Genomic DNA, 144,179 nt, shown 5'->3' with positions numbered 1-144,179 from the left:
TGTGCATTATTTTTGTAAACTTAGTGAGAATCAGACACAGAATTCTATATGTTCACTACAAGGAAAATTGGGCCCCATAAAATATTGTAATTAAAACTGTATTTTCTGTGGTTTTATTCACATGTTTTCTTTGTATTATAACCTAATACACTCTCTTAGAAAAACAAATTTCATTGTTTTTGAGTCATTTCCCCATCTTGAGTTTATTAAACTTGAATTAAAAGAAATTATTCTAAAAACAAAGCTGGGTTTTTTTTTTACATTGGAACTTGAAAAACGTTTGAAACTAAATAAAGTTAAAATTTAAAACATTAAGCAAATTTAAGTCTTAATATGGTAAGGATTTTTTTTTATGTCAACATGGGAGTCACTTTGGTCCTTGGGTCATTCTTAGTAGAGGCTGCTTGCTTAGTGTCACATTAAATGCTTAATATTTGGGAGTAATTAATTAAGTTGTTCATCCTTTGCTTAGTTTCTTTCATCCACTTCTAGTGGGAAAGGATGGCTGAGGATTACACAAGAAGAAACAAATATATTATTGATGCATGCTGACAAATATATCCATGAAGAGAGAAAGAGAGAGATAGAGAAAAAGAGAGGGGGGAGAAAAATAACCTTAGAGGATAATGTCTCCAATATTTGCTTCTATCTTCTCATCATGTTTTATAAATATGTATCACAGCAGGAAAAAATCTCAAGAAAGCCCACCAGAAATCCCTGAAGACTACTGTCACTACTAGATCTTGATGACAGCCAGCATTCTGAAGAATTATATCTAAATCACAAGCTTAAAAAAAGTTGAGAAATCCAGAAAAGTCATAGGTCCTGATTAGCGATGTTGGCATGATCTCAGTAACAGTTCTTAGACACAATGTCCTTTCAGTTGTAAACCCACATATGGGTCTTTTACTAGCCAAGTTCAGAGCCAAGTTTTTCAAACAAGCCTGGAATCCTATCTAGTCCTTTCTGATCTTTCAACAGTTTCAAGGAGTCGGCCTTCCTTCTTTCCAGAAAGCAACCACCCATCCTTTTCACTTCGTGTCACCATCATTACTCACCAGAGCAGAAGAATAGTCAAGGATAATCACATGTTCTTAAATTTTGGAAATGGCCCATGGTCCCAAATCCCTTTTCAAATTGTCTTTGTAGTTCTCTAGTTTTGTGGCTGTTAATTTTCTCGGATTTTATTAAAAGTTTCCTTTGATTGGTCATTGTTGTCTCTTCTCTTTTTTTCTTTTTTTTTCCTTTTCTTTTCTTTTCTCCTCCTGCTCCTCTTTCTTCTTCCTCCTCCTCCTGTTCCTATTCCTCCACCACCTTCCTCTTTCTTCCTTCTTTCTTCCTCCTCCTTCCTTCTTCCTTCTTCTTTAATTCTTCTCTTTCTTCTTTTCCTTCTCCTTTTCTATTTTCTTTAGTGCCAGTACTAGGGCTTGAACTCAGAGCCTTGTGCTCTCACTTGGCTTTTTTGCTCAAGGCCAGAACTTTACCACCTTTGAGATAAAAGTCTGATGGACTTTTCTGCCTGGGCTGGCTTTGAACTAGGATCCTTACATCTCAGTCCCTTTCGTAGCTAGGATTACAAGCACAAGCCACCCATGGCTCATTCATTCATTCATTCATTCAACAAATACTAATCGACTACCTATTTTGTGCCAGTCACTCTTTGGGACTCCAGAGATGGATCTATGGACAAAATCCTAACAGAGTTTGCATTCTAGTAAAGAGGAAGGGTTAAAAATAAACAAAAAAAGAATGCATCAAGTAGTGATACAAGATACAAGAAAAGTAAGCACAGTTACATCACTGGTACACTGAATTGTCAATGGAAGCTTTTCTGATAGTATACATTGAGAAAGACTGAAAGTAAGTGTGGAATGTGGTCCACAGAGGTCCACATAAAGAGCTGATCAGGAAGAGCAACAGTCTTGTGTATGTTTGATATATTTAGGAAATTGTGACTGTTTCAGTAGTTGGCTAAGCAGAAAGAGCAACTTGTTCAGGTTTGGAACAAATGACACTAGGTATAACAGAGCTGGACTGGATCAGGGACCTTGTCATCCATTTTAATGGCTTTGGCATTTTCTTCAAGTGAGATGGAAAGCCCTGGAATTTTTTTTTTAATCAGAGAAGCGATAGGATCAGATGTAAGTTTTAAGAGGATCATTTTGGTTCTGTGTTGAGAACAAACTGTCGAGGTCAAGTTCATAAACAAGGAGAAGAGTTAGCAGGCAATTGAGTAATCCAGGCCTGAGTGCTCGTCCCAGAATGTATATGCCCAGCCTCGTCTGCATCACATGGTCATTGTGAGGCTCATCTCATGGCCAGCTTTGGGGTGCAGCATTTTATCAGAATTATACAACATGTGTTGAACTCACGTCTGTGCATAAATCTGCATTCCCCTGCCCCCTCCAAGCCACTCTCTAAGAAAAGGAAGAAGTATGGCCTTTAGTCTCTAAACTATTTCTCTATGGACTTTCCTTATCTGAGGTACTTCTGATACTTCTAAAGTGGAAAAATTCTCTTCCAACCCTTGATCAATTTTCTCAACCTTTAACCTTTTGGTTATAGCTGCAGCATGTTGGATCTTCTATTACAAAAGCAGTTTACGACGTGGCTGGGACAGAATTCCTTTGCCTAGTTATTTAGTGGTATCAGGAACAAGCCTTCTTGTGACATCTATGCTGTCTGTGGTGGGTGGTGATGATACCCTAAAGCCTCCATTCTTTATTTCATCTTGTCCACCTTCTCCCATTACCTATGCCAGAGGTTGCTGGCAATGCACCAGCGATATCGGTTCACAGCTGTGTTTAGTTTGGCCCCTACAGTGCTTAAAAAATTGTTTTTGAGTAGTTGCCAGCGGTTAAAAATGATATTTATACAAAACATGGAATTTTTCATTGTTCTTGAAACTATGGATAATGTGGTCAAACCAGGTACGAAGGGTCCCTTGGCAAAGAGCTGGGGTAGAGGAGCTAGCAGCTGTATCTGTGGACCTCACTCTTCCCAATCCAGCCCTTCCACCTCCACCAATTCCCAGTGTACTTGGTCCTTCTAGGTATTTCGTTGAAATACCTATGGTTCTGATTCTTTTTTTTTTTTTTTTTTGTCGGTCGTGGGGCTTGAACTCTGGGCCTGGGCACTGTCCCTCAGCTCTTCAGCTCAAGGCGAGCACTCTACCACTTGAGCTACAGCGCCACTTCCGGTTTTCTGGTGGTTTATTGGAGATAGGAGTCTCGCCGTCTCTCCTGCCCGGGCTGGCTTTGAACCACGATCCTCAGATCTCAGCCTCCTGAGTAGCTAGGATTACAGGCGTGAGCCACCAGCGCCCGGCCTGGTTCTGATTCTTATTGGCTCCTGGGTCACAATCTTTTCTAGAATGATTCCGGGACTATTCAATGCCCCCAAAGAATTAGCCTAATAAGAGCGTGTTTAGAATCAGACCTTGAAATAAAAATAATGTGTAGATAAGAAACATACATTTCACATGAGAGGGATCAATTTCTCCTATCTTCTAAAAATAAGGATCTAAATTAATTTTGGAGAGGTATCTAGTTCAAGACAATCTCCCCCTCTCAGCCAAGCTTTTCCCCAACCTTACTCTTGAATCAAAAGTGGGATTTTATGGGGAAGATGGACAGCACAGCAAGCAGCTATGGATTGAGGTGCTGGTGCTGTAGTTGCCATGACCACTTCTGACCAAAGGTTACAGGGTTTATTTCCTGTTGGGCTATGTTCAGATGTTTGTACAAAGAGGGGAGAGTTCTCCAATGTCCCATTAGAGTTAGTGAGCAGGTTCAGCTCAATTCGGTATAAATGGAGAAGGTTTTTATTTCATCTAGTCACTGCCTTCAACCACCTGGGGTGGAGCTCGTAAATTCCCAGTCACCTAGCCACTAACACTCATTATGCTTAAAGCATCAATCTAATTAGATTCAAATCTATTTCCTCCTTTGTGATCTTCCTCATGGGTCTCTGTGTGGCTCTCAGGGCCCTAGAGGATCCTTCCCCTGCATGGCCAGAAGATCTAGCTCTCATTCAACCTCTTCTACCATCCCATAGCTCTCTATGGTGGGATCCCCGGGACAGATCCTCTGAGGTCCCCAGAGGTTCAGGCAGTCCCCAGTGTTTGCAAGGAAGAACCATAACAACCTGGTTAATTTCCAAATACACACTTGGTCTACAGACAACTTTTTTTTTTTTTGTCCGTCGTGGGGCTTGAACTCAGGGCCTGGGCACTGTCCCTCAGCTCTTCAGCTCAGGAGGAGCGCTCTACCATTTGAGCCACAGCACCACTTCCAGTTTCCTGCTGGTTAATTGGAGATAAAGAGTCTTCCGGACTTTCCTGCCCAGGCTGGCTTTGAACTGCAATCCTCAGATCTCAGCCTCCTGAGTAGCTAGGATTACAGGCATGAGCCATGGGCACCTGGCTCCAAACAACTTTCTTCTCTTTGCCACATATGCTGATTGGCTGAGCATGGCTGGATTCCTTTCTGCTGTCAGAGTTGAGGTCCTCTCTTCTGGCTCAGACAGGACCAAGAACAATGCAGTTTGTATGGATGGCCTGAGAGACATCCAACCAGGGCAGCCACCTTCCAGTGTGAGTTCGAATCTGCAGCATTCCAGCCTCAGAGCTCTTCTCCTGAGACAGTCCTGTCACTTGCTTTGCTGATGGGGGTAGGACTGGAGGAGTGGCGGGAATCATCTTTTACCCCGAAACCCCTAGCGTTTCCTCAAGGACAAGAAATCCACTAGGTCTTGCCCTTTCCTCTTTTCCAGTACTTTGTTCATTAAGACTGGAACTGGCTGGGGGGAAAGGGAGGGGGGGAGCGGAGGAAGCACGGGGGGGGGGGGGGGGGGGGCGGGGGATTCGCAAGTATAGCTTCGGTTCTGCTGACTCTGTAAGCCACAAGGGAGGTGTCTGCTGGTTTGTTGGCTGCTGTCTCCAGAATTCAGGGACTTCACGATTGCACAAGTGTTGTTCTCTGTTCTGAGCCTTAGTGTGCCAAGTCTGACAAAGCCTTGCTCTGTTTGAGCTGGATGAATTAGCTGGAGTACCTCTAGTTTTGAGTGACAGGGAGTGGTAGCCAAAAATTGGCTCTGCCAGAGAGAAAGTGGACCGTGTCCCTTCCCTTCAAAGTTTCAGTGAGGAGATCTGGCTCCACGCCATATTGATTCCTGTCTCTCCAGCCCCTCAACTTCACCCTGTTTTCTCTGGAGAAGAAAAAAAAAAATGGTAGGAGAGCCACAGCATTTTTGTGGAGGCGCTCAAGTTTCACATCATGACAACCAGGCTTTCACAATTGAGCTAATTAAGTACCCTGGAATGTTACTTGGGTTGTGTGTCTGTGTCTGAGCATATCACAGTGCTCAGGGAGATAGCTGATGCCACTCCATGGCCAGCTGAAATTTGGAAATTGCTTTTCACCATTGCTTCTGCTTCATATGATACCCATCAAAGATGACCAGGGATTTCTCCAGATCCAACTACATCATAACCTAACCTCAGTCTAGGTGGACTAGGCAATATAATTGAGGCAATATAGCATAGTTGGATGGGTGGTGTTGGGGTATGAAGAATGGATGTTAAATATTTAGGGACTGGGAGTAAGACTGGCCTGCCTGGATTCAAATCTTTTCTCTGTTAAAGGAAGAAAGCTATAAAATAAAATAAAATTTTAAAAAAAAAATAAAGGAAGAAAGCTAATGTAAGTACTTAACTAAATTCATGAATTGGCATAGTCCTTGGTGAGGATATATGTGTGCATATATGCCCATGCGCGCGCGCTCACACACACACACACACACACACACACACACACACACACATAAGTGTTTGTACATATGTGTTATAGATGAGTGACTAGGATGTTCAGGTGGATTGATGTCATAGATAATTTCCACTGAGCAACACAGGACACCTGCCAAATTGAAGACATCTATGAATTTAGTGACACTTGAAGGCAGTGGCGAGGCTTTCTAACCCTTAGGTTCATTTGCACAAGAGGAAGAAAGCATATTTTTGTTAATGTTGTGTAAACAACACAACACTTGCCCACATTTCACATTTTAGTATATTATAAATATATTAATGGCACCAGTTGCTATATATTTTAAATGCCCTCTTAACGTTTATAAAGGAAAGAATACCAAAGTTAAGGTTGAAAAAAGTGTTTTGATGGTACTGAGGTTTGAACTTCTGATTCCTTGAGTATTAGGCTAACAGTCTACCTGTTGAGTTCTGTTTCTAGTGGTTCTGGAGATGAAATCTGTCACACTTTTCTTCCCAGGCTAGCCTTGAACCTAGATCCTCTATGTCTCAGACTTGTGCCTGCGTAGCTAGGATTAAAATCACAAGCTACTAGTAGCCAGCTGCACGTATTTTTATATTAACTAGAAAATACACCTCTACAATGTAAAATATTATTCTTGGAGGAGACAATAAAATGAAAGTAATATTCTTAAGAATACTGTGTAAGGGATGTGGACATATTTGTGTAACTACATAAATTAAATATGTAATAATTCATTATTTCAAAATGAGTGTTTTGAGAATAAGATATGAACTGGTGCCCTCTAGTGAGTGATTATTTTATATATCATGAAAGAAATTCTTACACAACCACACTGTGGCCTACTTATCATAGATACCTTTTCTCAGACACTGTCAATGGCTTCATAGTAATTATATAGTGTTTTTATATACAAAATCCGGCAAAATATCCTAGAAAGCTGAAGAGTGATGATCTGCACCTGTTTACACTATAAGTCTTCTTAAATGTTCTTAGCATCTGATTCATTGGCTTTAAGAATTTTGATCAGAGCTTATTTAGGTATATTTAAATATTCCATCTCAAAAAGCTGAATCAAGTAAGTGTAGTAAAATGCAAATAAAAGACTTTCTACCAACTTAAAACTTTGTTGATCTTTATTTTCTCTCCTCTACCATCTGGTCTGCTGAAAGTCCTCTTCCCTAGAAATAGGTTTCAACCCAAATCTGAAGCTGGCTGATCAAGTGGGAACTTTCCAGGAATGTCAGCCTTTGTGAGCACTCTTCCTTCCTTAGTGTATGAAGAACAGCCAGGCTTGCTGAAAACTGAAAGCTGGAATTGAAGGCATGGCTCAAGTGGCAGAGAGCTGGCCATAAATAAAAAAGCCACGGGAGAGCACAAAACCCTGAGTTCAAGCCTAAGTACTGGTGTGTGGGCATACACACACACACACACACACACACACACACACCTGATAGTAATCCTTTGAATACAGAGTTCTTCAGCATTTAAGGTCTAATCAGAAGAATCAGGCACATGACAAAATGCATTTAAGTTCTTTCCTTTATAAAGATTCTAAAGTTCCTCAGTTTGTTCTGACCACACATTAGCTACTTGCTTCAGCTGCTCCTCTTTAGTCCCAAAATGACTGAGAAGGTTTGCATCTAGTCTTCATGGCATTGACCTATACCTTCTGGAATTATTCTTTCAAGCAAATCCTTGGAGTCTTGAGTGTGACATTTGAAGGGCAATGGATCACAATAGAGATGCGAAATCCTTTCATCATTGTGTTTAAACCATTGTAAACAGTCAAGGAATAAATATAGATTATTCCTAGCAGGAAGTTGTCAGGTATATGTAAGGGATGGGGTTTTGACTCAGACAGTGAAATAGACATGGTATGTGGTAGAGGTATACATGTTCGATGGAAGCATAAAAGTGTCTTGGAATGAGTGACAATGTGTGGTGGGCTGTAGGGCACAGAGGCTTCTGATTTGAACCTTTGCTTGGCTTCTAGATGAATAATCCCAGAAGTGCCTAGATCCAGTTTTCTACAACATATTAGAAAGTTGGGTATGGGGTTAGTCAGGTTTATAGATAGGATGATCACAATTCATATTAGAGTTTCAGTTCTGAAGACCAAGTTAGTATTGAAAGGACACACAATTTAAATCAAATATTTGTGATTATTAATGAAACTGGTGCCACCTTGTGGCAAGTGAAAAAATAACATGCACTCAGATCATTCTACAATAGCAATTTATTTTAATTAATTGATTTTTGATAATTTGGTGAAATGAGTTAAATGAATTTAATTGCATTTTTCATATTTCACAGAATAAAATTTAATTCTCTTTATAGTGGGATGACGTCAAATGCATTCTAATGGTCATAGGAGCAATATCTATAATAATAAATTTCTAATAAAAAATTTATGGGGACAAAAGCTTATAAAATAAACTTCTAAAACTAAGTGAATTGTGAAGAAGTTTGGGTTTGGGCTATTTTTAGTAAGCATTAGATGAATTTTCTTGGTATAAATTCTTTAGCTTCTTGGGTAAAAATAAATATATAAAGTGCTAAGAGAATTGACTAGCCTTAAACACATAAAGTGTTGTTAAACACACACAAACACACATATACACACACACACGGTCTGTATACAGATTGATTACATGCTAATTTGAATAAAAGGGAATGAATTTAAAAGGATACATCCACAATAAGCATGTGTATCGGGATGGGGGGAGCAGTAGACAAGACTGATGTACATCCAGAAATGAGAAGTAGTACATGATGGCAGTCTCCAGCCTTTCAGGAGGAGAATTGCACTACAGAGGTTTTAGTTAGGCTTCAGAAATCTGGTATGTGGGAATGAGAATGTAGAGCTAAAAACAAGAGGTGTGTGTGTGTGTGTGTGTGTGTGTGTGTGTGTGTGTGTGTGTGTGTGTGTGTGCTTGAATTCAGGGTGTTGCCTTGAGTTGTTGTTGTTGTTTTCCTTCCTCAAGGACATCTACACTTCCATTTGTAGATTTTTGGTAGCTAAATAGTGACAAAAATTCCCTGGACTTCCCTGCCCTGGCTGGCTTTAAACCAGGATCCTCAGATCTCAGCCTCCTGAGCAACTAGGATTACAGACATGAGCCATTGGCACTTGACTGAGCAGAAGTTAAATTCTATATCTAGAAAACTTCTAAATTCAAAGCCATCAACCACTGTGTATGCACACTGCACTATGCCCTAAGAAACAAGCAGAAATGTGTATCTTTGGCTTTCGATCCAAAATGCTGTGGGAAAGCTTTTCCTTCTGGCTAAGAGTCACATGGACCAGATTAACCTTCCCAGTATAAAAAGCTAACATGAGGCATAGTTCTCAGGACACTGGACATTAGACAGTGAAGAAGACTAAATCCCAATAGGCAGGAAGCAATAGACAGCTCACCTTCCAAAGAGAATTTGCAGAGTGCCACTCAGGAGGGAAAGCCGGTGGTCCTCTTGAGCTGAGAGATGAAAGTCTAGAGAAGCTATGTATAATGGATTATAGTACCTAGAAAGAGCAAGAGCTCTTAAAACCTGCTGAGAGGGAATGTTATACATACAGTTAAGGACTGATCAGCACGTGTGCCGGAGGAAGTTGTTCAAGGTCACAGAGAGACACACTGCAGGGAATGGAGGAAAGAAACCATGGAGCTCATGGGCTCAAGATCATGATTCTCCCAGAGAAGTGGGAATCTTTACAGCTAATAGCACAGTATGCAGCATATTCAGAAGAATTCAGCATTCATAGTAGAGAAAAATCAACCTTAAGCTAAACACTGGGATGGTTTTACTTAACACTACTCAAACAAACAAAAAAATCCCAAATTGTTAGTACATTTTCAGGTAATTTACCCTGCTCCAGAACAATACTGCATAATGTTTATAGAAATAAAAAGGATGCCTCTCATCCAGTTAAGTGAAATTTACAGTATCTGGGATCTAGTCAATTCATGGATGAATCAAGCTTACAAATAAAAAGAAAAATACAGGAAAAGTATTTTCCATAATAAAGAGAAATTAGCCCATTCACCTGATTTGAAAATGACTCAGTTGAAAAAACCAAAAACCAAAAACTTGCTGGGAGTGGCTCACACCTGTCATCCTAGCTACTCAAGAGGCTGAGATCTGAGGACCACGGTTCAAAGCCAGCCCGGGCAGGAAAGTCTATGCATCTCTTATCTCCAATAAACCACTAGAAAACTGGAAGTGGTACTGTAGCTCAAGCGATAGAATGCTTGCCTTGAGCTGAATTGCACAGGGACAGCGCCCAAGCCCAGAGTTCAAGCCCCATGACTGACAAAGACAAAACAAAACTAAAATTTTAGGAATGAAAACTGAAATGTTTGAAATAATACAAGGATACTATTGACCACAAACTAGATATCACAGAAGAAAAGATGAAGAACTTGAAAAGTTAGAAATAGAAACTATCCAAAAATTTAAAGAAAATACTTAAAAAAATGCTGAACATCACACCAGTAAGCAAAGGGACAATTTAAAGTGGCCTGATACAGTAATAATTACCTTTTCCCGGATTCCCAGATAGATTTTTATCTTCAAGATATCCTTAAAACTATTAAATGTATTCCCTATGATAATTCCAGATTTTATTAGAATACACTGTCCTTAGAACCTGTAGTATAAATTCTTGCATTTTAAAACCCATGTAGTATCCCATTTGTCTTAATTTTTCTTTTTGTTGCTCCACTACCCTTTCTTACCTTCTTATCTTCCTTCCTTCCTTCCTTCTTTCCTTCCTTCCTTTCCCTTCCTTTCCCTTCTTCCTTTCTTTCCTTCCTTTCCTTTCTTTTCTCCTTCCTTCCATCTTCACTTCCCTCTTTCCTTCCTTTCACTTCCCTTCCTTTCTCATTTTTTCCTTTCTTCTCTCTTTCTTTTCCTTCCTTCCTTCCTTCCTTCCTTCCTTTTTTTCTCTTCCTTTCCTTGGTGTTACTGGGACTTGAACTTAGCAAAATAGACACTCTATTGTGGAACCATACCTCCTGTTCCGTTTGGCATTTATAATTTTTGGAAAAGGGTTTTATTTCTTTCACCAGCTGTCAATCATCTAGATATTAACCTATTTTAGGCTTTGTGCTATAGCTATGATGACAGCTATATGTGTGTCATCTTCTTCCACTGAGGTCTGGTCTCATGGAAGTTTTTGTCTGAGGTGGTCTGATACCGTGATCTACCCAAACTCATTCTCTTATAATACTGAAATGACAGGCGTACGGTCCTGCACCCAACTATTGGTTGAGAGGGAGGGCTTGTGAACTGTGATTTTATTTGGTTTTGTTTGTCTAGGCTGCCTTTGAAATATGATCTTCTTCTTCCCAACCTCCCAAGTCTCTAGGATTACAATCAAGGACAACTTGGTCATATGATAATTTGAATAAATAGACATGGGCAAATCTTTCCATTTTAGTTTCAGAAAAATGAGAAAGATTGGAGAAAACCAAAATAGCAATATTTGTGTGTCTGCTGCTTATGTTTGGCACACTATTTATTGCTTGCTTCTGTAATGACTTCATGTTAGTTCTCCACAATTCCTTAAAAATCTTTCATTTCTGTTTTGTAACTTGATTTTATACTTGACGTCTTCTTATACAAATCGGTTTCCTTATCCAATAGCCTCCTTTTATTCATAGGGGATACATTCCAAGACCACCAGTGGATGCCCAGAACTGCAGCTAGCACCAAATCATACATATGCTAGATTGTTTTCCTATAGCTACATACAGACCTATGATAAAATGTATTAATTAGGTACAATATAAAGATCACAACAGTAGCAACAATATACTGTAAGGAAACTTGAATGCTCAGGCTTACCACTAGGAAGGCTACTAAGAGACAAATGGGTAAGTGGTATTCATAGGGTGGGTATATGGTTGCAGGGATAATTGACATCCTTGGTAAGATGAAAGAGGCTACACAGGAGTTCATCAAAAGTGAGAATATTGCAAATTTTATAAATTATGAAGGTTTTTTTTTTCTGGAAGTTTCCATTTGATATTTTTGAACTGCCCTTGAGCACAGGTAACTGAAACTTTGGACACAGATTATGAATAAAGAGGAACTATGGTAAACTCAGTGCACAGCGCATGCGAGGATTTTTCTTTGGGGAGAGAGTTTGCTTTCTCCTGCAGCATATTTTTTCCATTGATCATTTACATCTACTTATTTTTCATATTTTTTTCATTTATTTTGGGCTGAAATATTTTTTTCTGTCTTATGCTAGTCTATATTTTATTTTCTGTTAATGTTTTCCTTTCTGTTTCTCATTTTACTTAAATGGAAAAATTTGTCCAAGATAGTTCAATGTGAACTGTAAAGTGACCAACTTCTCACTATTTTCTTGCCTTCTTCTCTTACTTTATAATTTAAGGATTAGCAAAGATGGCCTGTGGACAAATAGCTTGCTGAGTATTTTGTAGCTATATCAAACCACAGCCAGGCTCATTCCTTTACTCCTTGTCACTGGCTGCCTTATGTGCAGTTGCAGAACTGGGCAGCTAAGATAAATCATAACAACTTGGCAAGTTTAAATTGCTATAGAAAAGTTTTCTGACCATTGAAGTATGATAAAGAAAATATTTTGTAGCTGGAGATTCTTTAGACTGGCTTGTTTTTCTTGTTGCATTTTATTAAAGGTATTTGTCTGGGTTTATTTCAGCTTGGGCTGCTCTACCAGGGTAGCATCATCCCTTGGTATCCATGGAAGATTGGTTTTGAAATTCACATGGATACCCAAATCTGCAGAGGCCCAGGTCTCCTATATTAAATGACAGTATTTCCCTATAGCTTACATTCTCCTACATACTGTAAATCATGACTAGATTTCGTATAAAACCTAATACAGTATAAACCTTATGTAAAGAGTTGTTATACTGTATTGCTTAGGCAACAATATTGTTACACTATATTGTTAAGGACAATCTTTGCCCATTTACAGATGCAAATTTTAAAATCAATCAGTTGAGTCCACACATATGAAACTCAATGTATTATAAAGTGGTTGACTGTATTATAAAGTGGTTGGCTTATAAACAACAAAAAATTATTTCTCATAGTTCTGGAGGCTGGAAGTCTAAGATGAGGTCTCATTATTTTTGAATTCTGTTAAGGGACCTTTTGATCTATCTATCTATCTATCTATCTATCTATCTGTCTGTCTGTCTGTCTATCTAGCAGAGACAGTGTGCTGGCTCTTTGGATTCCAGTTTGTAAAGTCACTAATCCTTTGCATGAGGCCTCTACCCTCATGACCGAATTTCTTCTCATATGCCTACCTTGAGAGGCCATCAGCTTGTGGGGCAGGCTGTGAACCTATGAATTTTAAGGGGGCACACACAACACCTCATAATGTTAAGCATGTACTCTTCCAGTCCTAGGATTCGATTGATCATGTCCACTTCTTCCTCTACTCTGCTCTGCCTCTGGAGCTTTTGCTACTCCTGAGGAGAGGCATGCGTTCTCATTTCTTATTCAGGCATTAGTTATGTTTACTCCCTAAGGGCTGACAGGTGTACCAGATGTGGATTCGGCTTTGGCTCTCTTATTGAGAACCTTGGCGTTCACCTGTGCTGTCCATCCGGGACTCTGGGCCTAGCCCCTTCCTTCACCTGAAAGTGCCTCGGATTTTACTGCGTTATTTCCTAAGGAGGATGGGTCTTCTCTTTCGCTGAAGATTTCTGCTTCACCAGTTCCCCTTCACCAAATCGCCTTAATACTGCTAAAAAGTCAGCATTATCAGCTTCCTAGGACCTCAGATTCTGCTCCTTACACGAGATTTAGGCTTTGGCGTTCACTGCGAAATTCGGTCTCTTCTTTCTCTCCCTGCATTTCTCCAGGTGCACAGATTAGATTCCTAAGAAATGAGAATTTGAGACCAGCCTTTCCTCTTCCGACTACATAACGATTGCATAATGGTTCTTTAGAAAATGACAAGATGCACATCCAGCTCTCTGTTTCCTACTTTCGCAACTACTGCCGCTCGTTTCACTCGGCTACCTAGCCGGAAAGCACAACAAGCTTTCCCAGGCGCAGGCACAGCGGGCACATGAAGGGCGGGGCACCTATCGGGGAAGGGAGGGGGCGGAGCTAGCACTGCGCATGCGCCCCGTGGGCGCACTCGACAGGGTGGGAGGGGCGTCATCCAGCTGCGCCTGCGCCCTGGGGCCTCGGGCTCGGGGGCAGTTGGAATTCCTGCCTGCTGCGCTCGGCGGGATGGTGCCGCGGTGCCAGGTAAGGGTCTCGGGGGCGGCGAGCCGGCCCGGGCGCCCCTCTCTCTGCAGATCCCGCCCAGCTCCGCAGATCCCGCCCAGCTCCGCAGATCTCCCGACCCTCCGCCCGCCCTCCCAGCCTGGCCGGGCCGGGCCGTGCGGCTGTGCCCCAGCGGGGACTCTGCCGGTGATCTACTGCGTCCTCCTGTGACGCGGAGCCAACCTGCCCGGTGCTACACTTGGGGTCCGGGGCGGGGGCAACTCCGGGGGTCCCGGCCCCCGCGTCCCGCGGAAGGACTCTCAGTTTATTCGCTGTAATGAAAGATGTTATTAAGCGTTCCTGCGAAGAAATATCCGCCACCTCTGAGCCGCCGCCGCCTGGGTTGGGCGCGGGCCTGTGCTTATTCCGAGGGGTCCATCGTACGTGGTGGCCGCGGACCCGTGCACCTGCTGGGTGCAGTTCGCAGGCCGACTGCCCGGGTTTACCTTGGATGTACCGGTCTACCCTGTATTTCCAAGCCGGTGCTGTTGCCCACGTCAGCAACAGTATGTTGCCTCACTTCACCCCAGGCAAAGGCCATCCGGCAACTCTGAAAACAAGCCACTGGCTACTGTGGCCATTTATCTGTGCAATTCATTCAGACCCCGACAGTTGCCCACTGCGTGCAGATGTGCACAAGACGTAATGATAGTGTATCAATGCAAGACAGATTGACCATGTTTTCTACGGAGACAGACGAGATTTTAATCTTGACACCTAAATTTGTAAAACGAAAAAACCAAAAACCAAAACCCCCAAACACATGCGGAATGAATCTGGCGTGTGTGTTCAACTGGAATATAGATTGGAGTTTCTTTTGTAAGCAACTTAATTTTTTTCTGTCACCAACTTTGTCTTTAATTAAAATATTGGAAAATGAGAAAACTTGGTGTGGGCAGTCAGAAAAGAACTATGCATTATTATTATTATTACTATTATAAAAGGCATTTTCCTCTTTTCAGGTGGAAGTATTATATTTTGCAAAAAGTGCTGAAATAACTGGCATTCGTTCAGAGACTCTTTCTGTGCCTCAAGAAATCAAAGCATCTCAGCTGTGGAAAGAGATAGAAGCTCATCATCCTGGGTAAGTGAGGATTGGTACTTTACATATGATGAACACTTTGAACACTTTTTAATATTAAAAAATGTGTAAATGATCAAAGTAAAGCTGAGGTTAACTTTAGCATCTTTAACTCTCATTTTCTGCATGAGAAGAAAGCCATGTTTGCTCTATTTCTTCCTAATTTAACTGAAATCCTTGCTAAAACTTTTAAAAAGATTAATTTTGATTTCCATGCTTAATGTTAAAAAGGGTTGTTAGCTATAATTTTCTGGTACCACTCCTCAAATCATAAACTCTAGTTTTTATGTGCCAAATTCATAGAGAACATTACAAATCACTTACTAAAAAGACTGTCAACTGAGATGACACCCAGATAAACATGGTTATGTCACTACAATGACTTTCATAGTTTGTAAGATATTGAAAATATAGGTTGCATTTCCTTCTCTTTTTAGAACCCTAAGGATAGAAGTCTTTAGGATTAAAACAAAAATGAGCTACAAAACCCTGAACTTGAGTACGATTTTAATTTTTTTCTCTCTGGTTCTTGAAAATCTATTATTTTACTGCAGTCATTCTTGTCCCCAACTCTGTTTACAACAAAATGTAAGAGAGTTTTCCAGAAATATTGTCAGTTAAGTTTGTAGTTGTTTAATCTGGAATTTTAGTGTTGTCCAGAAAGACTCCACAAAATGTGCTCCAAAGGAAACTCCTATTCTTGACAAATTGTTTTTGAAGTGTCCTGCCAGGCAGTGAAAACTTGGGAGTGTGGGGAGAACATGTCTATTTGTTACTTTTAATCTACTTATTGTACTTAGAAGACCCATGAAAATGCCATGTACTGGTTAGAAAATAATTATTTTCTTTTGGCCTAATTTGAATGTTGCCTTTAGTCTAATTTTCATGTCTGTTTTCTAAAATATACAACACTTAGTACAGTAAAGAGTAATGAGCAGTTAATATATTCTTTGCAATGCGTACTTGTGACCTTTGCCCACACAGAGTGTTGACGGGTGATACTTCATAACATCTTTTATTAATACTAAACATTTTTAGATATCTGTTACACACTGAAACTGCTAATCAAACCTTTTACTCTTCAGATTGGCTGATGTTAGAAATCAGGTGATATTTGCTGTTCGTCAAGAATATGTCGAGCTCGGAGATCAGCTCCTCCTGCTTCAACCAGGAGATGAGATCGCCATCATCCCCCCCATTAGTGGAGGGTAGCACTGTTGAACAATCTAGGTATTGAGATTGGTTTTTCTTCTTAACCAGACTGAAGGAAGAGGAGCATGCAGATGATAACTTGTATGTAGTTTGCCTTCCTGTAAATTCTCCGTAAGTCTGTCTGTACTGTTTCTCTCCTTCTGACGTAGTAGCTCTTGCTTGATGTAGAGACAGTGATAGACACCAACCTCTTACCTCTGCTTCAACTCTACTGTAAGCAGTTTAATATCACCTTGATATCTTTATTATACTCCAACATGGCTTATTATACAGAACTGGACTTTGGAGTGTTAATATCCACATTTTCCTGTTAGGAAAACTAAAGCTGCATGAAGTAATAAATCAAGCCCAAAACTTGCTTTTGTGGAGGTTTATAATGTAATTCCAGCTACTTTTAAGGTAGAGGTAGAAGGATCAAATATTCAGGTTCAGCCTGTGCAAAGTTAGGGAGACTGTACCTCACATACAAAAACACAAACAGAAGGACTGTGACATAGCTTACATAGTAAAGCACTAGCTTAGCATGTGGTAAGCCCTCAGTTCAGTCTTAACATCTCAAGAAAACAAACAACAACAACCAAACAAAAGTAAATAAACAAGAAAAGGGAGTGGTAGAGCTGACATTTAAATAGATATTATTGGATTTTGCCTCCTTTTTTTTTTTTTTTGGTCGGTCATGGGGCTTGAACTCTGGGTCTGGGTGCTGTCCTTCAGCTCTTCAGCTCAAGGCTAGCGCTCTACCACTTGAGCCACAGTATCACTTCTGGTTTTCTGAGTGGTTTATTGGAGATAAGAGTCTCATGGCCTTTTCTACCTGGGCTGGCTTTGAACTGCAATCCTCAGATCTCAGTTCCTGAGTAGCTAGGATTACAGGCATGAACTACTGGTGCCGGTGCTTTTTTTTTATTACTACTACTAAATATTAGCTTTTTTTGACAATGTAGAGAATTACACAACTAGAAAGCCAGATCTGAAAATAAAACTGAGTTGTAAAGGAATGACTGTTACTGTGGCTTTGTGAGTCATTCCATTTTTCTTCTTTTTCTAAGCAGCCCAGACCATATTGGATAGAGTTGGATCATGCTTAAGAATATTGTTCAGTACGGTTTGGAGAGAGCATATTTCTCTTAACTTTAGTGCCATCTAAACAAAAAGTCTTATGTAGGTAATGAAATGTCTGGTAGGATTTTTTTTCCTAAAACCGATAACACATATCATACTCAGTGGCAAAACTGTGGCTCTATTAAAGACAGGAATGAGCCAAGGATTCTGTTCATTTTTCTCACCCCACTTACTCGCAGAGCAGTGCCCCTTCAAATGAAGAACAGACCCGTTCAGCAGGATTGCTGGGACTCCACATTTAGAGGGCCTTGCTCAGGGCTACCACCTGGAGGCAGGAGAATTCTTTAATACAACAATTCTTTGGAAAGGTTAGAAAGATTACCCAGTAGCATTATTTAAGTGTGTTTGTGAGGTTTGTGTTAAGTCATTTTAGAAGCTGCCAGCTAGGTTTAGTAGTCTTGTACAGTCAGAAATAATGGAACTCTGTGGTTTGAAGCACCGAGAGTCCATTTGGGTTATCTGTGTCTCAGTGCAATAAAATGTCATAGAAGAATTACAGATGGCATGAAGGAGGTCAAAAATCCTGGAATAATAAATAAATAATAAATAATAAATGAATAATTGTGCTTGTCTTTCCAGTAGACGGAAGGATATAGGGGAACAAACATTTGAGTTTATTAAGAATTCTTTTTGTAATTTCAGCACATTGAATGAATCCTTAACAGTTTCTCTGAGCTTATATCATTCATTTTTCAATTCAGATGAAACCTCCCAGGATTTATGATAATAAAACTTCTGGCCTGCAAAGGCCTCCCTCCCTGCTGCATCTCTGCTTGACTGGGCTGCATCTCTTGCTAGGTTCTGAACACATCACACTCTTTCTTTCCCTGGAGTCTTCACATTTGCCACTCCCCTTTGTCTACTTGTGACTCTATTCCCATTTCTCCATGTTACTTTGTCTTTCAAGTCTCAGCTTTAAATACTATCTCTGGAGAGAGACCTTTGGTCTCCCCTCATGCATCATGTCCTGTTACAGACTCTTGCTGATTGACATCAGCTACCCCTGCTTGTGATTCTTTGTTACTGGTCTGTTTCTTCCATTCAAATTCAATCAGTACTTTGAAAAACAGGAGTCAAAGCAAAGGAGGAAGTAACAATGCTTGATAGGAAATGTACTCATTACCTTACTCATGTAACTATAATCCTTCTGTACAGTATTTCTACAATTAAAAAAATATATATATAAAAGAAAAACAGGAGCCTCTGCTCTTGTTCCCGTTTGATGAATTGGATGAGAAATGCAAAGTAAAAGATGACACAATGCCTGGGGAATAGATGCGCAGATCCCTTATTGCGTCTGTAACTTAACTAGCTTGTGGCAGGTTGTGAAGGGATATTGGTTCCTGTGGACTCTCCATCACTTCTGCTCTCCCTCTCTTATTTTTTGGATAAAGGAAAAGGTGTTCTAGGAATGGAGCATGGTTACATGGTGGTGAGAGGTGAAGTATACATGTAGATGAAAGTGATGATACCTGCTACACTGTGCTAAGAGATAGGAATGGCAGTGCTAGAATCGACACAGGAGATAGATTACAGTTTGGTAACTGACTTTGATCATGTTGCCTTCATATATATCTATAATGCCTGATTCATCAGAGATATTTATGGCTATACCAGTTTGCTAAAACTGTACACTTGCTTATTTTATCCTTCAGATCAAATCCTCCCTCCTAACACGTTTAGCATAGAATAATGTAAATGGAAACAGCTTCTATATTGAACATTTGCCTGTAGAATTTCTCTTAAGGTTTATTAATACCCTATTTCTAGGAAAGAAGTGGATGAAGTTGAAGAGAAACCTAAAGATATAATAAAGTTCACTGCTGAGAAACTTGCAGTAGAAGAAGTCTCACGCCTTGTGATCTCTCCCCTTTGTGGTGCGATATCTCTTTTTGTAGGTGAGTTCTAAATTCCTCGCAGTTACTGGCTGTACAAGAGTAGCAATTACTGCAGGGCACTGGTGATTCTCACTTGCAATCCTAGCTACTCAGGAAGCTGAGATCTTCCACCCTGGGTAAATAAATCCATACTACTCTTACTCCAATTAAGCAGTAAAAAGCCCAAAGTGGAAGCATTGCTCAAGTGACAGCAGTTTAGCCCTGAGTGAAAAAGCCAAGTGAAAGCATGCTCCAGTACTGGCACACCTGGGCATAGTCCCTGAGCTTCTTTTGCTCAAGGCTAACACTCGACCACTTGAACCACTTCTGGCTTTTTCTGTTTATGTGATACTGAGGAATGGAACCCAGGGCTTCATGCATGCTAGGTAAGCAATCTATCAGTAAGTTACATTCCCAGCCCATATTATTCCTTCTGATAGGTTAATGAAATTCTATTGTGGTCTCTGTGTGTATGCATAATATATAATATGTATATTTATAAATTTATAAATTTACATATAGATATAGATAGATGTGATCTCTCTATATTATATATACATATATGTATATATATATATATATATATATATATATATTCTTAATCCATTTGCCTATTGTAGGACATCTATTTCCATAATTTGGGTATGGTGACTAGTGCAGCAATGAACAGGTACCTTTACTGTAGTTTGACTTATGAATATTGAGGGAAAATATTCTTGATGATAATGCCAAGAACGTGAACATTTTTATTATTATTTTTATTTATTTGTTGTTAATGTGATATAAAGAGAGATTTCAGTTTTATACGTAAGGTAATGAGTACATTTCTTGTTAAAGTTGTTACCCCTTCCCTCAATTTTCTCTTACTTTCCCTCCCCCCGATCTCCCCCAAGGTTTACACAGTATTTCTAACATATTGTCTTGTGTATATCGCTGTTGTATTGGTTTCCCCTTTGTCCTTTGTCTCATCATTTTGTTGTTTCCCTTCCCTAGTTCAGATAAACGTATATACAATACCAGGGTACCAAAATCAAACACAGTAACAACAGAGGATATACTATAGGGGGAAAAACATACAAAAGAAAGAAAATTACATTAAAAACAACATCAACAAAGATAAGCTTTTTGTGTCCATGTTTTAGAGTTCATTTCCCTTAGCATCATCTTACATGGTCATATGTTCATAGCTATCGTGCTATTCTGCTCATCTGCTAAGATTATCCTAGAAGTAAACTAATTATTTCAAATAAACCATAAGACCTCAGTTTCTTTGGTTCTGCTTACTTCACTTAATATGATTTTTTTCCCCAGTCTTTCCATTTCCTTACAAATGGGGCAGTGCCATTCTTTCTGATGGGAGCATAGAATTCCATTGTATATATAACCCACATTTTCTTGATCCCTTCATCTATTGAGGGACATCTGGGTTAGTACCATGTCTTGTCTATGGAGAATAATGCTGTGATAAACATAGTTGTGCTGGTAGCTTTAATAAAAATTTGTGATCGTTTGGATAAATGCCCAGAAGTGGGATTACTGGGTCATAGGGGAGCTCGATGTGGAGTCTTTTGAGGAACCTCCATACTCCTTTCCAGAGTGGTTGAACAAGTTTACCTCCCACCAACAATGCAGTAGGGTTCTCTTTTGACCACATCCCCTCCAGCATCTGTTGTTATTAAATCTCTTGATTATAGCCATTCTAACTGGGAGGAGGTGGAATCTCAATGTTGTTTTGATTTGTATTTCTTTTATGGCTAGAGAGGTTGAACATTTCTTCATGTGTCAATTGGCCATTCTTATTTCCTCTTCAGAGAAGTCTCTCTTTAAGCCTTTAGTCCACTTATTAATTGGGCTGTTGTTTCCTTGAGGATTTGTTGTTGGGGGATTTAATTTTTTATTTATTTATTTATTTTTGGGTCCGGTCATGGGGCCTGAACTCTGGGCCTGGGCGCTGTCCCTCAGCTCTTCAGCTCAAGGCTAGCGCTCTACCACTTGAGCCATAGCGCCACTTCCGGCTTTTTTCTTTTTGCTATGTGGTACTGAGAATTGAACCCAGGGCCTCATGCATGCAAGGCAAGTGCTCTACCACTGAGCCACCTTCCCAGCCATGGGATTTAATTTTTTGAGTTCCACGTATATTTTAGATATAAGACCCTTGTCTGTTGTATGGCTAGTGAAGATCTTCTCCCAATCTATGGGCTTTTTATTGATCTTGCTAGCTATGTCCTTTGCCATGCAGAAGCTCTGCAATTTCATGCAATTCCATTTGTCTAACCTTTCTTTGATTTGTTGTGTTTCTGGGTCTCTGTAAAGAAAATTTCAGCCTGTGCCAAGGGTTTCTCCTATTCTTTCTTATAATGTTTTCAGGGTGTCTGCTTTGACTCTGAGGTCTTTGATCCATTTGGAGTTGATTCTGGTGCAGGATGATATATAAGGATCTAATTTTAGTTTTTTTTACAGGTGTTTAACCATTTGTGCCAGCACCAATTACTGAAGAGGCTGTCTTTCTTCTATCCTATTCTTTTTGGCTCCCTTATCAAAGATTAGGTGGGTATAGATCTGTGGGTTCATTTCTGGGTCTTCAGTTCTATTCCATTGGTATTTAGGTCTGTTCTTGTGCTAGTACCAAGCTGTTTTGATTACTATGGCTTTGTAGTAGAGTTTGAAGTTTGGTGTTGGTATTCCTCTAGGACTGTTCTTTCTGCTAAGGATTGTTTTTGCTATTCTGGGTCTTTTATTGTTTCATATACATTTTTTGCATTGCTTCTTCTATTTTATTGAAGAATGAGCTTGAGATATTGATGGGTATTGCATTGAATTTGTAGATAGCCTTTGGCAGTATTGCCATTTTCATGAGGTTAAGCCTACCAATCCAGGAGCCTGGGAGATTTTTTCCACTTCCTTAGTTCTGCTTTAATTTCCTTTTTCAGGTTTTTTAAAGTTTTCATCATAGTCATTCTTCACTTCTTTGGTTAAGGTAATTCCTAGGTATTTTCTTTTTACAAAGGTAGTTGCTTTCCTGCTTTTAGCCATGCTCTTCTTCTTATTGGCATACAGAAAAGCATTTGATTTTTTTTTTATTGTGAAAATACTGTACAGAGGGGTTATAATTACGGGCAAGATAATGAGTACATTTCTTATCAAGCATTTTAGCCTCCTCTTTTGTTTCCCCTTCTCATTCCTTCCTATCCTCCTTGCATTCCCCCACCCAATCCTCCTCCCATCCTGCCCCCCACCAAAGTTGTAAAGTTTGTTTTCAACATAACGACTTGTACATCTCATTGTTGCAATGGGTCCACCTGTATCCCTATTTAAACAAGTTGTTTTTTCCCTTCCCCTCCACAAATTATACCATCATCAAATACAGTGAAAGCAGAGGTTATACCGTGGGGGAGGGACATACAAAGCAACGAAGAAATCATCTTATAAATGTGTTAAAAACAATCCCATGAAAGAAAAAAACATTTGAATACATATCTTAGGGTTCATTTCCCTAACATCAACTTATCTGATTAACTTTGCTGCTTGAGGGGCTGGGAAGGTGGCTCAGTGGTAGAGCGCTTGCCTTGCATGCATGAGGCCCTGGGTTCGATTCCTCAGCACCACATAAGCAAAAAGAAAAAGCTGGAAGTGGCGCTGTGGCTCAAGTGGTAGAGGGCTAGCCTTGAGCTGAAGAGCTGAGGGACAGCGCCAAGGCCCAGAGTTCAGGCCCCACGACCGGACCCAAAAAAAAAAAAACAACAAAACTTTGCTGCTTGACTCAGACATATACTAGTTATTGCAAATAAGGGCAACCATGGAACCTATGTTGGGCCTGGCTTATTTCACTTAATACAATTTTTTCCAAGTCTTTCCATTTCCTAACAAATGGGCAATGTCATTCTTTCTGATGGAGGCATAGAATTCCATTGTGTATACATACCACATTTTCTCAATCCATTCATCTACTCAGGGGCATCTGGGTTGGTTCCATATCTTAGCTATGGTAAATAATGCTGCAATAAACATAGTTGTGATGGTAGCTTTAGTGTGGTCTTGTTTGTGAACATTTGGGTAAATGCCCAAAAGTGGGATTGCTGCGTCATAGGGGAGCTCTATGTGGAATCTTTTGAGGAAACTCCATACTACTTTCCAAAGTGGTTGAACAAGTTTACACTCCCGCCAACAATGCAGTAAGGTTCCCTTCTGTCCACATCCCCTCCAGCATCTGTTGTTATTAGAGTTCTTGATTATAGCCATTCTAACTGGGTTGAGGTGGTATCTCAATGTTGTTTTGCATTTCTTTTATGGTTGAGCATTTCTTCATGTGTCTATTGGCCATCCTTCTTTCCCCTTCAGAGAAGTTGCTCTTTAAGTCTTTAGCCCACTTATTTATTGGGCAATTGTTTTTTTGAAGATTTGTTGTTGAGGGATTTAATTTTTTTGAGTTCCAGGTATATTTTAGATATGAGACCCTTGTCTGTTGTATAGCTAGTGAAGATCTTCTCCCAATTCGTGGGCTTTCTATTGATCTTGCTAGCTATGTCCTTTGCCATGCAGAAGCTCTGCAATTTCATGCAATTCCATTTGTCCGACCTTTCTTTGATTTGTTGTGTTTCTGGGTCTCTTTTAAGAGAATTTCGGCCTGTGCCAAGGAGACCTAGGGTTTCTCCTATTCCGTCCTGTAATAATTGCAGTGTCTGCTTTGACTCTGAGGTCTTTGATCCATTTGGAGTTGATTCTGGTGCAGGGTGATATATAAGGATCTAGCTTTAGTTTTCTACAAGTAGTTAACCAATTTTGCCAGCACCATCTACTGAAGAGGCTGTCTTTCTTCCATTCTATTTTTTTTGCTCCCTTATTGAAGATTATATGGCTATAAGTCTGTAGGTTCATTCCTGAGGTCTGTTCTTGTGCTAGTACCAAGCTGTTTTGATTACTATGGAGAAAAGCCATCGATTTTTGAGGGTTAATTTTATACCCTGTTCCTTTGCTAAAGTTTCAGATCAGCTTGAGTAACTTAGGAGTGGAGTCTATGGGGTTCTTTAAATACAAAATCATGTCATCTGCAAAGAGGGAGAGTTTTACTTCTTTCCTATTTGGATCCCCTTTATGTTTGTATCTTGCCTTATTTCTCTAGTGAGGCATTCTAATACTAAATTGAAGAGGAGTAGAGAGAGCGAACATCCTTGTCTCATTCCTGAATTTAGAGAAAATGGCTTTAGCTTTTCCTCAGTAAGTATAATGCTGGCTGTAGGTTTGCCATACACAGCCTTGATTATATTGAGGAATGCTCCATGGATTTCTAGTTTCTCCAGAGCTTTCATCATAAAGGAGTGTTGAATCTTGTCAATTGCTTTTTCTGCATTTATTGGGATAATCATGTGGTTCTTATCCTTGCGCTTGATGTGATGAATTACATTAATGGACTCTTGTATATTGAACCAGCTTTGCATTCCTGAGATGAATACTGTTCGATTGTAGTTTATGATTTTTTGTAAATTGTTGGATTGGCCAGAATTTTGTTGAGGTTTGCATCGATGTTCATATATCTTTGAGGAGTCCCTGTCTAGTTTTGGGATGAGGATTAAGCTGGCTTCATAGAAAGAGTTCGGTAGTGAACTTTCACTTTAAATTTCATTGAAGAGTTGGAGGAGTATTGGTGTGAGTTCTGCTTTGAAGGCCTTGTAGAATTCAGCTGTAACTCCATCTGGTCCTGGGCTTTTCTTGGATAGGAGGTCTCTTATTGCTGTTTCTGTTTGGATGCTTGATATGAGTCTGTTTAGTTGGTTTATATCATCTTGATTTAGTTTGGGCATATCAACACTTGCTAGAAATTCTTCCATTTCTTAATTTCTTACAGATTCTCAAATTTGTTAGCATAAAAGTTTGAGAAGTATGCCCTCATAATGTTCTGAATTTTGGTTGTTTCTGTGGTGATGTTTTTACTCTCATCTCTGATTTTGTTTACTTGGGTGTATTCTTTTCTTTTCTTTTTTTAAATCAATTATGGGGCCTGAACTCTGGGCCTGAGTGCTGTCCCTCAGCTCTTCAGCTCAAGGTTAGCACTCTACCACTTGAGCCACAGCGCTACTTCCGGATTTTTTCTTTTTGCTTATGTTGTGCTGAGGAATCAAACCCAGAGACTCATGCATGCAAGGCAAGCACTCTACCATTGAGCCACCTTCCCAGCCCTTTTCTTTTTTTATAACATGTTCTAAGGGTCTGTCAATTTTGTTAATTTTTTTTGAAGAACCAACTCATTGTTTTGTTGATTATTTCTATGTATTTTTCGATTTGAATTCATTTAAGTCTGATTTAGTTTTAATTATTTGTTTCCATCTACTAGATTGGGGTTTGGCTTGTTGTTCTTTTTGAAACAGCCTCAGGTACATCATTAAATTGTTGGTTTTAGATCGCTCCAATTTGTTGATGTAGGAACTCAGAGCTTTAAATTTTCCTGAGGACTGCCTTTGCTTTTTCCCAGAGGAGTTGGTAATTTGTTTGTTCACTTTTTCTAAATATCATGAACATTTGAATTTCCTTTCTAATCTTTCCTATGACCCACTGTTGGTTCAACAGTGCGTTGTTCATTCTCCATGTGTTACAGGATTTTCTTTGGTGGCTTTTGGTGTTGAGTTCTAATTTTATTCCCTTGTGGTCTGAGGGAATGCAGGGAATAATTTTAATGTTTTTGAATTTGGACAGATTTGCTTTGTGACCTAAAATTTGGATTATTTTGGGGTATGTTCCATGTGTTGCTAAGAATAATGTATATTCTGATGCTGCTGGGTGGAATATTATGTAAATATTTCTTAAGTCTAGTTGGTGTAAGCAGTTGTTTAGATCTGAGATTTTTTTTCTGTTGAGTTTTTTATGGGTTGATCTATCCAGTGGGGAGAGTGGTGTGTTAAAGTCCCCAACAATCAATGTCTTTGGATCTCTGTGTAATTTTAGGGAAAGTAGTGTTTCTTGGGTCAATTTGGGTGCCCTAGTATTTGATGAATAGATATTTAGAATTGTTATAACCTCCTGTAGGAGAGATCCCTTTATTAGTATGTAATGTCCTTCTTTATTTCTTCTTCCTAATTTTAATTCGATGTCTGTTTTATCTGATATTAGAATTACAACTCCTGCCTGATATGGGGGTCGTTTGCTTAGTACATTTTGTTCTAGCCTTTCACTTTTCAGAAAATGTTTGTTTTGCGAGGCAAGATGTGTGTCTTGAAGGCAGAAGATAGAAGGATCTTGCTTTTTGATCCAACTAATTTTACTGATATTGAGAGTTAGGATTGAGAGGTGTTTGGTAGTTCCTGCCATGTTATCCACCTTCTTTGGGGCTACTGGAGTCTTACTATAATTATCTGATTCTCTGTTTCTCTGGCTTTATTGTGCTCTTGTTTGTTTTTTATATGTAGGAAACCTTTTTTTTTTTTTGCAAATTTTTTATTGTGATTAAGTGATTACATAATGTATGTGTAGGAAATCTTTAAGTATCTTTTGGAATGCTGTTTTGGTGGAGATATATTGTTTCAATTTTTCTTTGCTGTGGGAGGTTTTTATTTGTCTCTCTGTTATGAAGGAAAGTTTAGCTGGGTATGATATTCTTTGTTAATTGTTGGTTTGTCTTTAGGGTGTGGCATACATCATTCCAGTCTCTTCTTGCTTTCATGGTCTCTGTTGAGAAATCTTTAGTTATTCTGATTGGTTTTCTTTTATAGGTGAGTGATCTTTTCTCCCTGTCAGCTTTAAGGATTCTTTTCTTGTCTCTATTGATCCTGTGTGGATTACAATGTGATGGTAGGAAGTCCTGTTCTGGTCTGCTCTATTTGGGATTCTAAACTCTTCTTGTATCTGAATGGGACTATCTTTTTGTATGTTTGGGAACTTCTCTGCTAGAGTTCTGTTAAATAAATTTCCTAGACCTTTAGCTTCTATCTCTAGGCCCTCCTCTACACCCATTAGCCTTAAAGTAAACCTTCTGACAGTGTCTTCTATCTGTTGAATGGATCTATTATATTTCTTGGATTTGTTTTGAATACTGTCAGCTCTAGGCTATCTTCAATCCTAGAGATTCAGTCTTCTGCACAATCTAACCTACTGTCAAAACTTTCAACTTTATTTAATTTCCTTTCCTTCAAATTGGTCATATTTGATGGCTTCAATTTATTTGTTGAAGCTTTGTTTTAGATCTTGTTTGGACTTCATTACCTCCTTGATTTGCTTTTCACTGTTCACTCTCTAATTCCTTAGTTGAGTGGTTATAGTTTCACTGGTCTCCCTTTCTTTCTGTTGTAATTCATTCAGCTTTCCATTTGTGGATTCCCTGAATTCGTCCATCTTTCTGTTTGTGGATTCCATGAATTCCTTTGTTAATCTTTGGTTAGCCTCATCAGGCTCACACATTGCCCTATCACACTCTCACACAAAGCCCTTTGCATTCAGCATGTTTACCAGTAGTGTTTGTAGAGCATTTTGAGAACTCCCTCTCCTCTGGATTATCCATTAACTCATCTGCTGCCTTTTTATCATGAGTGGGAGTTAAGATTCCTTGACTTGCCATTTTTCTTGTGTTTCTAAGGCATGTTCTGCCCATTTGGGTATGAAAGCAAAACCAGTTCCACACTAGAACACTATTTTATGGCAAGCATCAACCCAGAGCCTTGTAGTTGCACAGATTTATTTATTTTTTTTACACTGTCAAAATGAGTACAGATACAATGTAGCTCAACAACAAACATCTAGGAACCAATGGACTAAGAAAATCAGAAGTAGCAGGGGACCAGAAATTAAGAGGTATAGGGAGAATTGTGAAGAGAAAATAAGATTAGAGGAATGTAGGGAGGGAAAGGAAGAGAGGAAAGACCTAAGACCTAAATTCAGACAGTGGAAAAAGAGAGAAAAAAGGGGAAGAAATAAAAATAAAAAGTGAAAAACATAAAAATTATATAAGTATGAAGAAAAAATACTACGAATAAAAGAACTAAGGTTGAAAAGTTGTGAATTAAGCAATCAATGTCTGAATTAAGTATGTGCACAATTAAGAATAAGGCCTACTAATCTAAGATGGCTACGTATCTGGGGATGAACAGACTAGCAGTTAAGTAGAGTGAAATAAGAAAAAAATACCAAAAGGGAAATGGGAAAAAAGAATAGAAAACATAAAAATAATAAAGTAGAAAAATGTGTTTTAAAAATTAAATAGAAAAAAGAATTATTTGATTTATTTGGAGGATCTTGTGTCTCCCCTGTGTCCATATCCAATATCTTGATAGAGCCTCTGATTTGCTTGTGGTGTTTGGTTTTCCTGTGGCTTAGTTGGTTTCTCAAATCAGTTTGAGCAGGCAGAAAGAAGCTGTGCCTTACTGGTGTAGGGTCTTTGTGACCCTCCTCCCAGGCTAGTTCAGTGGAAGGGCAGTCTGCTTTGTGGGTCACACAGGAGGTGGCTGTTTCCTCTCAGTTGGAGTTGCTTTGAGGGAGCTTGAATGTGGATGGGGTCATGGCCTGTGTGCAATCAGTAGCTTTTCCCTGAGGGGTTAGATCCTGAGATACTCTTTCTGCCTAGCCTGGGGCACAGCCTGGAGCCACTCTCAGGATTTATGCAAATCCAGTTTTGAGTATTTTTTTAACTTCCTGAAGCCAGGAGAGCTGCCAGTGCTGCAGAGGGGCAGGTCTGCCTCTGGCTCTGTTTTCCTGAAGAAAATCACCCCGGCCCTGGGCAGGACTTCCTCCATCTTGGAAGAACAATTTTCCTCTGGGTGGAGCTGAGACACACTGGTCAGGTTCCTTTGCCCTGTTGAAAATGGCTCACCAGTATCTGCTTTTAAGGCGTGAGTTATCTGCGAGTTGTTCTGGCCAGTCTTTGCCAATATCAAAGATGGTGTTCTTCTTGGGTGGTGGGGGAGGGGCTACTCTCCAAATGCTGTTCTGTGAGAAGGAATGGGAATGTCTTGTAGGACACTCATGCCTTTCTCTTCATTTTTGGGCCGTTGGCCATCTGTATCATCTGTAGTCAGTAGGATGAAGATTTCTGCTTTTTATCAGTTCATGCTGGCCATGAGTAGAAGCCACTCTCACTCTGTCTCTGGCCCCTTGGTTCAGACTCTGTCTGTTGATATGGCGTCAGAGGCAGCCAACAGCCACTGCCACCATGGTCACCAGCGAGTGCTCCAATCTGACTCCTTAAATAGGCTGCCTGAATTTTTCCTCTCTGGCCAAACTCTCTGTACTATGATGACTCACTTGGTGTGACTCTCTATTATTTATTGATTTACCATCTTTAAGTAGTTGTGCAAAGGAGTTTCAATTCAACATGTCAGTTATGAGTATAATTCATCTAGGTCAATGTCATTCTTCCATCATTCTCCCCCATTGATCCTGACCCCATTCATTCCTTCAAGTTATCTGGGTCCATTTTCACATCTGCACATTGAATATTATGACTATTTTCCTTCTAAGTATTAAATGTTAACTATTAGCAAGAAAAGTACTCCTTTCTTCATAGGATTGTTCTCAGTGGCCTTGATTAGCCTTTTTTTTTTTTTTTTTTTTGTCAGTCATGGTGCCTGAACTCTGGGTCTGGGCACTGTCCCTGAACTCTGGGTCTGGGCACTGTCCCTGAGCTCTTCAGCTCAAGGCTAGCATTCTACCACTTGAGCCACTTCTAGTTTTCTGAGTGGTTTATTGCGATAAGAGTCTCAAGGGTTGGCTTTGAACTGTGATCTTCAGATCTCTGCCTCCTGAGTAGCTAGTACTACAGGTATGAACCACCAGCACCTGGCTTGCTTAACCAGTTTTTTTAAAAAAAATTCATCATCATTATGATTTTTGTTGTTGTTGTTGTTCAAGTACTGACACTTGAACTCAGAGCCAGGGCATTGTTGTTTGGCTTTTTTGCTTATGACTGATGCTCTACCACTTGAGCATTTTTGCCTTTTTACTGGTTAACTGGAGACAGGATCTCATGGATTTATCTGCCTAGACTTGCTTTGAACTGTGATTCTTCGATGCCAGCCTTCTGAGTACCTAAGATTATAGGCACAGGCACAAGTAGTATCTGCCTTCTAAGATAATTGCCTTTTGTTTTCCTAATCAAGTTTTTGTTTGGAGAAAAGTTCAAAACAAATGATAATATGTTGTTGTATACAATTCAGAAATAGTCCATTTACATTTGTTAATGTGCTATTTCTATTGTAAGGGAAAATTTTAATTTTCTCTTTTTTTTCTTGTTTTAGGAACGACAAGAAATAACTTTGAGGGAAAAAAAGTCATTAGCTTGGAATATGAAGCTTATTTACCAATGGCAGAGAATGAAATCAGAAAAATATGTAGTGATATTAGGCAGAAGTGGCCAGTTAAACACATAGCAGTGTTCCATAGACTTGGGTAAGATTGCTTTATGAATCCGGAAGTTCAGTGTAGTTGTCTTCCTCTAAGTGCTAATGCTGCTTCAGGGTACTTTCTCAGGCATTTACATTAGTTACTGTAAAACGAAGGCTTCCTTCTCCATGGAGAAGAGTACCTATGTCTTAAAGACCTCTTGTTGGGTTATAACTTTGGAGCATCCTTACTGCCTCCTTTAGTGTATTGAAGTGAAAATGTGTTGAGATTTCCATATCCTGGGTGCACATACCTGGATAAATATGTGCTAAAGTTCTTGAGGACTTTTAGGAAGTTCTTTTGTTCTCTAAACTGTTTATTTCAGAATCTGTTGCAAACCTGGCATCATTTAAGTTATTTGACTTTTTCTACCACTAACAGCCTAGGCTTGAAATGAAGCTAGCCATTAAGACTACCTCTGTCACATTTGCTTATTCTTTTATCATTAACAATGATTTTATTAATAACCAATAATTTTGTTAATAATTTTCTTAATCATGTTGCTTAGTATTTATTGCTCTTGCTTTAAACTCTGTGGTGTATTTATGTGGTCACATTGCATCTCTGGGACCTGCTTGGTCTTGAGCCTTATTTGTTGGAATCAGCTGTTTGCTGAGTCAGCAGATTCAGTAGGTCTCCATTAATACCCGTAGGCAGGTATTAACAGATTGACCACAACATCAGCTCAGTCTTACCTTAGTTGAATGTAACTGAGATATCTTACTGTTTTCTAACTATACTAGGTAATGAAATAAAGGAGAATGACCATGTAGTTCTACTGTATAACTAGAATTTGGTTTTTAATTTTATAGCGGATTATTTCACATGTAGCTCAGGTAATTTTTTTCTCCCTCATCTTGTTAAAGCTTGGTTCCAGTGTCAGAAGCAAGTGTGATTATTGCTGCATCCTCAGCCCACAGGGCTGCGGCTCTTGAAGCTGTGAGCTATGCCATCGATACTTTAAAAGCCAAGGTGCCTATATGGAAAAAGGTAAGTTAAGAAGATCCATCATTTTGCCATGTGGACAAGCTGTTTCTCAGAATTGTTAGCAAAAGCCCAAGGACTCAGAGTACATACACAATCTGTATTCATATGCCTTCTTTGACTATATAGTTTTGTTTTCTTTATGTGCAACAGTACATTTATAATAGTATCTCCTTCCAGGTTTGTTAAGCATGAGAAATATATCCCACAGATATAATGGGCCTTGACAAGCGCTAGCAGTTGGAATTCCTACTGTTCTCTTAGGAGTTCAAGGATGACATCTTAATTAGAATTCCATTCAAGTGGAAGATCTTCGTTTAGGAGAGCAAGAATAAATGTCTGGCTACTTAGACTGGCTAAAATAGAAATTCCTCAAGGCAGAGAGCCTTTTCCTTGTGTTCCTTTTGTTTAAGAAAGTGAGAGAGGGGAGAAAATTGCTATGTCTAAGAAATGCATAGCGAGTGGATTTAGAAGGATACATAAAGCTGGGTGCCAGTGGCTCATGCCTGTAATCCTAGCTACTGAAAGGCTTAGGATCATGGTCCAAAGTCAGCCTGGGCAGAAAAGACCCCATGAGACTCTTATCCCCAATTAGCTGCTCAAAAACTAGAAGTGGAGCTGTGGCTCAAAATGGTAGATGAAGAATCCCAAATCTGAAAATAAGGCCACCGACTCAGTTAAACAGTGCAATGAGTCTTTTCATTAGCTGTGCAGTGACTATACCCCACTCTCTCTCTCTCTCTCTCTCTCTCTCTTTCTTCCTTCCTTCCTTCCTTCCTTCCCTCCCTCCCTCCCTCCCTCCCTCTCTCTCTTTCTCTCTTTCTTTCTCTCTCTTTCTCTCTCTCTTTCTCTCTCTCTTTCTTTCTTTCTTTCTTTCTTGCTTCCTTGCTTCCTCGCTTTCTTGCTTCCTTGCTTCCTTGCTTCCTTGCTTTCTTTCTTGTGGGGTCTGAACTCTGGGCCTGGGCGCTGTCCCTCAGCTCTTTAGCTCAAGGCAAGCACTCTACCACTTGAGCCACAGTCCACTTCCCAGCTTTTTCTGCTTATGTGGTGCCCTAAAATCGAACCCAGGGCCTCATGCATGCCAGGCAAGCACTCTACCACTGAGTCACCTTCCCAGCCCTTCGCCACTATTTGAGTAGTGGGATGCAGTGAGAGCTGCATGGGAGGGGGTGTCGAGGCAAGCAAGCAGATTTACAGAAGCCAAACATAGCTTTGATTTGCAGAAGCAGAAGCAAAACACAGTTTTGAGCTGGTCAGCATGGCTAATGTTATTAATACTATAGATACTTGATTTAAAAAGTCAAAAAATATCCTTGGATTACAAAAGTCAAAACATATCCTTGGGTAGGGGTAGTCTATTTTACAGAAATGGTTTTTAGTATAAGTTCCTAATACAGCAACAGTACAGCTGGTGTTAAGCCTCAAGATTGTCAGTCGCCTTCAGCAAAGTTTATGGTAAACTGCAAAGCTGCCAGCTTGGTAAACTTGAGTGAGGGAGAGATGTTCTTTGGCTTTTTAGCAAGGATGGAAAAGGCTGAGGCTGACTACTGGCCATTTGACCCGGAGTTTCTCTCTACAGAGGGGGGTCTGTCTTTAATATTTGGCCCCATTTTTAATAATCAATAATTTTGTCCTGTTTCTGATTTCACATGTTACATTCCTCCCTCCTTTTCTGTACACTTCAGATCTTTGATATGTGTCATCTTCCTTTCTAGCCAGGGGTTATAACAAACCTGCATATGTAGCACCATGAATATAGAAACTTTAGGCAAAAGACTGACCGAGTTAGGTGGGGTAGATGAGCAATGTTCAAGGTCTCAACTGCTTCTGGGCTAGAGGCATCGCATCAGACGTGGCTTTGGTGTCAGGCTCTCTGCAGTATTATAGATGCCACCAGGTCTTTTACAAAGATAAGCTCTATCTTAAAACTCAACACATACCCACACCATCTTCTGCTACTCACACTGCTGCAACTTACTTCTGTGGTTTGTCTTAATTTCCTTCTTTGAGCAAACATTTAAGACAATTCTTCCTTTTTAAGTCCTTTATAATCTAACAGAAACCATTTTTTCTGTGTCCTCAATTCTCTTTCCAAAGTCTTTCTTTATACTGTGTTATAAGCTCTGTCTTATAAAACTTTACACATTCTTTTTTCTTCCTGCTTCCTTATCTCATTAACAACTTTGTTATTACCCCCTCCCCCGCCCCCCACACACCTTTTACATTTCTTAGAGCTTCTTTGCGGCTTGAGTTTAAAACTGTCCACTTTTTTTTTTCCTTTGGCTTGTGGAACCAGGTTATCTTAGAATTGCTTCAAGGCAGTTTACTGTGGGTCCACCCACAGGCTAAAGAAGAGACAGGGGCCAGCCTGGTGGGACTGCTGCTCCTAAGCTCACACACAGAAAGAAACAGGTTATTGCCAGAGCCAGCCATAACCATGACTATCATGAAGACATAGAGTGGATTTCTCCAGTTCCTGGTGCCTTGAAGTGTCTAAGGCTGGCCAGTGATGTTATTCTGGCCCTCAATATCTACTGTGGGAGTAGAGAGGGTTACTGGATATCACAGAAGGAATGTCCCACAAAAATCTTAGTTTCAGCAGGTCTGAAGCGGTCTTCCAGTGGGAACCCGTCACAGGTGATGGCATCAGGCAGAAGTCCAGTCCACTTTCACAACAGCGGAGGTGGCCAGGGTGATGGTGTGGATTTCCCTCCGGATGACTGTCAGGCTGTCTTTGAACTTTACCCAAAAGTGTGGGCAGTAGCAGCAGCAGCAGGGTCTCTTAGTGGCTCCAATGGATGGTCACACCTCCTGCTGGGCTGCAAATTTCTACACAGACTGGTTAAGGATACTTTATATAGGCTTGGCAGGCTGAGGCCCCACTGGTTTTTAAGACAGTTCAGACAGTGGCCCAGGACAATTTACCAGGGTGACAACTTTTTACTAACCAGATATTTTCTTTTCTTTTTTTTTTTCCGGTCGTGGGGCCTGAACTCTGGGCCTGGGCGCTGTCCCTCAGCTCTTCAGCTGTCGACTAGCGCTCTACCACTTGAGCCTCAGTCCCACTTCTGGCTTTTTCTGCTTATGTGGTGCTGAAGAATTGAACCCAGGGCCTCATGAGCCACCTTCTCAGCCCCGAACCAGATATTTTCCTAAGCATACATAGAAGGCTTGGACTTGTAACCATCTCCAACAAGTGCAATCTCCACATTTGCACACTTGTTACCACTATTTCTCATGCCTCTTCTTTTTATCTATTTTGCCTCACTTTTCCAAAACTGACTCTGGACCCTTGATCTTAAGTGGAGGTTGATGGGTGAAGATCCTCTTCTCTAACTTTTTCAAGCTGACTCAGGGTCTTTGACCCCACCTTGCCAGAAACCTAGAATCTTAGCCTATTTTACAAAGAGGTTACCAGGATTAGATGTTTAAGAACAATATTTTACTCCAAACTGGAAATTATATACGATTTTAATTTTTAACAACTGCACAGACCTTCTCTTGGGCTACAGCAGCAGCATAGCCTGTTTTAGCACTTTGGTTTGCAAAAACATTTTTCTGGCTGGCTGAGGAATCTGATCTCTGTGACCCTAAAACCCAAGTTACCTGTGCAGGCCTTTAGACAGGTATCAATAGGGACACACTCTCAGGCTCACAAACTTCCCTTCCTGAACAGATGAATTTATGTGGCTGGTGCCAGTAGAGTGCTAATCTTGAGAAAAAATGATTGGGGACAGAGCCTAGGCCCTGAGTTCAAGCTCCACAATCAACAAACAAACAAAAAAAAACCAAGCATAAATAGATCCTGAGTACAGTAGTGCCCACCTGTAATTACAGAATTTGGTTAGCTGGGGAGGAGGATCACATATTTACATTCAATTTGGACTATACTGCAAGACCCTGTCAAAAAACAAAACAAAAAGGAGATTCTGGCTTGTTTCTGTGAGTAAAGAGACCGTAAAAGAAGTCAAGCCATGGTACCAAGAGGAGGGAATTCTCGGTGCAATAGACCATTCTTAGGTGATAGACCCCTACCTTGCCCCCGGTAGAGTACATTAGCTGCTGTACTTGCCCCCTGGTAGAGTAACATTAGCTGCTGTACTTGGACAACTGTATTTTCACATCTAAGTCAGAATTATCCCAACAATGGACTTTTGAGAAGGCTGAGGGATTCCCTGAACAGCTTAGTGGATCAGAGAAGCAGAGCAGAAGACCGGGCATCCAATGGTTAAGCCTTGTCACTTTCCAGGGGACTCCGGCATCAGTCATTGGGAAAAAGGAGCAAGTAGGACTTTAAAACCAAGTCCTGGAAAATTTAGGAGTCATAAAATCACAAACTCAATTTTTATTTCAGTAAAGCCCAAATATGACTGTCTTGCTATGACCCGAACAGCCACAATCTCATTAGAACATGAGAAAGGCTCAGAAGAGGGAGGGGCAGGAAGAGAATTGCACACGAGCTACAGGCCTAGATGGCAAGGCGAGCTTTCTTTACCAGGACGAAGAGGATGCAGAGTCAGGTGGCAGAAAGCAGTGGCCCTTGACAATGAAGGACAAGGGCGGGAGTGGGGTACAGTCTCATTTTTATGCTTGGCAGGTAAGCGAGGCTTTCTGTTTATGTCTGTCTGTAGAGGCTTGGGGGAATTGCAGGTTTTAGAAATGTATATCCATAAGCAGTCAGAGCAAACAAGAAACCATGACATCACCAAATGAAACGACACTTTAGTGTCCTTTAGGACTGCAACTTCTACAGATGGTTGTTTTGAGGAAATGAAATGAAGTAAATTTTAAGAGAACTTAGAAAAGCAACTCTGATATATGGAGATTGACAGCATTACCAAAAAATAAAAAAAAGAAAGAAATCTTCAATTTGAAAACTAGAGTGAATAAACTCCAACCGTTGGATTTAGATTCCTCTTCCTGCAGACATGGCACCCAATGAACGTGGGGGGATAGTTCTATAGACTCTAGTCTCATTCTGCCTCGCCTGTGCAGATCACATGATACAGGGAAGGGCACAGGTCAAGGAACACTGAACACTAGAGTGCAGCTGAGCAGGAACTCAGTGGTGGAGAGCTCACCTGCCACACCCCTCACAAAAGAAATTATTTTCACAGGTAATGGACATGTCTTATCTTAGAAAGGCATATTTAGCATGTCAAAGTAGTAGGCATGTTTGGAAGAAAATGTGTTTAAAACTGAAGATTCTATCTTCTTCTGTCTTCTTCTACATAACCTAAACATAAAGTCTCACATTTGAGTGGATGACCCAAATGGAATTAGTTGTTTATCCTCCGTGTCATGCAATGTGTAAGACCTCCTGGGCTGACATGTTCATCATTGAAATTGGAGTCCTTAAGTGGAGGAAACATGAATGTTTACTTTTTTGCTCTTGATGTCTTACATAAACATTGGTTGGTTTGTTAAACAGGAATGATGGGACTAGAGTCATTTGTCAGATTTGTTCAGATGTATTTTATTTGGGCATATTACAGTAATCTACTTTGATATGTTATGGTTCTGTCTTTCAGGAAATGTATGAAGAATCATCATCATCTTGGAAAACAAACAAAGAATGTTTTTGGGCCAACAATAAGTAGTCACATTTGTAGAACACTCAATATTAAATTTGGCAAACTTATTGCTGCTCACATTTTGATTTTTCTTTTCTACAAATGAAGATGATTCATTGATGCATCATCACTGAGGTGATGTCAGCTCACTGACATCAAATTGGAGAAAAAGGAAGCAAATGGATTGATGTGGGTGATGAGGGGGACAGGATATTGAAGTGTATTTGAGTATATTTACATATATTGAAATCAATAGGATTGATGTCTATAGGTGTGTCTTTCCATGACTGACTTCTGATTGTCTCAGCTCAGGCTGAGGTGTGGTCTCTCCCATTCTTATGTCTCAGAGAGTATGTCCCCCACCCCAGATCAACTTTGTTATCAGACTTGATATTGTATATTAAATATTTTTCAGAACTTATATAGTTTAGAAAATAAACCCTTGAATTCAGGAAGCTTAAAAATAAGCCATGCACCAGTATCTCACACCTGTAATCCTAGCTACTCGGGATACTGAGATCTGAGGATCCTCTGGCAGAGAAATCCATTAGACTTGTATCTCCGATTAACTAGCAGAAAGCCAGAAGTGGAGGTGTGGTGCCACTTGACGCCTTGAGTTCAAATCCTACTCTACTGACACCAAAAAAACTTTAAAAATAGTATTTTTTTGCTCCTTAAAATTTGGTTATAATTGATAAAATATTTTATTTATAAAGTCTTCTAGTATTTTAGACCCATAATTGTACCATAATAGTTTTCATATTTTTATTAGGTATTAATATGGTATCAATATACAAATTAGCATACAGGTATGAAACTAGTAATATATGGTTTTTGTGTAAAAATATTAGTTGATGTTTAAAATTTGACCCACACCTGTTTAAAGAAATTATGTTAAGGAAATGAATATAAAATTATATTATTTATTAAAGCATTTTCAGAAAATTTTCCTTTGGATATTTATGCAACATTATCATTATTGAAGCCACAAATAGTTAATTTTCCAAGGCTTTCCATTTCCTTACAAATGGGGCGGTGTCATTCTTTCTGATGGAAGCATAGAATTCCATTATATACATGTACTACATTTTCTTGACCTATTCATCTAACTGAGGGACATCTGGGTTGGTTCCATATCTTAGCTGCTATGGTGAATAATGCGATAAACATAGTTGTGCTGGTAGCTTTACTATGGCCTTGTTTGTGGTCATTTTGGTAAATACCCAGAAGTGGGATTGCTGGGTCATAGGGGAGCTCTATTTTGTGGAGCCTCCATACTGCTTTCCAAAGTGGTTGAACAAGTTTATACTCCCATCAACAGTGCAGTAGGAGTCCCTTTTGGCCACATCCCCTCCAGCATCTGTTGTTAGATTTCTTGATTATAGCCATTCTAACTGGGATGAGGTGGAATCTCAATGTGTTTTGAGTTATATTTCCTTAATGGCTAGAGAAGTTGAGCATTTCTTCATGTGTCTATTGGCCATTCTTACTTGTTATTCAGAGAAGTCTCTAAGTCTTTAGCCCACTTATTAATGGGACAGTTGTTTCTTTGAGGATTTGTTTTTGGGGGATTTAATTTTTTGAGTTCTAAATATATTTTAGATATGAGACCTTTGTCCTTTGTATGGCTAGTGAAGATCTCCCACACCATGGGCTTTTTATTGATTTTGCTAGCTATGTCCTTTGCCATGCAGAAGCTCTGCAGTTTCATTCAATCCCATTTGTTCAACTTCTTTTGATTTGTTGTGTTTCTGGGTCTTATTAGGAAAATTTTGGCCTGGGCCAAGGAGCCCGAGAGTTTCTTCTATTCTTTCCTGTAAGTGAAATAAGCCAGACCCAAAGAAACATAGGTCCCATGGTTTCCTTCATTTGCAATAATTAGTATACATTTAGGATAATCTTTGCAGATGAGCTAATAGCTCAATAGCCATGTACATATGACATATAAGATGATACTAAGTGAAATGAATTACAAGACATGGACACAAGAGGCCTTTCTTTGTTGTTGTTTTTAATGTACAATATGATTTTTTGTTTCTTTTGTATGTTCTTTCTCCTGTGGTATATCCTCGTATATGATTTTGGTTCCCTGGTATTGTATATATGTGTATTTGATTTAGGGGAGGGAAGGGGAACAACAGAATGGTGAGACAACGGACAAGGCGGGAACCAATGCAACAGCGACAGTCACAAGACAACATGTTGGAAATGATCTGCACAGCGTGGGGGTTAGGGTTGGGAGGGGAGGGAAAGTAGGAGAAAATTGAGAGAAGGGATAACAAGATTGACAAGAAATGTACTCATTACCTTACTGAAACCCCTCTGTACATCACCTTGACAATAAAAAAATAATAAAAATACAAAAAATAGTTAAATTTTATAAAATATTTTTATATTAAACAATTCCTATACTAACCAATTTTTGGCTGGTCAACCCCTTCTGTCTTCATAGATATGAGTACGTAAGTCTCAGACAAAATATTTTGAAATAACTTCAGCTTTATTAAAGTACGTTTAACAAATAATAATTGTCAAGTGTATTTATCATCTACAGTGTAATGTTTTGATAGATGTTTATGTTGTGAAGTGATTAGTACAGTGATTAGAGGATCATGCTTGTAGAACAGCCCAGCAGAAATGTCCACAAGACTGCGTTTTAGTGCACCATGAGGTGTCCCTGGCAGTGAACAGTGGCTACCTGTTGGGGAAGGGAGCTTCAGAATAAGTGAGGCGTTAGTAATGGAAGTCCCTTAAGTGGACAGGAAGCCGTGCCCCTTCCAGATGGCTGCTTGTGAATGGAGAATAGGATAGGCATATTTTGATATGTATAAATCTTAATCCTTTGACCCTTGGCTAGCGTTAAGGCCCTAGTGAAAGCTGTAAGTTCTGCCTTTTGTGAGGTAGTGCCAGGGGGCAGAGGGCTGCTTTCAATGGCATAACCCACAATTCGGCTGCTGAGGGGGTAGGTGTGGAACTGCCATCGATGTATCAGGTATCTTCTGGGTCAGGAAGAGGGGCTTCGGAGATAGCTGTAAAATGGGTTGTGAATCCCTCCAAGGTCTCTGTATAGGAGTGGGAAAGAGTTAGAATTGGATGGAATCAAGGTGGCTGGATTGAGAGGGGAGCAGCTTTCCAGGGAGAAGTCAGGGTTTTCAATGAAAGTAACATGAAGCAGCTGTAGGCAGGAAGGGGAAAGGGAAGACAGGGCTTCATGAATAAAAGGTCTGTGGGGGGAGCAAATGGTAGTGGGTTGGCCAAAAGTGAATTTTGTGCTCTCTTGTGCTAAGATGGCGGCTGCTGTCAAAGCTCAAAAGCAGGCTGGCCAGCCTTTTACCATTAGGTGTAGTTGTTTTGAGAGGTAGGCCACAGGTCTAAAAGAGGGGCCTGACATTTGTCCAAGAACCCCAAGGCCAATTCCCCACTTCTCAGTGACATAGAGTATAAAGGGTTTCTTAAGGTTGGGTAGAGCTAGAGGTGGAGCCTGAACAAGTGCTTGCTTCAGTACCTTAAATGGGGTGTCAGTGGGCTTTGTGGGGTCCGGGGCTCTAGTAGGGAGCCCTTGGTTGCCTGATAAAGGGGTTTAGCAAGTTAGCAAAACCAGGTATCCAAATACAAAGAAAGCTTGCAAGTTCCAGGAAAGACAGAATGTCCTCCTTGGTTTGTGGGACAGAGAGAGACTCGACTTGACTTTTCTATCAGGAGTAATGCTTCTCTTTGTAGGAGTTTTGGACAGATCTCTGGCTTTGTTATCTGGGCCTTGGAAGGGGAGACTCTATATCCTTTGGCCAATAGGAAGTTGAAGTCAGTTGTATATTGGCAACTCAAAGGGTTGCAAAGCAAGAGATTACCAACATACTGAAGAATGACACTAGCAGATACCTCAAGAGAGAGGAGGTCCTTTGCTAAAGCCTGTCCAAAAAATAGGGACTGTCTCAAAACCCTTGAGGAGGACAGTACAGGTCAGCTGCTGTGCCCTGTAAGTATCTGGGTCCACCCAGGTAAAAGCAAAGAGGTTCTGACAGTCAGGATGCAAGGGGAGTGTAAAAAAACACATCCTTAAGGTCCAGCAGGTGGTCTGTGAGAGTATATGAGTTAGGCACAACCAGACGAATGGGAAGGATGCAGTGTTAATAACACGCAGGTCCTGGACTAGTTGATGGCTTCCATCAGGTTTAACTATTGGCAGAGGGGTGTGAAAGTGGGAGTTAGTAGGTTTGAGAAGTCCTTGTTTAAGAATGGGAAGGTTTTAAACTGTGCCTATGTTGAAGGGAAATGGGGTATTGGTATGTAATGGCTAAGGTCTTTAAGTTTAATGAGGACAGGAGTATGGTGTCTAGCCATAGTGGGTGTGGAAATATCCCAGAGAAGGGGGTGGACAAGATCTGGAGGGAGGGGGAAAGGATCTAGTTGGGAGGTCACAGGTGGGGTGCATCTAAAGATAAAAGTAGAATAGGTGTTGGCTGTTTGGGGACATATGCCTGTCATTCTAAGCCACATAGCAACTGAGATCAGGATGATTAGGGTTATAGGCCAGCCTCAAGGCTCCGTCAACATGGAGGGAAGTTGGATATGGTATCAAGAGACCTTGTAATCCTGTTATGTCTACTGAAATGATTTTTATGTAAGGACATTGGTTCAACAAATATTTGAGAATGCCCTCACTTCTATCTTGCAGTAGGTCTGCTGGGCTGTGGCTGGTGTAGACTGGCTGTTACTGCCCTTGACACCCTTTCCTGCACGTCCCCATCTTGCTCTTCCTTTACAGATTCCTATGGTCTGCTTCCTGTCACTGTTTCAGTCTCTGATTAAATGCTATTGCCACAGAGCCTTCAGGGAGTACTCTAAGGAATCAAACCCAGAACCTCATGCATGGTAGTCAAGCATTCTACCACTAAACCACACTCTTAGCCCTGAGTATTCTATTTAAAACTGGAATACTGTCCCTTTACTCTGCCTCATGTTTATATTTTTATTATCTTTAAGTAGTTGTACAAAGGAATAGCCATTTCACAAAGCAGTTTATGAATATCATGTGTCTTGATCAATATCAGCCTTTCCAATATTCTTAACCATTCCTCCCAAACCACCCTTCCCCCACTTAATTTTGTAAGGTATGTATGTATGTATGTATGTATGTATGTATGTATGTATGGATGGATGGATGGATTGTGTGTGTGTGTGTGTGTGTGTGTGTGTGTGTGTATGCCAGTCTTGGGGTTTGTACTTGGCCTGGGTGCTGTCCCTGAGCTTTTCTTTTTGCTCAAAGCTAGAACTCTACCACTTGAGCCACAGCTCCACTTCTGGCTTCTTGGTACTTTATTGGGGATAAAAGTCTCACAGATATTCCTGCTGTGCTGGCTTTGAACTACTTATCTTCATATCTCAGTCTCCTGAGTAGCTAGGATTCCAGGCCTGAGAGAGAATGCATTGAATTTTTGACTGCATTCTTCTCCTATGTCCCCCCTCCCCCTTTATCCACTGTCAACTTAATGTTACTTGCGGTACATCTACTAGTTTGTCATACTCATTAGTGTATAAGCTTTATGAGATCAAGCTCATGTATATTTGTTGTAGGAATGAATACTAGTGCTGTTGATATATTATGACATATTAAATACACATGACACTTACTGTAGCACTTTACCAATGTGAAGAGATATCTGGTTAAAATAATGAGAAGAGGGGCACAATTTGTCTCTACCACTCCCTTTCTTCTATCCTCTGTCTTAAATACTGAGGAACTAATTAATTAGTATGTTAAATATCTCCGTCATGATTTGGGTGCTATAATCGTCTTATCCAGTAGAGGGCAGTATAGCAAGGGCTATAGTGATAACAGCTTGAGTAGGTCCCGTTTTTGTTTTGCATGGAATCAAAAAAATGCACAACTGAACACATACATATACACAAACATATTATTGTGGGGGGGCAAGAAGGTTGTGGCAAGAGCGCCAAGAGGGGCGTGGGAGATGTGGACCCCTAATGCAGCATCCCTCATTCCATCATCTGTACAATGTTGGTGATAGATGTACAGTGATGGCATATTGTTTTAATAACGTATTCACTTCAGCATGCTTAATTTTATGACAAAATATGTAACACCCCCCTCCCTGCTTACTCTTCAAGTTTCTGTAACTGCTTATAACTATACTTTTGTAGGTTGCAGCAGTGTGGTGGATTTGTTTTCATAAGGATACCAGATACCTACGGCTAGTTACGTTGTTAGTCTTCTTAAATCTTGAGTGTGTTCTGAAGCAAAGCAAATCTGTAATGAAATTTATAACTTGTAAAAAATAAAAAGCCAAGGAAACTATATTTTCAAAACCATTTTAATATTCCTAATGTGGGAAGAAGAGCAATTTACAATGCAACTTTCAGGTTTCCTTCTCATACTATAATACAAGTAAAGCTCCTGGTTTATATTGATTACAAGTCCAGTTGGATTTTTGTTTCGCCAATGAAGTGTGCAACTTGATATACAAATGGATACATTCTTTTTTTTTTATTTTTGTGGAAGAGAAAAAAGACAAAACACATTTAACATCAAAGCCCTAATGCATCTTGTGTGAAGGAAATAGATAATTTCTTCTTTAAAAATATACACTTCAAACATAGTTGTGTGATATATACATTTACATTTTGACTTCATCTGCACAAACACATCAAGTACATTATAGGACTTTTTATATGTACATAATAGATAGAGTTCTTTAGATTCAAAGAAGTAGCTATGATTTTTAATTGCTTCAAATTTTATCCCTATGTTTACCTTTTATTTCTATGCATAATCTTTCAAATGAAAATGGATATGCCTGAATGTATGTGGAAGGAATACAAACTTATATGCACAATTTTTTTTTTTGGGTCCAGTTGTGGGGCCTGAACTCTAGGCCTGGGCGCTGTCCCTCAGCTCTTCAGCTCAAGGCCAGCACTCTACCACTTGAGCCACAGTGCCACTTCTGGCTTTTTTCTTTTTGCTTATGTGGTGCTGAGGAATGGAACCCAGGGCCTCAGGCATGCAAGGCAAGCACTCTACCACTGAGCCACCTTCCCAGCCCCACAATTTTTATGTGTAAAAGTTGAAAATATTAAATATGAACCAGGAAGCTCCACTAAATGTTTCCTCCTACCTTTTATTAATGATGTCTTAAAGAATGAGAATTTCATAGATTGAGTTATATCTGTATATCGGGATAAATATACTATAAAACTAAACCTTTTATAATAATTTTAGGATAGTCACTTTGGTGACTAATAGGCTTTTGTTTTCACAGTTGATATGCAACTTTCACTATTTCATAAAATAACATTGCTAGCTAGAAAAATTTCTGTCTAGTTCAGACTTCTCAGTTTTCTGTTGGCATAAGCAATGTACAATTTTAAATTAATACAGTGTTTTCATCAAGCTACTTTGCTATTATTTTATAAGGCTATGTGACAGTCATGCATAAAGCAACACGAAATTTTTACCATGTTCTATACATGTTGGTTATAGGCCATTTATGAAATGGAGACGTTAACATGACATCTTTTAAGGCCTTCCCTGACTTGCTTTTACAGGAAAAGTGTGATGGAATGGGAGCTGGGACTTCCTTTTAAAGGCTGTTTCCCCCACTCTTTGCATCAGTTCTTGCATGAAAAATAGGCACCTTTGCTTCAAAGCTCTAGAGAAACACTTGCAGGCAAGGTCTGCAGCCATGGCTGGCCTGAGCTGAGAGCAGGGGAAGCATGCTACCTGCTATCTGGTAGCAAGGATGCTTCTTATAGACATCCCTCCAGGCATGGGTCATATCCTCCTCCACCCAAAAGGAAACCACCAGACCCCAAATGACAGCAATGTCAAGACGGAAATGCCCTGAGCTCATGTTATTCCTAGACAAGTGGCTAAGCTTTCGAAACAGTGTCTTCCAGGCCATCTTCAGCCAAAGCTAGCCAGAATGCTCCTCAATATACGTAGGAGATGGCTTTCGTTTATTTATTTGCTATCAAAGGAAGAGGAGGCAAATAAAATCAAAGCAATGGTGTGCTTTAGTCATTTGTATGTACATTGCAAAACTATATGTGCAATAGATACATAGTTTATTAATTTTTTTTGTCTACCTAATGACCAATGTCTCCATATTTCTTTAAATGAAAATTTTGGTTGGAATAACCCAGTGAATCCACACAGCTGTTAAAAGAATCAGGCTCTGGCATGGACAACTAAAGAATACCATGCTGTTTTTGCTATAAATCCCTGATGGCTTCCCTCCCCCCACCTCCCGCCCCCATTCATTGTGCTTTGTAATACTAGGTAAGTCATTAATAGATCCAGATAGCCATCCTCCAGGGCTCAGGTCAGCAGAGCAGTCCGGGCTATCTGTAGGCACATTTGCAAATTCCCATTTTCCTTGGAAACTTCTGAGACATACATTCTCAGAGGACAGTCTGTTTACATTATATGAAATCCAGACCATAGAATTCTAAAACTAAACAATCTTCACTGCTGAACACAAGTCCTCCCATTCTATACTGAGAACACTTATGTTCACAGGGGCCCAGGACTTGTCCAAAGCTTTAGGCGTGCGGTGTCTGACATAAAGTCATCCTGGCTACCTTTGCTTGATTCTTTCTCCTCCAGGTCCCTTAGAGAGGGTGTGGGTTCAGAGACAGACAGAAGAATGTGTAAGAAGTAGAAAAAAAAAAGGTATCCCTCCAATAAGGGGCCATGTATGTCATAATGACTGGATGCTGGTCCAGATGCAAATGTCTGGCCTTCATCCCACTGTGGCCTCGGGCTGTGGTCCAAGCTTTGACTACGTTTGCCTCAGTCTTCTAGAAAGAACCACAGAGGATGCACCTGCTAATTCAGTGGTTTCCACCTTCCTCCTCCATAATTTTTTTTTTACAGATTCCTGAGACACTTGGCCTTGTTTATCACTGCATAAGCTCCCAACACTTAGAAATGTAATCAACAAATACATTTAGCAACAAAGGAAACTAGTGTCCCAAAGATAGGGAGTTTGTACAGTAATTTACACAGTTGTGTGAATTAAATCAGATGACTTCTGTCCTCCCACCTGGCAAAGTAGTGGTTGGGGTATGGGAGATTTATATGAGGGGTGACTGGACTCTTGGAGATGAAGCAGGTCCAGGGGGCTTCTGATATGGGGGTTATGGGGTACCAAGGAAGGTGCCAGGAAGCAGGAGAGGGCTTCTGCAAGAGAGCTGGAAGTCTGCCTAAGAAATTGCTTGTTTCAAAAGTTCACTGAGTCTACATGGCTGGTGTCTCATGCCTGTAATCCTAGCTACTCAAGAGGCTGAGATCTGAGGATCATGGGCAGAAAAGTCCATGAGACATTTAACCCTAATTAAGTAGCAAAAAAAAACCCTGGAAGTGAGGTGTGGCTCAAGTGATAGAGCACCAGTCTTGAATGAAAAAGCTAAGGGACAGCATGGCCCCTGAGTTCAATCCTTAGTACCGGCATTTTTAAAAAAATAAAAAAAAAAACCCACTATATTCCTGCCAGCCAGCTAATCAAATCCTAAACAAAAGGACTGTTCTATATCCTAAAAGAAAGCAAATGTCCTCCTATTTCCTCTGACACAGGTTAGGCCTTCAGCAGGCAGCACTTGACCATAAATTGGTTATCTCATAGGTGATCAACAAAATCCTTTCTTGTGCTTTGGTTTTTAAAGGACTCCCCAACTCCCAACTGAAATGGGAGTTGCCTTTGTAGAAGGTGACCTCTAAACACTCCTCTGTAATTCAAGCATGATTTAACAATTAGAGCAAGATAGGACTCTTGAAGAGGTATTCAGAGACTGGAGAAATGAACAGAAAGTTTAACCTAGTTTATAAATAAAATTGTCACTTAAAATATCCTCTGGCAACTTTAGGTGAGCAGCATAAATTGAAAAACAACCTGTGTTTTTGTTCCCTCCACTGGTGAACATGAATATTCATGACAGTTTTAAACACTGGAAGTACTCAGTATGGGATGCCATATTACGCCCTCCTCCACAGTACGATGTGTTCGTATATGCTCAGTGATCAAATACGTTGGTAGGAAATAACATATATAATAGACTTACACCCTAGGTACTTCCACTTCTGTTGTTACTAATTTAAAAATCATCTTGAAGGGAATATTCCTTATCTCTTTAAACTTGGCAAAGTATAATTTTCTTCGTTTTGTTGGGCCTGGAAGCATTTCATGTTCTGACACAATACAGACTATCAAGTAAACTCTGGCTCAGCCAGTTTAAAGATTCCTTTTTCATCCCTGTATAAAATAATTTTTTTAACCCTTTATACCCGTAATGCCCACCCACCATTTCTTCAAACTGACCGGCAGTCTCTTTTATAATGCCAGGCTAATTTACCTGGACTGTTATTATAAAAAAAAGTGGGACTTAAAAAAATAAACCCAATTGTGGCTGGGCTGTGGCCGGCCGTGGTCTCTGCGGTGGCGTCCACGGCGCTGTTCAGCTGTTGAGTTCCCTGGTCTCATTAACATCATCTGGGTTTTTCATCATTTTCTCATATTTTCTCTTGAAGAATCCAAGCTGTAAGGGGGTATGACATGAAACTATTAATGTCTACCAGAATGACAATTACCCTGACTTGATCATTACTCAGGGAGTATACACGCCAGATATAGGAACATGAAATTGTACCCACGAAGGATGCCCAACTCAAGCAATGCTCCTCCATGGCTTACATATGGCTTTGATCCACTGCTATCATGGTCACTGAGATCCTTCCAGAAACTTGAGGTGAGCGGGCTGCGCTACCTATCATCCATTTACTGGGGAAATTTATATCCAGAGAGTTTAATTGACCTGTACAAAATTAAATTTCTCAGGATCTATGTATTTGAAGGTGAACAAAATGTTCAGGGTCCAGGATATAAGAACTTTCCTTTTAAAGGACAACATTTTCACTGGTCTTCAAAGCCAAGAATAAACAAATTTCCATTTCTTTTCTCTGTGGTAGAGGAGGTACTAAACGATACTTAAGGATGTTTTTATTTTATTTTACTTTTTTTTTTTGTAAGATAGTCCAAGGCAGAAGTCTTCAGGAGCCTTGTATTTTAAAATAGGAAACTTTTCTTACCTTCCACAAAACTGCCACCAGGGCTGCCAGTAGAAGGATTCCAGCAATTATGCTCCCTACTATGACCCCCGTTGGTATTTCAGCTTTCTCACCAGGTTTCATGATCATAAGGGCAATCTGCAAACAGATATTCACAATTCATTTTATCTCATTTGAACACAGAAAGAGGTGTAATGGAACAGTACGCGTCTGTAAGCCTATAAATGCATGTCCAAAACCGGAAAGGACACAGGTCTTACTCAAGAGCAAGTTTTCTCTGGGTTTCTAAAATACTGATTTGTCTTAAATTTGATTCCAACTTGGTATCAATTGTTGGAAAAGTTGTGACAATTATCTCAGGGTTCAGTTTGACCTTGACAGTGGTGAAATTGTCCTTGTAGATAAACATGACTCTGAGTTTACTTCTGGCCAGTCTTTGTAGCACTGTAATGGAATGACAGCCCTAAGAGTTTTAACAGGAAAATTTCTCTGCCACAGTCTCTCATTTCTTCTTCTTTTTTCTCCTCCTCCTCCTCCTCCTTCTTCTTCTTCCTCCTTTTTTCTCCTTTCTTCCCTTCCTGTTCTTTATCCTCTGCTCTTCCTTTTCCTCTTCCTCCCTCTTTCCTTCCTTCAACCCCTTCTTCTTCTTTCTCTCTTCTCTTTTTGCCCTCTCTTCTCCTTTTTAATTGGGAAGATATTCTCAACTATTTATTTTACAAAAAATTCCCAAAGACTATGTTTTAGCACAAAAGAAGGGAATGATACCTAGTTCATTTACTTGAGTTAATGTTAAATTGCAGTGGCAAAGGCTTTGCTTTTGGTCAGACATTTTGAGTTGGGAAAAACAGGAAGCTGAAGTTCATGGCTATTTCTCCTCATTTGAATCATCAAAGGCTAAAATAAAGTTTTTCATATGTCTATGAATAAAGTTACTATAAATTTCTGTGGCTCACTGTTTACTGGCACTCATATACCTTCTTCTCTGTATTCAAGAGCTTCCTAATCTGGAATCTATGAATCTCTCTGGACCCATAGGTACAAAATTTTGTGCAATAGATATATAAATGGGCCAGGAGCCAATGAATCCCTGAAAAGAAATGATCATTTTTTTTCTATAGGCATGTTTCAATCTGTTGTTTGGATTCAACACATTATTTGATAAATTCAAAAACTATTGTTTGGATTCAAAACATATTTTCAGATACACAGTAAAAGTTGATGTCTTATTTATGAACACTATTTAGAGGAAACCAGGAAAAGAAAAATCTAATAGGTTCATGAAAATTATTACTTTGACCTTTCAATTAATATGTTTTAAGATTGCTTTTTGAAAAAAAAATGACTTCAGGAGTTTTCCATGTTGTTTGAGCACTGCATTTTTCTAAAGTAAGCTTAAAAAAAAATTTATAGTACTTTCTCCCTAGCCTAAGTTTACAGCTGTCTGAATCTGAAGTCTTCCATTTCCTCTGGCTCTGCTTCTGGTTTTCCATGCCCTGCTCCTGAAGGCAGGGTGTGGACTTTCACTGAGCTTCCTAAACTGGAGACAGAAAAGGGTCCTCTATTGTTTGGGATTATTTTCCCTGGGATAAAATGGGAAGGCAGTTCTGTGAGCTGTACTTTCAGGCATTGAGAGAGGCCCAAAGTTCATTGAGCAATTGGCTTTTCAACCTAGTCTGTAAGTTAGAGCAGTGGCTGGCGGCCAATTGCCCAGCTGGCCTCTGGGGCAGAGTCATGAACTTGCTTCCAGCTCTTAACAAAAGCACTGAGAGGAAAATGCTAGAGGCTCTGCCAGCAGATTAGCTGGGCATGGAAATCCTGCTCTATCTAAAAATGGCATGTGCTAACCAGAGTTTCAGTGCAAAGCAAAGTTGTCTATGCCAGCCCTAAGAACAGGGAGTTTTTGTTTTCTGTAAAAGTACAGTTCTCTGAAGAACCATTTATTATCAAGGGAGACATTTATAGTTCTTTATAATGTACGACCATGAATGGACATGTCACACATTGTTAGTGTCTGGTTCTAAGAAGTACTATTTGGGGGAAAAAAAGCTGGGGGGGGGGGAGGGAGGGAAACTTTTATGCCTTTTTTTTTTTTAGGAATGCTTCTGCACTTCTTTCTAAAAAAGACTCCAATATGAATAAGCATGACTTATTTTGCAACCTGTGGTGCAGATAGATTTTGGCAGGCAGAGAGAAAGAGAGCTGATGGTGGTAGCTCAGGCACGGAGAAGAGTCACTATGGCATCTCAAATGAGACAGAGCTGGTTTTGTTATGCCTTTCTTTGGATCTCCCCACTTCTAGGAAAGCCAACTTTGCCAGCCTGGGAGGATGGGGATGGGGGAGGGGTGGTAGCTGGAGGAGGGAGAGTGTATCACTGAACTTTCTGAGAAGCCAACACCCTGGCCCATGCTCAACAGAATCAACATTCACTGCTCAGAGGTTTGGAAGGACACTTCCACATGTAGGTAGGTTAAGAGAATAACTATTCTATGATTTGGGAAACAGAACACCCATCCTAGGGAGGGAGGGGATGCACTCACTTTGACAATGTTATCTTCAATCACATAGAGCTGGGGATTATTTGTGTCGATTTCTGCAGCTGCAGTCAGCTGTACTGCCTGGAAAGTTGACTGGATCATAGGGAGAAAAAAGAGTACAATTTATCTTAACAGCAGACATTCATTGCAGAAAATGTGGCATGCTTGTAATTTACTTATTTCCTGGTGGAATGTGACAAGAGCAAATGCCAATCCTGAAGACTACAGAATCTTCAAGTGCTTGACATGGAGGTACGTGAGGGTTGTTCATCAGATGCTGATGGACAAGGTTTAAAACATGCAGAGGGAAGCTTATCATAGCCAATTAACCCAGTCCCTGGACATGACATCCAGATCTGGCCAGGGAAAACATCTCTTCGGGTGATCCAAACTTGAAAATGGTTGAAAAATAAGGGCTTAACAAAAATGAAGGTTTTTCGTTGGAAAGATTTCAAAAAGCTTAATGAAGCCAGAGACCCGAGAGAAAATTGCATATTTATATGCTTACCTAACTGAGTCATATAATGAAATGGAATGCCAACAACATGTAAAAGAAAATTTCTGTCTGGGCACATGAGTTATGAAAAGCACATTACATACATGTATGAATATGTCAGTGAAAGCCATTCATGTTTTTTTTTTTTTACCATCAATATAGACTCATTAAAAAAAAGAGGGAATAAAAGTACACTTGAGTTGGGCACCGGTGGTTCACACCCATAATCCTAGCTACTCAGGAGGCTGAGATTTGAGGATCACAGTTCAAAGCCAGCCCAGGCAGAAAAGTCCCTGTGAGACTTTTTTCTCCAGTTAACCACTCAAAAACTGGAGGTGACACTGTTACTCAAGTGGTAGAGTGTTAGCTTCTAGCACAAAGAGCATCAGGGACAGCACCCAGGCCATAGTTCAAGCCCCCCCATCTCCCCCAACAACAACAAAGTGCACTTGAACTTGACTGTGCATGTCAGCAACAAATACCTTGGCCTTTGGGCATGTTATATCACATCAAGAATATTTTCATATTTCCTCATCTGCTTGCTTCTTTCACATAATCCTAGATGTGGCATAGGCACGTAGGAAGGACAATTTGCTTTACGCTGATGTCAATAGCAAGTCTCCTAGTATGAAATAAGTTTACGTGCATTCTTCAATGTAATTTTAGAAGAAACACCTATTTTTCAATGGAAATATTATTGATGTGTGTATTTCATTGTTGTCAGTGTTGGATCATTGTAAAATACAGCACTCAGATTTTAGAACTGTTTTCACAAGCACTGGCTACTAAGGCTCAGTTTTTCTGGTTTCTAGGGTATAAGATCCAATAGAATCTGTGAAGTAATTTGCTAAAGTCTATGTAAGAGCCAGGAAGAGAGAATATATTTCCAAAAAGTGAGCAATTTATTTCTTTTCCACTGGCTCAGGCTCTGGTAATTCTTAATTTTCTCAAGATGAAAACTTGCATCATAACTTAACCCTGACCACTGGCCTCTGAATTGTGTGGGGGTGAGGGAGGATGGGACACTGAGTGTATTGATAATGATTTAATTTTTTTTAATTAGCAAAGTGAATGCAAGCTTTATAATCTCTGTAGGCCATGGATGGGATGAAAGGATTTGAGATAGCTACACTTCTAAAGCAGGCCTTTCAGGCATATGATGTATCCTACAAGGTTAGCTAGGAGAGGAAGATGTACTACACACACCTAGAAGAGCTAGCATCTGGCAAGGTTCTCCTTTATAAATGGTGTCTAAGGCTGCTCTCTGTTTGGAAACGTGAGCAATCACTTTGTAATGAAATTACTTGAAGTGTGAGGTTGACAGAGGGGCAGCACCAGAAAGCATCACATCAGTGGCCCATACAGGAAACAAGATCCTTATTCAAGACTGTGTCTCCCAGGTGGTCTAAGGAACATTCACTTAGCTGTTAAACCACTGTGAGGACCAGGTGATTTTCATGAAGGAGGAAGATGTGTAGGATGCGATAACAACGCTCAGGGTGGCTTCTCGGTTTAGCTCTCACAACCATGTTGAAAAAAATATATAAACAAGACACCTCAGTAGTTTGCTCTGAGGAATAAAACTGCTGCTGCTGAATATTATTGACAAGATACGTTCAAAAGTTTTCTGGTTAAATGACGTACCTTTAAGCAAACTCTGGGAAACCCAAATGTTTTTTATAGAGCTGGTACGATTCTATTTGATGTGCAAAAGTCAGTGTTCCTTCCCAGTTGGCAAAGTTTGCTATGAAAACATTGCTCCTCAAATCCAAAGAGCCAATTGGTAAAACTTACACACCAAACTACCTACAGTAACCAGGAAGGTGGTGTAGCTAAGAACACATATTACATCTTACAGGACACTGAATGATCTTGGATGCTTTGAAGTAAATCCAACTAACAAGAAATCAACTATAAATAAGTGAAAAAGCAACTGAATGCTTCATTTCTCCACTCCTCTGATGCTGTATTTTCCTGTCATCTTTTACTACTCCCTTTTGATATTATGTCTTCATTTAAGAATATTGTTTGTATTTTGACTCCAGAAAGAGTCTAAGATGGAAGCTCTCTAATCCTACACAAAAGTACCTAATAAAGAATGATGGTTACTTCATGAGACAATGAAAAAATTAGGGGGCAGACTGGTTATAAGCATCTTTAGAATGGATTCATTTGTTAGGAAAATAAATCCATGGAAAACCATATATTTCCAAGAGGTTTCAGACTAATTCATACTTTGTCACCTCAGTCTGAGGGTTGGCAAAAAGGATGAGTAAGCAGCCACTCAAGCAGCCAGTTTGGAGAAGGTCAGTCTATGTTTACATTTTTTTCATGCCAGATGGAGATTCTAGCTACCCAAACTATCATAAAGAAGAAAACATTGACATTGTTTTTGGTACTTTCACTTCAATGGGAAGTGAAATGACCTTATAGTGGTGTTCTTCCTGAGCTCTCTTATTAGAGGAAGGGTAAAGAGGAGAGCCCAGTGGTTACCTGCTGTAATAGAGGAAGAGTGTCTCTCTGCTGGGTTCCCTGAATGAGAGACACAGACCTGTGCTTGTTGATCTGGATGTGGGGTTTAGGGAAGGAAACCAAGCAGGTGCTCTCTGTAGCCAAGGTCAACAGAGGCAATCTTGACACTTTTCCTGTAGATCTTTCAGCTTGCTCTGTGTCTGTGTGGAGTCTGCAAAGCAGACCAGAAACTACTTCTATGATGCAGAGGCAAAGCCAGGGAAAGTGAGCATTGATGAGCACTATTTTCCAGAGTAAAATTGCTCTGGCATGGGTACTAGAATGTGTGTGTGTGTGTGTGTGTGTGTGTGTGTGTGTGTGTGTGTACTGGATCTTGAACTCAGGTCTTGTGTACTGTCCCTTAGGTTTTTCTGCTCAAGGCTGGTACTCTACCATTTGAGCCACCAGCTCTACTTCTGGCTTTCATTTTTGCTGGTTAATTGAAGGTAAGAATCTCTTAGACTTTCCCATCTGGACTGGCTTCCAACCTCAGTCCTCAGATCTTAGGCTTCTGAGTACCTAGGATTACAGGTGTGAACGCTGGCTCCTAGCTAGGTACTAGATTCTATTTCATTAAAGGGTAAGAACTTGACAATGAAGCCACACATTCCCTTGTGGTTGAAAAACCCAATAGATACAGTGAATACTCACAGCAGCAAAAGTCCTATTCCAAATTCTGGTAGTCACATTGATGAAGTACTCTCCTTTCGTGTGAAGATCTTTCAGCCAGCAGGTGACATTACTACAGGCAACAGCTGGACAGCTCTTTCAGGTTGGAATAAATAGTAAAAGAAGACAGCGGGTTAGGATAGGTGTAAATGCATAAATGCTAGAATTTTACAAAGACAGATCAGACCCAACACTCAGAAGGCTCTAAGGAAAAAGGCAAAACCATAAGCTATTCATCCTTTTAGCTCTTCTTCAAGGATTTAGATACTATATTTCAAAATGTAAAATTATACCCTTTTCCCCAGGCATTTCTGTCTGTATAGCTTGCTTTAGGAGATAATCAGAAGAGTCTGGAACATAGGACAGCAACCTGGCTATTGTACTCCTGAAGGTAAAATAAAATAACACTGTATAGAATAAGTAGTCAGACACGATGGTGCACAGCTTTGATCCCAGATGCAGGATGGTATTTAGATGACTACATGAGGGTTTGAGGCCATCTGTGGCAAAAAGTTAAGGAGACCCTTGATCTTGGTAGTGGGGGGGGGGCACATGCCTGTAATCCCTAGTTACTCAGTGGGCTGAAATCTAAAGATTGGTTCAAAGGCTGCCTGGCTAGGAAAGTCTGTGAGTTTTATTTCCAATTAACCAGCGAAAATCCAGATGTGAAGATGTGGTTCAAGTAGTAGAGTACCAGTTTGAAAAAGCTGAGGGACAGTAACTAGTTCCTGAGTTCCAGTCACAGTACCCGCCCCCGCCCCCGCCACACACACTAGGAAGACCCTATCTCAAAGAGCAAAAATTTCAAACAATAACAAAAACAAGATGCAAGCTAGGTGTGGTTTTGTAAGCTTGTGGTCAAGCTACTGGGCAGTAGGATTGAGATAAAAGAATTAAATCCTATCTGAAACAAAACTAAAACCAAAAAGGCTGGAGATGGCTTAAGTGGTAGAGCACCCAACTAACAAATATCAGGTCTTGAGTTCAAATCCCAGTAGTAACCAAACCAACTAAACACAAAAATGATGTATTAGGTAAGTAATCACTGAATTATTACAATGCAGTAGTTGAATTGAACCTAATGATAAGATCATCTGTTTTTTTGGGAGGGGATGTGTGTGTGTGTGTGTGTGTGTGTGTGTGTGTGTGTGTGTGTGTGTGTGTTGGTCATGGGGCTTGGGCGCTGTGCCTGAGCTTTTATGCTCAAGACTAACACTCTAACCCTTTGAGCCACAGCTCCACTTCTAGTGTTTGAATGATTAATTGGAGATAAGAATCTCACAGGAACTTTTCTGCCTGGGCTAGCTTCAAACTACAATCCTCAGATCTCAGCCTCCTAAGTAGCTAGGATCACAGATGTGAGCCACCAGTGCTCAGCTTAAAGATAACATTTTTAGGTCAACAAAAATTGACAGAATCATGCTTGTTAAGAGACAGGGAGAAGCACTGATCAACTTCAAGGCCGTGAAACTATTCCACATGAAGCTAAAATTATGGATACTGGTTATTAAACATTGTCAAAAATCACAGGTGTGGATTTTTACAATGCCAACAGTGAACCTTAATGTTAACTACAGAGTTTTGGTGTGATGATAATGATGATGATGAGATATCACTGTAGGTTCATCAGTTGTAGCAAATGTATCACACAGTTCCAGGATTTGGATAGTACAGGCCATAGGCCTGATGGAATAGGAAATACTTGGTAAATTCCTATAAATTCCACACAATTTTGCTCTGAACTGCTTACAATTTATGATACATTGTCTAAAAGTCAACATGGCCCATTTATGTAGCAGCCTATACACACACACACACACACACACACACACACACACACACATGCATACACACACATACACAAACATTGATGCACATAGGAAAAAACACAATTTTGTTCTCCTGTTTTTCCATTCCCCCTATCCTTACAAAACAAAATAACTGCAGAAAAAGAAAACAAAGATATTTTAATATAGGGGAGATCTGTGGTTTGTTTGGGATGTGTATTAATTAATTAATGCCTAATTAATATGGGCCAAACACCACACTTTACCAAAGAAGAAGGCATAGCTCAGCAGCAGGAGATAATGATACTAAGACCCAGAATTGGATAACATATTTAGCAGCTAAGTGAAAGACATCAGTAGTTATAAGTTAGGGAACTTAAGGGGTTTCATCTCTAAAGCATACTCCCAGATTCCTCACGACCCTAAGCAAATGTTTCTAAAGAACACATTGTCCAAACACAATAGTGTCATGTGTTTTTCTGACACCATGAATGGTGGACATGTATTCTGTTAGTCATAGAATAAGTAATCATTCCAAAAACATAAATTTGAGAATGTATTTTCTAAATCCTAACTGCTAGAGTTCATCTTAAATAGGAGAATGTTGTGTGACAGGAGAATGCTGGTTGGAAGAAACAAGTTCTGAATTTCAGGTGAAACACAGGGATTGCCCAAAGGGAGTATCACTTGTTAACCTGTTCTCACCAATTCTTTCATGCGCCAGAAGTTTTCACTCTTGAAAGACACAGAAGAGGAGGTCTGTCCTATTTTCAGTGGGTTTATTTCTGCTTTACAAGTGATATCACCAGTCTACAACAGAGAAGAGCAATGTCAGATTTGGGAAGCAAAATGGTTTAACCAGATCTTCTTGGCATGTCTGGACATCTTACTGTTGACCCAGGAAGTTAGTCTTTTGACTGTGCTTACTGGCCCAGACTTGTGCTTTGCCTAAACTGCTGTGATGAGTTGATGAACTTCACCTGCTTTTGCCTGGTGAGGATTAGCCATAGTTTGTCCCTATAGGTTCATGTATTAGTATTGGAGGACTGGTCTGCAGGGTGGCAGTGTTGAGCAGGGATGGGGCCTGTAAGGGTTAGGACCTAGTGGAAAATCTAAAGGTTAATTACTTAAGAAGGGGTTGTGGCATTTCAGTTCCTCTCTCTACTTTGCAGTTTGAAAATGTGCCCTCCCCCACTTACTTAGTCTCCTACCATCACCACGATGCCCGTCTGAGCTGAAATCCTGATGATGCTGGCATCATGCTCTTGAATCTCCAAAACATTATGTAAACCTCATGGTTTTTTCTTTTCTTTTCTTTTTGTAACTCTACCCAGTTTAGGTGTTTTGTTATAGTAATGCAGAATGGACTGTGACACATCCCATCGGTGATGAAACAAAAACAAATTTATAACAAAAACACCCTGGGAGTGATTTAGTTCAGGTTATTGGCTGTAGAACATTTTAGGAATTTGATTTCCTGTAGTTATTTGCACAATACAGGAATCGCTTGGATCAGCTAAGTGCTGCATTAAAAGTGAGCCAATGTCAACCTGCTTTACTAGAGAGGAACCTCTTGGTCCAGACTGCATGGCAAAATCGTCTGGTGTGCATTCAGGATAAACACCAGTGACTTCATTGCCTGAACATAACAATTGTTTCAAAAGCTCCTGGGGTGATTAAAATGAATAACCAGAGTTGAGTTTAAGCTGGTGGAAGTCTAGGCTGATAGCCTGAAGACCAGCTATTAACTGAAGCTGTGTAGGCCTACTGTGTGCCCAGAGTATATTCAGCCTCTCACAGCTTGGACTTTTTCTCCAACAGGGCCTTGACAACGTCAGATCCTCACCTAATGAGACAGGGATGTTGAAATTATTTCTGCCAAATATAAATATCTAGAATCAGATATTTGTTTCCTTATAAGGGTATTCTACCTCTCATGTGAAATTAGATACTAGTTAATTGGGACCTGTAACACACTGGTGTTACATTCTCCTCCTCAACTACATTAACTATCAAATGTCAGACACAATTGTTCCGAACTCCTCGGTTATTTCCATCCTGAAAGTCTGCACACTGATGGGCAATTGTGTGATCCTTACTTTGTCTGTGTCCACCCCAGTCAGGTACATGAGTGGGTTCTTTTCTTTGGTGTACTGAGGGAGATGGATGACTACAGACGCCATGCTCACCGGAACAGTTCCTGTTGTGACCTACATGGGGAAGAAAGCATCCTACCATCACACCTGCTCATACAGCACAAGGAAACCAGCAATTACCCTGGTGCTGATGAGGGGCCAGTATAAAGTGGTTACAATAGCAATTGACTAGCATTGGCTGGATGACCTTGACCTTGACCTTGCTTCAATGCTCATCTTGTTAAATAAAGGTAATCAGAAATCTGGTAGATATGTGCTGGTAGACCATGTGCTATCACTGGTGAGTTTGGGTTCTAATTGGCCAATATTGATGGAATATGGGTTGTTAAAAGTCTTTAACATTCCTAGAAATAATATGAGTACTAACTTGTCTGGGAATTAAATGGAATTATCCATATATGTATACCATCTGATACAATGGCTAGTTTTATTACCCTCTGCAGATGTTAGGATGTTATTTATTTTACTACAAATTGTCCTAGTAAAGAAATATGGCTATCATATTTTATAAATTAAAGTTTTGTGGATAATAAATCAAGATTATTTTATAATTTTTTAAACAATAAAAGTAAGGGGTAGAATCTATGTAATGTACAAAAATTGAATGTATTGAATTACCCAGGCTGGTGCGTAAATTAATTTATTAATTTTTGACTTTTCCAAGTTCCTTCATATTATTATATTTTAAAACATTTGCTTCTTTCCAACAAAATTTCTCTCTATACAACTGCTTATCATGTTTAGACTAATAATTGCTTACTTACAATTATCCAGTCATATTCTAATTAATTTGACTCAAAATATTTTCTGATGCTCTTTTTATAATGAATGTTCAAACTGTATTGGTCTCCAAGAACCAATTTGTATTATGATTTTACTCCAATAAAAATTTTTCACAGAGGGTTGGGAAGGTGGCTCAGTAGTAGAGCGCTTGCCTTGCATGCATGAGTCCCTTGCATGCATGATTCCTCAGCACCACATAAGCAAAAAGAAAAAAGCTAGAAGTGGTGCTGTGGCTCAAGTGGTAGAGCGCTAGCCTTAAGCTGAAGAGCTGAGGGACAGCGCCCAGGCCCAGAGTTCAGGCCCCACTACTGGACCCCCCCCCCAAAAAAAAATTATCCACAGAATTATCAGTGCTGTAATTCCTTGTTGGTTAATATTGATGCCTTGAAATGTTTCATTGGTAACTTCCCCAGGGCACATCACTAAGCATAAATTCCTGTTGTTTACTTATCTACTGTCTATCCCAGGGCTTCTCAGAGTATGGTACCTGGTCCCAGGTATCAGCATCAATATCCTTACCCAAGAATCTGATAGAAATGCACATGTTTAGGCTGACCCCAGACCCACTGAATCAGGAACTCAGGATGGAGCCCAGCCCTCTGTGTGATAGCAAGCCTGCCAGATGCTAATTAATGCATGCTTAAATGTACAAACATTGGTGTATTCAACATCATCTTATTTCTGTTGTCTCTTCCCAGGGTAATTTTTTTTTCATTCCCTTTCCTCTTGACTTGCCCTGATCACAAGCTCACCAACCTTAAGGGAAAAGACAAATTTTGGACCAATATCTTCAAAATTGTTCACGACTAAAGGAACATTCTCCTCTGAAGAGACTTCGTGAAAATTGATGTTGGTGGATCTGTTGAATGACACACGGAAAACCAAAGATTTTAGTTTAGATGATATTCTATTTTTTAAGTATCTTCTACCTTAGATTATAAGTAAAGCATTTTAGCTTTAGTTACAAAAGCATCAAATAACTATTCTGCATTCACATCAAACTTTTAGATTTCACAGAAGAGAAAGAACATGTAGTATTTGTCCTTTTGTGTTTGACTATGCCCAGGAAGGTGAAGATAGAAACATCGACTACCATTGATTCCACCATTGTATTGTCTTGATGCATTGAATGATCACCTTGTACCCCATAAATCTATCAGTGTGTGAGTTTTTATTATAATAAGAATCTTAAAGTATTCAATTAAGATGATTTCTTGTTATGGCCCTATGCCGCTAAGACTAAAATATCATTTTAAAATATATCCTTTCATGGGCTTTCTGTCGAAAGTCAATGTGTTATGTGTTTATCAGTCGGCAAGTTCTAAAATAAGCATAAAAGTGCTACTTTAAAAATGATGATTGGGGCTGGGAAGGCAGCTCAGTGGTAGAGTGCTTGCCTTGCCTGCATGAGGTCCTGGGTTCGATTCCTCAGCACCACATAAGCAGAAAATGCCAGAAGTGGCTCTGTGGCTCTAGTGGTAGAGCACTAGCCTTGAGCTGCAGAGCTGAGGGACAGCGCCCAGACCCAGAGTTCAGGCATCTCGACCGACAAAAACAAAACAAAACAAAAACTGATGGTTGAACTTGTTTTAAAATTAATACTAACTGATAGGTTAGTATTATAGACACTTATTTTATGTTGATTATATGAACAGAGTTGAAGGTAAGGGCTTCTTACTCAGTAGGCTAGACTACAATGACAGGACACTGGTGAACTGCTCTTGCATTATGCTCTACTCAATGCCAATGAAACAAGATATACATTTCTCACCTTTGTTCTTCTCCCACATCCTCCTCCCCTTCCCTTTTTTGTTCCCTTCCCTTCTCTTCCTTCATCTTTCTTTCTTTGATTCTATATTCCCTCCCTCCCTCCCTCCCTCCCTCCCTCCTTCCTTCCTTCCTTCCTCCCTCCCTCCCTCCCTCCCTCCCTCCTTCCCTCCCTCCCTCCCTTCTTCCTTCCTTCCTTCTTTCCTCCCTCCCTCCCTCCCTCCCTCCCTCCTTCCTTCCTTCCTTCCTTCCTTCCTTCCTTGCTTCCTTCCTTCTTTTCCCAGTGCTATCTCTTTCTCCTTCCCTCCTCTCCCCGCTTTCTGTTTCAGTACTGGAGTTTAAACTGCCTGTGCTTTCTAGGAAGGCTTTCAGCTTTCTGTCACTTGAGCCACATACCCAGCCTGCTTTTGCTTTAGCCATTTTATCAGGTAAAGTCTTATGTTTTTGCCTGGTGTCAGCCTCAGACCCAAATCCTCTAATCTATGATTTTCCAAGTAGCTCAGATCACAGGCATATTCTACTATGCCCTGGTTAAGTGACAATGAGTCTTCTTAATTTTTTGCCCTTGGGTTGGCCTTGAACTGTGATTCTCTCCATCTTTGCCTCCTAGGATTACAGGTGTGTGCTGTCATACCTAGAACATTTTTTTTTCTTTTGTACCAGTCCTGGACTTGAACTCAGGGTTTGGGCACAGTCTTTGAGGTTTTTCTTTTATTTCTTAAGGCTGGTGTTCTACCAGTTGAGCTACAGTTCCACTTCTGGCCTTTCAGTGATTAATTGGCGATAAGAGTCTCATGGACTTCCATCAGAAAGAATGACACTGCCCCATTTGTTAGGAAATGGAAAGACTTGGAAAAAATTATATTAAGTGAAATAAGCCAGACCTAAAGAAACATAAGTCCTATGGTTTCCCTTATCGGAAATAACTAGTATATGTCTAGGACAAGAAGAAGAGATCAAAAGCTATGTACATATGACCATATAAGATGATGCTAAGCGAAATGAACTCCAAGATAGGGACACAAGAGATTTTATCTTTCTTGTTGTTTTAATGTATTTATAATGTACTATGTGATTTATTTTGTTTCTTTGTATGTTTTTCCCCCATGGTATAATGCCTGTTGTCACTGTATTTGATTTCAGTGTCTTGCATCTTGTATATATACATTTCTAATTTGGGGCGGGGAAGGGAAATAACAAAATGCTGAAATAAGGATACAGGATGGCCCATTGTAATAATGAGATGTACAAACCACTATGTTGAAAATAAAGTTTACAACTTTGTGGCGGGATGGTAGGGGAAAAACAAAGGAGAGGGTAACAATGCTTGATAGGAAATGGACTCGTTACCTTGCTCATGTAATTGTAATCCCTCTGTACAGTATCTTTACAATAAAAAATATTTATTAAAAAAAGGAGTTTCATGGACTTTCCTGCCCAGGCTGGCTTCAAACTTCAAAACTCAAATCTCAGCCTTCAGAGTAGCTGGGATTATGGTCATGAGCCACTGACACCCAGGTGTATGTGTGTGTGTGTGTGTGTGTGTGTATGTGTGAGTATGTGTGTGTGTGTATGTATTCCTTCATCCTACCAAGCTCTAATTTCAAACCAACTTCAGTGGTTTCAGGATGGATTGAGAATTGATCAAATCTGCTTCCACCATTAGTGGGACACTAATAGAAAGGTGAGCCAGAGTTTTGATTGGATAAGATCTGCTTCCACCATTAGTGGGACACTAATAGAAAAGTGGGCCAGAGTTTTGATTGGGTAAGATCTCAAGGCATTGATCTTCACCTGCTTTGCTTGGAATGCCAATAAATGTCTACAAGTAATGTAAGGCCAATGCTGGAGGGTCCTGCAGGCACCTCTCAGGTTGAGGGTGCATCTGCCACATTCTCACTTATTCCTGTGGCGTTGAGGCCAGACTAACTCAGCAGCTTATTTGGGTTGAGAGATGTGGGGGAACAGGTGGCAAGAAATGTGCACTTCACACTATCTCTATACATTCCCAATGACAATTTATCTTATTTATAGGCAGTTGATTCTATTTCCTAATATAATTGCACTGGACACTTTCTGCTGTAGAATATGTTTGTTTCTACAAGGAACCTTCCTTTCCCTTGCTCTGAGTTGTTCCAAAGCTGAAAAGGAAACTATGTTATAGAGCTATTTAAACACACATGGAGTGTGTCAAGCTTATATGTGTGGAAGGAAATAATGATTCGTCAGCCTTTCATGGAAAATGGGAAGCCTGACTAGGACTTGAAACAGAAAGCCTGGCTATGTACGCATGAATTCATCTCTTTGCTTTCCAGACATGTCCGTGCGAGTCCCTATCAGGGCCAATTTCTAAACTGATTAATGTGCTCTGACTTTTTGCATTTTAAAAGGATCTGACACTTTTCAATTTGCTATTTAAATTTTCTCTAGATTACTTGTGTTTTAAACAATATGGTTATAGTAGCAGTAAGCTATCCTCAAGGAATTTAGTTACCAAAAAGAAAAAAGAAAAAAAAGAATTTTACCAATTTTTCCATTTTACTCATAGTATTTGTACAATGTAACTTCAAATGTATATAGTAGCAAATTGGTTGCTGAATGAGATATTCAATAATTGGTTGCTAGGGAACATACAAATTTTTTTCTCAAAGTTTGCCATGATAGTTACTAAGAGGTATTTTTTTTGCAGTATTGCTTGTGATGGCTTAACAAACAAAATAAAAATGCAAAGCAACCTAATATTTCATTAATATAGGAGTAGTTATATAAATTATGAACCATCCAGAAATAGAATAAATTAGATAATGTGTGCCCTGATACAAAAACTTATGTTTGTACACATCTGTATATGTCTATGTATGTTACATGCATATATCCTGAATAAAAATTTCTCAGTAAATTGTTAACATCTCAAAATAATTCATGTGTGGGGCTTATCACCAGAGAAGTGCCATGGCTGACCTCCCTTCTCATTGTATTTCTGTAATGTTTGGATATTCTATCGATGAACATCTGATGCTTTTCTTTTAGAATTTCTGGAGAATTGCCTGGTATAAGCTTAGGATTCATTTTAGCTTTTATTTTCAATAATATAACTACACTTTTAATTATATATTTTAAAGAACATTGGAATGTATTAGAATCCAAATTATCATCCCCATAATGAAAAGCTAAGATGTCCTTTAGTAAAAGTGAAGGCCTATTTTCTCTTATCCTTCTTTCATGCTAAAATATGCAAGAAAACATTTGGCCATGGTAGGAGTGCGGAAAGATGAAAGGCTGTATTAACTAGAAGTGTTTAGGAAAAGAGAGAATCACAGTAAGAAGGGAAAAGTTCAGATAATGTGGCAATACCCATCCCTGTGGTTGCCTTTGTTTTCAATGACTTATTTTAGCAACCAGAAATTCTTTGAAATGTGTAGTTACTGATTAATTTTTCAGGGATGGATGACTGGAGCTGCATTTTGCTTCTACTTGTGCCTTTGTAACTCACTTGATACAAAAACATTCCTTTCATCTTTGCTCATCTGTCTCAGCTCCAGACAGGGTGATATATTTTCCATTTTGTTTTTGCTTAGTGAGTTATTGGGTGATCTGCATTTTCCATGCTTTTAGTCGTTAAGACAGTAAGGAAAGAATCAGAGCAGCCCGTCTCATTGGATTTCTTGGGAAAACACTGATGTGTGATTTTTGTTGTTTTGTTTTGTTTTTTAGAACATTGGTCTGTATAGAGAAGCTGCTTTGATGCTTCACCAGGAAGAAAGAGAATTCCGTTGTCAAGTATGGGAGTTGGCAGTCCCCATGGGCTGTCCACTTGCACCGCTGTGTCTTTGCCATGAATCAACCTTGCTTCTGACTATGACTTACGGTGATATCAATCTCTTACCACCTGTTTCTCGGAACAATTTAAGAGAGATGGTATTTGCCAGTAACATTTCAACCACTCCTCTTGGGTTCCCTTGCTTTGGGGAGGAAAGAATAGGAACAAAGTATTACTTCATGGATGGGTTCTTTTGGAAAATCCCTCATTTCCTCCTGCTTGGAAGAAAACTCTAATCAGGTCTGTTGAGAATTTTCCATTCAGAAGCTAGACTTTCCCAGCATGATAGTTCATGCTTATAATCCCATCTGGGGGGCTGGAGTTAAGAGAAGTTCAAGAATAGTCTAGGCAAAAAGAAGTTCACAAGACTTCTTCTTTACCCCTAGGTGGGTACAGTGGTATGACTTTGTCATCCAGATGTGCAACAGGCTCACATCAGGAGGACTGTAGTTCCAAGCCAGCCCAGGAAAAACATTCATGAGATTCCATCTCAGTGGAAGAGGTTGGGCATGGTAGAACATGTCCGTCTATGCAACTACCATGAAAAACATAAAATAGAGGATCAGAGTCCAGGCATAGGCTCAAGAAAATCAAAAGAACTTCTGTGAAAAAGGACAGGAAAGTATGACTCAGGTAGAAAATATGCCCCAAACAGGCATGAGGCTTTAAGTTCAAATCTCAGTATGACCAAACAAAGACAAGAACAAAATCAAAGAGACTAGTTTTCCAATCTGATTCTTCAACCTGTGACTCCTGTCAATGTATGTGGTGGATCTACTATGTAGAAGCTTGGTGCTGGGGTTCCCATGTCTAGGAAGGGGGACACTGCTTGACATCTCCTGTGCATAGTAGATAGTAGGATGTGAGAAGGAAATTCTGGTTAACTCTCAGGGCCCTAAGCATCTGCTTCAACATCCCAGGAAGGTCTGCACCTCCTCTGAGAGTCTGAATGGGGCCTTCACCAAGGCAGAATACTAAAGTACTTCTCCCTGACTTTCTAATGATGCTTTAAGTCGTAAAACCTGGACAGCCATTTAGACACCAATTTGTGTGTGGACTCCTCTTTCAGCTGCCAAGAGGAAGATAAATTATTCAGTGAGGACTAAGCATACAGAGAACTTAACCATGAGAAAACTGTGTTGTAAATCAGAGTGTTATCAACGGCCGTAGGCTACCCATGTGTAAGAGGTTTTACCTACCTGGTTAAGTGAATTTCTGCATCGTACAGGAGAGGAATTTTAAGGTCGACTGAATTATCTGCTGGATTAGATTCCTTACTCTCACTACGGAAACACATATTAAGAAATTACTTAAAGGGAAGCATTGTGAAAGAATGTCATCATCAATTCATGGCATGATTATGTTTTACCTGAAGGCTTGGAAAGAGATGGATGACTGATTCTGGACATTTTGAAGATCAAAATCAAAGTTGAAATTAAAAGTCACCTATACATGAAAGTAAATTCATTAGTTTGTGATGCCTTATAGCCAGTAAAGAAAGTTTGCTATATAAACTCACTCCAGTTTGATCCTCCATTTTCTCTTTTTTACTCTATTGTTTAAAGCATTTACAAAGGATTTGAATCGAAAATATGTTTATAAGTACAATGCATCTTGATCAATGTTACCCTTTCTGCATTTTCTGTATCTAACGGGTGTGTGTGTGTGTATGTGTGTGAATGTGAGTGTGTGTATGTGAATGTGTGTGTGAATGTGCGTATGTGTGTGAATGTGAATGTGTGTGTGAATGTGTGTATTATGTGAATGTGTGTGTGAACGTGAGTGTGTGTATGTGTGAATGTGAGTGTGTGAATGTGAGTGTGTGAATGTGAGTGTGTGTGAATGTGAATGTGTATGTGAGTGTGAATGTATGTATGTGTGTGAATGTGAGTGTGAATGTGAGTGTGTATGTGTGTGAATGTGTGAGTGTGGATGTGTGTGAGTGTGAATGTGTGTGAATGTGAGTGTGAATGTGAGTGTGTGTATGTGTGTGAATGTGTGTGAGTGTGAATGTGTGTATGTGTGTGAATGTGAGTGTGAATGTGAGTGTGTGTGTGAATGTGCATATGTGTGTGAATGTGAGTGTGTGTGTGAATGTGAGTGAGTGTGTATTGTGTGAATGTGTGTGTGAATGTGAGTGAGTGTGTGTATGTGTGTGAATGTGAGTGTGTGTGAATGTGAGTGTGTGAATGTGAGTGTGTGTGAGTGTGAATGTGTGAGTGTGAATGTGTGTATGTGTGTGAATGTGAGTGTGTGTATGTGTGTGAATGTGAGTGTGAATGTGTGTATATGTGTGAATGTGAGTGTGTGTATGTGTGTGAATGTGTGAGTGTGAATGTGTGTGAATGTGAGTGTGTATGTGTGTGAATGTGAGTGTGTGTGTATGTGTGAATATTAGCATTTGTCTCAGGGCCTAATAACTGTTCCTTGGCTTTTCCACTCAAGGCTGGGCTCTATCATTTGAGTCACACCTCCACTTCTGGCCTTTTGCTGGCTAGTTGGAGGTTAATGTCTTACAAACTCCTTCCCTGGCTGGTTTTGAGCCATGATCCTCAAATCTCAGACTACTGTGTAGCTGGGATTACAGGCATGAGCCACTAGCACATGGTTTACATGTTGTATTTTTTTAATTTGTAGACTGTCTTTTTTGTCTGCTTTGCTGTGGTGTGCTCCTTTGAGGACTAGGAGAGCTTGAATTTCAATGACACTAGAAGTGATTGTATGACACACCCTTGTCAGAATTGCTAAGCCTCCTGCTGATCTGAAACTCCCTCACAAGGTTCACCGGAGCTCTTGATTCTGAAGGCTGCACTTTGTCTAATGTTGGTCAACATACTCAAACAAAAAGAATTTTCCATATTGTATCTGCTTTGGGGGGAAAGTGCATAGAAGAAACTCTACTTTGATTCATTATTTCAAGGAAACAATTCAGTTAAAAACTTCTAAGTATGCTGCTGGTTGTTTTGTGATATCTATTACATGATACTGCCTTAAGACTACTTGTATTGGTAAATTAAAGAGTGCTAGCCAATATGGTTTTGGGAACTGAATAAATATATAAGCTGTACCTGTTGTTTGTTCTTTAAAGCCGGGTACCCCACATCACAGGTCACAGATTTTGGACGGGAATCAACCTCACAGGTAACTTCTGTTCCATCAACCTGAACCAGACCAAAGAAATAACAATGATTAATTGTGTGTGTGTGTGCAGGTTCGCAGTTGGTTCACATCAAAGTGGTTTATTGTCCACAGACTTGAAAATCTTAAGCTAAGTGAATTATTATTTTATTTTGTGTTGGTCCTGGGGCTTGAATTCAGGGCGTGCTATCCGTGAGCTTTTGTGCTCTAGGATAATGTTCTACCACTTGAAGCACAGCTCCACTTCTGGCTTCTTTTTTGGTAGTTAATTGGAGATAATAGTCTCACAGTCTTTCCTATCTGGGCTGGCTTCAAACCACAATCCTCAGATCACAGACTCCTGAATAGCTATATTACAGGCATGGACCACTGGCACTTGGCTAAGTGCATTATTTTTTAATACTATTTTTATTATTAACTCTAAAGACTGTCCACAGTAAACCAAGGAATAGATTGAAAAATTGTCCTCCCCCTAGGAAAATAATGAATAGTTTTATTGTCTGAAACCACCAACAGATTGATACGCTATTTGGTATTCTTTAGCACACACCTTTTTCTTAATATTTTTGCAATGTAAAATTTCAGAGAAGAACAAAATGTATGGCAACATTCACATTTTAAATACCTTAACATGATCTTAAAAAAAGTTCGCCATAGGTGTTTCATTCTTAAAAGTAAGAAGTTACTCTTTGAGAAATTACCTTTAAACACTGAGGACAGGATAGTTTGAGATCTCTGAATCTATCAAATTTACATTAATTTTAAATGGGATAAAACCATCTTTTAATGTTTTCATCAAGTAGCTCACTTAAGAAATAGATTTTCCTTTGGTCTTTTTTTAAATGTCTGCAAGGCTTGTGGGTACAGAGGAAGGAGCAGGAGGAGAGCCCAGTGTGTTTCTGGTTTAGTGATCAGGTCAGCTTTGCTGGAATGTTGCATCTGGACAGCAACCACAACATCTGTGAACAAGTGTAGCACATCTGTGCGATACATCTGTGTGGCACCACGGAAGCCTCAGCTCTCAGAGAATGTGACTGTGTGGCTGCCAAGTTAGGGGCAAAGGAAAGAGTGAGCTGAGCTGTCGAGCAGAATGGTCACCATATGGAACTGGGCCATGTTTTCAGGAGGTTTCACTAGCAGGAAGCCCAGGGTGGGATTGATTGATTTGGCCTCAGATGTTTCTGCAGACCAAGTGGAAGCTAGGAAGGTTCCAGGAGAAAGCAGATAGTAGTGGAGAACAAGCAGGAAAGCCATCCTCACATACCGGCATGGAGAATGAAGCGAAAAATAGGTTTTCTGAAAATTCAGCAACAATTTTAGTGTTGTAAGCATTTTCTTTTTTGTTTTTCAGTTGTACTGAAAATGTTAATCTTTTGTTTTGATTGCTGACGATAAAGGGTTGGTTTCTGTTGAAGCAAAGAAAAAGAAAAACATCATTCAAGTAAAGCAGCAACAACAAAAACCAGAATTCAAAAACTTCATTTATTTAAGAAATAAGCTCTAGTTGAAACACTAAGACCATAGCTTAATAATGGAAAACTTACTTTGCATTCAGCTGACACTGATAAGTAAGAAGATGCTCTTGGATGTTATCCAAATAACATTTTTATATTCTTTATTGCTTTGCTCTTTTGTGAATTATAGAAACTGAAATTTAGTTTTTAAAGGTCTTTATTATTATGACTCTTTCCTTTTCTTTGCTCTGTCTCTTTTTTGTTTCTATATGTGGTACTAGAGTTTGTACTCAGTACTTCAGACTTGGTAGGCAGGTACTCTACCACTTGAGCTATGTCCCTCTCCTTTTTTGCTTTAGTTATTTGGAGATAGTGTCATGTTTATACATGGGCTAGCTTAGACTATAATCATCCTATTAATACTTTCCGTGTAGCTGGGATGGCAGACATATACAACTATATTCAGCTATTATTTGAGATAGGTCTTGAGATTGTTTTGCCTAGGTGGGCCTTGAATTGTGACGGGGCCTTGAATTGTGACCCTCTCAATCTCTGCCTCCTGAGCCAGGATTACAGGCTGGGGCCAGTGTGCTCAACTGAGTATTGCTTTTATAGAGAAAAAAAAATCTCCAAAAATTGAATGAAGACACCTAGTGTGTCCTTTATTTCTACACTTTATACCGAGTTTCTAAATAGAACATACTGAGCATCTGGTAGCTGTTGGACATCCAGGACCAGATCAGAGATGCAAACTTTGTCACCAGCACAGTCCTTGTGAAAAGGGATCTATGAAAAGGCAGGAGAGATTAAAGAGTTAAGAAATACAAAGTGCAAAGAAATACACACAGTATTATTCCAGTTCCATAATGTTCAAAGCCATTAAAAACCAAGCCATGTTTAACAAATACACTCGTGTTCAGCAAAGTCAAAGAGAAAGATGTTAGTAAATATAAAATTCAAGATAATGGTCTTTTAGGGGGAATCTAGATTAAAGTAGCTATAAGTGGGGGTGATTCATGGAACTTCAGATGCATTGGTCATAGCTTTTAAATCATGTTTTAATGGTCAATGCAAATTGCCTAAGTTTTCAAAAATTTCTTTAGTAAAAATATTTACTGATCATTTATGGTGTACTAGCCTCTTCTTTGGAGACCAGAAATAGCAGGGAAAAAGAAAAACAAAAACCATTATTTGTTTTTTTCATGGAACTTACATTCTAGTGAGCTTTATACATAGCATCACTTAGTTCTGTGTGTGTGTGTGTGTGTGTGTGTGTGTGTGTGTATACATATATTTATTACCAACACTGAGGCTTGAACTCAGAGCTCTGAGATCTCATTTGGCTTTTTCACTTAACTTTGGTGCTCTCCTGCTTGAGTCACACCTTGGCCTGCAGCTTTTTGCTGCAGTCTTTTCTGCCCCAGATGGCTTTAAACTACAATCCTCAGATCTCATCCTCCTGAGTAACCAACAGCACTGTACTATCCTAAATTCTTTTTTTTTAATCTCTTGCTAGTGGTTTTAACTCAGGACCTAGGCACTGTCCCGGAGCTTTTGTGCTCAAGGCTAGTGTTTTACCACTTGAACGTCTGGCTTTTTACTTCTGGCTCATTTTTGGTAGTGAATTGGAAATAGAATCTTGTGGGCTTTCCTGCTAAGGCTGGCTTTGAACCTTGATCCCCTCCAGCCTCCTGAGTAACTAGGATTACAGGTATGAGCCACCAGGGCCTGGCTATCCTATATTTTGAACACCACTTACTGATAGGGAACACTGCTAGCCAGTTTCCACGGCAGCCACACTTACACTGAAAACCTTGACAGTCTCAGAATAGGCTTCAAGGGCAGGGCTGGTGCCAGGCTTTTCCAAACCGATGTCCACACGCACAGGAAAAGCATTGACGACATCAGTGGGCTTCTAAATATACACATGCAAACACAGAGTCCATTCATTAGAGCACAGCCACTTGATGAGAAGAAACTGACCCTATATGCTTATGCTGAAGAACACAGACCATGCTCAATTACGTAGACTATCCTTGACTGGAATGCACCTTTCTTCTGTCCCAATTCTGCTGTTAGTCTCTAGATGAAGCCTCCAGAGACTGATTTCAATTGAAATCTAAAGCAGCAATTCTTAGTGAATCTCAACTATAACCTCATTTTTTATACACCAGTAATTACAAATATTGAGATGATGTCCAGTTTTAACCCTCCAAAAGATTCCTATGACATTTCCAGCTCCTTAGTCATTGGCTATACCCTAATTCTTATTGCCAAGATTTAAGATTCCTTAGGTGTCCTGACCTAAACTCCCTAAGAGCTTCGTACGTCTCAGAAGAGAAGGTCCCTGTGACTAGCTGCTAGGAAAAGGACATAAAGTTTCTCTTTATTTTGGGAATCAGAGGCCTCTTCCCCTTTTTTGAGGCTTCCTGTTTAATGAGATAACATTAAAAATGTCAATAGAGGGGTTACAGAAATCACCTTCTACTCTTCCTGGTTCTTGTTAGGAGAGATTGGTGTCTATTACTCAAATTTGTCTCACTGTCATGGAGCCTTGGCCAGCAGGCTTCCTCCAAGGTGTTTGGTCTTTTGGCCTAAGAGGATAACATCTTGCCTGTGAGACCAGGCATCCTCAGTTGGGCAGAGGGTGTGGCACAAGTGTGGACCCCATTGCTATGGATGTCAAATGGTACACAGGACTGTTGATACCTAAGGAGAAAATGGCCTAGTTGTTTTCATTCCTCCACAATGGATTACATGCAAAATTGGATCTACTTTTTGGCACAGGACAGGAAAGAATACAAGTGAATGTGTTTATGTGTGTTTTTGTTTTTGTGTCCTGCGAAGAATCTGTGTAGTTGAGATTTGAACAATCGAAAATCAAGGTCTTTCATGGACAAGAAACTTTTAACTTGAAGATGAAACAAATTAATTCAACTGACTTTAATTCACCTAAACATCCAGTAAGTAATTTTGCAACACTTAGCATCTTTTAAAGTGTTATTTCTCTCCCATCCATCTACATAAGAATCTATGGGTACCTCTGAAATCTTTGTATTCCTTGACTCTCCAAATCTGAACTTCTGAACAGGAAGACCCAGTGTTCTAGATTTTATAAATCTTTCTTATGCATCCTAACCTCTGAGAACCATATTCAGGAAAGCACTTCAATTAGTTCCTTCCAAGTGGGCTCCTGAGTGAATTGCACTTTCAAATACTGTTATGTTTGCTAAGGGAAAACATTTCATGTAATTTATGAAATATATTTCTCGGGCGAAATTTTCTCCTGAGAAACATTTATGAGAGATTTTTCAAAATTGTTTAGAACTATAGTAATATAGCGTAAGATTAGAACAAATAATCTTCACTTCATTATCTACCATCATTTTCCTAAGTTAAATCAATAGTGTAAACCATAATGGAAATTATTTTTTTTCTTGATGTTAGACTCCACTATTTGAGCCATAATTCAAAGCCCCTTTTCTGCTTTAGTTATTTTTCAGATAAAGTCTTGCTGGGTTTTTTTCCAGGGCTGTCCTTAAACCTTGATCTTCCTAACTCTACATCCCAAGCTCTTTACAGGTGTGAGCTACTGTGCCTGGTCCCTCCTAGATATTTTAGAGAACTGTATTTTTAATTTCTTTAAGAATCTTTTGGAGTCTGAACTCCCATTTTCTGCTTGGGGATCAGAAAATGGTAGGTTTTTTTTACTTCATGTTTCTCTCTACTTTAATCCTGTTCACTAAAATAAATCCTTGCAAAACATTTTTTAAAAGAATGTTTATATTATTATCATTGCAATCTTCAGTGAAATTTAATTCTACTAACTTACATAAAAATAGAATGTGATTGTAAGTATTATCATAAAGAAATGTTTCCTATTAGTGGGTAAGCGTTTTCTAGCCCTAGCTTTTATTTTAGACAATTAGCATCATTAGTCTTTAAGGTGAAAGGGGGTGGAAAGAGATGGGCTGAGGCCTCACTTGTATTTGAATCCTGTTGGTAGAGCACCTTTGTTCCTGAGTCAGTACCATACTCCTTTGCAAAACCCTTTCATTATTTTCCTCGAATACACCCCTGGAGGTCACTCTGGATGAATGGCCATCTGCATCCAATGTGATGTTCGTCATGATGGCTACAATAAACAAAATAAAGGAATGCCATTGCAAGTAAATTCTAAGGGGAAAGCAAACTTACTTTATTGTATTTTACTGAGCAAAGTCTGACTTCAGAGGTAAGCTTTATATTGGTGGATTTTGAATGGATAGCATCACATGGCAAGTATAATTCCATATGGTATGACTGATATGATACAAGACATGATATAAGATAAGATGTTGTAAGTGACTGTAGACCCAACAAAATGTGATTTGGAGAAATGTGGCTTGAAACAATGGTAAGAAAATTGAACTAGCTCCAGCAAATCTACTGGATAAACTTGGGCAAATTACTCTCTCCCTCACAGAGACACAGACAGGTACTATTAGATATTGAATGCCTAGTATTGAACAAATTTTTGGATATTATCTCACACAGACTTTAATAGTAAACGTGGAAAATGCACAGTGTTGAGAATAAATGAGATTAAAGAATTCCTATTCATCCATAAATTTAGGGCAGGTCAGAAATAAGAGGTGGATATTTTGAAATCAAAGCTCATATTGTTTCTCTTTCTAGTGTTGTAAGGATTGTATACTACCATGGAGACTGGCTAAAAATCCATTGAATGAATGTATGCCTTCTCTGGCATCTTCTGGATGGTTACATGAGGAGGAAATACATGAAACACAGTTGTATGGGCAGAGTCAGATAAACTTGGTGTGAATGCTAATTCCACAGTTTATAAACTCTGTGACTTTGGGAAATTTACTCAATCTCTTTGAACTTCAACCTTTTAAAATTATTAAACAGAGATAAATAATATTAACTCAAAGAAGTGAAAATGATATAATGGGAAATGTCAAAAAATGATGATAACTATGAGTTTCCTACTGAAGGCCACTGGCTGTATTTCTAAAATTGAGAGCAACTCTCTAATGTCATCTTTAGGACCAGCCGTTTGGCTTTATCTATCAGATTCTATTTCATTTCATTTACTTTTTTCATGGTGAAAACTGCTTTAATTTTTGTATGTGCATTTCTTTGCTTCTTTTGAGGTAAGGTCTTGCTGGCCTTGAATGCTCAATCTTTCTCTCACAGGCTTCTGAGTGCTAGAATTATAAACAGGAACTAGCCCATCATGCCTCTATCAGATTTTATTACTGTCAATATTAAGATTAGCTAGCCTTCCAAATATTATAAGTTAATTTTAAGGTATCAGTTAGAGATATTGCTTATTTTTTCTTGCTTTAGTGACTGAATGGGGCCAATATAGGTGGACCAAACATAAGAGTACCAAATAAACAAACTAAAATTAGGTGTTGAAAATGATATAATGGAAAATAGTGGTGGTAAGTTAGGACAAATTAGTATACATTAGTATACATTAGTATACATTAACAATATATACTTTTTTTTTCAAGCAGTTTAGTGAGACATATCTAGTCTCATAAACAATATATTAACATTTTATGTTGACTTTAAACTGGAGTTTGGTTCAGTATTAATTATTCAGTATTAATTCACATATTAATTACTATAAACTATATACTTCATAAATTCACCTTTCACAGTTGCGAAGATGGGATTTCATATCTCATACATGGTTACAACCAAGCAATGATACAACAAATGATCACAACTCATCATGGCCTGGCGGTATGGACCTCAATACATGCATGCATCAGGGAAAAGAAAAATGCAAGGGAAAAATCACCAATACTTAACAAAGCTTACAGACCCTCAGGAACCAATTAATTGGAAGGAAATTCTCTGAGAGAATTTTTCAAGGGTAAGCAAAAAAACAGATGAGACATATTCAAAGTGTGGAATATCATGAAGTATATTCATGTTTTAGGGATTGGGCAGATGAGCAACCAGCCATTTCTTCCAACTAATTAGTTTTCCAATTTAATCTTTTAGGCAGGTTAATGCTTAGGCAGCAGTGGTTTTCTAGTTAACTAACATGGATATTCAGCTGAATGTATCCTTTAATGCAAGTCTGTGAAGCATGTTACTTAGAACTGTGTCGAAACCTTATTGGTGTGTGTGTGTGTGTGTGTGTGTGTGTGTGAGAGAGAGAGAGAGAGAGAGAGAGAGAGAGAGAAAGACTGTGTGTGTGAGTGTGTATGTTTGAACATGTATGTTGTACAGGAGCTTGAACCCAGGGCCTGGGCACAGTCCTTTAGCTTTTTCACTCAAGACTAGCACCCTACCACTTGAGTTATAATTCTTTTGGTGGCTAAATGGAAATAAATTCCATGGATGTGAAAGTAGGAAAAAAGAGGAAATTGTGCCACACATGAATCTCATTTTTCTTTTTTCTTTCCTTCTTTGTTGGTAAAAGTTGGAAAACAATCTACCTGAACACTTTCTTATAGCCCTTAAGTTAGTTTATCTATTTTCCACCTAAATATATATAGGAAATGCAGATTCTCATATGATTGAAAGGGTGATTAGAACCCATAAAATAGCAGCAAGGGAAAAAATGTAACTTGTAATCAAGTGTTGAATTGCATGCTGCCCACAGAGAGGAGGAAATAATGGAGCTTGGAGGATGAAAATGAGACAGAGTGGTTAGAAAAGACTTCAGAGAGGATATGGACCTCAGCCAGGTCTTAAAAAGTAGCCAGCCAAAAAGGCAGAGGATGACAATTTCTGCTGACATTTGCCCACTTTCTTTTACTCACTTCTTTGGATAATCCAGAACTTTATAATAATGGACATGATTTATATGCTACTTTCCATTATCTTAAGTACAGTAGTTCTTAAAGAACTGGAACAATGTAGCATGCTTTTGCCAATCACATCTTATGTAGGTCTTGCCATAGTCAATTTATAGCACAGTCATTCAATAAACAGTCAATACTCAGTGAAATTTGTGTGTGCCTAAGGATTGAAATAAAGCTCTCTGGGTTATAGAAAGTCAAAAGAGAGAGTTCAAGGAGAGCCCCTCATTATTCCAGAGATCTTGCAATACCCTGAATGAAAATGTCAGCATCTAAAGTGGAAGGGGCAAGTTCCAAATTTCCCATGCCCAAAGAACCCTTCTCAGACACCTCAAGTATGTGGTCATTTAAGCATGTGCAAGTAAGGGATCCTTATTTCTTTAGTCCCCAGACCCAACTTTGGTTCCACTCAGGGCCGAAACATTATAGGCAATTTTATCTCTCTACAATTATTGTATGTCTACTTACCCACTTGATTATTTTGCCTTGTAGGTCTAAACTTAGCATTGTAGCAGATTTCTAGCATTATCTCAGCGTTCTTGTTGAGCAAGAGGATTTTGTCTGGTTGGAATAAAGCTTGTACAGATACTTCAGCAATACTTTGTGACCTGAAAACATAAATGGAAAGAGATACATGGACATAATTACTAATGTTATGATTACCATGTCATTACATATAATGACCCTTATATAGAGGACCCACTGTTGGAATGTTGGATATTTTCCTCTTCTCCCAGAGCACTTTCTGCTGGAAAGGTCTCAGATGGCGTGTAGGGACAGTGTGTGTGTGTGTGTGTGTGTGTGTGTATGTGTGTGTGTGTGTGTGAGAGAGAGAGAGATACACACACACACACACACACACACACACACACACACACTACATCACCAGCACAATCAATGTGTGATTTTTTTTAAAAATAATTAAGGGAACACCTGCCTAAGCACAGAATAGGAATCTTCATCTCAAAGAAGTGATATTTGTTGCATTGCTGACCAAGGTGAGGAAGAGGAGGGTAGGATGGCAGAATGGCAGGGTCCCTTTGAAATGTGGCACATGACCATGATGGATGCCACTAGCTTGCTGCCATAAACGACCAAGGAGTCCACGAAAGGCAGGGTGCTCTAGATTTCTGGTTCAGGTGCATCCCTTTAGAAATGTGACACAGTCTTGTTTACATCTTAGAATGTGCATGGGAAATAGGTTGAACAAACATTTCAAATTGTGATTTTACCTTGGGAAAAGATCTCAGACATACAACATTTGGTGGTTTACCAAGGAGAAATTAGATCTAGAGCCTCCTAATTCCTCTGTTCATGGATCTTACACTTCATTGCAGTGCATCTACAACTATGTATTAAGCAGCAAGTAACAGTTCATAAATTAACTGTTTTATAAAGCATCATGAACATACAGGAAACATCTTCCAATCCCAAGTACTACCTGAAGGACTCCAGACAACTGAAAAATTATTTCAATAGTTCATAGGTACCTATGAAGCAGACTTGCCAAAAAGCAGTCATAACAAATCTAGTAAGAAATGAAATATGTCCTCAAGTTTGTTAAGATCTAAAATGCTTAAGGGAAGTTTTTTTAGGCAATCTTTTTTGAGAGATTGAGCACTTTCATCAGGGAGTTACTCAGAAAAAGCAGTCTCAGCACGTTATAGGAATGTAAGCACAACACTGTAGTAGTTTAGCTCAATTTATCATCTTAGTACATTGATTTGATCTAATGTGTCTTGACATTTTGATTAATTAATCAAATCCAAATTAAAAGAGGAAAACTTAGCCATATCATGGCCTATGTTACAAAGCAGTATATTGGAAAACCATGGTATAGAAAAAAAATATAGCCTACTAAGTATGAGGTCTACCAATACGTTTTACATTGTGAGACTTGCTGAGACATTTGGTTTCTTATTACATCATTTAGAAATCAACCATATAATGATATCACAATTTATTCTCTTTTTCTACTCTTAAATGATTTATATTAATTTTATTTAGTAAATATATTTCTTGTTTCTTTGTCTCAAGTATTTTGTCTTGAATACTCTTTGTCATAAATATTGGGTTTTATTTTTCTACATAATAGCTTTATTCTGCAAGAAAAACAATTCATTTTATTCACTAAGGCACAACTGGGATTTGTAAACGGTATCATGAAATCTAGAAGTGAGGTCATAAACACCAATGAATGTTTCTCTGCTGTCTATGTATTGGAACATATAAGGCCTATTTTCAACTCTCAATTGAATCAACTTCTTTTGGATTCTTTTTCCTTCCTAGGTCCTATGCTTATTTTTGACCTTGGATCACCTGGTTTTTGAATTTCTTCTTGTTCTCCCAATCTTCTGCTTCTATAGGAGTCAATGAGAGGTAAACCCAAATAATGGCTCTTGTTCACAAGTAATACTTTTAAAAATATACTTTCAAACCATATGAGAAGTTCAGTTTACTAGCATCATTGAATGGTGTTTTTAGAGCACTCACACGAGGCCTTCTTGCTATAAGTAAAAGTAGGCTCTTTACAAGAAGGTATCAAGGGCTTTATCTTTTATACTTTGCTTCTCATCACTATATAAAGAGAAACTTTATTCAAATGCTAAGAAAATATATGCAAGAATACATTTATTACATTATATATTATATAAATGATATATAATAATATATGCATTTTATGTAGGATATTTATATATGTAATTCCCCCAGGAAAACTATTACGTGTGTGTGTGTAGGTGTATATGTGTGTGTATGTATGTTATATCCTCAGAAAAACTATATAAAATTTCCCCAGGAAAACTACATTCCTTACTTTATACAAATCAAAATATAATAGTATATTGATATACTATTATAGATAATATATATACATATATATTTCCCCAGGAAAAATATATTTCTTTCTGCAAATTAAGATACATAAAATTTTCTACCGTCTTATATAACCTGTACAGTATTTCTTCATACCAGCATAGTTGGTTATTTTTAGTTAGCTCATTTGTGCTGAGAGCTTATTGACTCACCAGAGTTGAACCACTTGTCCAAAAGCACCAATGGACACATCAGTAATGGAATCCCCATTTAGATCTCCATAGCCATCCAAAGATCTCCCAAAAAACTGGAGACGGTTTCTGAAGACTCTGTCAGATCCCAAGATTTTCTGAAAACAAGAGATGCAGAGTTGAAGAAGAAAGAAAACAGCCTCTCCCCTGCATACTCATATTCACTATGTGATCATTTCCAAAATTCCTTCCTTCTCTCCCTTCCTCCCTTCTTCCTTCTCTCCCTTCCCTCTTTCTTCCTTATTTCTTTCTTTTTTGGTGGTGCTTGCTTTTCACTTGTTTGCTGGTCCTCAGCTACTTGAGCCATGCCTCCAGTCTTTTTCTTTCCTGATTTTTTTTTGTCAGTTGGGGCTTGAACTCTGGACCTGGGCTCTGTCCCTCAGTTCTTCAGCTCAAGGCTAGCACTCTACCACTTGAGCTATAGTGCCACTTCCGGTTTTCTAGTGGTTTATTGGAAATAGGAGTCTCACAGAGTCTTTCCTGCCAGGGCTGGCTTTGAACCATGATCCTCAGATCTCAGCCTCCTGAGTAGCTAGGATTACAGACATGAGCCACCGGCACCCGGCTCCTGATTATTATTATTTTTTTTGGTCGGTCTTGGGCTTGAACTCTGGGCTTGGCCACTGTCCTTGAATTCTTCAGCTCAAGGCTAGTGCTCTACCACTTGAGCTACAGCGCCACTTCCATCCTTATTATTTTTAAGTGAATAAATGAGGTTATAAAATAACTAGGATAGATCTTTAGCATTAACGAATACATAATAATATGCCATTATGTAGCACATGGATTACCTGGGAATACTTTGTGCGGATAGTGTCCTGTTGACCATTGTAAATATATACAGCTCCAGAATTCTGATTTTCTAAAGGTGAGCCAACAATCACGTCATTAAAGCCATCCATGTTGATGTCTGAAAGAACTGCGATTGCTGAACCAAAGCGAGCATTTTCAGTGCCCTTGGGTCCTTCAAGAAACTGGTACTTATCCAAAATGCCCTTGCAAAGGGGAAAAGGGGTGATTAAAGTTCACTCCACAATGTGTAGAACTGAAATCTGCAGCAATGATGTCCAAATCGATTTTCAAAGTGTTAACTGTGGAAAGTGTTTTAAACCTAGAATTAAAAGTTCTCCATGCTGGGAATTATGAAAAAGAATTTCAGCAACTAATATCACAGGATATCTGTCCTTTCAGCTATGGTGAAAAGAAGTAATTCTTTTTACTGTAATACTTTATAAAGCAATATTCAATCTTTCTTCTCTATTTCCTTCCATGTTACCATCCTTACCCATTGCCAAATCTTTCTTTGACTTAATATTTTTCTGGAGCAAGTCTAATTACCCTGAAGGAAACTAAAGTAGACCCAAATCAAAATAAAATTACTAGACTTGTATGATGGTAATCAGATAAGAAATGGGAGATTAGATTGTTAATATTCTATTAGAAGGAACACATAATAATTTTATCCAAAGGAAACACTATTTTCTTATAAAGTACACAATTTTTCCTTCAGGTTTTATAATCAGATATGGAAATATTTCATGACTCTAGAAGAAAGTAAAACTCATCTACCATGAAAATGAGTCACTGTTGATTCTTTCTTCTCTAGTATAATGTGATAAAATTAATTTAGTAGAATAGTATTAAGAAATACTTTTAGCTTGAATGATTAATGACAATTTTGAGTATTTGACAATCAAGAAACATTTAGGGGAGTAGGAATTTATTAAACTTTCAAATAAATACATATGCCTATCCTTTATTGCACATAAAATATACATACTTCTTATGGGCAATTAGAATTGTTTTAATTGCTCCTGTTAGAGAGTTAATTTTAAATCAATTTAAGTAACTAAGAAAACTATAACATATAATTGTAATTTTATTATATTAACTTCAACTTCTTTTCCCTTCGGAGTTGTCTAATGTCAGCCTGTGCTTTTAACTTAATGACAGCATTGTCAAAACAGATGACATAAACTGTACTATGTGTGTAAACTATTATTCAAGAATATTAAACTTTCCTTCAAAGTGCAGATTGAATCATCATCAGTACAAAAGCAAAATAAAATATTTCTTTTTACCTTTGTGATGGTAAACAGGTAGACCCTTCCCTCCTCTTTCTTGAGGTCATTCATGTACATTGGTGCACCCACCAAGAGCACATCAGTAACGGTGTCTTTATCCACATCAACTGAGCACAGCACACTACCAAAATACGAGCCAATCTGCCATGGTAAAGAAAACAGGTCTTAGAATTCTTAGGGTCAGATCTATCTATCTATCTATCTATTTATCTATCTATCTATCTATCTATCTATCTATCTATCTATCTATCTATCTATCTATCTATCTATCTATCTATCTATCTATCTGTCTGTCTGTCTGTCTGTCTGTCTGTCTGTCTGTCTGTCTCTCCTTCTCTCTCATATATATATATGTATATATATATATATCATCTATACTTACATCTATATTATCTATATCTCCATATCTCTCTATGTTACCTATATATCTGTCTAAATCTAGATATATCATATAACTATAGATATATATCATATACATAATACATACTAAGCTGTTATTTATTCAATACATAGAAATGGTAAGCCTGCAAGGTGCTAGGAACATTAAACATCAGTGCCACCATTTAACTCTTAGTTCTTCAAAATTAGTGTGCATGTGAATCAGCAAGGAAGTGTCTTTAAAATACAGATCCCTGAGTCCCATTTCCAGAGACTCTGTAGTGTGATACAGAGATAACATTTTCATTAACATCCCAGGTATTTCTGTGCTAGTGGGCCAAGCAGCACATACATAAGAGAAATCCTCAGGAGCTGTGTAACAAGGTACTAGAGAGAAAGGCAGGAAGAGTAGAGGCAAGAGGACAAACACTTGTGTTTCCATCATAAAGTATACCAGAATTCAGACAACCCCAAATCCTATGTGATCAAAATGCAGAGACTCCAGGTATGCTTACAAAGAAAGACATATGAAGACAACTTCTAGGAAGACAAGTTTTCTAGGTGGAAAGATATGGAAAAACAACGATGTCAGTTTCCTTGGCATGGTTCAGAAAAGGTGAGTTGTTACATGCTTTGAGAGACACAGATGGAGATGAAATAAAACTGAGGCTGAGAATGTGAATATTCATCCCATTCAGTATGTTCAATCCATGCTTTTTTAAAACACCTCTCAGGAATTAATAGGAAATTAATAACTCCATAAAGTGTTCACTGTTTTCTCAAAATAAAAACAACTTAAAGAGGAAGGAAAAAATATCTGACAATAGTTAGTCTATGGCTGAGAAATCAGGTCTTATTCTTAGGAAAAAAATCTATAGGAACAATAGAATCAGACTTAATCCCAGAGAAGAGAATTCTGTGGTTAGTTATGACTTTAGGAAGGACTTTGTTGGTTGTAAGGGATCGAGGATACTCATTTCTCAAGTATCCTAAGCCCAGAGGTTAAAAACTGCTTAGAAAGAAAAAGGAGCCAGCTGGCTGGTCTTTGCTCTGGCCACAGACCTTTTGTAAATTGCCTCAGTAAGCTTAGTCTTGGGATCTGCTTACCACATGGCTACATAGCAGTAGGAAGTGGCAGAGATGGCGAGTTACCTGAGTTTTACAAATATCAAATCCAACAGAATACCTTAACAGGCCCAGATGTGGAAGCTCATTGCTTATGTTATTATACTGCTCCTTTCCTCTAATTATTTTTACTCCAGATACTTGGGGCATAGTATGGGCTGGTCAACATGCATTACTAATCTGGGAAATCAAAATATGAACATCACTGAGTGCTAAGTAGCTCATGCCTATAATCTTAGCTACTTGGGAGGCTGAGATTTGAGGATTGTGGTTTGTGTGACATTTCTCCAATTATACAATAACAAGCTAGGAGTAGAGCTGTGGCTCAGGTGGTCGTAGAGTGCTGGCCTTGAGCACAACAACCCAAGATAGTATCTTGAGTTCAAGATCTAGGACCAGACCAAAAAAAAAAAAAAAAGTACATGGAAGCCAGCACACAAGAATGTGGTGAGCCATATAGAATTAATGTTAAGGATAGCTCAACCCCATTAAAGCTCTGTGATCTTAGAATTTTTAGCAAAACTTGAGATAACTTGTCCAAAGGCAATGGTAAATCTAAAACTGTTGTGAAGGCTTAAAGTCTACACAGAAAAAGGACATTACAGAAGCAAACATAGATGAGGCACTAAGTGAATGCTAATTTCCAAGAACCACCCACTATACTTGCTCTGCTAAGTTGTAGTTACCTGCCCTCCTCTGTAAGACTGAATAACCGTGACATTGCCATTCTTATTCACACTGTACAGAACGATGTGGCCAGTGTAATTTGCCCGAGGAGCACCAGCAACAAAATGGACACTTTTTTCAGTCGAAATTGCAGCGACAGAATAACCTGGGAGTGAAGGAGTCACAGGGTGAGTGTGCTGGATATCTCAGCCAGATAAGGTTCTCAAAGCTAGAGATATCCCAAGGCTCTTCAGAGTTACATGGAAGGTACTCCCACTGGTACTGAGAACAGAAAGCCTACTTTATTCACAGATTTATTCCATGAAGGTTGGAACAAACACAGTAAAAATTAATAATAGTTTTTTAAATCAAAAGAGATTTTAAAATAAAAACCTTTCCATTTCCATTTATGCATTATGTAAGATGGTTAGTCTGTCCTGTATCTTCTGTTGGGTTTGGGTCCTTATATGATCTGTGAAGTGATTCCTTACTCCTAATGTTATGAAAATATGCCCCCCTCCCAAAGCAAATGGTGCTCCAAAAGCAAAATAAAAGCTAATATTCTTCACTAAAATGATAGAGTAAAACATTCAGAATGTTAAAAGAATACATGTCTTTAGTGGTAGCTTGGCAGTGTTACATTGAACAGGATTATTGAGGAGAAAAAATAAATTAAGTATCAGTAGTACAGCACTAAATTCCATGCATTCTCAGCAAGTACAGTATATTCTCAGCGATAGTATCCTTGGAGCCATAAAATTACAGATGTAAAAGTTTTACTGCATATTATTTAAGACCCTCTTCCAATATTTAAAATGAATTATCACTGCCCTTTCACTAGAAGCCCTGTTCAACATAAGTAGGGTATCATCCTGTAAAGCTGGCCCTCCATTCTTGGGTATCTTCATCAGCCACCAATGGACTTGGTACTCAACATGTATTTCTTTCATGAATAAATGACCTGAAAAGGTAATATTGCATGGTGGGGAGAACATGATGTCATGCAGTTAGCCAGTCCCACGTTTCTCCTTTAGATTTGTCACATACTAGGTTGTTAAACTTCAGGTAAGTTATTTCTTTGGTTAGTTCTTGAAGGTAAAATAGCCTTCAACGAACCCCTTGAAAGGACTTAAATGTTTACAGGGATAGAAAGGCCAACAAAGGAAGTGTTCTTAGAACATATATTCAAAAGCAGTGGCTGTTCATTACAGGAACAAAAAATCACTAAGAGCCCCTAAAATAATAGACTACTACTTATTACAATGGTTTTTAGACATGATTTCAATTCTTAAAGATCATGTTCACAGAAGTCCAACTGACTGAGCAACCAACTGATGTGCTTGGCAAAGAAGTAACATATATATATATATATATATATATATATATATATAGCTTTATATATATTTATATATAGTTATATATATACACATACATACGAAACCTTTGCATTGTCCTCTAATAAACTATATATATAAAACTCTCTATCATACATGTTATATATATACACATATATCACTTTATATATTTATATATAGTTATTCACATATATATGTATATATATTATGTATACATATATTACATATACATACATATTATATATACATATATAATATAACACATATATTATATATGTATATATAATATATATATATAGTTAGCTAGAGGACAATTCAGAGGTTTGACCTGCAGAACTGACCCTGAAATTCAATAGGGAGCTACTTTAATGGAAGAGCATTTCAGTTTCCTGTAGATTATTTCAGTTTCCTGTGCCAAATACTACTATGCCTTACCTAAATATGAACTGTGATTTTTATCTTGCAGAATTTGTTCAAATGCTTTTTTAGGAAAGATTAAATGCCCATGAGATGTCTTCTGGACAACAGTTCCGCTCCAATCAAAAGCTCCCACTGCACCTAGCATCAGAATATGCTGCAAGAATTGAACAGTAAAAATTAAGACAAGACAACTTTAATGAATAAGAATGTAGGGGAGGCAAAACACTGAAACACATTGTCTAAACGCAATGCAGAAAAACATTTGTGAAAGTATTTTGATTTATTTCAAAATCACTACAATAAATTTGTCCTTTAGAACAAGCTGATCATGAGCTGTGTCATCCTGGGTAGTACTTATAATGTATGGATAAATTGCTGCAAGATTACATAGCCACCTTCAAATGATTTCTATTCGAAGCCATACATTTGCAAATGCTGTATTTTTCTGGGCCTCTACAAAGGAGCCAGGTGTGGGCTTCTATTCCCACATATTCATAGGAAAAGCTCACAATAAATACTAGACAAACTTCAACCCCTGGAAGTACAGAATTCACAGAAAGGAGAATGATGTCTTTGTTTTGTCAGACACATCTTTAGGCTCCTTCTTCTGACCAGTTGCATCTTTGTATTGTTGATCACGGCCTAGGGCTTAAATTTAGGGCTTGACTTCTGACAATGAGCTTTTTTTTCCCCTCAAAGTTAGCATTCTATCACTTAAGGACTCTTCTTCCAGGTTTTTGGTCGTTAATTGGACAGCTACAAAAGGCACCTGCAGATATGACAGGTAATCTATTGGAAGAAAAATAAAGGCTTGTTTTCCTTCAGCCCTGAAGGGCAGGGAGAAGGTGAAAGAGTTAGGCTACTCTGGATTGGTTCAAAACCAGTGTGAACATCTAAAGTTATCAACCAATGTAGAACACAGGATTGGTCAGCATGACAGATATTATTTTTATATACTTGATCTTAATTATCAAAAAATATGTACATAGTTTGGGATTAAAATAATACACATGGAAATGATGTCTCATTTTAAGGATAAGAGACCATGAGATTCTGCAAATGAGTGAAATAAAATCGGAGATTGAACTGCGGGGAGAAAGGGGGTACAAGTGGGCTCCAAGGACTGAACAACCTTGTGGAATCATGTACAAAATTCTCTGCACAGATTTATTTACATTTTTCTATGGGAAAGAGTCATAATTTTTATGAGTATTGTTCAGAATTGATAATCCTGAAAAAGTAACTTTTATTCTGGATAGAGAATTAGGTATGCTTGGTTCTTGAATCTGTTTATAATATTGTCTGAATTTTTATTGTTCCCTAAATAGTTCCTAAGGCTTCACATCTTTTTGCCCCTTTCCCTATATCTATACTAATGTCCTTGGAAGAAGTAGAATCAGAGGCCTGAACTCAGATATTTCTAAGAAACAAAAACAGACTTCCCTGAGCTAAGAATACAGTGGTATTTTCCAATCCTATCTCACATTTTTTACTAATACCTACATTAAAAAATCATTTTTGATCTTAGCTCTCAGACTAAGATATTAAGGGCAACTCAGAATGCAAAACTGCCAACGATAAACATTTCAGTGTAAATGACAAGTATTTCTGAATTAGGGAATTCCCTAAAAGGCAACACTTGAAATGAACATACAGTGTTTGTGTCCTGAGTATTGAAAACCTTCCTTATATATTATTTTTTCCCATTACAAATTTGTTTGGAATAGGGAAAGAAAGGTGTTGTTAACCTTCACGTTTTATTTGATTAATCAGCAGCACAGAGGGCTGTGACTAGGACTTAGAACAGTTGGTAACTAGAGGACTGATTGATTTGCCTACTTTATGTCTGAGCTACTTTGACTGGGATTGATGTGATGCCAGTGGCGGTATAATTTGAATTTATGTGACATACGCACATTCTGTGGAGAGTAATCTGCACTGAATCCTACTTGTGACATTTCCAATTGGAAGTTTTCTCCTCCTTGAACAGTACCTGGGAAAGACCATTTTGAAAGAATTATGACTGTCAGTAATTTTAAAGCAAGTTTTTAAATATAGCTCCCCCCGCATTCACACATTGCACATACAACATTTTGACTAGAGAATTCTGACAAAAAGAAATCATTAAGTGTCTAAGGTAGTTTTCAAAGTTGGTTTTAATTTTGTTTAGTCATTAATATATTTAATAGAATACTTATGACATTCCTGATATCAAAGAACCTTCAACAAAGGAAGAGTGTGAGATAAAGTGAAAATTGAGTTTATGATTTGTCTTTTATCATGATTTTCTTTTAATGTAGCAATACTAGCTAACACACTAACTGAATTTTTAGCCTTGAAATCTTCATATAACTAGTGACCAAAGATCTCAGATGCAGCTGGCAGAATTAGGCAATTAATTTGTAGGAGAAAATGCAGACATATTTGGTCAGCCATCAGAACTCAAGATTCAAGACTTATCAATTGAAAAGTTTATCCTAGTTGTACATAAGAGTTTTATCTCTGTCTAACATTATAAGAATCAATTAGAATTCATTTTCTATCCATCCAGTAAGATTGGGGTCAAGTGGTAACATTTCACTAATGTTCGTTGAAAGGAAGCTGAACTCTTTACTACTACAAGACAGTATTGTTTAGAAGATGTAATAATTTATACATGATGAATAGAGGGAACTTTTGTAAATAGAATAGTACTCCTCAAAAGTCTTCAATATTATATAGTAGACAAAACATCACTAGTGAAGTTTTAGATCACACTAGAGTTGTTTTTATTCCCGCTACTGTTAATAAATATCAGCATAGGTGGCTTTATATTTTTGTATTATTTCAAGGAACATTAGATTTCGGTGATAATTTAAGTAACTTAGAAGTATTATAGGATATTTAAGAAGCCATATAATTTTTCGGATACAGATTTCCAACAGGTAGTCAGGAGATCCAGATCAGCCTGAAGCAATGAATATTTAACTTCTTTAATCACCCGGACTCAGTTTCTAAGACAGGAGCTTATAGGTAGGTACTCAATAAAATACTCTTTTTACTGTAGAATTTAATTTGAGGTACCCATCTGGAGCCATGTCATGTGGAGCTTTTGAACAACTTGAAAGGGTGTTCCAGACTTCTATATAGTGAATTTCTATATATGTTATATTCTTATACTGTTAGACTATATACATAAAGTATTATAAATCTAAAAATATACTATTTTCCTCAAACTAAATTGTTAAAACTCTTTACTATTCTTTTATAATTTAAGAGCATGTATGCTTACTATAAACAAAAAACTTCCAAGATTATATATTGTAATATAAAACATAAAATTATAATAAAGATTGTTAAATTATTCCTCCAAGGTTATAAGAGCTTTCCATGTTCTTAACAATATATGCATTTCTTTGCTTTTCAGCAGCATCTGTAAGATTAAACATTATTGATCTGGGTAAAAGTGCATTTTAGACAAAATATAAAAGTGGTTGAATTCGTATGTTTTAAATAATTACTGAAGCTAGAAATATTTTTCTTACGTTTGCTGGCCACTTGTGTTTTGAGTTTAAAAAAATAAACTGCTTATTCATGTGCTCTGTTTTTTAAGCACTGATTATTTTTTTTCGGTCGTGGGGCTTGAACTCGGGGCCTGGGCGCTGTCCCTCAGCTCTTCAGCTCAAGGCGAGTGCTCTACCACTTGAGCTACAGCGCCACTTCCTGCTCTGTTTTTTAATAAATGGATTCATGTGAGTTTTAAAATACAGGTTATACAACTTTAGATCCATATGACAAGTATTCGATAATAAAATAACAAACTCTCAAGAACAGTTTTTAAAAGAAAATTCCTGGAATGGGGCTTTAAAAAAAAATTTACCTTCAATGCTGAAAATTTGTTCTCCTAATGTCCCAGCCTTTTCAAGTAGAGCTGCTTCATCAGATACATTGAAAAAGTATCTTTCTGTTGGAATACTAGCAATTGCTTTGATTTCTTTTATTAAATTTTTAGTATCTAGGGCATTTCTGTTTAAGTAACCAAGAACCTTGAAAACAGAGGAACAAGAGGAAAAAAAAGTCATTCCTGCTCAACTCCAGTTTTCCTATTAGCACCTTTTATTTCTGAATATCACAGATCCCCTTGGGAAAGTAAATCAAGGAGCATTTCATAAACATTTGTTTAGTTGACAGTAATGAAAAGCAGTGCAAAGCAAAGAAACAGCAAAACTTCTCAATAATAAACTTGGAGCAGCCAGTATGAAAGTGTAAACTGAAAAGGTGAGGCTACAAATGAACATTTGCCCAGCGACTGAAAGACCAGTGGAAAGAAAAGCTACTTACTGCAATGCCAAACCTCAATATATTATCATTGTTGCATTGCTCTATCACTGTTTCCAGCTTGGCCCCATCATGGGATTCACCATCAGTAACAACAACCATTACTTTCGTAGCACCTCGTCGTCCTCCAGCAGCTGGCAAATAAGCAAAATCTCTGAGGCAGATAAAAATTTGAAAATTAATTTTCATAAGATGGAGTTCAGATGAGTGCTAGTGGCTCATGCCTGTAATCCTAGCTACTCAGGAAGCTGAGATCTGAGAATCGTGGTTTAAAGCCAGCCTGGGCAAGAAAGTCTGTGAGACTCTTATTTCCAATTAACCTCCAGAAGTGGTGCTGTGGCTCAAGTGTAGAGCTCTTGCCTTGGGCTGAAGAGCTCAGGGACAGTGCCCAGGCCCAGAGTTCAAGCCCCACGAAGATGAAGTTCATTTATAGACATCTAGCGCCAAATAGATCTTTTTTTCTAGCACAATATATCATGGTGTCATAATTAAGGATTTTCTGTTTGTTAATTTCTTGCTTGATGTTAAAGATAATTTTAGTAGGTTGTGTGTGTGTGTGTGTGTGTGTGAATTTGCCCTTAAATATATTTATGTAAAAAATTTAAGTTAATATATACCAACAGAGAAAAAACATTCCTGTCACAAATTTTACTCATTAGACCTATGCAAATTTGCCATTTAATTAGGTTTTAAAAGTAATGGAGATGCTGGGCACCAGTGGTTCACACCAGAAATCTTAGCTATTCTGGAGGCTGATATCTAAGGATCACTGTTCAAAGCCAGCCCGGCAGGAAAGTCTATGAGACTCTTATCTATAATTAGCTACCATAAAACTAAAAGTAGAGCTGTTGCTCAAGTGGTAAAGTGTTAGACTTAAGCATACTAGCATACACACAGAGAATTAAAGTAGACAAAAAAATTAAACTATTTACAAGGGAAAAAATGGACACTAAGTTGCTTTTTTAAAGGGTTAACACTATTCTGTTTCTTATTTCCTTCTAGAAAACATTCTATTTGGTTGTAAATGCATATATTCACAGACTAAAAACATTTACACAAAGAATGCTGTATTTTATTTTATTTTGTTTGTATTTTAAATATTTATATTTCATCTTTGTAGATGATCTTCCCATAATGGTACATATAAAACTCTCTTTTTTTATTAGTACACAATATTTCATTATTTGAACACACTGATTTATTTAACCTGTTCTTCATTATTTAGTCTGTATTAGTATCTCAATTGAATTCTTCCCCTTAGATGATTGTTACTGGACCAGGAAAGTTATTTCACACTGATTTATTAATTGTCCCATTCCTTATGAGATGGTTGGACTCAAAAGGATGCCATAATGGAAATCAGAGAGCTTAATCTGATTGCATCTTCTCTTATAGGGAACATACTTTTAAGACATGAAGAACATCACCACTAAGGGGAACAATGGCTAAAATATATATGCCCAGGAAACAAGGGGGCAGATATAATGGGAAGTACAGAGTAGAAATGGCAGGATGTAGTGATTGACAAGATCATAATCTAAGGAGGTGTGGAAGGAAAATAAAACCAAAAAACAAACTAACAAACAAAAACTCCCAAACATTAAGTGTTTGTCTGAAGGACTGAGAGAAAGGAAGTGGCATGACTCAAAATGGCAAAGTTATGAGGGAAAGGAGTAGAAAAAGAAATGGTAGGGAAAGGAGTAGGGCCAGTTCAGGACATGTTTAAGTTGTTAGTAGGACAACGCTCCAAAGAGAGGATCCAGAAGCCTCTGTGACTTTGGGGAGAGACCACTGACAACATGACAATGGAAATGCTACACAGAGCTGATGATGAAGCCAAGGGGGAACAAGATTTCTAAGAGAGAAAAGCTGTGAAAGAAAAAGAGGGGATGGGGGCATAACACTGGGAGTGGCCCTAGCAATTTGCAATGTCATGTGACAACGGGTTCAAAATAGCGGTTTGAAGGAGGAGGTGGGAAAGTTGAGACGGCGCAGGAGCACAGGGCGGGGCATCTCAAGGCCATGTGTGCCTCGAGATGCCATCTGGTATTGGAAAGAAACGGCACAAGATAATATGGTGGAAAATAGACGAAGGAAAGTCAAGTTTATTGTTCTCCTTTATTTTCTAACAACAGAGTGGTTAGTATTTTTTTTCCAAGTATAAAATAGAGAAAAGGCAAAGGGGTTGAATAACAGGAAAGCGGAGGTAAGGACTAACATAGCTTGTAAATTTTACATATCCCACAGATTCTAACAGTGCAATAAATATATTCATTGCTTGTGGGGTCCTGTGTTCAATATTCTGTAACTCTTGATAATTTACATGAAATACTCCAATATTTTATTCTGTTTGTAGTTCTGATAAAAATTAATGCTAGATGGCTCATTGCCTGGTATTTATTTAACCTAAGATTTTCTCATTTCATTCAATTCATATGAAGTCATCTAGCAACATGTCATATCTTATTTTAAAAGTCCAAGAATCAAAGATTTTAACTTAATTTTGTATGTGCCTTCTTAAAATATTCAAAGCATAGAATACTTAGAGATTTGTCTATTCAGATTTATGAATAGATTCCAGATAAATTATGTTTCCTATGTCTTTTCTTTCTTTTTACTTAGTAGTCAGCACTTTTATATTGTTAATATTTTGACTCAAAACTTACCTTGCAAATTGAATTGCTTTGAAAGTATTTGTGAGGTCTCCACCCAGTTGGTTTGTCTGGGATGTAGCTAAAACCATTTCCTCTTTGGTTTTAAAAGTGTTCAGGTTAAACACAATTCTTGGAGAATTGGCATACTGAATTAATGCTACCTTCAAAATAAAAAGCACATGCTTATTAATGATCTGTCATCACGTTGTAAGTAATGTCAATTTCACCAATGTAATAAAAATGCTGGTGCATTTAAACAGGAGCTATTGGCTTTAGGAAGCCATGTCCAATTTTGTTGTTGGCCATTACATCTCAGTACAATAACATCTTCATTAGTGGCCAGTCATATAAACAGGAGTACCAGGTAGGCAAGATGATGTGTGACAGGCTGTCAATAGTAATAATTGGAGACTTATAAAGAACTCCCTATAATATTTAATGTGGATAAATATCGAAACAAGACTGATAACCTACAGATTAACATAGACAGAATGGATGTAAGTTTGCAAACAATGACAAGCAATTATAGATACAGGACAAAAATCTCATGAATTGAAGATAACTATGTTAAAAGGAATCAGAATTAAATCTAAAAAAAGCCAATGTACTCCTAAGAATAATGTCAATTTGGATTTATTTACTATATTAGATTTCCTCTATTATTGGCTTGGGTATCTCTGCAGTCATATTTTGTAAATGTGAATATGGTGTTAGGAATTTTTGATTTTTTTTCCCCAGAAAATGTCATTCGAGGAAATTTCATAGAGAGCTGAGGACTTCTGAATGAGAAGTTTGCAAAAGTAATCTAAGAAAGTCACATTTCTAGTCTTTGATATCATTCTGTAAGCCTAGGAGATGGGCTCTTATAAGCAGGAAATAGCAACAAGAAATCTCTGAGGTCATATTTAAGAAAGATACAAGGCCTGGATTTCTGAGTTCAGTCTTGTACTGTTTGCCTGGAAGGCAGTATTCTAGGCTTTAGAATGATGGAGAGAAATGTGGTGTCTCTCATCTCTTTCTTTAGGATGGGATATATGTCTTGAGAAATAGGGCAGGGCCAAGAAAAAGTAACTGTGGGTTTCAGCCCAATATTAGAGGAAGAAGGTGGTAAAGTGACTCCATGACACAGCCACAGAACTTCTAACAGAAAATGGAAGGGATAAAGATACTAAAACTTAAAGACAGGTCACATTTAGATGGTAAGAAAAGAGACTACTTCTTCTAGAGAAAAAGTAAGATTCATTGTGGGAGGAAGACAGAAGAGAAAGGCCATGAATTCTGTATGAGACTGTGAAATAGAATCAGTTATGATTCTATCAGTAACCTGCTTAACTACAGAAAATAAGCATATACATGTACATACATAGATACATACATACATATATATTTCTCTCATAGGGGCTTTATAGTATACAAGTCTCAGTAAACTGGATTTTCTGGTGAAAGTTCATACAAACTTCCAGCATTTCATAATTTATTATGTCTTCTTGATATTTAAAAGCAACATCAATATTTTATAATGTATACATTCATATAAATATGTGTGTATAATACATATGCGTATATGCACATGTATATATAGTATGTATAGGCAATCAGAAAAGTATGTAGAAAAAATATTCTCACAAAATATGGGATATTGGAGTACTAAATGAAGCCCAAGGACAGGAAGCAGTATTTTATGAACTCCTTCTAGGTATTGGTTCAGTGTGCTTCTCCAATAAAAAAATATTCGCAAATGGAAGATCCAATGATAAATTTCAAAAGGAAACAAGAAAGGAAGGAGGAAAAAGAGAAAGAAACCATCACACCAAAGAATGACATCTTTCTTTTTAATTTTAAATTTTTAGATAGGATCTTGCCATGTTGCCCACAGTGCCTTGAATAATCAAGTGAAGAGATTCTTCTGAAATAGAAGCTCTCTTGGACATTTGTTCAAATGGAAAAGTACATGATCCAATTTAAAAATGTATTGATGAACTCATGGGTTAGAGGGGCAAAAATAGGCTACTAAGAGAAGTTTAAAATGCTATGGCACTCATGGCTGTGTAAGAATGCCTTGGACCAGATCATAGGTAGAATAATAACCAACAGGGTTACAAGTCTCTATTGACTTTCAGGGTTACCATTAAATGCTTTAAATATGAAGATTTTACAAATACAAAAATTAAAACTTCATGGCTGACATTAATTTCTCAGAAAATAAACAGCTATGGATTTGTTTATGTACTGCCGAGGTCTGTCCATACCTGTGTCTTTGTGGGACCTATTTCTAGGCCTTGCACAAATTTTTCCAAAAAATTCTTTACTGCATCCCAGGGATAGATACTGTTCGATTCATCACATACCACCACGACATCTATGAGGGAAGGGCAGGCTACACAGGAGAAGAAAAAGAATCAGAGGTCCAGGGTAGGTCAAACGTCACAGCCACATAAAAACAAGACTTGACAGAGAGCTGGGTGAGACTTTATAATAATCCACCCTCTCCTTTACAGGTAAATCACCAACTCAAACCTTTAGCACATTCGCAACTTACTCTGAACTGCAGGTGAAAAGCTGGCCAACAGCTTAAAATCAGGACTGACATTGGAGCAAACACCAGTCGTGTAATACTGATTTCCACACTGCTGGGCCCACAGAGGACCACATGTCTTCAAAGAAATAAAAACATTTTAAGTGAACATGCACAGGAAATATAACCTTTCACCTCTCTACTGGCAGAACTAAGAAATCATGTCTACTAATCTTTTTCTTGAGTCTAGGATCTGTCAACTCTTAAAACTAACTAGCTATAAATCCCCTCGGGTAAGAACTTGCAGGTACTGTGGCCAGAAGTGATGGAGAAAAAGGTGGCAGATGCTCTGTGTCTATGGCTGTTGTTACTGTTTGAAGATAAAGTTTCCTCCTGTCCCTTCCATTTCTAATCAGCAGAAACTGTAAAGCCAAATGCCTCCAAGGGCCAGGCAGGATCCCCGGAAGATGGCTCAGGCTGTGTATGGACACAATGGTGAATAAATCACACATTTTTACATGCAAGGACAAGCCACTCTGTCCCTGCTGTCCACTGCTATGAAATAGCTTGCAGAGTGTTTCCAAGAGAGTCAGAGAGAGCAGATTTTGTGTGAAAAATCACACTTTAAAACACAGTTGAGCCAGGTGTCAGTGGTTTATGCCTGTAATCCTAGCTACTTAGGAAGCTGAGATCTAAGGAAAGCAGTTCAAAATCAACCAGGGGAAAAAAATCCCTGTAAGACTCTTATCTCCAGATAGCCACTCAAAAGCCACAAGTGAAACTGTGGCCTTGAACACAAAGAACTCAGGGACAGCGCCCAGGCCCTGAGTTCAAGCCCCACAACCAACAAAAATAAAATAAAATAATTAATAAAAATGTAAGATAAACACAAATAAAGTTCATGACCTAGTTTTTTAACTTAGTTATGAAGTATTTCCTTACTTTGTAAGCTTTAAAACCCTTATTTCCACTTTGTAGTTATTCAACCCCTAAAGCTGGTGACACTTGTGTCTTTGACTACACCACCCACCCTCCAATTATTATGTCCACTAATATAATCCTAATCCTTTCCTTTCAGCAGGCCTTAAATGAATGCCAAGAACCTCTAATTCAAACATTATTAAAGCATATGGAAAATATTAGATTGAATGATATTAAAATCACTAGATGGAAAGATTGAGAAAGAGAAATTTTGTCAAGACACTGACTGTCTAAAGTGTTTAACATCTACCTCATGGATTGTATATAAAGCATTTCATAAACCAGTGATCTGATGTAGAGATCAATGGTTTAAATTGAAAAGAAAAGAATGGACTTTAGAGAAGCAATTGGAAAAAACAAAGGGGAATTTATTTGACCCAGTGTAACTGTTAGTAGCTTAGCAGCTAGAAGCAGCTGCGGTCTTATTTCATGCTCACTGGACATGATACAGTTTCTTATAAAATCGTCTAGTTTGCCAATTAGAGGACAGTTATTATTGGCACTTCTGGTAATTTACAAAATAGTAGATACTAATTTTTATCAGCATTCTTAAAAAATTTTGTCACCTTGAAAAATAGCTGAAGAAGTATGCAAGAATAGGGTATTAATTTTCATTTCATAAGCAATGGAAAACAGCATTAAGAAGTTGAAATTAGAATATGCCAATTGTTGGTGCCAGAACATTCTTGCTTTAAGCCCAACACTTAGGAAGGTTAAAAAATGTGATGATTGTCAGTCTTTTCCACATAACATTTAGAGTATCTTATGATTTTGACCTTTCAAGTGTGTGAAGAAACTTTTTTCCCCTTTCTTTCAATCTTTACTATGTTGATACATTGCTTGTTAATTTAATCTTTCAACTTGTCTTCCACTATTATTTTACTAGAGTTACAGATTAAAAATTTTGAAATACATTCTATAATCCCCAACTTTTAATATAGTTCCTCTTCTGACTCATTCAATCTTAAAAAACAACAAGAAACCATGATAGCAATTCCAGGATCATCAAAACCTGGAAGATCTACTGTGGTATTTATTTGTATGCTGATTGAACACAAATTACAAGAAATATTTTTCTCATTGGTAATGAAGCTGCCTAAATATAAATATCTGTTACTACAAACAGAATGGGAATCTTCAAAATAGGTACATTTTAAAAATAATCTGCTTATAAAGCAGACTTCCAATTTAGCACATCATGGTATAGACACAATAAACACAGTTTATTGTGGCTTACTAAAACAATTTTAACAGAACAGCACTGTGAGACAATTCCTGTATGATCTGGTAGGAATTTCAAATATTATTGAAGTTTTATCTTTCAATATATAGGGGTGTGTATTGTTTTACATTTCTTATAAAGTCCAATCTCTCAACAATTTCCTATATTTCTTCTAGTATTTATAACCTTAGATATTCTTCCTCCCTTCAGAAAATTTCTATTTTCATCTTGCTTGTGATATGAGATCCTTAATTTGCTTGAAAGTTTATTTTGGGTATACGAGTTTTAACAAATTAATTATCCTCAGATGGCTTGCTAAAGATTCTATTTTGCAGATATGTGGTAACTTTTCTTTATATCGTTTTAAAAGCTGAATATAAAAGCTAGAGATAGGGCTGGGAAGGTGGTTGAGTGGTAGAGCGCTTGCCTCACATGCATGAGGCCCTGGGTTCGATTCCTCAGCACCATATAAGCAAAAAAAGCCGGAAGTGGCGTTGTGGCTCAAGTGGTAGAGTGCTAGCCTTGAGCTGAAGAGCTGAGGGACTGCGCCCAGGCCTAGTGTTCAGGCCCCATGACTGACAAAAAAAACAAAGCTAGAGATAAAATAGAAATAAAAGATGGCACTGTGCCTTCAATAATATCACATTAGTCTGCCATTATAATTAAAGATTACAAACAAAAGTATTCTTTTACCTTTGAGACCTAGTTTCTGAATCGCTAGTGTCTAGCTTGAACGTTCTTCAGGAAGTAGAAACTAGAGTTGGAATTTGGATGCAATCAGCAACCTCTACACAAATCTTCCAAGAGCATGGAATCAGAATTCTTTTTACACAAATCTTCCAAGAGCATGGAATCAGAATTCTTTTGCTCTTCAACCTAGCTTTCCTTTTCAAAACTTACTGTAATAAAGGTTTTGCTGAATGCTCCAGATTTATTTTGTAATAGCTATCTTAATAAAGCATCACTGATCTAAAAGCAAGCTCAGTGTTTGAATCTCAAGATTCAGTTTGATGGGAAGGGTGAAGAGAAGATGCTGACTACAAACTTTCTGGAGAGAAATGAGAATAAGAAAGATAAATACTCACAAGAAACCCTCCGCTTCCCAGGTTCCTCTTGAGGGTTAAGCCAAGATTCATGTTACTTTTAATCTCAGTGACATTTGGGATGCTTATTGAAGCTTTCAAAAGGAAAGAGATTTGAAGATGTGATGAAATCAGGTTCACACATGTTTTTGCACTCATTAAATGACAGTCATACAACCAAGAGGTGGAGTTACATGGTGCAGTGTCAGGACTGGAATATCTTTGGTGAACAGGCAACTGAGCTCAGAGTGTGTAGCTGCAGAATGCAAGACATTAGGGAAAAGGGTCTGGGCAGGACATTTCCTTATTTGGTTTTCTCCAAACAATATTCTAACCAGGCAGGACACAGGTGAAGATTCTGTTTGCTATTTCTGCTCTTTTCAGTTCTGCTAGCTGTTATCTAATACTCTTTATTTTGGGAGGGGGGGTCTGGTCATGCATGGGGCCTGAACTCTGGGCCTGGGTGCTGTCCCTCAGCTGTTCAGATCAAGGCTAGCGCTCTACCACTTGAGCCACAGTGCCACTTCTGGCTTTTTTCTTTTTGCTTATGTGGTGCTGAGGAATCAAACCCAGGGCCTCAGGCATGCAAGGCAAGCGCTCTACCACTGAGCCACCTTCCCAGCCCCTCTAATACTCTTTATTGTAAAATTTATTTTTATATTTTGTTGTGATATGGTTAAACAGCAAAAAAAAGCCAAAAGTAGAATGTCTCAAATGGTAGAGCTGCCAATAGAGAACACAAGGTCCTGAGTTCAAGCCCCAATACTGGTATAAAAGTAAACAAATAAGCTAGTAAATAGGCAAGTAGGTAAAATGTCTGTATATGAATTGGGTAGACTCTGGCTCAAAACCACATACAATAAATAACTTTCTGCAGCTTCCCTTCTCCTCCTGAACTCGACCTCAGTGGCTGTGTCCATCCTTGAACTACTGATCACTGCAATTCTTCTCAAAATCAGTGACTCATCTTGCCCAACCCATCACTATCACCTTCATTTAGTTAGACTCCTCCCCTCACTTTCCATGGTAACATCAAGCCTGCAATTCAACCTAGATACTGTCATTCTTAGTGAAGACCCTCTAAGGAGGCAGAAATGATGGTACAAATTAAGCTTACAGTTTGTGTGGAATGCTTCTTCCTTTGCCTGCTCTTCTTAGTCACTGTTTTAAAACTCTTTATTCCCTTGATTTTTCCCCCCCATTCATGGTACTAGGGCTGCACTCAAGGCCTGGTTGCTATCCCTGACTTCTTTTTGCTCAGAGCTATTGCTCTACTCTTGAGCCACAGTTCCACTTCTGGCTTTGTGTGCTTAATTGTAGATAACAGTCTTGGACTTTTCCTGCCTGAGCTTGCTTTGAACTGCTATCCTCAGATCTCAGCCTCCTTGGTAGTTAAGATTACGGGAGCCACCAATACCTTTCTTCTTTCCCTCAATTTTTACAATACTTTGTTTTTCCATTGCATGCCTCAATTCCTCAGGAGAACCCTCTGACACTTCAGCCCTGATTTTTTTTCTAAAGCTGATGTGATGATCATGTTGAGGAAGTTTTTACTTATATCAGGAAATATTAGGTGGAAATATCACCCATCTATCTTTCTAAGATTTCATCTTCAGGAACTTTCTAGCATTAGAATAGAAAACATCTGAGATCTAAACATCTAAAATAGAAAATAATTTCCAACTTTTATTATAATGTAATCACTTAGATATCATCCAAAACATATGAGTCATTGGCACCTCCAAATTCAACCCTAGAACTGATATTTTTGTACTTAAAGTGAAAGGGGGAGATATATCTGGATATGGAGAAAATTAATCAGCAAAATGATGCTAAAGGTTGATGGAAATCAGTCTATGTTCTGGGGACATCACAAATCCCATGCACCTTGGTAAAACCTTGGAAATTTGGATACGATTGCCTCCATAGGACTACAGGGGAACTGTATTACTCCATCTATATTTCTTCAAGAGAAAATGAGGGTTGTGTTTGGTATTATTTCTCAGACAATGTATGACAAACGCAATGGTACTCACAGCAAAACTTACCTTGCAGGTTCAATTTTTCACATGTGGCAGTGGACTGACCAACAGGACATTTGTACACGTCTCCCATTCGGTTCTGAGGAAAGCCAGTCCACGGTGAACCAACCAGTAACCTGGAAACAGAATTTTTTTCCATTACTTGTAGTATGTTAAGTATTGTTTATAAAAGATAAAGTTGAGCTGGATTCCTGTGGCTCATACCTGTAATATTAAATACTCAGGAGATTAAGACCTGAAGATCATGGTTCAAAGCCAGCTTGGGCAAGAAAGTCTTTGAGATTCTTCAATTAAGTACCAAAAAGCTGGAAGTGGAGCTATGGGTCAAGTGGTAGTGCTAGACTTGAGCAAAAGCTCAGGGGCAGCACCTAGCCTCTGAGTTCAAGCCCCAGCACCAACGCACAAAAGTAATAATAAATAAAAAGATAAAATTGACCTAGCTCTGTAAAAATCACACTTAATTTTATGTTGTATAATTGACTTTTTCTTCCTTCTTAGTTCATCAGATTCTAATAAATATAATCTATAATATAGTTGTTATTAATAAATGACATTAATAAAACTAATGATTTACATTGATAATATAATTAAAATTAATAACTTAAATACAATTTAAATAAAAAATAATAATAAAATAAAATTTAAATGAAGAATTTTACTAGAAAAAATAATAAATAGCCTTAGTAAAAAAGCTAAGGTTTGAATTCAGGACTTTGCAACTGCTAGACAGACACTCTACCAAATGAACCATACCACAGTACTGTGCTTTCTCGTTATTTTTGAGTTAAGATCTCACTTTTTGCTTGAGCTGGTCTGAAATCTTCCTATGTACACTTCCCATTGTAGCTGAGAACACATAATCACACCAGCTTTTTCAGTTGAGATGGCGGTATTTCTTGCCATAAAACCCAGGGATTATCAAGTTGGCTTTGAACTGTGATCTTTCTCATTGAAACTTCCCATGTAGCTTGGAGATAGTCATGAGCTTCCTGCCAAGGTTTTGGTTTAGACTAGGTCTTGCCAACATTTTTCCAGGGATGTTGTTGAACCATGATCCTTCTGTAATCAATCTCTACTAGGATTACAGGCATAAATGACCACCTTCCAGGTAGGTGAAATCAACTTTAATAATATTTTTATTTAACTTGGTATAGCCAAACTAACATGCTGTCAGTATAAAAACTAGTAATGAGCTGCTTTTCATTCTTTTTTAATTATACATATATTATTGTAAAGATACTGTACAGAGGGGTTACAGTTACATGAGTAAGGTAATGAGTACATTTCCTATGGAGCATTGTTACCTCTTCCTTTGATTTTCCCCCACCATCACTTCCCTCCCCACCTCCCCAACTCCTCCCTCCCTCCAACCCTGCTGACATTGTAGAGTTCATTTTCAACATAGTGTCCTGTATATCTCATTGTTACAATGGGTCAACCTGCATCTCCATTTAAGCATTCCGTTATGCCCCTTCCCTTCCACAAATTAGAAAAAATGTATATACAAGATGCAGAACACTGGAATCAAATACAGTGAAAACAGGAGTTATACCATGGGGGAAGAACTTACAAAAGAAACAAAAGAATCACATAGTCCATTAAAAACAATAGTACATAGTACATTAAAAACAATAGCAAGAAAGAAAAAAAAAAACCTTGTGTTCATTTCAGTTAACATCATGTCATATGGTCACATATACATAGACTTTGACCTTCTCTCCTTGTCATAGACATGTGCTAGTCATTGCAAACAAGGGAAACCATGGGACCTATGTTTCTTTGGACCTGGCTTACTTCACTTAATATAATTTTTTCCAAGTCTTTCCATTTCCTAACAAATGGAGCAGTGTCATTCTTTCTGATGGAGGCATAGAATTCCATTGTGTATATATATATATAATATATATATTATATATATAATATATATATATATATATACACATTTTCTTGATCCATTCATCTACTGAGGGGCATCTGGGTTGCTTCCATATCTTAGCTATGGTGAATAATGATGGTTAAACATGGTTGTGCTGGTAGCTTTGGTAAGACCTTGTTTGTGATTGTTTGGGTAAAATGCCCAAAAGTGTCATTCTTTTTTTTCCCCTAAGTGCTTAAATTTAGTACACATTTTAAATGATAAGCATTTGTTCATATGGATAATTAACGTCTCAAGATCCCAGGAACAACACGTGGCTAGAGGCTGCTATATGGGTAAGCATTGCTCTAGCAGGAGTGGGGAACATCTAACTTGAGGGTGTACGGTACTTACAAGATCACTTGGTACATAACCTGACAGATGGGTGTACTTCACAGAGGCTGCTGTCATTGCCTCTCTGCCTGTATTGATTATTTTGTCTGGCACACAAATAATGTTATAAATATCCAAATGGCCCATGGAAGAAAAAAGCTGCACCCTCTGAAGAAATGAAATCATATTAAAACTCAAAATCAACAACTAACATTATTTTTTAGTTCTTCTGATGCCTTAAGTATGGTCCTAGTTAGTTCATTTAGGGGGCAGATCTGTATCTGCATGAGAAATGTCTTCATAAGGGGATACTTGGAAACAACATGGGACAAATATATGATGGTGCTTTCCTTATATGTCACGATGTGTTTGTATCTGGAATACAGGACAAGGCTGGTGCTCACATCCTTCCTTTGGTTCATTTTACTTCCTGAAGATCTTCTCCATCTGGAGAATATGCTGTTCCCTACACAAGTGCTCACACACGATTATGACCACAAGAGAACAGGACAGTAAGAGACATAGAACAGTATAATCTTTAGAAACTATAGCAGGTTTTGATGAATATTCTGTGAATGAAAACATCTGTGCTTTAACCATTTGCTTTGCTTGTCAAATTTGGAAAGGGTAAGACTGTGAAATTTAATTTAAATTATTTCATGAGCATCCTGCTTGATAATTCACTACTATCATATAAACATGTACCCCATATAAGTGCTATAGAAAATAAAGAAAAAATATGGGAAACATCATAGAAAATAACAATCATGGGAACTGAGATTCTATCCGTTGGCATTCTAAGATTTCTAATTAAAGTGAATAGGATGGCATTTTGTAGTGGATGCATGGCTTCCCAGAATTATCTAATTTAATCTGCAAAACATGCCGGAAATTGTGTTAGCTCCAATTTATCTGTGTACCCGAATCTAAAGCCTAGGTTCTTAGCGCTCAAACTATTTCCTTTTAGCAGCAGGAAGACTTGACACAAGTCCTGGATTGGAAAAATACTTGATCAGATTAAGTTGAACTCGAGCATGAAGTGGAGAGTCAGGTCAAACAGTGGGAAATGATGTACGGTTGTGTGGTGCTGAGGGGCTTGACGATCGTGTGGGATCGCTCGCTCTGAGTGGGTCCCAGGCTGCGCTACTTTCAGTGTCAGGTAAAGACAGGAAATGTTCGGGTAATACTGAATTAGGTAATTCAGGTGACTTCTATGATGTGCATTTCCACACATTCTCCCCACAGCATAAGAAAGACCTCTGAGAAACAAAAGGTGTTTCTGACCTAAAATTGACCTATCCATCCTCAGAACCTTCAGCAGTCAGGCAGTACCACCAATTGCCTGTTACCTCCTGGAGAAGGTACAGGTACAAAAGATTGTTCATTGATTTCTATCCACCAAGCATGTCCTGAGCACCCTCTCCCTCGCCTCCTCCTGCCTCATCTAAGAATGTGATAACCTTGAAGTTCCAGAGAGGTTAAGACATCATCCCTGAGGCCCTCCTAAATCAACCAGAAAAGAAGAAAGAGAGGCAGGTGTCTATCTATCTGCTCAGCTATGCACTAGTCAACAAGGAAGATGTGCAAGTAGTTGCAATACCCTGAAGAAAAAAAGCTTTCTAAGTACTATGTGATATTAAAATCTGAACACAAGACAGGTTAAGAACAGTGGCAAAGCAGACTGTTGTGGTGACTGTTGAAGAACAAAAGTGTCCTCATCCTGTGTGACTCATTACGTGAAACACATTAGAAAGTTGCCTCCCAGGCATACCAGTAACTACCTGAACGTTTTACAGATCATGGCCCCTCTCCTTTATTGGTAAAGCCTGGAGAGAATCTTCCTCACTCCCATGGAATCCTTTTCTTCACAGCTCACCCTCATGAGAACCACCCATGACATCACCAGCCTATGGCCACTCCCAGGGAATTGTGACCTCCTTAAAGTAATCAGGCAAGAAGTTAGGGAGGCTGGTATTTTTAATCTATAAACTTTTACGGATTCAGCTGTTAGCTGGAAGAGACACACCAGGACGGAATGTTATGAAGGTTAAGGAAGAAGATCCACTGCTAGGCAAGTCCTCCTCCTGAACTATGACAAAACTTTGAAGCAATGGATTTAATTTAATTAGTCAACCAGACAAAGAAAAAGTTCATGCAGAGTTGTGCTGTTGAATAAAATAAAACAAGCATTTCAGAGGAGTTTCAAAAAACAGAACAATTTCTTATACAGAAAAATCACAACATTGGGGCTGGGAAGGTGGCTCAGTGGTAGAGTGTTTGCCTTGCATGCGTGAGGCCCTGGGTTCTATTCCTCAGTACCATGTAAGCAGAAAAAGCCAGAAGTGGTGCTGTGGCTCAAGTGGTAGAGGGCTAGCCTTCCGCTGAAAAGCTGAGGGACAGCGACCAGGCCCCACAACTGACCAAAAAAAAGAAAAAAGAGAGAAAGAAAGATAGGAAGGAAGGAAGAAAGGAAGGAAGGAAGGAAGGAAAGAAGAAAAAAAGGAAGAAAGGAAGAAAGAAAGAAAGGAAGGAAGGAAGGAAGGAAGGAAGGAAGGAAGGAAGGAAGGAAAGAAAAATCACATTTAATCAAAGAAGATTATTTTTTCAGTAAATAGTAATATTGTGGATGGAATAATACTTTGTGAAATTTACATGTTGAAAGTATAGTACCCAATGTTATTATGTTTGCAGATAGAGGATTTATTAATTAGTACAAAATTCGGTTATAATGTGACATCCTAATCTTATTGAACCAGTTTCTTTATAAGAAGAGATCTTCTAATGCACACAGAAGGAAAATCATGGAGGATAGAGTGATAAGGGAGCTTCAAAGAAGAAAGATCTCACTAGCAATCAACTCTAATATAATCCTGATACAGGAATTCTTCAGAGGTATTGAAAACATCCAATTTGTGGTATGATGTTACCATACTCTAATTGGCTCATACAGATGAACTATGCCATATTTATAGGTCTGAAGACTGAAAATAATAAAATATTTCTTGCAAACTAAAAATTGTGTGTGCTGTTTCTCAAAGCAAAACAAAATCCCCAGATATAAACTTCTCTTTTCCTACAGTTGAAACTGGGAACTCTTCCAAGACTACTCTAAATAACACTTACCATTCAATTATCTTGTGGGAAAATAGTGATTATGTAGACTCCCAAAAAGTAGTCAATTTGCCCACCTCCAGTGGAATTTAAAATACTTTGTTTAGTCAGTAAACAGTATTTATGGCAGTGTAGGTAGGATAGTTGTAAACCCACAGTCCGGAAGCTGTTATAAATATCTTCCGTTTGTCTGAGACTCCAAACTCTCCAAGTGTCCCTTCAATACCAAGGATTTTTTTTTCCTTCAAGGTTACTGATGGAAGTATACTGAAAATACTATGGCAAAACATTTTGTTTTATTCAGTGCAACAACTATTTGTAGAGCTCCTATGGGACTGGAATGTTGCAAAACTCCAGAGGACGTATTCTCCTGTAGACCGTGTGCATTGGCTTATGAGGTACACAACCTGTGAGACTATATGGAGAAGAGACCTACTATGCACTACACTGGTATCTTGGCACTGGAGATATATTAGTATATAAATCACTCAAAGATCTCTGGTCACAGAGCTTACATTCCAATGGGAGAAAATAGCTAAGAAATGTAATACGTAAACTGTATGGTGATCTTGGTCAGTGCTTTGGAGGAAAAATGAAATAATATAGTTAAGGGTACAGGACAGAAGGTGGTGTGCTCTTTACTAGAATGGTCAATGAAGGCCTCACCGAGAGGTGATGTTTAAGTAAAGACTTGAAGGAAGTAAAGACAAGAGCTATAGAACTTGGTAAAAAGAACTCAGGCTCTTGGAACACATGCAAAATCTCTGTGACTGGAGCAGAGTACAGGAGGGAGATAAGTCCAGACTGATTCAGGATCTAGATCATACAGAAATTTGTATGTAATTAAAAGCTTTTTGTTTTTTTTTCCTTCTGAGTCAAAAAAGAAAGTCTTTGGAGGATTGGTTACCTGAAGACTGCCCTGTTGAAACTGATTTTATTAAAGCAGAGGTGAAATTCTTTGAAGGTAATTGCAATAATCCATACTGGAGATGATGGAGGGCTCTCACTGGTAGAAGTACAAGTGTTGTGTTTGGTCCTATTTAAGACAGCTTGTGAAAGTAAGACTAGTAAGATTTCTTAAGGGGTTGAGAGTTATATGAGGATGTAAAAAAGAAACAAGGAAGAAAGGAAGGAAAGAAGGAAAGAAAAAGGAAGGAAGAGAGGTAAGGAAGGGGTAGGGAAGGTAAAGAATGATCCCAAGACTTTGGGCAAAAAAAAATTAAAGGAAGTAGTCACCGGGGTCAGATAAAGGGAATACTACAACCAGGCACATGCAAATAGGCAATTTTAGTACTTAAGCCTCAGACTTCTTTGGTTGTCACATTGTTTTGCCTAACAGTTGGATGGCTAACCTCTCCAAGTCCATCAGGTTCACCAGGCAAAGTCCACCAACCTCATTACTGCAAAATATCTAAACCTTATTGTCCTGCCTCACCAAAACCCCTACAAATCAGCTAAAAACCCCTACAAACCAGGAGCAAAAGAATGAATAAAAATTGTTATTTCAACTTATCTGACATGCAGTTTTTCTGAAATCAAAATTAAAAGCTAAATATTCACCATAAAGCATGGTGATGATACAAATCCCTATTCTTGGACTATCCTGATATTTTTTAAATTTCAATAAATAGTAGTTTAAATGTTGAGAGAAGTTACAGCCTTGGGCTCCTCCCCTAAAGGTGACCTCATTTAATCTGTGTAGGAACACCTAGGGTTTGGTATAGGTTACCATGTCCAGTTAAACTTTAGATCCAGCTTCCATATATGAGAGAAAACATGCACCATGTATCTCTCGGAGCTTGGCTTACCTCACTTAGCATGATTTGTTCTAGGTAGGGGTGTGTAATATTTTAACGAGCAAAATATTTCAGGAATTAGACCTGTGATCTAGTATCTTTGGTGGTTTGGTATTTGGTGATTTTTATCAGTGATTAAAAATTAGAAAAGCAACAGCATTGAAAAATTGCATTATAGTTTATAAAGCACTTTTATGTGCATTATTTCATTTGATCCTTATAAATACTGTATAAGTTTAGAACTATTTCTATTTTCATGTAAAGAAACTGACCCTGAGTATCTATGTGACAACAAAGCTTAGATCAGCATCCATGCTCTTTCCTTCCAAGTTCCACATCATTTCCATCTTATTAAGTTCACTGAGAAGTCTTTTAGAGAAGTATGTGCTCTATTTCCCATAATCTGAGCCATAAAACAATTAACAAATAGCTTCCCTGTGCCATCTAGCATCTCCCTTGCATCGCTCTTCATATAGACATGGATAGACATGTTTTCTGACAATTGGATGCTAGAAAGCAGTATGCAATAGACATTTAGACATCATTTCAGAGGAAAGCTTGTCAATCCATGACTAATCCATGGCATGTGGCATTTCATGGATTCGTGAACATTTTTTCATTACTGGAACAGTAAACTTCCTCTAAGTAAGATTACAAACATTGGGTGTCTACCTGGGCATACTGTATGTGCATACTGAAACTTGTGTCCAGAAGAGGAAGGAAGAAATAATTCAGAGCAAGGCATAGTTAACATATAACTTATGATGATCATTAAAATAAACCATAAATACTATTGTAACTTACTGAGAAAATAATTAGCAAGCATAGTGTGATGAATGTATGACATAGTAAATGTGTGATAAGTATAGATGAGTCAATGGTTTGATGCTACATGGGCCTAGTGTCCTAAAACCTATACAAGAATATATTCTAGTTACGTACTCAATGTCTTAGAGGATCAAAAATTAGACTAAATTATAAATAAGTAAAAATAATGGAAAAAGAATTTATATTTTTAAATTTTTACTTAAATTTAAAGTTAAAGCAAACCATTTGTTATGAGGTGGGAATGAGATCTACAGGCCAAACGGGATAATGTGATGGGAAGAGAATCCATCTCTGGAACATAAAGATGCTACTGGCTAAAACTTAAGGAATGAAAGGCAAAGGCATGGCTATTTTGGAAAGGGGATCCAAATATTATTCTTGACCAAGAATAAGAGGAAGAAACAGACTTGAGCTAATCAATGTTCAAGGATGATAATCCAGGAAAGGTGTGAAATGGTTGAGGGACACAAGAATGCAGCGATAAGGAGGAATTGGATTTTCTTTGTGTAATTTCATGAGGTACTAGTAAGAGTACATCATAAGGGTGGTGCTTTAGTCCTTGAAGAGCTTTACTTCATCCTTGTAGAAGAGGCTTGCTTCATTCTGTCCCCTAAGGACAAAACGTGCTCTGTGCTCCAGAGAGGTTGTGGGACTGTCCCTAAGTCACCTAGGGAGCAGTGGTGGGGATACTATGGGAAACACTGCTGTGCTGGAGCCCCTCACTTTGGCTGAGGAACCTTTGTTTATGAGAGGATGAAAAGGAGAGTGGCAGCCATTGCCAGGCCCAGACAACATGCCGTGGTAAAGCCAATGGAAGATTGATGGGGTAAGGAGGATAATAGAAAATTTAATTTCAAAGTCTGAAACCTTACCTTGCATTATAAAGTTGGTGTAAAAATAAAATTTAGGTCTTACTTAGGAATACTAACTATATCTTACCACTGCTTCCTTGAATGATTACAAAAATATGTTTATTTGGATCACCTTATCTCTGTTTTGCAGTAGTTTGCCAACTTTATTATTTATTCGCCCCCAAGTCTTAGGTAAACTACCTAAACTTTCAAAGTTTAGCTCTTCCATTGGAAGAGAGGGTGAATTTTAACAAAGTTCCTAGAGTTATTTGAGTATAGTGTGTTTGATACAGAAAGAGTACTTGGTTATTATCAAAGAATCAATTGAGGTTTTCTTTGGGGTTTGCTAGAGAATTACTTTTTTAATTTCAAATGTTTCTATGGGCATATTTGAGGAAGGTGATATCATATTACAACATACAGAGCATTAGTAAACTTTCTCTATATTGAAAAATAAGCCAGGTGCTGGCAGCTCATGGCTATAATCCTAACTACTCAGGAGGCTGAGATCTGAGAATCAAGGTTCCAAGCCAGCCCGGGCAGGAAAGACCGTGAGACTCTTATCTCCAATAAACCACTCAGAAAACTGGAAGTGGCTGTGGCTAAAGTGGTAGAGCATTCGCCTTGAGCTGAAGAGCTGAGGGACAGTGCCCAGGCCCAGAGTTCAGGCCCCATACAGACAAAATAAATAAATAAATAATAAATAAAACAAAACTACAATATAATGTCATTACATAAAATTTTAAAATACTTTTTTTTCTATGACATATGGTCATTCTCTGTTTTCCTCTCGTCTAAAGGAACTAGAACCCAGCAGAACCAGAAATCCAGTTTCTCCAACTGGAAATATCCGTCCTCAGTCAGTCCTTGTCACAAGAGTGACTGCAGTTTTGAAATGTTTTAGTCGTATAATGAGCTCAGATTGTTCTTGGGGCCACCCCTTCAAAGGACAAACAGAAACACTATCACCACAACTCCAGGAAATGATTTTAAACATATCTCAGATTGTTTGTGATACGAATTGCATCATCCACATCTGAACATCCTGTGTATAGAATAAAAACTCCAGGGCAAGCTAGTCCTCCTCCGCCTTCATTGAGCAAGAGCAGAGCACAACTCTACTTACAGGCAGGGAACTCCTCTGGTGTTTGCTTGTGAAGTCATCCTGCCTTTAAAACTCTCTAGTCTGCTTGAAACTGTCGAAGGCTCTTCAGAATTATCAAAGGCATCTCACCTCTATTTGCTTCAAATGTAATAAAATGTCTAATAAATAAGACTAGAATAGAGTCCAGATTGCTTTGTTAAAAACTGAGTAGATTCTGATATAAAATATGACTGTAAATTCTTAGAAACACAAGACATTGGAACCAGCTAAAATTTTATAATTTTATTTTATAAATAACATTGTGATTGAAGAACTCAGACCACTAGAGCCTTAAGAGAGTTGTCTGAGGTAAATAAAGGACTGAAAGATGTGTTACAGACTAAAATAGATATACAGAGAGTCAAAAGAGGCAGAATTAACTGGCACCAAAACCTCACTTCAACTTGCAGGCAAGCAGTGAGTGAGAGAGCAAAGGAATAAAAAGTTTGTGTGTGTGTGTGTGTGTGTGTGTGTGTGTGTGTGTGTGTGTGTGCACATGTGCATATCTTATGCTCAAGAGAAAAGACTCACAGCTTATTAAAGGACTTCATAGTATTACCATATTCTGGGCTGAAAGTTAACTTCATTAAGATCAGAGGAAAGTTAATGTTGAAACAGTTCTTCCCACATCTGCTACTTCCATAATGTCTGTGTGATTGTCATAAATTAAGAGTGGGGAAGGGCCTGGAGCCAATTGTCAAAACAAATAGGCAATTCTGGATCCAGACTTTCATATTATTTTCCTTGAGTGTTGCGAAGGCTGCCTGTCCTCACTGGGACCCACCTAGCTTTGGCATGGTATAACTGTGGCCAGATCCTGGCTACAGCCTTGTCGTTAGAGCCAAGGCACACTGGCACAGCAACAGAGGTGGTAAAGAAAACTTGTCTCTCTCTTTATCTGGTGTCCCAAACCTTGGAAAGAGATAATGGGATCTTAATATTAAGTTAATACAGCTAGGGACACTGAAGGCACACAAACTGTCAAACAAGGGATTGGCATCAAATTTTGTTACTCATGGTTGCTTGCTTGGCATACCAGTCTTCTTGAGTGATCATTACATGGTCCTTAAAATTAAGGTTTGTACTTTGTACTATCTGCATTTTACAGTATGTCTTGTCTACAGTGGATTAGAAGTGGAGGCCCTTGGCCTATTCTGTTTGATTTGTAAGACAGGATCATAGAAGGGGCACTAACTACAGGCTGGCTGCCAGCTTTGTTCTCTTCTTTCCTGATTATCACCTCTACACACTTTGGCTCTTCAGGATAGACAGGTTCATAACATAGTGGGGTCTGCTCCTACTGGATGGAGTTTAAATGCCGGCTGGAGAGCAGGAGGGCTTTGACCCTTGGCTTTGAATATTGCACATCATCAGACAGCTACACCTTCAAAGCACTAGTCAGAACAGTAACAGAATGAAGTTTTGTTTCCCAGAGCCATTGTCTTGTGTTTATGTTTCTTTCAGGAATGTTATGAGAAGACCAAGGCAGGATTTAGAGATGTCTGGTGTCCTCAGTCTTGACTTAATTCTATCAGCATGAGAAACTCAATAGAATCTGACTTGTCTTTCAACAATTAATTGAACGCTTTGCAGAGAATCCAACAGAGAAACTGGGGAGGTAGCTTTCTCTCCTTTTCCCAGGACCCTACTTGACAGGTTTCCATCAACAATTTATCCTTTTCAGTCTTATTTACCTTCCAATTAGCAACTTGGCCAGTTGTTGCATTCTCTTCCAATATGCAATTGGCTTCTCATCTATCATAACATCTATTAGTAATGGTGGCTTTTTTCCCTTAAATTTATCATGTTTCTGAAAAAGAATAACCTCAAACTCAACTCAAAGTTGCCCTTACATGGGCTGTATTCATGTAGTACCCATTAGAGTTCATGAGAAAGTCTCATTTAAGTCATTAAATACTTCTACTGCTGTAAATCAGTTGGAAGTAGATATCCAACAGCATTCAACAGTTACTGATCTTCTACTTGGCCATGAGGGCACACCAGCAAACAAAACAAGATTCCTGAACTCCAGGCTGAGAGGAAGAGACAATGCAGGAGAAAAGATGATGTAGGAGAGACACAGGGAAGCAGGAGACAGGTTGAGAAGCTGCTGCAGAAGCATCTGCACGAGCAGGTGCTAGCTTCCACCAGGGAAATGAGAGCAAGTATTTAGACATAGCTCATAGTTTGTTGATATACCAATGGGTTTGGCTTATGGATGAAATATGCTAGAAGAAAGACCATAGAAGGAGCTAAGGCTTTTTGGTTATTAACTAGTATGCAGAATCAAGTTTTTGTTTTCTTTCAGTTAAGTTTTATATATCTATTAGGTACTAAAGTAAAGATATCTAAGTCTGGATTCTGTGGGAAGTTAGGCCTGGTTATGTAGAATTACGGGTTCCTGAGAGCTTCATCTTTTAGTTTCCAAGCTCAAAACTTCTTACTACTTTATGCTTATCAAAGAAAAAGTTGACAATAGAGACAATTTTTTCCTATCCCAAATGATTGTAGTAATTACTAATTTTGGGGTTTCCAACCTACTTTCTTTTTAATGCTTCTAAATGCAATGTATGCTGCTTCCCATAAGTTAACACTTATTTGCAGCCCAGTCATCTCCACCACTTTAAACCCACCTCACCATTCACCTCGTCCTAGCTGCTTCCAGGACACACAACCCTCTCCCATGATGATTTCATTTTGTTCTACAATCACACAGACAGGCTTGCTCCAATATAATCCCAACTTGAATTTTAGACTATATTTTTGAATTTGGTTGTTTAGAGTATCAAACTTCAGTCATACACACACAAAAATACATATCATAATTGGCTGGATAATGTTCTAGAAGGTAGTGATCAAGACATCAAAATCCAGGTGATGGGGATAGAATGTAAACTTCTGCCTCAACAGGAAGATAAAATTCCAGTGATGGGACTACAAGGCAACCACAAAGGAAGACCTGTGGTTCTTCCTAAGTGCAATTTTCAAGATCATCTAATTCCCTTAAGTTTATTTGTAACACTATTGTCAGAACCCTAAACCAGCAGTAGGTATAAATATATAAAAATATAGATATAATACATTATGCACACACACACACACACACATTTCCAATTTCATGAAAGCAGTTGTTTTTCACCAGGGAGAAAAACTATCTACTGTCTATAAATGTAATTCTTGCCCAACATTAAAAAGCTGAGGCCCCTGTTGGGGCAAAATAAAAGATGCTAAGTGTTCTAGAGAGAGGTATGATTGTAACTTTCCCACTGGTGCTTCTAAGGACTGTCTCCCACATGGAAAGAGGAAGACAAGCAGAAAGAAGGGAATGGTCAAAGCTTTGCAGAAGAAGAAAATTTAGGAAGCAATTTCATTATCTAGAAATGATCCCTACATATCATTAGCTTGCTGCTTATAAAAGCACAAAAATATCAGTTCATATAATAAGAAGTAAAGACAATATTTTCTATCAACCTATCTATTTATCTGTCTGTCTATCTGTCTTCATCCATCATTTACCTATTAACCTAACAGTCAAACTTGTATTAATTTGTTATGGGATATTAAGAGAAATTCTTTCTTTAAAAAATTATTGTTATCTCATTAATTACCAGTCTGCACTTGTCAGAGCTCAAAGGCAGATCATTCATTGAAAATAGTTGAGGATTATCAATGAATACATACTCATATATACATTCAAACAAAGAATTAGCTAAATATTACATACAGGTAGATAGCACTTTGTTGAGGGAAGAAGAGAACATTCTTACCAGTTGCCTTTTGGATTTATAAACTGCTGCACTGCATAGCCAAACTGTTCATTTGAAGGACCAGAAAATAGTTGTGCATCTGGGAGACCAACATTGTAGGCCAAACAGTAATTTAAAATGCCTATTAAGACAAATAAAAACAGAGTCTTTATGTACAGTTTCTCAATATAATTGCATAAAATAGATTTCAAAGGTTGCTTTAAAAGACTTGCTTGACCTTGTGATTATTCTTATTAGTATTTACCAAGAAATAATAGCAATCATCTCTAATGTAAAAAATTCTTTGGGTCTTGGAACTATGTTAAACATTTCATGTTCCTGTTATATTGTCTTCTCTATCCTTGTTCTCAGAAGATTGTTACTAATTACTTTGTCGTCAGAGATTTCTGAGGATCTAGGAAGTATCTCACAGCTGGACAGTGCTAAGAATAAGGACAGAATTTAAATACTTCCCTGGTTTATTCAAAGTTCTAAACTCTTAAATAACTGTATTTCTTCTGGAGATTATTTAAGCAATTTGCATTCTATTTGTCCTTTCTAACATTGTAGGACTCTAAGCCACCGAAGTGCAGGGTCTGACAGTAACCTTCTACTTCTTCTGAATGCTTTGCTTATCTTGGCATGACCACTTGGAGTGTCTTTTGGAAAAGCAGGGATGACCATGTCAAAGGAAGAAAAACTATCACAGCTCCTTGAAAATGATCATCTTTTCTTTCAGAAGAGATCACTTTTGGAGAATGAAAGTGTTAGGATGGGCATCATGTTTATCTATATTTACAGATAGATATAGATATATATTTGCATTTATGTCAATGAGATCGACTGTCAAAAATAGCTTGTCTTTTTTATTTTCCTTTCAGAATGATAATCTATGTTTTTAGAAATTAAATAAGGAGCAAATAGCATGTCACCTTGGTAGACTTCTTCTTTTTTATTTTTGAACATTCTTGTTTCTGATAACAAAAGAAAGCAGGAAACAATAAGGTGAATTGTGTTTCCTGCCCAAAGCAGACAGCACCAGTACTGCAGTCCTGCATTCTATGGAAGGAGGAATTTGTGTTACACTGTTTTCTGTGTAGATGGCAATGGAATTCACATCAGCATTTATCCATGCAGACACTATAGACGGTGGACTATTTAAAATTGATACCAAAGTTCCATTAATAAGTGTTTTTATAAAGGAGCACTCTGGTGTAGGGCAACATTGAAAATACATGGCTTTTCAGAAGTCTACAGTTCCAGGAATTGAACAGCTAGAAGAAAAGCTCTTCCTTGGGGCCTCTGAACGTCGAGGAGATTCTGTGGAGCACTCCAAGAGACACTCCAAGCCAACGAGAAAGCTTTGGGGATCCAATTAGTCAGTATGCTTTTCCATTTGCCTAAATCACTCTACTGGGGTTTCAGTGCAGAAAGCCCAGATAAATATTTCTTAGAAATACATGCTGCTAGGAAGAGAAGTACAGTATTAATTTTGAAATTCTCTGTAGCAAAAGCAATGTATTTGCAAATTTTATCCTTAATATTTTTTCCCATGGACACCATTATCCCTTTTTACATTTAAGGAAATAAAATGCCAAGGCAATAGCAGAGCAAATGAAGTAAAAAGTCCTAACTGGCATTCAGAAAACATCATCTCCACCCAGTAGTATAGCACTCACAAATACTATTTTAGTATTTACCAACTGTCAAATATATCAATCAAAGCTCAGAGAGGCCACACTGCTCTCTCTTTTAAGTTACCAAATGACTATAAATTTATACATAGGCTTAAGTAGTTCTCTCATTAATTAGACTTAGAAATCATGTAATTGAATAACATTGTGGCAGAGTTACTCTTTCATCAGCATTAATTGTTTTTGGCAGACCTGGGGTTTGAAATCAGGGCCTGACTCCAACTAAGCAAGTACTCTACCACCTGAACCACAACATCAGCCTTTTATAGTTATTTTTCTGGTAAAGTCTTGAACTTTTGCCCAGAGCTAGTCTCAGATCACAATCACCCTTCCTAAGTGTCCTACTATAGTTGGGGTTATGGGTGCACACCCCCACATCCACCTAATTTTTTTGCTTGATTTGACCTTGAACTGTAAATCCTACCAATCTCATCTTCCTGAGAGCTAGAATTACAGGTGTGGAGCTGGGCACTGGTGGTTCATGCCTCTAATCCTAACTACTCAGGAGGCTAGATGTGAGGATGGCCATTCAAAGCCAGCCTAGTCAGGAATGTCCATAAGACTCTTGTCACCAGAAAAACCAGAACTGATGCTGTAGCTTAAAGAGTGCTAACCCTGAGCAAAATTGCCCAGGGCCAATGCCCAGGCCCTGAGTTCAAGCCCCACCACTGACAATGATACATATTTATATTTAATATATGCATATTAAATTTACATCCAATCATAAAAACAGGCACACATTTGAAGAAATTTATTACTGGGTGATTTTGCCTGTGGCCAAACAACATATAGTGTACATAAACAAAGAAAGCTGTCTAGAACCTCCCAAGGTGATACACTCTTATAGGATAACCATCGTATACATGTCCACTGTTGGGGGAAAGCCATTATGCAGCATATATGTGCAGCATATGAACATTATTATATATGCAGCATATATACATTTACTATTATTGATTTACAAAGAAATTAAACTGCGGTTCACTGTGTCATCTAGAAGTCTACCTTACTAACGTTACGTGTCAATATACGTGTGGACACAGTTATGGAGAACTGAGTCTCTCTGCTTAGAATCCCCCAGGGTGTTGCCATTGCACTGACGCTGAAATCCCTCGCTGTATTTACAGAGTCCAGTCTGGTGCTCTGCCCGCACGTCCTTCAACTTCCCTCACCTCACTGTGTTCTAGCTGTACTTACTTCCCTGACCATGTCCAGTTCCCTCTGCTTAGGGTCCTTGCAGCTGCATTGCTCTGACATTCTCCCAGCGCAGCATTGAGGTCTCGGCACCTCATCATTGATCTTGGATCAAATAGGCCACTCCTCCCCTCACCCTGTTTTCCTTACAGAGTCCTCCCCTTGCCCCTGCTGTCCTTATGGAGTCATCCTTTCAATTCTGCGTACAGAGCCCTCCCATCATTAATCAAGCACAAAACCCCACTCCCCATTGTCTATCCTAACAATTACGATCCCGAATCATCCTGTGTATACTTGTTGTTTAATATCTCCTTCTGCCTTTTAAAATGCAAGCTTCTTGAGAGACCAGACATGGTTTCTTTCACTCAGTCTTATTTTCTCAAAGATTAGGATAGTGATTATTGAATGAAAACCATTTAAATTAATATATGTTCTTCATGGATGATTCAGAATACAGAGAATATAAAGGAAATTGGTGAGGCAAACATCATTTGGAGTGAAAGTAAAATTAATTTGAATACATTTCTTCTCAGTACCATCCCCTCTATGGTTTAAATTACAATGTGTATCTCAATTTGTATTCCACCCACCCAACACCCCCACAGGCCCCCATTTTAAACTGGTGCTTGAGCTCAGCCAGAGCCTAATGCCTGTCGAGCAAAAGAAAGTCACAAACACAGCCAATTTTCTCATTATTTGCAGGTAGATCTCAGTTTTTGCCTGGCTCTGGCCTTCAACTGTAATCCTCCTATGTCTGATTCCCACATAGCTGGGATTGCAGGCAAGAACCACCTTATCCAGTTAATTGGTTAAGACAGAATCTCTAACTTTTTGGCTAGGTTGGCCTTGAACTCCTGTTCTCCTGACTGCTTCTTCCCAACTAGCTGGGATGAATCCTACTATTTCTCAATGATTTTATCTTTGTGCCAAATGAATCATCCTGATTCATTTGAACATTGTGCAAAAGAAAGCCTAGCTATTATTATCAAATAATTATTATCAAATAATTATTATCAAATAATTTCCTTATTTACAAATAAGGAAATTGGAAATCATGAAAGTTAAGCATCTTTATTGCTCAGTGTCACCCTGTTAGTAGATGAGCTCTGAGTCTTGCTTTGGCTCATAGCTCCCAAATTTATTGTCTAGAAATTCTACTCATAAATGGTCTGTTCCTACTCCTCACAAGTATGCCATTCCTTCATTCCATTGCCCTTAAATCTTTTCTTTCCTGGAATGGAATTCTTTCCTCAGGACCCTGCTTCTTTTGATAAATTTGGAAAATCTTGTGACTTTGTTCTGGTCAAAAAATATGTTTATGATTCGGCATCTGTGTCATTGCTTTACACTTAGCACATTATCTAATCAGCTAATATAAACTACTTTCCATGAAGTATTAAGCTTAACTCCATGTTTATTTTTTCTGTGTAATCCTAATGCTCATAACATATGTTTCTACAGCTGTCTTTATATCATGTTTTCAGGCTTTATGAAGATGAAGAACCATATTTGGTTCATCTTTGCTTCCTCGCAACCATGCCACTATGTGTACATGTAGCAAGAAGGATCATTCCACGTTTATCCATGGCATCACTGTCAGAGCTTCAGGGCACATATTTAAGGCATGATTAGCAGAAGGAGGGACTAACCCACATGGCTCAAGGCAGACTCAAGGCTGTGTATGTAGTGGAGAACCAGTAGAAGGAGCTTCCCACAAGAGGACTTATTTGCAGAAAGCCATAATGAGGGAGAAACCTAGATTAAGAGAAGAAAAGCAAGACCCAAAGTGAGAGCTGTATTGAAGAAGGGCCAAGATAGTTTTAACATCAGACTCTCAGTACCCATCCTGGCCATTTCTATAGCACTACGTTGGCATCCCAGACATAAAACTGTTTCCATTAAATAGAGACCAAATCATATGAAGTATAAGGTCCACAGTACCACGAATTGAGAGCACATGGTGTCACTGCCTTTGGAGAGGGATCAGGTCCTCAGAAGCTGCAGCAGTGTTGTCACAGGCAGCTGCAGGCATATTGTCAAAAGTAGCTGCCTATGTATTCAGACTTTGTGCCCAGGGCAGGTGCAGTGGTGTCCAGGACACAGGGACACACTATTAGAGGCAGCTAAGATTTCCAAGAGAACTACAGTTGGAGGACTCTAGACTTCCTAAAAGTTGAACGGCAACAGCTAGATGTAGGCTCCTGTTTTGTAAGTAGGTGTCTGGGTCACAGAAATAATATGATGCTAATCATGAGTTGGTATTTTATGTCACTAGTTAAGCAGCCTATGAAAGTATACTTTATTTATGCAGTTCTTTAATTTTTTTTAAATCTTTAAGTAGCTGTATGAAAGGGATCTAGTTCAAGATGTCAGTTGATGAGTACAGTGCATCTTGACCAATGTCTCCCACTCTCCCCCATCTTTCCCAAGCTCACCCATCCCTTCAATTTACCTAGTTCCATTTTCACATACATACCTTGATTATTATCACTGCGCTCAACCACCTGTTCTCTACACATTTGTCTACCCTGTATCCCTTAAGAAATTAATTCTTAATAACCATAATTAATGTCCAATATAAGGACACTAAGTAAACAAGTGGTAGTATGCAAACTAGATGGGGAAGTTCACACTGTTGTTAAAAACCAACAATTGTAAAGACAGGTGGAATGAAAATGCCTGGTGAAAACAGAATAGGAACATATACTGCTCAGAATAAAAAACAAATTCTATAGGATAGTAACATAGCAAGTGGTACAATTGTGAGCATAATTTGCTGCTTTCTGTATTTCCATTAGTGTATTACACTGTGTTTGCAAAAAATTAAATAAAAATAACAAATCAGGATAAGAAAGGAAACAAATGCCCCTTCCCCTACCCTAGCAGGACTATTTTACTTCAGCCTTATTCACAAAACCTGTTCTAATTAGCACGCCCATGAAGACATAATTCTGAATATGTAACAGAAGGCATTATCCTCAGGGGAAAATATGACTTCTACTTTTGCTAGATATGTACTATGTCTCTGATTTCTGCCTATTCATTTGATATAAAAAGGACAACAGTTATAAATATCTTTCATCTCAGTGTCTTAAGGGTCCAAAGGACAATGCTTCAGTTCCATGGAAGTCTGTCTATAATATGGCTTTCTCACATGAATTAATTCATATCAGACTGACAATATGTCTGTCTCCATAATTCTATGGCTCTCTTTAGTCCATTCACAACTGACCATTATTCAAAACCAATGAATGTATGAAACAGCTATTTTCTCATTGAATCATTTTTATTCATTCAACCAACATTGGCTCAGTGTTCTCTGTGCAGCAGGTGCTGTTCTTTGTGCCAGGATGAGCCTCATATCTCATTTAAATACTATCAGCTTAAAAGTCTGAAATCTACCATCCAAATCAGATATAAATGAGATTCTAGGTGATATGTTCTGGGGTAAAATTCTTCTCTATCTGCCTTGCAAAGAGAGAACCTAAGTCATCTACTTCCAGAAATGTCCACATGCATGCATGTGATTGAACATTTTATTCCAAAAGGCAGAAACTGGAAGGAATAAAGGAGTCACCAGTTTCCCCAAAGTTAGATCTCTAGGAAGGAAAATTCCTTTAGGTTGCAAGGTCTGAGAAAAATTCCATTGTTCACAGCTCCGCTCTGTGGGCCCAAGAGAGCACCCATAGCTCTCACCACCCACAGCAGCTTTAGTGGCCTTGTGCCTCTGTCTTCTTCACTTTTAGATGGCAATGCTTCTGCTAACGGAACATTCTTAAAAACCTTGTAGGTCTCCAACGCATGTGATCACCATCTATGCTTTAGACGAAGGGTCTCTCTTGGACAGCCACATCTCTATTTCTGGCCTGTGCTGAGGTAGATGAAAGGGTCCATGAATCACACAATCAGTCTGCTCAGCAAAAGGCTGAACCAATCCCTGGCCTTCTTTTGGTTTTATTCATTGTAATCAGGATCAGCTGAGACTTTTCTAAATCATCAAGGCTGATTCCCTTTTGTTTAACACATTTGTGTTCAAGTTCCCTCTTCTCACATTTTACTCCAGCAGGCCACACCTTCAACATCTTGTTTGGAAATTGGTTCAGCTAAATATCAAAGTCCATTGTCTAAAAGTTGTAGGCTTTCCTGAGCACAGGTAGCTCAAACCTATAATCTTAGGAGGCTGAGCCCAGAAGATCTCAGTTAGAAGCCAGTCTGGGCAGAAACGTCAGTGAGACTCTGTTTTCAATTAAGCAGCAAGAAGCTGGGCTCTGGAAGTGAAGTTCAAGTGGTATAGTGCTAGCCATGAGTGAAAAAGCCAAGTGAGGCAGGAGGCCCTGAGTTCAAACCTAGTACTGGCGCATGCGTGTGCACACGAGCGTGCACACCCTCCCACACGCATACAAGGTTGTATGCTGTCCATATATATATATATATATAATATATATATATATATATATATGATACATTTAGACCAATTTTCTGTTGTGATGAAATAAGAATCACATTTTCTCTAGTTTCAAATACAATTTTCTATATTTCCTCTGAGTCTTCAAAAGTAGCTTGAATATTTTTTTCTATCAGTTTCCTCAAGGTACTCTATAAAGACCTTGTTTCTAAATAAGCAATAATCATAGAATTTTAGAAACTTGACTAGTGATATATTTTTGGAGAGGTCATCATCTAACCAAAATATAGTAGGCATCACATATAAGATCCTGGATGCTCTTTATCTGGGCATTGGCTGGTTTATAGTGGATAATACTGTTGAATGAAATAACAGCTCCCATTAGGATAAAGAACAGATTTGTGTACCCTTGTGTTAAAGCAACAAGTTCACCAAGCCCATTGCGTCTTTCCTATAATGCAACCCTTTGTGTGCACAGAGGTCCATGTAATCTCTTGGCATAACTGCTTTGGGAGGGCTCTGGGGGTAGAAGAGCATGTTCATGCTGCTGACCATGCTGGGAAGAATACAGTCCACCCTTTTCCCTAACTCACTAATCTCACATCATCTGTCATCATCCATGAACCAATGACAGGCTAGTTTCTAAGCTTGTACCTACGGAAAAATCAAATACGTAATTTGACAGAATAGAGAGCCAAAGCTATACAGGTGAACCAAATGATAAGGTAAACTCAACAACTTTCTGAGAGGTTAGAGGAATCTTGCAAGGGTACTGAATTTATTTATAGGGATAGAATATAAATTTGAATGTATTATATCTCAATTTTAGTAGTCAAAGAGACTGACACCAGCTGGTACCTGGATCATAACCTGCCAATGCACCTGGGTCTTGAAATGCTGCCCTTCACAACTGTATAATTGTTAGAAAAAATAGAAAATAAACTTCTGCCAGTTTAACAACCCAGTCTGTGGTACTTTGTTATTGTAGCCCTATGAGGTGAATATTACGGTAAAACTACTCTACTAGAAAGCTTCAACTCACTGCTATGGTTTCAAAGATTCTGTCCATGTGCAGATGAACATATTTAAGTAGGAGAGGTATATACTCATTCCAGCTATGTTGTTTACTGCTCATATTCTGTGTAAAAATTATCAAAAGTGTGTGTGTGTGTGAGAGAGTGTGTGTGTGTGTTTGTGTGTGTGTGTAAAAGAACTTCATCAAGCCCTAGAGTACAGTGGCAGGTGGTCAGGTCATTTCAAGGCCTTGTAACATTTTAAAAATCCTATCTGGAAGGCAATAAACATCTCAAAAAGCCCTCTGTAATTGTTTCCTACATCCATTTACCATGACTTGGTGCCTCCTAACAACTCAATAGATTCTCTTCTTTTCCAAAAGGGTGCTGGAGGGTGAGCTTGCATCTGGCAGACTCTCTGTCTCCCGAAGGCTAAGAAGGAGACAGTGAAATCCAAGAGAAAGACAACTTGTTCAGCAGTTACAGGGGAGAGTTCAAGACTTACTGTCTCTTTGATTGACTTATTTTCTTACTTCCTCCTAACTCTCTTCTGTATGAAAAAAATAAATCCTCCCCCCTTCTCTCCCTCCCTCCCTATCTCCTCTCCCTTTTAGTTCAGTTTAACTTTTGATGTAGTTAACACGCCTGTTGCCAGACCTATTAAGTAATAATAGATCTTGAGACAATGTGTGGGGGAAAAAAAAACAGACGTAATTAGAATTAGTATTTTTTCTGCTGTTATATCTCTGACCCAACAAATCTGTATACATGTTTCTTCAAACTCCTGGATACTTTCCAATTGTATCTCTTACAGTGTCCTACCTGGAAATATGGCCTTGCTGCTCTCAGATATAGCTTTAATTACTGCAGCTGCAGGATCAACTTCCTCACCTGACCTCTCCATCCTGTCTACCGGAAGCTTACTCAGCTGGAGACTTGGATCTTACTCAAACACCTTTTCCTCCACCCTTTTCATTCTTCCAGTGCTTTTCCCAAATAGCTGAATATTTTCCTTCATTGCTTTCTCACTGTATGTCTCCCATGACTCTCTCAGAGATGCTTTCTCTTACCACCTGTGGTAGACTGTAAGATGCACTCTAGTGAGCTCCATCTCTTGATACTCCTGATACACGATTGTGAAACACCTTCCCCATGGCGAAGGCAAGACCTGTAACTTTAACCTATAGATTGGAAGATTCAAGAAATGGACTCAAATGTCATGGTGGGAAAACTATGACTACACAAGATTGCAACTACCATCTTGCTAGCAGACGCTCTTGCCTTACTGGCTTTGATGAAGCAAAGAGGTTGCCCTGGGAAGAAACTGAGGTCAACTTCCAGGTCAGAGCAAGCAAAGGAATGAGGCCCTCCATCAAACAACCCTTAAGGAATTGAATTCTATCAGTAATCTATGCAGAAAAGCAATCTTTCCTCAGTCATGCAATCAGATGAGACCTCAGCCTTCGCCCCATGATCACAAACCTGACAGAAACTCTGAAGTAGAGGGTGCCAATGAGGCCATGACTAGACTCCTAACCCCTAGAAACTGTGAGATGGAACTCACGACAGTGTGGGAATTTGACATACAGCAAAAAATAACTAATACATAATCCTACATAAATCCTCTCTCCTTCCTCTGCTCTCACTTGGAATTCTTTTTTACTCTTTTGATTTATTTTTCTTCATAAAACATTTGTTTTGTTTGTGTGTTCGTTTTTTAGTGCTAGGGACTGAAACAATATATATATATATATATATATATATATATATATATATATATATCTCATATATGTCTGTATATGTATGTGTGTGTGTCTTCTTCCCTAATTAAAATCTGTAGTTGGAAATCTAAATTCCAGAAAGACTAATTTGAAGGTGAGATGTTCCTTAAGAAAAAAATATATATATAAATTTGCAAAATAAGTTTAGCTATAAAATTATGTACTGCTTTGGAAGGAAAAGAGCAATCTTAGGAAATTATGTGATCCAAAGATTGCAAATCACTGATTGCCTAAAGCACTCTGTAATGCCTCCCAGCCTATCATTTATGGGTATACATATTTTGGTTACTTCTTCACATGAAACAAATTCATTAAATAATATTCTCTAAAGAAAGGTTCCATTCCTTTCTTCTACTCTAGTACAATGAAAACTAAAGTTATTACTTATAGTGAGGACAAGTTCCTTTCGTTCTCACACCTCTGCACCTCTGTCACACAAATGTTTAGTATTCTTTTCCAATTTCACAGGGGAGCTGTGATATTCAAGGTACTTTATGTTTTCTTTTACTAGAATTCATCTAAGAATTCATTAAGTTGATGTACGTCCTTGCCCAAATATGCTATGTTAGAGTAGAAATGACACAGTGACCTTAACTTTTGCATATTTAATAAAAATAGCAGGCAATGTGAGCACACGAAAAGGGTTTGCACAGGGAGGTCCCAGAAATTTAAGTTTTATTTTTGTCTTATGGTCAGTTTGCCTTTGTCATTATAAACAGGAAACTTGTCTGGTTTTTTATTTGCCATTTTGCTCATACAGAGTACTACTTGGAGCATAAACTGTGACTCAGAAATAGCTGTTAAATAGAAGGATATACTCATTATTTTATCAAACAATGTTACTCAAAGGGAGAGCAGTAAAGATTGCTTAATTTAATAAATAACTTGGAATTCTGGGCTGGTTCCAAGCAAGATGTGGGAATATAGGCAACTACACAGATACTTAGAGAGAAGGACCAATAGGTTATTAACTAATAGAGACTACATATGTATATGTCTAAATAGTAACAATGATTTTGATTATTGGTATGGTATTCTCTAAAATTCTAGAAGCTGTAACTTTTCTTTTTATCTAGCTAGGTGAACACTGAAAAGAAAATTGAAGCCAAGTGCCAGTGACTCAAGTCTGTAATTCCAGCTACTCAAGAGGGCTGACATCTGAGGACTGTGAGTCAAAGTCAGCCGAGACAGGAAAGTCTATAAGACTTTCACCTCCAATTAACCACCAGAAAATCAGAAAAAGAGCAGTGGCTCAAGGGGTAGAGCACCAGCCTTGAGCAATAAAGCTCAGGGGTATGCCCAAGCCCCCCCCCCCAGACTGATTATATTTGAAGGTGATGAGATGACATAAGTACACCAAAGAGAATTACAGTATTTTTTTTACAACAATAAAAATCCACTAACTGTGCAAGGACAACAGTGTATTATCATAGCGCCCAAGAGCTTGGCTTTTGGAAAGCCCTATGCCTTGGCCAATCTCATTCTATACAAGCCACTGCTTTCTCTCTTGAAAATATGTATAATGTATGCTCCCCACCATCAGATAATGCACATGAACTCCAAAGCAAATGACAACAAGAGGTAGAAACTCGGTGAAGTCAGTTTGCTTTGGCTTTAGCTTTTAGTGTCACTACACACAAACTTCTTGAGAAACTGGAGATCCCACTTCCCCTCTCGCTTTGAAATCATATCCTGAATACATATTCTGTTTAAGTTCCTGAAGAGGGGGATGTCGCATGACTGCATTTGCTGATCTCCATGAAAAGCACCTCATACAAACTAAGAAAATATTATCAGTAGTCCACCAACCCTCCAGGAAGCCACACTAACCGGAAGTGGGGTTACTCAGACCATGATTCTGGAACTAAGAAAACAGACTTCAAACTCTATAGTGCAGCTAATGATTATTCAGAGTACATATGGCAACAGGAAATGGTCATAGGTCAGAGTAGACCTCCTGAGCATATACATAATGACAGGCAGGAAACCTCATTGTCAATAACATTGTTTCATGCTGAAGAGACAATAGTGTAAGTAGAAAGAAATCTACTCCAAAAGAAAAAAGAAAAGAAAGAAAAGAAAAAAGAAAAAACAATTAAATTTCCCTTTGGAAATGACCATATACTATATATAAATTAAAGCTTTATAATGTTTTGTTTATGGCTATTGCATTTTTAAAAAGTGCAAAACCCTCAAACACAAAATGATCTGCATGTCAATATAGCAGCATAAGAAACCTCCTTATTTTAAGGAATGAAACATCGTTTTCCTTTGAAAAGTCTTTGCTTTAAGGGTCAAACTTTATATTCTATGAGGATTAAAGTACTACTGTTGTCCTCCACAGTGACGTTAGAAATTGGAGAAAGAGCTCCTATGGGGGGCTGCCCTAGATACCCCAAACTGTCAGTGTCTGACATTCTAGTGCCAGACAAGCCATCTCTATTATTTTAAATTTCTTTGAATAAATGAATGATGATTTAAAAAAAGAGAATGAATTTCAAATCTATGAGAAACCAAAGATAACATCTTTACAATCTGAAAGACATGGTCTTTCCATAATCACACTTCATCTTTGCAGTGACCCAATAAAGAGAATAGTTTACTTGCGACTGATCTAAAGTCTGCAAGGAAAGTGACAGCATTTAACTTATTCTGCAGATCAACTGCTCTATGTTGTCCCTGACGTTGAATGGGTTTGATATATGCTGGTTTTGTACAATGGTTTCTCCTGAGGTAAGCTTTCTTATTTGGGGTCATCTAGTCATGTCTGATAAAGTTTTGATTGCCACACCTGGCAGGGGCTGGCAGCTGGTGCTGGTCTCTAGTGGAGGGAGCAAGGCTGTTTTATAGCAACCTACAAGTGCTCCGATCAGACGGCTTCCACCTCCTTTCCTAGAAAGAATGGTCACGCCCCAAATGTCAATAATTCTAATGTCTAAAGCCAGTCTAAACAGGGAGCAGTCTTGTAAGCATTAAGTTGTTTAAGTTACTGTGGTGGTTTTAAATCTTTTTTTGGTGAATAGATGGCTGTTGTATGATTTCTTAGTGGCTAGAAAAGTCTAATGTCTCCCAGTTTCCTTTCAAGACACTAGATTTTATCCAAACCATCATGGAAGAAGTCTAGCTCCCCAGAGATTGCCATGCTGGAAAGATTGGGAGGAAAACTATGAGAAGAGAGAAAAGGCCATCTGCCTTCTGAGGGCAACACATGAGTGATCCTGAGTGAGAATGCTCGACCAAGCCAGAAGTAACTCCTGAGACATAATAAATGATGAACAAGGGTTTAAGCCAGTAGGTTTTGGAGGAATGATGGCTCGCATAGCAGTAGTTAGCTAGATCAATCTATGGATTGAGGTATTCAAAATCAAGTACTCTGGCAAACAGGATCTCTCTCTCCCTCTGTCTCTTCCTCTCTCTGTCTCTCCCCCTCCCCTCTCTCTGGTCTGATTGACAGAAGAGCAGAAATCCTAACTAGAAGACTGTCACTTCTCATTCTCAAGTGATATAATCAACAAGTAGGAAACAGTGGATACCAGAACATGTGCCAGGAGATTTTCACACAGTGATTGAAATGTGTTTTTAAATGATGTATACATTGTGTACAGTGCTGCAGGTTGGTTTCCTGGGCCTTAGTCATTTCAAGTTGGTTTCCTGGGCCTTAGTCATTTCAAAAGTCACTTATCACTAATGTGAGGGGTGAGGCCAAGCTAGAGGTTTTCTCAGGGTTTCCTTTAGGCCCAAATTCTAAGGCTATAACTGTTAAAAATGTTCAAGATTACTCAAATATTCAACCTGCACATTAAAATGGTCACTTGAAAAGAATGCTTCTTCATAAACCATTTACATTCATCAAAGTCCAAAGAGTAAATGAAAATCTGGTGATATTAACATTGGTGAACTCCCACTTTACAGATGCTACACTGCCCCATTGGAAACTATCCAGAAGGGAAAAAAAATTTTTAAAAAATCTTGTGCAGTAACTTTTATAGCCATGTTATTTGTAAAAGACACAATAAACAACTCAAACTTGTAGGAATTATCACTAACTAGCATATATTAACGTAAAGATACAAATATGAAACTTTCATGGAAAAGTACATGTAAAGTATATTTGCACAGAAAAGGTGAGTATAGGTAAGATAAATCATATTCACTTTTAAATACCACGAAGAAATCAATATAAATATTTTCCTGTAAAGATGAACGTTTAAGTGTCACTTTAAAAAATACAGTCAAATTATTCTGCCTTATAAGAAAATTTTCTATAAACTGAACTCACATTTTATGTATCAATAGCTACATTTACACAGCAGAAGGGAATGGTTAATATAAACAGATATACAGATTTACAAAATTAGAACTAAGTTAAATTTGCTATAAAATTAAAATTTCAAATGTTAACCAATATGGAGCATACTTTTAATTCATTTTTCAATAACAATCTTTTCCATCAATTAAAATGTCTTATCAATAAATGTATGCAGGAAAGTTGGAAAATTAGAATCAACATTGTCTTTTAAAGTAATCTGCACTTTTTCTCTTTGGGGAATAAAGGACTTGGTTATTTAGATCCCATATTGACGATTATTGAAAAATTTGGAAGAAATGTGAAAAGTATATTTTTACAGAGAAGAGATTACACTGTTGGTTCACTTTGTGCCTCTGTGAGAGGTGGAGAAAAGGATATTATTCAATCCTAAAAAGGGAATGAAAAATAAAATTCAGATATCTACACAAAGTGAGCTGTTAATTTACTCCATGATTAAGGCTGTGCTCAAACTTCAGATAGCATGTGAACCAGAAGTAAACCAGATCTTGGACTTATTGCTTGAGTGACTTATAAAGTTGTATAAACAGTGTGAGACAGAGAGGGACATGCTATTATTTCAAGATATTGCTTCTATAGCAGCAGATGAGAACATTCTCTTTAGAAACATATCATCTCAAGCTTCTGACTGTTTTCACAAACAATTTCTTTTAATCTAATGATCAGGGGAAGGGCTGGTATGGGGAAACAAAGGAGGAGGCAACAATGCTTGATAAGAAATGAGCTCACTATCTTGCCCATGTAATTGTAACTCTCTGTATGGTATTTCCACAATAATAAAAAAAGAAGAAGAAGAAGAAAGAAAATAACTCAGGTGAAAACCAGCACAGACAAACAATGGAAATGAAAAGAGGTCAGACAATAAAATTAATGAGCCCAGGCTACAACACAGCTTAAACTTACACAAGTTGTGAGAGAACTTTAACAAAAGAAATTTAGAAAGGAACCAAAATGAAATTGTAAAACTGAAAAATAAATAATCCAAAGTAAGAATGCAATGAGCTATAGAATAAGCACTGTTAAATCATGTTGGCGGATACAAAGAGAACCATGGAAAGGAAAATAATAGGCACAAAAATATTGTGAAAAGTTCTCCTCTCTTTAATCATGACAAGTGTTGCTTCAAATATTGAACTGCAAATATGCAGCCATTGCTCCCTGGGAAATAAGGTTCCTGGGAGTCTCTGGTCCGCATCTATGCATGAACCAATGCATATCTACCCTTGTTTTAGGTACATCTTTTTAAAGACTTACTACCCACCCTGAACCTTGGTCTGAAAATAGTCAATGGAAAAAAAAATTCCAGAAATCAACAATTCAGAATTTCCTACTTGCTGTTTGGAATTGGATGAAGTGCACTCCATCTTACCTAGATCATGAGTCATCCATCCTTTCGCCCAGCATTTCCATGCCTTATGTATTACCGGCCTGTAAGTCACTTCAGAGTCATTTAGTCAGCAGACTCTCCATCATGTTATTACAAGGACTGTGTTAGTAACGCACAACAGTCCGATGCCTTGTCACGAAGCCTATGTTATATACCTCCCTTCACCTTAACATCTGGGCACTGTACCCTTCCTTATTAACATAAGAAGGGTGAGAAAATTCGTTATCTATATGGAAAAGAAAAGATCATTGACTTCTACCTCTTACAATTCTCAAAATTTAGTTCCATGATCTAACTAAAAATTAGAAAACAAATACATCTTTGTAATATACATGAGAATATATTCACGACCTTGAATATGTAAAGCAAAAATTTTTAAAAACCTAACACAAAGCCTGAAAATTTTAACTAAATTCGCATCAACAACTTGATTGATCTACATCATTAAAAGAGAAAACCCTTCAAGGGAGAGGTTATATTTGCAACACGTGTGACTGGTTCATATTTAGAACATAGAACTTCTACACAGGACCATAAAACAGACAACCAACCCATGGTGAATTTTATGATCATTTTGTTCCAAAGGTTATTTCACAGAAAAGCAAGTCTAAGTTTCTAATGAGCCTGAAAATGTGATGAAGTACATCATCACTCAAAGAAATGTTATACGGAGACAGGATGACACATACACCAAATTACAACACACAAGGTAGGAAAAACAAATGAATTCAAGCCTTTAGAAAGCCATCAGAATTTTACTAACGGTGAATATTTAAATCCTTATGATCAAACAGTTTTGTTCTCAGATACATACCAGTAGAAATGTGTATATGAGTTTATCAAAGGTAATCATAAACATATATTTAGTAAGACTATTCACATTTGCCTATAATGCGAACTACTCACCAGTGAGAATGAAGGGATAAATAAATTACAGTAGATTCATACAATGGAATACCATATGGTGTGGAAAACAAAAATGCTACATCTATAGGCAACAGATTAATCTCATAAACACAACGTTAGCAATTCAGTCATAGAAAATTATGTACTGTGTTAGTGTGTATTTGTACATGTATTAAGACTTAACACAAACACTTAAGTCTAGGAAATGTATCCTTCACTAGTTGAGGGACAAGAGCAAAACAAACAAAGAAATGATTGCTATGAAAGAGAGAAAAAAAAATCACGGAATCTGTACAATCTTATTTACTTACATATTTTTCACCTGAATTGCGGTTACAATTTTTTTTTAAAATAGCATGTTAAGCTCTGATTGGAACACCTTTACGTGGCTTTTTCACAAAACAGTTTGTGGAAGATGCAAAACTCTGAGGGCTCTTTATCATGCCATTTCTCAAAGTTGTGTTTACAAAAGCCACCTGGATGCCTGCAGAAATGTCTTCCTGGGGAGGAAAAGGGTGGTTTTCTATCTGCTTGCTATGAAACTCTAGGTTCACAAAGCTCTGTATTTCTTTCCTGCAATGTAACCTACTTCATCCCTCTGAACCTTCTCTGTTCTTCTGTGACTTGAGGGTGAGAGAAATCAATGTAAACAATGGCTTTCATGTTGTTTGTTGTGCCAAGAGTAATAAAGTCTCAGGGACTTTATTTATCTCTGATCCAGGAGATTCATGTCTTCTGGCAACTTCCATAAAATAGTAGTCAGAAAATTAATTTTGAATAGCCCTGACACTGAAAAGCTATAAGCTTATTCTTAATGTATTTCTCTTTGCACATGTTACACATTACAATAAAAAGTTTTAGCCTGAGTTCTATTTCTTTCTTTCTTTTACTGATCCTTCATTTTCTTTTTCTCTTTCTTTTCTTTCTTCCTTCCTTTCTTTCTTTCTTTCTTTCTTTCTTTCTTTCTTTCTTTCTTTCTTTCTTTCTTTCTTTCTTTCTTTCTCCTCCCTCCCTCCCTCCCTCCCTCCCTCCCTCCCTCCCTCCCTTCCTCCCTCCCTCTCTCTCTTTCTCTCTTTCTCTCTTTCTCTCTTTCTCTCTTTCTCTCTTTCTTTCTTTCTTTCTTTCTCTTTTTGTTGATCCTGGGTCTTGAATTCTGGGCCTGGGCACTGTCCCTGAGTTCTTCAGTTCAAGGAGAGCACTCCTACCACTTGAGCCACAGTGCCACTTCCAGTTTTCTGGTAGTTAATTGGAGATAAGAGTTTCACAAGCTTTCCTGTCTGGGCTGGCTTTGAACCGCAGTCTTCAGATCTCAGCTTCCTGAGTAGCTAGGATTATAGGCGTGAGCCACCAGTGCCCAGCTTGCTCCCTCATTTTCTAAATGCATATATATATATACTAGGTTTGGGTATTGTATTGACATATAGGACGGTCCTGATCTTAAAGAATATATGCAGTGGCACAGAGAAATCTGGCTGAAGATAATTAATTTAAAAGTAATGTCACAAGAACAGAAAAGATGAACGAAAGGGTTGAGGGTGAAGAGGATTTATGCACTGCCCCAATGCTTTCAGTAATCTTCTTACATGTCAGAGGAGTGGTTATATAGTTCAAGACAAAGCAAACAAAGCAAAAACAAACTAATCAACTGAAGGACTATTTTCACAAATTCATATAAACTTACCATTGCCTAAACGAATGAGAAAGAATGTGAAATTTCTGAACTTGGCATTCCTCCAGAAAGAGTGTTTTTATCCTACAGTATGGTAGATACAAGCATGGCTCATGCCTGCATGTCATTCATTCAACACAATGCGTAACAAGAATAGTTGGCATGGGGAAAGATATGGGCATGTCTCCTCCACAGTCCATAGGTTCTAACAGGTTATTATTGAACAGAAAGTGACCACTGTGCTATCAAAGACCTATGTGATAGCTGGGTGCCAGTGGCTTATGCCTGTAATCCTAGCTACTCAGGAGGCTGAGATCAGAAGATCACTGTTCAAAGCCAGCCCAGGCAAGGGAAGTCCATGAGACTCTTATCTCCAATTAACCACCAGAAAACCAGAAGTGGCACTGTGGCTCAAGTGGTCGAGTACTGGCCTTGGGCTGATCAGCTCAGGGACAGAGCTCAGGCCCAGAGTTCAAACTCCACGACCTACCAAAAAAAAAGGTCTATGTGAGAAGTCCAACTCAAGCTGAATAAGAGGTGGGTATGCTTCCCGGTATTCCTGGGCCTCACTGAAACTGAGGCTTCTGTGATATGTGCAGGAACTTCAGTTAAGAGGAAACAGCAAAGGCATATGATAGTGCAGGAACTTCAGTTAAGAGGAAGCAGCAAAGGCATATGATAGTAAGGCTGTAGGGTGCTTGTTTTTCTTTTTAATCTTGTTTTATTTTTTGGACACTAACGTTTGAACTTGGGGCTTCATGCTTGCTAGACAGATGCTTATGAACATGGAACCACATCCCCAGCTCTGTATTTGCTCTGGTTATTTTTGAAATATGGTCTTAACTTTTTGCTGGCCTGGACCAGAATCCTGTTTATGATTCCCTCCATGAGATGACAGTCATAAGTCACTATATGTAGGTTATTCTGTTGAGGTAGGATCTTGTTAATTAACTAATTAATTTTTTTTTGGCCTGGGCAGTCTTCTTTGACTCCCAAGTAGTTTAGCAATTACAGCATGAACCACTACAACCACTCAGCTAAGCCTAGCTCCCATGTGAATCATAATGTACTTGAAGGATAACAGAATAACAATACTAAGGTTTGCTTAGTTAGGGATATTTTATGTTTTAATAACTAGGAAATTTCTTCTAGGACATTTGCATTTACTAACTATTTTCAATTTTGCATTATAGTTTTGTTAGGGCTATCTATATATTACATTTTTATACTGAAAATAGAAGTAAAGGCCATATGTATATTCAATGTGTATTCATTGAAACTAAGAAAATTGAGGGGAGAGGTACACTTGGGGTGGAGGACAGAGAATGATGAAATGGGTGCTATCAATCAAGACGCACTGCACTTATAATATGACCTGTTGTATGATAACCCCTTTGTACAACTACTTAAAGATAACTTTAAAAGAGGAGAGAAAGCAGTAAAGGTCATATAAAAATATTTCTAATTGCCAGGCTAAGCTTTGATTTGATTTTTCTCTCTCAAGGAGCAATGTTAAAACCATACTTAGAAAACTCAAATATTGTGAAATATATAATTTGTGCAGCAGCAATAACAATATGATTTACAAGTGGTTGTCAAAATACAAGAAAGTTCATAATCTAACCTTGAGTAGGCATCCAAGAAACTATTTGGTTAAAGGAACTGAACATAACTGGTCAATGGTTTGGAATAGAGCTATCTACTGATCTGACCCAGTGCCAGCTTGTGTTCAGTCTGCATTTTACATGTATCCATGGAAATGGGATCAAGCCTGCACAAAGACAAACAAAAGCCACCTCTAATGAAGTGGGGAAGTGACAACTGCCAGCATTCAAGGCTTCCATCCGTGCAATAGCTCTGCTCAAGCCTTTCAACACACAATGAAACCATCTCCAACACTGACAACCCAGTGTTGAGAACTTTTATTTCTATGCTTTGTTTAATCATTAACCTCATTTTCTTATAGGAAGCCTTTCAGGCTTCTGTAATAAAAATGGTCTCTAGTCTCTTCAAAGTAAGGAGAGAAAGAATTGCAATTACTCTTTCTGAATATAGAATGATCATGCAGTGATCTTTGCTGACAATACTGCAGTTTTTATTAAGTATTTGTACAACAGAACAGGCAAATCTCTCAATGGAATTAGGATACACTTCAAAGCTACTTACAGTGCTAATATTCTATGATATAAAAACATTGACAAAATAGGCGGTTTAAGTTTATCTGCTTAAAAGAATAACTTACAAGTAAAGGAATCAGCATGCACAGACTAGATAAAATAATTGAATATATACAATTGGAAGCAATCCTGACTGTCACAAAATAAAGAATAGACATCCATGTATTTTCTAATTTATATGATTAGATGAAACTGTTTCCAAATGCTTGGGACAGACCCTGACTTACACAGAAGAAAAGGCTTTATTTCTTTACTACTAAAACCTGCCAAAGCCAACACTAATTCTCTGTGAGAAAAGCTACTGATTACTCCATGTTATCCAGTGATCTACTATAAAGAGAATCTAAGAGAGCTCTCTTCTCCTAGAGAGAAATATTAAAATGTTAACTGGAGAAACAATATATATCTCTAAAAGAACTGACTAGTTTACTTTCTTTTTTTTTCTGGGAGGAAATCTGACGAAAGCACATTCATTGGCAATCACAATTGGAATGCTATTTTGAATTACACACCCTAAACCCAACATGTTGACAGCAATGACTTAGTATGGTGAGAATGTTCTGCAGGATCCTCTTCTCTGTACACTGGAGTATGGAAGGGGTCTTTTCCTGGGGCTCTTGCTCTCCTCCACAGCTTTACTCCCTCCTAATTTTGCTTTCCTCCCTTTCTATTTACTTGTGTCACCTTCCTCTCATTAATTCATATGACTTCTCCATCGCATACGCTAGAGCCTACTTTGCTAGCCGCCACATCCTTAGGTATGGATTCTAGACAGGCACTCCTATGTCCCCTAAGTGTTGTTGCTGGTCATTAATAGTCCTCCTTTCCTTTCTCTTTGGTATTATTCTTCCCAGATGTTGAAGCCCCACCCCCTTTGCTTAGTTTCCCTTCTGTTAGGGACTTCTGCCACTTGCAGATCCCTCAAGGCAATTTTAAAAAATGAACAAGTGTCCCATTCAGTCTATCATAAGCAATAACAAAATTCAAAAATCTCATTTCATAATTGTGTGCAAGTTATTACCTGTTCATTTGTGTTCTTGGTTACACGGAAGCTTCTCCCAGCGTGCCCATCTCCTTTCTACCACCAGACACTCCATCACCACCTTCACTTCCTTACCTCATCTCATTTCTAGGCTGCTCCATTCAGGTTTCTACTTTGGCATACCTTGGAGACTGCCTGTGCTCAGACAGTCAGACTAGTTTGACTTCCGTGAAGAAGTTGATGCTGATGACCCACTCTTCCTTTCTCAAGCCCTTCATTCAGTCTTCTTTCTAGTTCTCTGGCTGTTCCCTCTCCATCCCTTCATACTATCTCTTTCCACCAGACCCTCTAAAGCAACTGCAAAGTTGTGGCCAGCAGCTTTCTCTAGTCCTTCTTTGCCTAATTCATATCATCAACACCAGGTCTTCATTTAATCTTTAGATGTGGAAGATTCTGGCCAGGCTTGGACACATGGATGTCTCAAAATCAGCCTGTCCAAGTAAGTGTTCCTTCTACTTGGCCTCCTATAGGACTCCATGTGTCAATAAATGGTACTATAACTTAAACAGAAACTCTAAAACTACAACGGGTTCTTTACTAGATGATCCTGGTGACTTCCATCTGGGTTCGATCCATTTACCTTTTTTTCGCTGTCTCCTAGTTTTTTGAGCATGTTATTTTTTTCTAAGCCTTTAAAAACAATCCACTGACCTCAGGATATGACTCAGGTTGTTTAATCATGGTTTATAGGACCCAGACCAGTGACTACATTCCATGTTTCATTCTCTTTGAATAACTTGAACACCTTATTCTTCTGCTGTCATTATATCAGTTTCCCATTCAAGAACCTACATAGCCAGGTATCAGTGGCTCATGCCTGTAACCCAGCTACTCAGAAGGTTGAAATCTGAGGATCATAGTTTGAAAGTCTATGTAACTGACTCCTCCTCCTCCTTTTCCTCCTCCTCCTCTTCCTCCTCCTCCTCCTTCTTCATCGTCATTGTCAGTTGTGGGGCTTGAACTCAGGGCCTGGGCACTGTCCTTTACCCAAGGCCAGGGCTCCACCATTTCCAATTTTCTGGTATGTAATTGGAAATAAGAGTCTCATGGCTTTTCCTGCCCTGGCTAGCTTTGAACCACGATCCTCAGATCTCAGCTTCCTGGGTAGCTAGGATTATAGGTATAAACTACCAGCACCTGTCTCCATGAGACTCTTATCTCCAATTAAATATCAACAAGCTGGAAATGTACCTCAGTGGTAGAGTATTAGGGTTAAGCTAAGGGCCACTAACCAGGCCTTGATTTCAAGCCCTAGAATCAGCATGAAAACAATAACAACAAACAAACAAACAGAAATACCCTTACATCTCTTAAAACAGCAACCAGGAGTTGTGGGTCCTACTGCTATTATGTTCCTCTCTATTTCATCTAACTATAGTGTGACTTATAGTCATTCAAAGTGATGAAGAGCTGGACTCCATGTTATCCAAGGTCCTCCAGGGCATATTTAATGTTCTAATGATTGTTTTCTGTCCTTGAAGACCTCTCTGGAGGTTTGACACTAACATGTTTCAGTGCTGTTTCTCCATTCCCTGAGCTCCACAGTACAGGATGTCTATTAGGCTGTAGAAACTTATGTTACAGCTTTTAGTTATGTTAAATACATAACTTTTAAATTTTGTAAAAATGTTAAAGATGCTGTTGAAAATTTTTAAAGAATTTAGAGGCTCAAAGACAATGCAGGGCATAATATTCATTCTATCTCTCTGTGACACTACCCAGAGTATATTCATTTTATCCTTAGGCTAGCTAATACCATGACTGTAAGATGGCTGTAGCTGCTCTGAACTGTAGCTGTTCTGAAGTCTGACAATATGTTTCTTACCTAGTGTCTCATAGGAGTGAAATTTCTTTTCCCAGAAATCCCCAGCAGATTGTTCCCACTCCCCACTGGCCAACACTGAATTCGGAGTGGATGTCTACATCGAACGCTGGTATGACATATGACCCTATCAGATTGCTTAGGTCAATCACTCACTGCCTTCCTTGAATCTCCTAGTTGAGAGAAGGTACTAACTTGAAAAATGAGCTTCTTCCTGCTAGAAAAGAGAATGTTCTTTCTCTACATTTAAGTGCTTCCTAATAGGCAACCTTTCTAGATCACATTTCAGGTTTTTGATTTGACATTATACTACAATGCCTTGAATGAAGTAGGTGCAAGATATGATCAAACAGAGTATGTTTTATAGAGCTCACTGGTCAGATAAATGATATCTCTTCATATAATCAGAAGGAGCCCAGGAATCACTGTCTTCTATAAAATCTACTGTCTCAGGGCTTGTGATATGAATGGCTTGTGGCCATTCATCTGTCTATTCTTCCTGGCAAATCAATACTCACCATAACTGAGAAGAGAATCTCTACACCTGATTTGCTGCTTAGAGGGACAAGTCTTTAGGCTTCTTCTTCCTTTGTGCCATGCTACAGTTTTCTGAAGTATCTTAAGCTGAGCAGGGTTGGTAAAAAGCTTATGGCTTTAGTGGCAACTTTTACATGATACCAGGATAGTTTTGGCTTCAAATATTTTCCCCATAATTTTGCCCATAATTTCTCTGAAATTCCTCATTTTTAAACATATAAGCAGAGGGCTGGTAAGGTGGTCAGTGGTAGAGTGCTTGCATTGCACACATGAAACCCAGGGTTCTATTCTTTAGCACCACATAAACAGAAAAGGCCAGAAGTGGTGCTGTGGCTCAAGTGATAGAGCCTAGCTTGAGCTGAAGAGCTGAGGGACAATGCCCAGGCCCAGATTTCAGACCCCAACACCAACCAAAAAAATAAATAAATAAATAGATAGATATAAAAAACAAAAACATATAAAAAGAACAAGCATCTTTCTTTCACTGAATGCCTAAAATTCCATTATTAGAAGCTCATGTCTTTACATCAACTTCGCCCTTTTTAATATGCCCAGGACTGCTCGTACATGAAGAAAGAAAGCTGTCGGCATTTATGTTAGAGAGAATGCATTTCAACTGACATAATCTTGGTGATGAAATCTATCTAACTTGGTGGTCATCTCACTAGGCAAGACGGATAACTCTGGAATTTTAATGTGTTAGGAAATGGAAGGAAGCAATGATAATATTTAAGCACTCACTTCCAAACTTGATGACACACTAGAAACATATACAAGATTGTTTGAAAATGTGAAATCTTGAAGCCCAATTTATGACTTTCAGTCAAGTAGAGGCTCACTGGCCAGAGCAAAGCTTAACTTCAGTGGACCAGGGAGAGCTGGTGAGCAATGAGGGAGGAAGTTGCTGTAATAGAGGGTGGCCTAAGGCTATGGGCAGACTGAAGATGAGGGAAGGTAGTTTAGATTGAGCCTCAGAAATGAAAGATTCCATCATGGTTTTTTTTTTTCCTTTTAAAAATAAAAAATAGCCTTCCCTATACAATTTTTGTGTTTGTGGATGGACTCTTCTAGGGGTGGAGGATGGTTAGCCGCAAAGAGAAGAGAAAAAAAAGAGAGGAAAAGAAATCAATGCAGTGAAGGGGTAAGGTCTAACCAGAAAAAGTATTCCTATAACCCCAAACATGATATAATCAGGTGTACTCAGAACACGTAATGGCATATAGAAGGTAGAGAGCATATAGAAGGTAGAGAGCATATACATGTTCATGTACGAAAGTGTGTGTGTGTGAGAGAGAGAGAGAGAGAAAGAGAGAGAGAGAGAGAGAGCTCATGTGGGAGAGGATAGAGAACAGAGTAAAGATTAGATAAGTGGGCTGTGGCCAGATAGCAAAAAGACAGGCCAAGAAAATTGGACTTTACCCTATGTCAGAAATAGAGACCCCAAGCATTTGAAACAAGGGAGTGCAGTGATTAAACACAGGTAAATATTTTAGAGATAGCATTCGTAGAAATGAGAACAATGAACTGGACGGATAAGAAAGAAGCAGCAAAAGAAAACAAAACAAAACAAAGCAGAAAAACAGCTTAAGTGCCGCAATAGTCCAGACCCAGCAGGAGGAGGGCTGGCCTGATGCGGCAGAAGGGAGAAGGGACTGAACATGGAGGTGAGACTGGCAGGCTGGAACGCATGGATCAATCCTTGGCTTCCCTATTTGCAGGGCAGTGTAGACAATAGAGGAGCAAGTTCTGGAGAGCAGGTGTTGAATTCAATTTAGAAAATGTAATTACAGGACATCCAGATGGAGAACGCTAATGGTTGATGAAAATGCTAAGCTAGAACTCAAAAGAAGAATGAGGCTGGAGGTCCAGACTTGGGCCAGAGCTGATCCAGAGAGAACCCATAAAGTGAACAGGGGAAAATCCAGGGAGGAGCTCTGCAAACACCAACAAGATATGGGCCAAGATGTATCTTTGAAGGAGACAGAGGGCAGGAAAATAAAAGAGAGAGAACAGAAGCCAGAGCTGGTGGATGTTTCAGGAAGAAACGAAACAGTGAAAAGAAGACTTTTCATTATAAGAAAAAGCAGAATGCTTACTGTCCAGTGGGAAGTTACCTCGGGGAGAGACTTTAATCAGGGGGTTGCAAGGGCAGTTAGAAGGCATGCAATTGTGAATCCAGGTGGAAAGAGTCCTTGGCCTGTAACATCCTAGAGAATATGTGACCTCATTCATTTTAAAGTTGCACTTGCTTTTCCCCCTTAAGACATTTATGTTGCTTCCTGATTATCTAGCTCTCTTATCTATGTTCAACCTGCCTGTAAGCAACGGAAAGTGGTAAAATGGGACTACACTGTGAGTATGGTATTCTCTTACAGGCTCATGAGAAGTTTTATGGAAGGCATTTTTATGGTGGGCTAAAATGAGATTTGAAGGGAATATGCTTGTGCATAAACTAGAAAGAAGACAAGATGTCTAAACACTCCACACCTTTTACATCCTAACTTCTCTATGTGTTTGCATGTCAGAATGAAACATGAACAAAACTTACAATTATGTCTATGCATGTTTAATGAGGATGCATGCTTAAAAATTTGGTAGGGTAATGCCATAAAAATTTTAAACAATTCTGATTAGAATCTCAATTACTCCTAGTAATCCTAGATATCTAAGGTTCAAAGATGTAATGTTGCTTCCCTAAGAACCTCAATTGACATCCCAAATGGCAAAATTGTGGTATATGATTTATTATAATTTATAGATTGAAATAAAGAGAAAACATGTCCCTTGGATATACAATTAACTGGAGCAGGAGAAAGGAATAAATACATTTTAAATTGTCACTGCCTGCTTGTGTTGAGCTGTCCTAAGTAGCTAAGTAAAGATTGGAATCTTTGTACCTGACAGCAATGCATTCCAGTGGGGTGTTTCTCCCTGCTCTGCCCAGAACAAGCCCCAACACTTCAAAGATTAGAAAATGATGCTGTATTTCTGTAGCTTGTTTTAATATCAGCAATTAAAAGGAGATGAAAAGCTTGGAATTGTTTTTCTTTTAACTCTTAGGAAGGCTGTTGAAGATGTTTGGCAACCAGTCTTCATTGTCTACTTCAACTGGGCCTGAAACCCCAAATTAGAGTTGCTGGCCTTTCAAACCAACACTTATGTCCCCAGGACACTGGATCTGAAACAAGTGAGCAAACCTAGAAGTACTGGGACTCTGCTAGAAGATGGAGACCTTCGGTACTCTTGGGACAGGGTACTCTTTCTCTCTGTGTATCTGTCCCAAGAGTACATGCCATAGGTTTACTTGGATTACATTTCTTCTACCATAAAGACTAGGACTGGTACAAAGGAAGACACTTTAGAAAGTATTGTACTATTCAATATCATAAAACGATTTTAAAAGCAAAGACCTTTTATGCCACACACACAAACACACACACACACACACACACACACACACACACACACACAGAGCAATCCCAACTCCTAATAACAGTTATGTCTTTGTCTTTCTTCCAGGAGACTGAAGTCCTTAAACTTGGGCACACACTGAGCGTCCACCAGGCTGGCCCAGGATAGCCCGGCACCCCAGCGCTCACTCCCGCACTCCCTGCAAAAGGAAGCCAGGCCTGAAGCCCGCCATTCCCACTGTGCGGCCCACCCTGGAGCTGAGCTAGCCACTTCTGCTATTTGGGCGTCTAAGATGACGACAGTGGAAAGAACTGACCGGTGGTGAGCACATTCTTTGAACAGAAGGCTTAAACAATAAGAGGAAGGCAGAAGGGAAGGAAGAATTTGCCCCTGCCAAGTGAGTCTTGAGAAGACCCTTGTCCTCCCAATTTTCTATGGGAAGAAACACCAGCGCTGGGTGGGGGGTGGCGGGGGAGGCATGATTCACAACATTGGGGTGAAAACCAGGCAATCGAATGCAGGGCAGCTTCCCGGCGCTGCGCTGGGATGCTGGGGCACAGGCCGGGCTCCTCCGCCTCCCCGGGTCCCCCGGCGGGCCAGGCACCTGTCTGAGCTACAGGAAGTTAGACTGCAGGACTCGCGGATCTCCGACCACCCACGAATTCCAAGGACGTGCGTGTGTGTGTGTGTGTGTGTGTGTGTGTGTGCGCGCGTGTGTGTGTGCGTGCGCGCGCGTGTGTGTGCGTGTGTGTGTGTGTGTGTGTGCAGCCCAAACGCCCCCAGAGGTGATTTTGGAAGTGTTTTCTTTTTAATATTATTGATGGATGCTTGACAGAGTGCAACATGCATTCTGAGTGAGCAGGGGGGAGTGAAAATTGCGAGTGTGTGCGTGTGTGTGTGTGTGTGTGTGTGTGTGTGCGGTACGTGTGCAACTGTCTCTCCAAGCAGCGCCAGTGGCTGGGAGCCCAAGTCCACGTGGATTCAGGGCAGAGAACCCGCCTCAAGTTCCCCATCTCGGCACCCCGCTCCACACACACACCCCTCACCCTTGTCCCGGGGTCCCCGGGACCCTCGCACACCCCTCCGGGTCCCTGACGCACGGCCAGCTCCACACTCACCTGGACCGAGCGCCAAGATCAGCCGTAGCAGCATCTCCGGCAGCCGCCGCCGCGCGCGCCCCGCGGGGCCGGGTCCCATGCTGCCCCCAGCACCGCACACAAGGCCCTGGCTTAACTCGGGGTTCCAGAACCCAGCCGCCCCGCACGAGCTCTCCTGACGGCTTCTTTTCCTGTCCCGGAGAGAGCAAGAAAAAGTTGCTGGGCAGCTTTTGCAGCTGCAGGGCCCGCCCCTCCCTCCCCCAGCCCTCCCCCTCTCCCGCCTCCACCACACCCCGCCGAGCCCCGGCCTGCTGGCCCTCAGGCTACACCTTCACCCCACCGCACCCCTGAGCCGCGCCTCCATCCCCGCTCACTCCTGCAGCCCCAGGGCCTGCGAGCTGGGGAGGTGGGGCCGTCACCCCGGCCGCCTGCACGGCCCTAGCCCCGCACGTGTGGTGCGCCAGCGCCAGCTCTGGTCACTGCTCACCCCTTGACAGCCTGACCTCTCCAGGTCCCCTAGAACCCCAGTTCTCTGCAGCCCCTGTGGCTCCCCTGTTACAGGAAGCTCTAAACCACAGTGGCTGCACTGCATGGCTCCTCCTTCTCCCTGCCTTTAACCAGGTGAAGGGACAAAAATAGGCTCTGAAGAGCAGGTTAGAAAGTCAATCATCAGGGAACACATACTCTCAAGTTATGATTATCTGCAGGGTACTGTTTAAATGCCACAAAGATGTGTGTGTGTGTGTGTGTGTGTGTGTGTGTGAGAGAGAGAGAGAGAGACAGACAGACAGAGACAGAGACAGAGAGACAGAGAGAGACAGAGAGAGACAGAGACAGAGACACAGAGAGAGATAGAGACAGAGACAGACAGAGACAGAGACAGGCAGAGACACGGACACAGAAACAGACAGACACAGAGACAGAGAGACAGAAGACTGACACAGAGACAAGAGAAAGGGCACTGAGAGAAGAGATGGAAAGGAGAGACAAGAGAAAGAGGTGAGAGGGGAGGGGAAGAGAGAGAAGAGACAGATCATTTCTTTCCCCAAAGGAATAAAGAACTGAGTGATTACTGAGTTTAAATGACTTATTTCAGGACAGGTGAGAAGAAACCATAAGTGAGTGACTCTTCCTCTCTCTCTCCATCAACCTTGATTTTTTTTTTATTCTGTCAGTCCCAGATCTGGGAAGAGAACTTTCTGAGATTGTTTGACTAAACTATTAAAATACTTTTCACTTTCTCTGAATTCATTTCCCCCCTGTAATACTCCATCCACAGATTCCCAACACACTGCAGAAACCAGGATTCCTCAGTGATTGTGTGTGTGTGTGTGTGTGTGTGTGTTTGTGTGTGTGTGTGTGAAATCGTATCTTTTGGTTAAAGTTGTGTGTCTGCTCATTATTTGCACCATGTCAAACCTTTATGACTGAGATCCTACCACTAAGCAAGCAAAGTGGTCTCAGGCAGGAAGCGCTGGATGATTTACTTATTTCATTGGAGAGCTGAAATCTTGAATTTGAAGTTTGAACTTAATACTCATCCAATGATCATGACTATCACTTCAAGAAATTTGAACCTTAACTCATAGCTCCAGGTACTTTCCTGTTTCCTTACCTCTCACTTACTAACTCTACCAATAATCCAGACATCCTTGAAGGTATGTTTTTTTGGTTGACCTGTCTGTGATATGGCATTGCTTACTAAGACACCAGCTACTACCTGAGTGTTCTTAGGTAGCTGTTCATGAAAGGTGACACACAGAACAATCTTCTCACAGACTTCTTGCTGGA

At 38.8% G+C, this 144,179-nt stretch overlaps 2 protein-coding genes across 3 annotated transcripts; one reads left to right on the top strand and one right to left on the bottom strand.

Moving 5' to 3' along the window:
- The first annotated feature begins 15,062 nt into the window (after window positions 1-15,062).
- Window positions 15,063-38,340, top strand: Mocs2 (molybdenum cofactor synthesis 2). Of its 2 annotated transcripts, XM_042690634.1 has the most exons (6): window positions 15,063-15,153; window positions 16,236-16,380; window positions 19,255-19,382; window positions 30,575-30,725; window positions 31,586-31,709; window positions 37,235-37,344. In XM_042690634.1, the coding sequence occupies exons 2-6, from the start codon at window positions 16,283-16,285 to the stop codon at window positions 37,301-37,303; spliced, it is 570 nt and encodes a 189-aa protein (XP_042546568.1). In that variant the 5' UTR covers window positions 15,063-15,153; window positions 16,236-16,282; the 3' UTR covers window positions 37,304-37,344. The 2 variants fall into 2 exon arrangements, with proteins under 2 accessions (XP_042546568.1, XP_042546569.1); XM_042690635.1 differs by lacking the exon at window positions 31,586-31,709 and having other exon boundaries at window positions 37,235-38,340.
- Window positions 38,341-46,771: 8,431 nt separating this feature from the next.
- On the bottom strand, window positions 46,772-142,488 carry Itga2 (integrin subunit alpha 2). The gene is made up of 30 exons (XM_042690536.1): window positions 142,410-142,488; window positions 113,948-114,068; window positions 100,209-100,318; window positions 98,164-98,255; window positions 94,900-95,014; window positions 94,610-94,737; window positions 92,373-92,521; window positions 89,710-89,860; window positions 89,249-89,414; window positions 87,306-87,382; window positions 85,405-85,543; window positions 83,635-83,780; window positions 81,443-81,586; window positions 80,153-80,356; window positions 79,323-79,459; window positions 76,765-76,904; window positions 73,453-73,604; window positions 71,274-71,384; window positions 70,173-70,255; window positions 69,280-69,421; window positions 67,946-68,038; window positions 66,247-66,323; window positions 66,077-66,160; window positions 60,047-60,149; window positions 58,451-58,561; window positions 57,057-57,161; window positions 54,547-54,660; window positions 50,892-50,981; window positions 48,375-48,491; window positions 46,772-47,824 (listed from the first exon to the last, which is right to left on the bottom strand). Exons 1-30 carry the CDS (start codon window positions 142,486-142,488, stop codon window positions 47,744-47,746), a joined length of 3,561 nt encoding a protein of 1,186 aa, XP_042546470.1. The 3' UTR covers window positions 46,772-47,743.
- Window positions 142,489-144,179: the final 1,691 nt, after the last annotated feature.

Source organism: Dipodomys spectabilis, unplaced genomic scaffold, assembly GCF_019054845.1.
Source record: "Dipodomys spectabilis isolate Male_0828 unplaced genomic scaffold, ASM1905484v1 ptg000138l, whole genome shotgun sequence".
NCBI classification, from domain to species: Eukaryota; Metazoa; Chordata; class Mammalia; order Rodentia; family Heteromyidae; genus Dipodomys; species Dipodomys spectabilis.
The sequence above is the reverse complement of the archived record's forward strand: the minus strand, read 5'-3'. Positions and strand labels throughout refer to the sequence as shown.

Bases quoted from the DNA above. Each gene is read 5' to 3' on its own strand.
- Mocs2 (XM_042690634.1), top strand. From the start codon at position 16,283: ATGTCGAGCTCGGAGATCAGCTCCTCCTGCTTCAACCAGGAGATGAGA. The intron at 16,381-19,254 runs GTATTGAGATTG...CCCTATTTCTAG, and splicing joins AGCACTGTTGAACAATCTAG to GAAAGAAGTGGATGAAGTTG. The intron at 31,710-37,234 runs GTAAGTTAAGAA...TCTGTCTTTCAG, and splicing joins AGGTGCCTATATGGAAAAAG to GAAATGTATGAAGAATCATC.
- Itga2 (XM_042690536.1), bottom strand. From the start codon at position 142,488: ATGGGACCCGGCCCCGCGGGGCGCGCGCGGCGGCGGCTGCCGGAGATG. The intron at 58,562-60,046 runs GTTGGTGAGCTT...TTCCCCATGTAG, and splicing joins AATTTGTCTTTTCCCTTAAG to GTCACAACAGGAACTGTTCC. The intron at 54,661-57,056 runs GTGAGAACAGGT...CCAACCTGAAAG, and splicing joins TCTGGCGCATGAAAGAATTG to AGCTGTCCAGCTGTTGCCTG.